At 39.0% G+C, this 105,594-nt stretch overlaps 2 protein-coding genes across 5 annotated transcripts; both read right to left on the bottom strand.

The window, feature by feature from the left end:
* Positions 1 to 11,141: 11,141 nt before the first annotated feature.
* On the bottom strand, positions 11,142 to 68,689 carry LOC106044877 (carnitine O-palmitoyltransferase 1, liver isoform). Of its 4 annotated transcripts, XM_048058718.2 has the most exons (24): positions 68,532 to 68,689; positions 65,248 to 65,435; positions 55,761 to 55,915; positions 54,489 to 54,628; positions 53,924 to 54,095; positions 50,630 to 50,731; positions 49,643 to 49,780; positions 48,737 to 48,814; positions 47,988 to 48,095; positions 46,547 to 46,634; positions 44,289 to 44,484; positions 43,102 to 43,290; positions 42,751 to 42,856; positions 40,865 to 40,981; positions 39,852 to 40,016; positions 38,267 to 38,401; positions 35,676 to 35,828; positions 34,608 to 34,712; positions 32,470 to 32,562; positions 17,318 to 17,403; positions 15,850 to 15,952; positions 14,677 to 14,814; positions 12,264 to 12,439; positions 11,142 to 11,541 (listed from the first exon to the last, which is right to left on the bottom strand). In XM_048058718.2, the coding sequence occupies exons 3-24, from the start codon at positions 55,899 to 55,901 to the stop codon at positions 11,385 to 11,387; spliced, it is 2,886 nt and encodes a 961-aa protein (XP_047914675.2). In that variant the 5' UTR covers positions 55,902 to 55,915; positions 65,248 to 65,435; positions 68,532 to 68,689; the 3' UTR covers positions 11,142 to 11,384. The 4 variants fall into 4 exon arrangements, with proteins under 4 accessions (XP_047914675.2, XP_047914673.2, XP_013050527.2 ...); XM_048058716.2 differs by lacking the exons at positions 11,142 to 11,541; positions 12,264 to 12,439; positions 14,677 to 14,814; positions 15,850 to 15,952; positions 17,318 to 17,403 and adding an exon at positions 27,953 to 31,041; XM_013195073.3 differs by lacking the exons at positions 11,142 to 11,541; positions 12,264 to 12,439; positions 14,677 to 14,814; ... (1 more) ...; positions 17,318 to 17,403; positions 68,532 to 68,689 and adding exons at positions 27,953 to 31,041; positions 67,079 to 67,217.
* Positions 68,690 to 87,406: 18,717 nt separating this feature from the next.
* Positions 87,407 to 100,835, bottom strand: LOC106044871 (acyl-CoA (8-3)-desaturase-like). Its single transcript, XM_013195066.3, has 13 exons — positions 100,704 to 100,835; positions 100,042 to 100,318; positions 96,479 to 96,589; positions 94,587 to 94,784; positions 93,739 to 93,840; positions 93,447 to 93,575; positions 92,022 to 92,082; positions 91,621 to 91,697; positions 90,731 to 90,828; positions 90,019 to 90,115; positions 88,974 to 89,053; positions 88,171 to 88,296; positions 87,407 to 87,987 (listed from the first exon to the last, which is right to left on the bottom strand). The coding sequence occupies exons 2-13, from the start codon at positions 100,312 to 100,314 to the stop codon at positions 87,936 to 87,938; spliced, it is 1,404 nt and encodes a 467-aa protein (XP_013050520.3). The 5' UTR covers positions 100,315 to 100,318; positions 100,704 to 100,835; the 3' UTR covers positions 87,407 to 87,935.
* Between the last annotated feature and the right edge of the window lie 4,759 nt (positions 100,836 to 105,594).

Below are 105,594 nucleotides of genomic sequence, written 5' to 3'. Positions count from 1 at the left end.
TTCCCTCAAAGAATAAATTTTAGATAGCACATTAAACACTATGTGCGTGATGTGACCCTCAGTAAATTGGAAGGCTTTCCTGAAATGAAATTGTGCAAAGAACTAATAAACATTAAAACCTCTGTGTGTTAGGGGTTTTTTGTTTGTTTGTTTTGTCTGTGTGTTTTGTTTTTTTTCCTAACAACACGTCATACAGATCAGTGGAGTGAGACAGACAAATCATTAAAAGGAGTGCTTCTCAAAGTCTGTTGTAACAGAAGAAAACATAAGTTAATTAATAAAGTCCAGACTAGAAACAGAAGAGATCTCATAGCTTGACCAGACTGGTTCATGGAAAAAATAAAAAGCTGGATTTCCAAAATGCTTACTTACTTCTCATTACAAGCTATGGACAAAACAAATGGTGTAAAATGTTAAAAATCAGACGTGAAGTTTTCTGCAGTGATGGAACTGAAATTACAATGCTTTTCTCTGGTTCAGACTTAAGAATAAAACAATTCCCTTTTATGATATTATTAAAAAAGAAAGTAATAATAATAATTAAAAAAAAAAGACTGAGAAAAGCTGTCTTCTTTGCCTCAGTCTTTACCAGCAATACTGGCCTTCAGGAAATCCCAGGTCCCAGAGGCCAGGGAGGCTGGAGCAAGGAAGATTAACCCTTGGAGGAAGAGGACCAAATCAGAGAATACTTAAACAAATCGGACATACACAAGTGTATGGATCCTGACGGGATGCACCCATGGGAGCTGGCAGATGTCATTGCCAGGCCTCTCTTGATAACCTTCGAATGATCATAGCCACTGGGAGAAGTGCCCAAAGACTGCAGCAAAGCAGACATCACTCCTATCTTCAAGAAGGGCAAGAAGGAGGACTCAGGGAACTACAGGCCAGTGAGCCTCACCTTGATCCCTGGGAAGGTGATGGAGCACCTAATCCTGGAAACCATTTCCAGGCACACAAAGGAGAAGAAAATCATCTGGAGTAGCAAGCGTGGATTCACCAATAGGCAAGTCATGCTTGACCAACTTGATAAGCTTCTATGATAAGACTTCTTGGTAGATGAGGAAAGAACAGTGGATATTGTCTACCTAGACTTTAGGAAGGTCTTCAATGCTGTCTTATTGGAATGAGATCCTCATATGCAGCTGTTGTTGTATGGTCAGTGAAGTGGACAGAAAACTGGCTGAGTGGCTGGGCCCAAAGGGTGGTGATCAGTGGAGTCCTGGTGGACACCAAGTTGAACATGAGTCAGCCATGTGCCACTGCTGCAAAGAAGGCTGATGATATCCTGTACTAAACTGGCAAATTATCACCAGTGGGACAAGAGAGGCGATCCTTCCTCTCTACTCAGTGTTGGTGAGGCCACGCTTGCAGTAATTGGTCTGGGCTCCCCGGTACAAGTACAAGCTCCCTGTGGACATACTGAAGAGAGTCCAGTGGAAAGCCATTGAGTGGATTAAAGGACGGGAGCATTCCCCCTATGAAGAGAGACTGAGAGCTGGGACTGTTCATCCTGGAGAAGAGGAGGCTCAGGGGGATATGATCGTTGTCTATAAATACCTTGTGGGAGGGTGCAGAGAGGACAGAATAAGGCCCTTTTCAGTGGTGCCCAGTGCCAGGACCAGAGGCAATGGGCACCAGCTGGAACACAAGAGTTTCCCTCTAAACACCAGGAAGCATTTCTGTGCTGTGCAGTTGATGGAGCCCTGGCACAGGCTGCTCAAAGGCTGTGGAGTCTCCCTCTTTGGAGATCTTCAAAAGCCACCTGGATGTGGTCCTGGGCAACCTGCTGTGTGTGTCCCTCCTTTAGCAGGGAGGTTGGACCAGATGACGTCCAGAGGTCCTTTCCAATTTCAACCACTCTCCAATTTTGAGAGATTCTCTTGCTTTTTGCTCAAGTAACTAACTTCCACCAATAGACTTAACTTTCAAAAAGAAGTTTGTGAAGCCCCAAAGGAGTGGATTTCTCAGTGTGACAAGCATTAATGTGATGTCCCCTGAAATTAAGATTCTTTGAAGTGTCTGTATTTACCTACTCATATCAGTAGTCCTCCCTTGAACGTAAGCTTTAGCGTTCCCTCACAATTGATGCTTTAAGAATGTGTTATGTATATGGAGATTTGAACTGTTTTGTTCTTAACACCTTTGTGGATTGCTGGGGAATAAAATGGAGGAGGAGACAAAAAAGAATTTGCTGTGGCATTGCAGACATCTCTGATGTGATTATCACTGCTTAACATTATGCAGGTCTGGTCACCTCATTATAGCAAAGGAAATGGTGGATGTAGAACAGGTACTGAGAAGGCCAAGTATGGAGTAGATTCCATTAGAAGGAGAAATTAAATACAACAGATAGCTTCTGTTTAGAAGGAATATAAACAGATTATTAAAATTTGACAGTTCTACAAAATCACAAATAGGGAGAAAAAGTCAATATGGAACAATACTTGTACATTTCTCATAATGCAAAAGTTAGTGAGGTCAAGTTAAACTAATGGAAATACTTTGTCATAGCACATTGAAGAGCTCATTACAACAAAAGACTACAACAAATATATGGACAGATTAAAATCTAATCCCTGATGGAGTCTGTCTGATTACTAAACCTGCTTATCTACATGCATTCTTTAACACTGGTGACCTCTTGAGACTCAGAGGGTAGAGAAGTCTGTTTCCTTAAATGCCTCTTTCCTCGCACAGTTTTCTATAAACATCTACAACTAGCCATTATAAACAGCATAATGCTATGTGTGATGACTCAGAATGAATCTTGTGCTCTTAGGGAAGCAAAGGTTTTACATAAAAATTAAAAGCAGCTCAGATTTAAGTTCAGGATTTTGCATATGCTTAAAGTAATGTTTGCAATTGCAGAGCAAAACACCAGCATATCTTTAAAGTTTTAAAGCAAGATGTGAAGTCATTAAAACAATCGGGTCTTTTCAGATGAAGTCACTGTTTCAGAGTGGTAAATAGTTGTAAAACTGCCCATTTTTCTTGGAACAGTTTCAGTAACTTATTTATTACCTACCTGGTAACTCTCTGAAATTGTAATTGAACACACATAATAAAGAAAATCATTTGGTTAAAACAAAGCCTAAAAAGCACTGTAATCACTGCTAGAGAAAAAATAACATTGGATTCAATTTGTCAGAATATTACCAGTTTGAGAACTAAAGAGCATGTGTACTGATACATTTAGGCCTTGAGCTGGTACCAGATTTGAAAATAACACTTTCCTGCCTCACCACAGGAAATTACATTTAAACAAGGTTTTTGCTTTATAGGAATGCATTTGCCTGTGTTTTCTGGACCTGAAGAGTAGTTGAGGAAGCCTGGAATAATTGTGGAAGAAGCGGTTGCTGCTCATTTTGCCTTTCATCGTCCCAGTGAGAGAGAGGCAACTGGCATATGGCATTATGACATCTCGATGCTAGCCCAAGATTATCCTTCTTTGAAGAATAATCCTATGACCAGTTAAATTTACCTCAGGTCTATTGTGTGTGCACCTCAAAAATATTTTTATTTCAAGCTGAACCACTTAAAGGTCATTCTAGTAATGTCTTAGCCTAGAATAAAACTCCTTAAGCAAGTCAGACTTCAGACATTGGAACTCAAAGGGCAGGTAGCATTACAGCAGTAACTGTTGGGCCATCAATCACTCTGAAATGTTCTTGAAATACTGTACATAAACCCTTAAAGTCAAAAGAGTAGGTCAGATGTAGTCCTCAGTTTCTAAAGCAGATCCAAAGACACTGAGTAGATGATTAAGCCTTGCTTCTTCAAGTACATTATTAATTCAAATGTCTTGTTTTCAAAGGTATTTTTAGAGGGGCTGCCTACTCAGTGACATACTGTTGGCAAACAGAAGAAAACTTCACATTCTTCTCAGTTATTACTTACAAGCACTTGTCTTTGCCTGGTTATTTAATATAATGAGACGATTGCTTACTAGAAAGATTCCTCTAAGTATCACTAAAGCAAGGCTAGCACTAGCTAGCCTTAAAAATAATGAGAACTGGCATTTAAAACCCTGCAATAAAATGCGTAGTTCAGAATTATTTATCTAGTGCCGCAAGAGCCGCATGACAAAAAAAACAACAAAACAAACAAACCAAAAAACCACACCATATGGATGTTCCCTTCTTCTAAAAACTTGGAGCTGAAGTTTTAGTTTACTAGCTTGCATAAGATCGTATAATCTACAAACTTAGCTTTCATAAGTGCTTCCTAGCCAAAGAATTCCATGTCATGTTTCTAGCTGTAAATAGCTGATGGTGCCTGCTACTTCCTCACGAGAAACTATATCACAAATTCACAAAATTTAATCAATTAAGAGGAATATAATAACTTCTAAAGATCCTGACCCTTCGGAGCTAAGTACCACTCCTTTCCCACCATACATCAGTCTGAAAATACCCTCAGACAAATAGTTAGCTTGACCTCATCTGCAATCTAAGTACAGCCTGCAAACCAAGACTCTTCTCCAAATCACACCAGACGAAGTAGTGATTGTGCACTGAAGATGAAAAGGAGCTGTCAATAAGCAAGTGTGGTGGATGTGGATGTTGTAATTGTTGCTCATTTTATGATATTGGAAGATACATTCTGGGTTATTCATCTCTATTGTACATACACAAGTGAGAGCGGCACCTGAAAGGCAAGAATTCCTCTGTCTGGACCCAGTCTCTTTCATACAATTTATGCTTGTTGCTTTGAACTGGATGCTGTGTTGGAACAGTTTTTCTGACTTGTTTCTCTCGTTTATCACTAGATGGCAGGAGACATGCCTCTGACAATGATGAACAGTATTACAATCTTAATCTAGAGGACTTCTATGTATTTTAAAAAGTAATTTTTAAAGAAAAACATTCATAACTTACAAGCGTGGATTAGTTATAGCTACTTCTTTGTTGATTTTTTTCATCATATTAAAAGCAAAATCCTTGAAAAACAGGAATATTGTTTGCTGGTGTTGGTAGTTCTAACTCCATGGAATTATATACTCTGCAGAGGATCTATTCCCTGGTTTGGTACACCAACTTAAATTTAGGGAAAATAGATTGATTAAGGCCGGGATTTTTCAATTCAGGATTTTCAAACAAATTTATTAAGTGAAGGAAAAATGTTAAAACATAGAAGAGACCAAAAAAAGATGTATGCCTATGCATTTCTACTAAAGCTAGAAAAAAAAAGTATACATAATATATACATTGTATATATATACACATGCCCATGTCTCTCTCTCTATGTGTGTGTGTGTGTGTGTGTGTGTACATGCGATTGGAACAAACAAAAGAAATGATCAACAACATAAACTTACTCCTAGAGACAGAGAAGCACTATGGCATTCCCCTTAATATGAATAAATAAACAAATCTGATAATCTCAAATACCAATGTTTTTGTTGCTACTCTAGTTTTTACAAATAATGGTGACTAACAGAGCTCTATTAACAATTCAGATATTATTACCAGACTTTGACAATACATAACCTATACCCTCTCCATAATTATATCAGCACTAGCACTGACAGCTTCCAAATCATGGCAGACCTGCAGCAACCTCTGAGTATTATTATTATTATTATACTCACTGCAGTCAGAATCTCTCATGAATTACCTGTTTCTTCTTTTGACAGTATGTAAATCTTAATAGGCTTCTTAACAAGGCATAAAAGAAAAGATAAGCAATGAAATGAGGCTGGATTAATGATATGAAAATGAGAAACATGTAAGTAGGGACAGCTCCACACTAAAGTAGTTTTCTATTGTCCCCAGTCCTGCTGGGAGAAGTCCTATATCAGAGAGATATCATATTTTCTTCTATTACTTCTCATCATTAAAAATAAATAAATTAATAAAATAAATTGTTTTTGATGTAGTTATTTTGACCCTATTTAATTTCTAGTCATTTCAAAGGAGCCACTTTTTTCACCATAAATATTGCTAATAAATGACAACTACATACAACATTTGCTAAGATGCTTGCATCAAAGGAATTTAGCTTAAAATGACACTTTTCCCACCTGTTGTGTTAACTGAGCAATCTGTACTCAGTTGCTGGGCTTTGTAATCAAAGCAATTTGGAGCACCAGGTTATTCTTTTTAGTTTTTTACATTGTATATTCCACCACTTTTTTTTTTCTTTTTAACCTCTCTCCTACTCCAGGGCTATCAGCTTGCACTCAGTGATTCAAACATGACAGATTAAGGCAAGAGAAAGTAAAATTTGCAGGCAGAACTTGCATCAGGCATCACCAACCCAAGCTGCAGGTCTCAAACAACCAAGTGGCACCCTTTGTCTATGAATGTTGACGCTGCGTAATACCAGCTTTTCAGTAACCCTTCCAGACTATTTAGGATTGAATTGCTTAACTAAGTTTACAGGGAATGGCCTGTCCATTGTTCCTCACCTGCTACATTAAATATCTAATACTGTATAAGAGAAAACGTGAAACGTCATATTTTCCCCAAAGCCACAAAGAAAGGTAAAAACTCAAACACAAATTCTGTAGCACACAGACTAATTAGAAGCTGGTATTCAGGAGGTCTGCCATGTGAACAAGTTTTTACCTATTTACCTCAGTGTAAAAATAAATCCATACCAGCTTCTCTGGACCATCCAGTTTAAAGAAAAATGCACATTTTGCATAATGAATCTACTTCAAAGACAGAAAACCATGATTTTCAAAGTACAGAACAGAACCTCATTCACTTGTTTCAAATACATTTCCTCCATACTGGTTAACATGAACACAAAAGATCCTTTTTTTATTATTATTAGTATTTTATTTTTATTTTTATTTTTACCTTTAGGTAGCAGGAATTTGTGGCTAAAAACCATGACTTTGTTTCCATGTTCTGTCCAAATGTGAAAACTTCCCCTCCCCCACCCAAATAATGTAATTATACCTTAATGTTTCTCTTGTTACAAAGAATTGAAGCATTACATTGCCTTTTACCAGCCTCCTTGCTAGGACAGAATACAGAGGGATGTGTTTCTAGCTGCAGTAATTACCTTAATTTTGTAGGAACATAAGATTGCTGTGTAATCGGCTATTACTAATGCAATTACTCTGAAAAAATGACTCACAATGAGATGTGTCAGGGGTGCTTCTACATCAGCACAGATTGTAGTAATTTAATAATGAGTCACATTTGGTCTCTGAAGTGGGTAATACTGAATGGCAAATATCCACACTCCAATGAAGATTTATGGAAGCATTATTTTGGGGGGGTATGCTTATAGGATATGCTACTGTTTTTTGCAAATTCACCATATACCTCTTCCTCTCCCTCACATGTTAGCAGTATTGCTGTAATTTTTACTACAGTAGACACCTCAACTGGGATCTGGGCCCCACTGTGTTAGGTCCGTGCTCAGGATCTGATATTCCTGACTCTTCCTAAAGGCCTAAGATCCTACTGAAGTAAATGGAGAGACTTTGGATGGGTTATGGACTGAGACCTAAATAACTGGCAGACTAAAGAAAAACAGTAAGGGGGGCTGTTATCCTGCTTTACAGAACAGACAAGAGCTATAATTCAAGGCCCTTTTCCCTAAATCACAGCCACAGAAATTCAGTGAATCTCTCTCAAGACCAGACAGGAAGCCTAGAGCAGAGCTAAGAAGAGAACTCAGGTCCCTGAAGTCTCCGTTTTGCTCCTTAGCCACAAACCATGCCCTTTCTGTAACACAGAGCTCTGTACTGTGCAATGAATTAATAACATTTGTTAACTACTAGCACTTCTCAGAAGGCCTGTCTGACATAGCTTCATTAGTTACTGACAAGGACTGTAAAAAAGAACTCTAATGAGTAAACAACAAAGTATGCCACAGCAGGTTGCCATGCTGCAATATTTGGGATGGAGACCATCTGTGTACAGGTACCCTACTCACAGATTACAAGCAGCTCTGCAGAATGAAGTGACTTAATTGCTTTACCCCAGAAACAGAAATACAGACATGCCCAAAATACCAAACTTTTATACAACTCCCACTTTATACAACTCTCACTGCAATGGCTATTGTAATTCTTTTTCTTTTTCCTTTCTTTTTTTTTTTCTTTTAATTCCTGAAACTAAAAAATAAAAAATTAAGAACAATCACCTAAAGACAGAGATCAAATGATGACACTATACTAGAGTTCTATCATACAGTAAGCTACTGCTATCAGTGCAGTAAAATACAATGCAATGTATCTAACAATTTTAAGCGTGTACAAAGTTCATCACTTTCAGTAACACTCATTACTTGTTAAGTATGCATACCGATACCCAGACCTGTCCAGGGTTAACCCAACAGGGCAACAGCGTGAGAAATTGCCAGATACTGCAGACAAGGGAAGGGCTAAAAGTCAGCAGACCAACCTCAACCTGGGCTAAACTAATAGGATAATAACAGGACAAATTTCTAGATGTAAAATACTGAAAGTGCAGAGTCAGGAACTCCCTTTGGGTGAAAACTGAAAAGACAGTGAAAAGACATGTGCTGACTTACTGGGGTCACTGGCAAGGATGAAACTACCAAACAGGGATGGAAAAAAAAATCAGCAAAACTGGGAATAGAGAATAAAGAATAAAATGGTGGTGGACTGTTTATTTGAGAGGGAGTAAAATGCGTCCCTGCTGAAGAGATCTGTGCCTAATCAAAACAACCTGGAACAGCACAATAAAACTATTGTTCTGACTGTATTCTGAAGACCCCAGTGCTGTGAGAAGCCTTGATGGGGGCCTCCATTATCAATCAGGAGCTCCATTTAAGCTGAGGCCTTTGCTCCTTCCTGAACTACTTCACAGATACAACTGGGCCCAGCTATATACCATGTTGATGCTGACTCACTGATTTAAATTCCTGGTATGACATCGTATTTACTTCATCACTATGGACTTGTTGGGCAACAAGTAGGACCATAGGCTAATTTTGTTACAGACACAGGAGCTCGTCTGCTCTTCTTGATGAGGTACCATGCACGTTGTTGGTGCGGTTTGTAGGCACACAGGGCTGGATCTTCAAACACAGTCCCTTCCTGCTGATGAGTCATGTCTGTGTTTGGTTTAGAAGGGCCCACAGAACATCCACGTTACATTTCCCAAACTTGCCAGCAACTTCTTGTACATTTCACACATAAATCAAGAGATTCAAAACAGTACTGTGCCACAGAAAGAGTCAGAGATTGAGGGCACCAGCAATATCAAATGTCTTTGAACTGGCAGAACATTAAAAAAAAAAAAAGACCTACATTACATAAGAAACAAAACAAATTCCCCTGAATTTCCTGTCTCATGTGGATGAAAATTCTTTCATGTTCCCAAAGTGATTAATTCAGGCCTGCACAGTTAAACATTTTAATACCTCTGAGAAAGTGAATACAGTCTGCCTGCTTCTTGCCTCAACATCTGTTCATGTTCAGTACTGAGGGGTTCTAAGAATGAAATAGCAAGAAGAAATATTTTTCTGGATGCCATAGTTGAGTAGCAGAAGCCGTAAGTATGAGATTCATGCAAAGCAAATATAATCTACTGGCTCTGCTTTCAGAAGTCCCTTGAATATGCGAATGTACAGATACCTAAGCTCTTATACAACATACATAATATACTGTCTCCAGGAAATATGTTTTAATTATGCAATTCTTTCCATAAATTTATGAGGTTCTGTTTTTAAATTGTTCATATTCCTGGCCCACACTATATCCAGAAGAGTATTCTAACCCTTTCTCCTTGAATGGTTAGGAGAATTTATCTTCCATTCTAAATTTATGTGATTTGTACTGACATCTTTTATCTTAAACAGCTTCTATTCCTCTTTGATATTTATACCTTGGATTTATTTATAAAGAGGCATCGTATCTCCTCTCTGCCTTCATTTGCCTAGAGTAAAGCAGAAAATCTCCTTTGTTTGTTTCTAAAGATAGATATTCCACACACACACATTGATCCCAGTTCTCAGAACTGCACCTGTTCCAAATTACGTTTTATCTTTCTTGAGCACAGATGACCAGAACTGTACTTGGTACTCCAAATGAAAATTTAACAGCATTTTATAAAATGACACAAATGTTTTTCTGTGTCTACTAAAATTTTCCAATATTCCCCACAAAAATAAAGGTTATTATTATTTTTTAAACAGCATGCATTCTTACCTACTATTCTGGCAAGAATTTTTTTATGAATCAACATGACATGGAGAATATCTTTATTCTTTTCAGCACAAAAGTCAGAAATATTCAAGTAAATATTATTAACCTAGCATAAATACATCTAAAACCAAACAGCATTATTTTTTATATATTCTGTCAAATCATTTAGATAACAATACGGCAGCAAATAGCTTACTCCTGCTGGAGAAAATAAAATTGAACAACAGTGAGAATGAGAAGCAGAAAACATATCACAGAGAAGATATGAAAATTTTACACATTTTAGTTTTTATACATACTGAGTGTGTAGCATTTTAGATTTTAAACATACCAAAAATAAATAAAAAAAAACAAAAGTTATTCCAAACTTTTAGGGAAACTGGATTGCAAATCTAGGTTTCAGCAAATTTTAATTCTATATAAAAGATTCATAAAATCTTTTCATAAGATTTCATAATCTTAAAAGATTCATAAAAGATTTTTCTGTCACATACTCTTGTACTTTAAGATAGGAGAAAAAAGGATGTCAAATTCTTACTTTCTATTAGACAGGCTCTATGTCTACTAAAGCTACTGTTGGAAAAAAGTTAGGGGGAGGGAGTACGAGATGAGTGGGGAGGAGGGAGGGTGGCACTAAGAAAAGGATGCCGGTATTGTTTTAGATGTTTTTTTCCGACAATGAATACCAAACCAATTGACAATGTTGCTCTCTTTTCCAAAAATAGTACATCAGCTGACAGGAGAAATAAGTTGCCAAACCAGAGAAGATCCAAAGCTAAACACAGCAGATTTACCTACTACCACTGGAAATTAAATTGCTTCACCATTCACATAATAACCAAAATAAGATAGGAAATTTTTACTCAGTTTTTACTGGATGTCTACTCACAAACATCCAAAGTCATTTTAAGTTAAACTTACTTTTAATTAGAGTCTGGGTAAAGACTGGGCCAATTCTTCAGAAAATCATATGTACAGAGAAAATCTTTTTTAGTAGAAAATGTAGTAAGCTTTCTTTTGTATTAAGTTACTTGAAAAAATGCTGGATATTACATGGATTTCACTTACACCAGCATAATCCAGAAAGAATTCATGAGAAGTCAATGAAATTAGTAGTCCTATGAAAGATCAAGGTAAGACCATTAAGGAGCAGAATTGTGGAGGCTGACAATATATCCATATTAATACTCATTGGCTTTATAATACATGGAAAATTATTGAAAACCTTCAGTCTTGCAGATTTTAATTATGCATGTAAAATCTGGGATAAACACCTCCCAAATTCCTCCATGATCATGCGTTCACCTAGATAGTCAGAGTATCCTCGTTTTTCTGCCTCTTCAGCTTGCACCAGGAGACAAGTACATGTTGCTTTCACTTCTTCCCAAGATAGACATCTCAGCCTGACAGAGAAAAAATAAGCTAGTATAAAATATATTCATTTTAAATACAGAAAATAATTTAAAACACAAACTGCAAACTTCTTAACTAAGGTACTAACAGTAAATTCAGCCTACTGCTGGCAAAGAAAACAGCACCGAGTCCCTTAAGGATTCCCAAAATGGCACCTTACTACCCCTTCCTTTGAATAAACTCTTGAAACTACCAGTTGTTAACATTGTATTCTGCTACATTATTAACATTATTCTTTCTGTTATGCAATTCAAATAAAGGCATAATTTGGCATCATCTACCCAATCTATACATTATCTACAGCAGAAATTATTCAAACATTTTCAAAATAATTATTGTCTGAACACCACAAACATAATAACAACAATTTTCTTACTACTTCTTTGGGAAAGGTTTTGTTAGAAATGAACGGACTGGAGTGGATTATGAAGAGAATTAATTATGTGATCAACACAAAACTAACTTCTGTTTTTAAAGCAGAACTAATACATAAGTCCTTGAAGTCTCCATACTACGTTCCTCAGGGATAGGAATAGCCTCCCCTTTAGATATTTATTTAATTAAGAGGGAAAAAGCTATGCGAAGGTAATTCCTTTTATATAAGCCACCTGTCATTTTAGTCATTATTTCTTAGGTAAATATGATACTGGTTACATGAGAGATTACTGAAGATAGACCAATGGGTTATGCATTACTATTTCCAACTATTCACCTGTCTTTCTCCAATTTTGGTAATATTTCCAATGCTGATGTTAAAACTGGGTTATTTCCTTCATTACTTCCTATGTCCATGTAGTTTAGCGCTGTCAGCTCTGTTTTTTTATCTGGACTTTCTTCATAATTTTTGCAACCAATGCATTTACAAATAGAGGAACACATAATTTTAGCCTGGCAAATACAGAATATTTGTATAAAAATTATATAAAACTTAAATTAAACATACAACCGAAGAACCACTAGACCTATATCACCAGGGACTTATTCTAGATATACTGGTTTATATTCCCAGAGTGAGACTGTCAGTATCAATTTGAGGAAGCAAATCAGTTCCCTCCAAGGATTCTCTGTGGAGAATAGTGATAATCCCTTGCTCTGTACACAGACAAATCACAGACTGCTCCCCTCAGTTTGTGGACTGAGCAATGAAACTCCCTGGATTGGCAGAATACATTGCCTGCATTCATGATATTATGAAGAGTCTTCCAAGCCTGGTGGGGCCTAAAGACTACCACCCATTCCTACTCTTTCATGTAGGATCAAATGAGGCTGCAACAAAGAGACTCCAAAATATCAAAAGGCACTTTATGCCCCTCAGAAAAATGTTAAAGGGATCAGGAGTGCAAGTAGTGTTCTCCTCCATCTTCCCATTTGGAGGCTGGGACCCAAGAAGAAGGAGATGAACAGACCAAGTGAACAATGGCTGCATGGCTGGTGCCATGCTCAAGGTTTTGAGTTCTATGATCTCAGACATACTTTTAAGAGACAGGGCAATGCTGACACAGGATGGTGTGCACCTAGCCAAGTGGGGCAAGAGTGTTCTGGGCAGCAAGCTGGCTGGCCTTATTTAAAGGCCTTTAAATTAAATGTGGCAGGGGAAGGGGATATACTTCTGAGTGATGGAAGCAAACCTGGGAGCATTGTCGCTTTAGGAAACAGCAGGGAAATACTGTGAGCTGTCCCAAAGCAATTAGGAAAGGTTCATCTGAAAAGGTGATGCGACCGACAGCCCAGCTGAAGTGCCTCTACACAAATGTACACAGCATGAGAAATACGCAAGAGGAGTTGGAAACAATGGTGCAAGTAGACAAATATGACCTGCTTGCTATCATGGAAATCTGGTGGGATGGATCACATAACTGGAACACTGGAATAGAGGGCTACAAGCTCTTCAGAAGAGATAGGCAGGAAAGGAGGAACAGGGATGTTTCCCTGTATGTTAGGGAATGGATTGATTGCAAAGAGATGCCTCTGAGAAACAGCCATGGGCAAGTTGAGAGCTTGTGGATAAAAGTTAAGGACCAAACCAATAAAGGACAGCTTGCAGTTGGGGTCTACTACAGGCCCTGTGATCAAGGGGATCCTCTTAACGAGGCCTTCCTGCTTCAGCTACAAGAAGCATCACACTCACACATTCTCATTCTGATGGGGAACTTCAACCACCCAGATGTCTACTGGAAAAGCTACACAGCAGGCTGTAAGCAGTCCAGGAGACTCCTGGAGTGCATTGAGGATAATTTCCTGGTCCAGGTGTTAGACAAACCAACCAGAGGAGAGGCGTTACTGGACCCGGTGCTCACCAATGCAGAGGAACTCATTAAAAAGGTGAAGATTGGAGGCAGTCTGAGCTGCAGTGAACATGCCCTGGTTGAGTTCATGATCTCAAGGAATACAGGCCTGGCAAAGAGCAAAGTCAGGACCCTGAACTTCCAAAGAGTGAACTTCCAGCTATTTAAAGACCTAGTGGATGAGGTCTCCTGGAACACTGTCCTTAGGGACAAAGGAGCTGAACAGAGATGGCAACTCTTGAAGGGTGTTTTCCTTAGAGCACAAGAACTCTCCATCCCCCTGCGTAAGAAAGTGAGAAGGGAGGGCAAAAAATCGGGATGGCTGAACAAAGACCTGCTGGTCAAACTGAGGCACAAGAAGGAAATGCACAGGAAGTGGAAGTAGGAACATGTGGCCTGAGAAGAGGACAGGGATGCTGTCCGGACGTGCAGGGAAGGGATCAGGAAAGCCAAAGCACAAATGGAACTGAGCTTGGCAAGGGATAGAAAAAAAAATAACAAGAAGGGATTCTATAGGTATTTCAGCCAGAAAAGAAAGGCCAAGGAGGGTGTATCCCCACTGATAAATTAGAAGATCTTTAAGATCCAACCCAAGCCATTCTATGATTCTATGAAAACCATTCCTCACTTCTGGAGCAAGGCATCGGCTGAGAGCTCATGATACTAAACGTTTTAACTTCAGCTAGATTCAGTTCTTTGAAGTCAAAGACATGACAAGAATGAGACTGTGACCCCTATGTTCAAAAAATATTATGATTAACAATTCAAAGAAAGAACTAGTTACAAAATAAAATCAATGTTAAAGTAATAATCAACAACAGGAAAATTCACCTGACTCACCTCAAAGCACTCACAATAATTCTTGAGACATCCTGAACGCCTGCAATTGCATCCTTTGTTATGGTGGGGTTTAACTTCTCCCAGTTTTGTTTGCCCAATCTTTGGTAGGAAGGCTTCTGGGTTTCTATCGAGACAAACCTGAAACAAAAAGTGTTTATGTCCACTTTATGTCCAATATTTATGGATGGCACAGAAGCTAATATGCTTTTTTCAGGGACAGACAAGATCTCGTATGCTCTACCAGGATGCCATCTGCAGCAGTGAAAGACAGACATCGACAGACATCAACAACCCCATCAGTACAACTACTGAAGAGCATTTGATTTGAAAATCAGTTGTTGCACATTGATCCCAAAAACTGCTGTAGCTTCCACTGGTCGAATGTAGCAAAGTAATAAATCTAATTAGATCAAATTCTTGTACAATCCAGAGATGATCTGAGTGACACAAACGGGTTCTGGAGAGTAGCATGCAAGAATAACAAAGCCATTAATATATCCTTATTTTAAAGTATCAGCAGTAGAATAAGACCTTTCATTTTCACTCTAAACTTTACAAAACATAACAGACATATATACGTCTAAAGTAGATTAAATTATTACCCAGATTGTGCAGTTTGAAACACACACAAAAATCAGCCCCCATAGTACTCTATCTTTCATTAATAAATCAGAGTTTCCAAATGTAGAAGCAAACTACTTCTCAGGAGTGCAGGGTTCAGTGCTGCTGTGATAAGCATGACCTTTGCATTGCTGATGAATCAACCAGAAAGACTGGCACAGAAAATTGCAGAAGATCTGTCAATGAGAATAATAATTTGGATAATGATAATTTGTTTTCCTTTAAATACTTCTAATTTGGGGACACAATAAATTTTCCTTCAAGTGAAAACATTTCTGAAATTAAATTTGGGGTTCCATACTTCCTTCCAAGAATGAAAATTATCATTCAGTTATCTGAATGGTTTTAATCCAAAGTATCAGAAGTTCTATAAAAGGAAATTAAATACGTATATTTATTTATTTATTTACGTAAGAAAAATATAGAGTGCTAGTTAATATAAAAATAACATTTCAAGGACTTTTACTAGAGAAAAAACAATACTGCTGTATTTTTCATACATATTTTTCACAAAGATGATACCGGTCTGATTTGTTTGTTTTTTTTTTTTACCTTAATGGCTTTAAATCGTTCAGTTTCATGAAGTGGATTGTTGTAACAATTATTGCAGTTGCAATTGCAGCAAAAATCACCATTGGCAAAGCAATCACAATATCTGTGATTAACATGTAAGACAAAATAAGAAATGAAAAGATTAACTGCTTTTAAATGTTATTCTACTTCGAGCCAGAATTTATGGTTTCTATTCATGAAAAATGTCCCCTTCCTCTGTCATTTAATCATACCCAAACCTGTACAAAAAACTTCTCTCTCTCATTCAATTTTACATTTTGTAAAACATGCCCACTCCACAAATGAATCAAATTGTAATCATTATGTGCACAGCTCCATGCATCTTACGTGCATAATATTTATGCATGTAAATGTAATAATACTGTGTACATAACATTTATGCATATATTCTTATATATAGCAGTAAGATAGATACTTCACTATACAGAATTTACATTCTATAAATTATTTTCTGGATACACACTGATCAGTACCTTCTAGCTTCTTTTTGTATTTTCCATATTTTTTATTATATTCAGTCATCCAAAACTCTGCACTAAATTCTGAGCTTGTGTGAACGTTAGTTTACATAAATTATTGATCTTTCTAACTCAGGATCAGAGGAGTAATTTTTGAGACCTATGGACTGTTCAGTGGAATACATTTATTGTATGTTTATCCTTTCATATATACACTGCTACTAGCATTTATTAAATGTTGATAAACTATTACTTACAATTTAAGACACTGAGATTTTGTGCAGTTACATGGTTTCTTAGACTTTGTAAACCCTGAATGAGAAGGTAGCCTACACAGGTTGAAAAAGGAAAAAAAATAGAAAAAAATATACAAATACAGCTACTATGAAATTTAGTCTATACATTTAAAACAATAAAACCTTTTTCTTTTTTCCCTCAGCACTATTGGAGCTACTTAACGAATGTAGAGTCACAGAGCGGGTGACAAAAAGAGAAGACTAAATAACCTGTAATCTCCTGCTACCCGCCAGCTGTCACTACCTGGGGCAAATCAGCCCCCAGTCACAGAATCCAGTGATGGCTGAGCAACTGCAAAGTGTTCTCACCTCTCACCTTGGGGTTGCATCTGCCTTGTATTTAACAATGATCTCCAATTAAATATTATTAAAAGAATTCCATTAGTGCTCGAAATATAGGCAAAGCACATTATTTACATTTGGAAACATATTCACTAATTCAGAAAATTAACTGTTTTTCAGACACATGGACACCACAATTGCATTGATCCTAAGAAACCCTGGAACCATGCTAGACAGCCTTGACCACCAGCAACAGGCTTCATGACCACCAAGATATATACAGAAAGCATTTGTACAGAACTGCATTTGTGTTACAAGAGAGAAGCAGCCATGTAACACAAAGATGTCTAGGAGTCATTTCCAGTATAAAATTCAGAAGTCATCATGGACTAAATGTTTCACTCATCTTACCCAGCTGAAGGCACATTCACTTGCAGGTTTGATTCTGGCTGGAATGTGGCAGTGCTAGCTACCGATTGTAAGGATCCATGTTCAAACTGTTCAAGATAAAATGCATATAACTAGTTTATGTTAAGTTTTAAAAAAGACTCCCATGAGTTAGAAGAGATAAAGTAACACTGAGAAAATGCTCCAAGGATGCTTTGTTTGCCATGAATAGTGATAAAACTCATAGAAATACAAAGCCATTAAAATTGCATGCATTTCCTCTGTGAAACTGCTCAGTATGTCAGGATCCCCATTTCCCCTAGCGCGAAGTACCAAGAACAGCTTTCAGTGCTGCAGTATTAGCTTACTGTTTTCAACATACTGATAATTCTAGGTTCAGAAGCTTTTATTTCCAGTAGTCAACTGAAACTGGCTAGTGACTTGATAATTTACATTATGTTAATCTACCATATGACATCTAATTGGTTGAAGACTAAGCAAATTTTTAAAAAAGAATTAGATCACAGGCCAACAAAACAGACTGCAGATCTGTTGTCTCTTCAGATATACGATTAATAACAGCCTGGTTATGGAGAGAGAAGGGAAGAACAAATAGGATTATGCTGTTAATACACGTAAAATGAGGGGCTGTGAGTAACTGTAAATCATGGTTATTTTAATTGGTGATTAATCTAGCTGACCATAAGGAAGAGGAAAATTAATATATTTAAAGCAAGAGAAGAAATTTAGGGAACAAGAGAGTGAGTATAAAATTAAAGAGAAAAGAATAGCTGTCCTGCCTATATCACTATGCCAGAATGTTTAGGCACAAATATGCTGATATACTACTTCTAGTGCTGAAAAACTCTATAGTTGATTGTTCCCTCTGGCCCTTGGGTTTTCAATTCCCTCCTTTATGACAGTGATTGCTATTCACAACCCATCTGCTGTGCTTGTACTGACATCACATATTCATTTCACATAAATCAGAAGTTAACAGGTAAAAATTTGCAGTGATTTTTGCTAACAGCTCTGTTGGAAGTAACACACTAGAAATCAAACATCTGCAAAGATTTCTGGTCTTCTGTTCAGTTTTCATTTTTAAAAATAAATTGAAATACTTTTCTACCACTTACTCCGTCAGCAAAAAAGAAACGTGAAAGAATTATGATTTAATCAGATGTAATGACTACTAAATCCTAATCAAGAGGAGAGTGTAAAGAATTCTACTGGAAGAAAACAGTCCCCTTCTTCTGTAAAAGCCAATATGCCTTCCTACCCCCTCCCCCCAAAAGAGTTGCATAACAGTTCTGAGAAATAATATGATCTATTTAAATACAAAATTCAAGTTCTGAAAACTGGAATACATTTATTTTTTCTCAGGGAAAACTATATATTTAATTTTGGTATTATTTCCAGAAAATTCTGAATCTGGGACAAGAGGCAACGAGCACAAACTGAAACACAGGGAAGTTCCATCTGAACACAAGAAAACACTTCTTTACTGTGAGGACAACAGAACACTGGAACAGATTGCCCAGAGAGGCTGTGAGTCTCCTTCTTTGGAGATATTCAAAACCTGCCTGGATGCCATCCTGCTCCGCGTGCTGTGGGTCACCCTGCTTGGCATGAGGGCTGGAGTGGATGATCTCCAGAAGCTTCCAACCTCAACCATTCTGCTATTCCATGATTCTGTGATACCTTTATATACAGAAATTGTATTGGATGCAGAACTAATCTGTCCAGACTAACTAAACTGTCTTTAGAAAATTCATAGTTGCTATTCCTGACATAGACATAATGACCCATATTAAGAAAAGTAAAAAGAATGTATGCTGCTACTTAATAAATGCAAAGAGTAAAGCTTCTTTACCTCTTGCTCATTGAGATCCAGTTTACCTGAAACAGGCAAATACTGCCCCAATACAGCTGTTACAGGGTTGCCCACATCTGAAAAGAAGATATTTACCTGAAGACTGCAGAACTACTCAGTGTATACAGTTTATTTTTTGCATAAATATTTTTTTTAATTAAACATACCTGCAAATAGGTAGCTTGAACTTCTTATACACATAAAAAATATTACTTTCCTGACACCGTCTGTCTTCTGTCTGCACCTCCTGTTATAATTTACTTTAGAAACCAAACTTACTCTACAATTGTGTCAATGAATGAATGAATGAATTGTGGCCTAGAAGTTCTCTCTCCAGAAATGTTTTTTTCATTGCAAAGAACAAGAATAAAAAGCTGACCACACACACACACACACAAAAAAAAAAACCTAAAGAAGAATCCATCACCAATTTGTAAGCTAGGAATTTGTGCACAGGTTGTTTTTACTCTATGACATCAAGAACATTAAAATACAAATGGCATAATGGCATAGAGTTATAATATTTTGATAAGATAATAAAAATGGCTGAAACATGCTTATCCCAAGTTCTTATTTTATGAATTTCTAGAATTTTGACAGTGTATCTGTAATGGAGATCTTTAACTTATGAAAAAAAGAAATACTAAAAATACATGGAGAAATCCATAGCTGTAAGAGTAAGTCTTTGTGTAAGCCCTGATGAGGAACTGCATTGAAGTACATGAGTATCCTGGCCTATGTAGTAAAAAGCAAATATTAGTCATACTGAGATTACAAGATTAATCTTAGGCCTGTATTTACTTCTTTCCCATTTAAATTAAGAAAGATAGAAAAAAGAAAGTCAAAAGACAGCTTAATTAAAAAGTTGAAGATATTAGTTCCTAGAAATTTTTAGATATAATTCCTGGACCTACACTTTTTCCTTGCTAGGAAGATCAGTAAAACGGAAAAAAGCTCAAACAAATAAAAACTAAAAAAAAAAAAGTGTTCTCCTCAGCTTTTTCTTCTCTAATATTACAGCAAATGAACAAGAGCTTGAATTTCTTTTATAGGAACTTTTCCTTTAATTTGAATGTGCCTGGTTATCGCTTTGATAAATATAAATAAAAATTCTCTACACTTAGAGCACCTACTGAGATGTAAACACTCAGCATCTATTGATACTGAGAACAGTATCTGTGCTTGTGTGGTGCTTAATATTAAAAGGCTTTATTTTCACATTGACATCAACATACAGCACTGTAATAAAGTTAATAAAATAATACATAATTATTAACAATTTAAATAACTAAAATGGCAGTGATAAATAATGAAATAAGCCATGTTTATGTTTCTGAGGAAGCTATATTTCGGTAAAGAAATATCCTCTCAAGTATTGTATTGCTTCTAAGATGAAAATGTATTACTCCACTAAACATCGGAATAGCTCAACCATTAACTTTAGGGCCTCAGAAAGCACCTTCTTTAAAAATGGATGGTAATTCAAGTTCAAGATGCAAAAATCAGTGGGACATTTTAAATCCCAAGGCTAAAGTATACCTGAGAGCCCTCAAAGCTGCTCTTCTTTTATACAGAAACAGTGACACTTGGTGGCAAGTTAGGGTAAATGCAAATGTATGCAAATATTTATGCTTGCATTGTATTCAACATATTCATTTCATCTTTCTTATTACATTGAAGTGCCTAGCATTTTTCAGTTATAAAGTAATGTAATAACTTGTGATAGCTATACTAACTTTGGCTCATCTCCCACTGTTGCTGTGTAAGAACGTAAACATATGCAGTTGCACATTAACCATGATATGCTTGCTATCTGACATGTTAAGAGATAATTTTAACTTTCATTTTACCAGACTGAAGATAATTATGTTGGTCTTGATACTGGGGCAATAGATAAACTGGTTTTAGCTCCTGTGTGGCACAATTTTTTATGCAGAGTATTTGAGTACCTCCTTCCAACTGACAGATTACCTGGAATAAATAACTAATGATTAGCTTTCATCTAAGAAACTTTAATTCTTAACATAAAGATATGAAGGTTTTCATAAAGCTGCATAATCACAGACTGGAGTCTCTCAGACAAACTCATTATGCATTAAGTTGTTTGCTTTTTGACCCTTTCGCTTTGTTTGGTTCTGGAAGCAGCTCTTGAGGTACCATACTGTATCTCCTCAAGCTAGTTGAGATGGACTCCTGGTTCTCTAAATTGTTGCATGGGGAGTGTTTTGCATGTTCTGTATGTGTTTTTTTTTTTTTTTTAACTCTAGTTTTCTTGTATGCTGGTCTAAGATTCGGTTCCCTAAGCAGAAAACCACATTCTGTTTCAAGGTTTCATTTCACTTATTTAGAAGTGATTCCTTTGTGAGGTAATTTTCATATTATCATATTTGCTTCTAGCAAGTATAGGCAAGTAGAAAATAATATGTTATATACAAAATAGCACTGTACTTGATAAAATTTAGACTGTGAGTCTGAGGAAGTCTTATTAGTCTTGACAAAGGGCTTACTAAGTGGGATTTTTTGGTGCATGTGTGGTATAAATAAGTTAAAAATTTTCTTTAGCATACAGTTCTGCTATCAGTTACAGAATACAATCACCACAGAGTTAGAACCATTTCTGTGTAAACATCTGGGTTCCTCCACTACACCATGCAATGCTAATAACTTGCAGCCAGATTCGCCAACATTTGAACTGTAAAAAATTGTTCTGTCTTGGTAATTCTCAATAACATTTCTAAGTGCCTCTCTTACCTCAGACTGAAACATCAAGTATTACATCTTAATAGCCATGCTTTAAAATCTACTTTGAATTCCAAACAAATACAATAAATTAAAAAAAAATAATGCATACTTACTATTTCATCATAGACAGAAGCATTAGTCTGAGGTAAGCCACAAATATTGCTGGAAGATTCTAGTATATAAAATAAAGAATATTTTGTTTACTAAGAAATCAGTGTTTTTATACAAAGAGATCATTTATAGTGTTAATAAAGGCAGATTTTCATGTCACTATGGCATTACAGTCTTATAAAAGAATATTTAATATTCTCTTGTGACAGACTCGGGAAAAACAAGACTTCAGTATGGGTTTGTTTGATGTCTCTAAAAGGTTTATTGTGCCCATCTGGTAAAATTCATTTAGCAATGACATTACATTAGCAAGGCTGATGAATATGTCAGCATCCATTGTAAAGACTGTATATTGCTAACATATAAAAAATGGCTGGGGGACCAAATGCATTATAAGGGACATTATATGCCAGAAAGAACAACTTGAGAACACTTGCTTTGCTAGATAGCATCTACATGATAGTACGCTGTCTGTTTAACACTGGCTGACATACAAGGCTTGGTACACAAAAAGGAAACTCAATCATTCTTTTGAGGGATACGAAAAACAACACGGGCCACATTACATCGTTCCAACATGGTATTATAAATTTTAAACATCCGGTAAAAGGTGAATTCCACAACAATATATCACAGAAAGAACAGATTTGAAGTATCACCCTGCAAATACAGGATATTTGTTAAATAAGTCTCCTTGATAACATTAGAGAGAGTGGACTACATTCCACATCAAAAAAGAAGGCAACTTTCTTCACTGTTCTTGGTCCACTCAGACTTCAGGAAAAACTACACTTACAAGACCAAGGTTTAGCCCTGAGTGTGGTTGTGAACAGGCAGAATACATCAACTCCGGAGCTTACTATCATCAGCAATATCAGTGCAAACCCCAGTTTTAACACCTCTGGTCAGACTTCAAAGTGAAATAAAAACATTGTTCGACAAAATCCAAAAGGGAAATTTTGTTGCAAGAAGAAATATTTTCTTCACACTCCCCTGAATGAATGGAGAAGGGGTATAGGAGCAAGGAAAAAAATCAAAAGGAAGACAACTACATGGTTGAAGCAACATGAACATACACAATGAAATGGTGATCCATTTCAAACCTTCTGTTTCCTTCCAAGCCTTCTTAGCTCTACTAACATTTTCAGAAATGGCTCAAACTGCAATTTCCCAAATCTAGAAATTATGTTATTTAGCTATTTAAATGCTTTTCTAAGGTTATTGGAGGAAAAAAAGAAAAAAAAATCCCACTCAGCCACTTGAGGCACTTACCATTTAAGCAATCTGGCAAGTGTTTTGACTGCATAGGACTGGTTTGGATTCCCTTATATTGGTCATAACAAATACAGTTATTCTCACCTGCAGCTGGAGTTATTAATGGTCTAAACACCTGAAGAAAAGAATGTTTAATTTATAACTATTTTATATATTAAATGTCCCATTTTTAAAAAGCCAAACAAATAAACAAAAATGATTTATAGTGGCCTTCAAAACTAGAAATTATTTACATTTTCAAGATATAATTAAGCACATAAATGCTGCATCCAGCATTACCAGCTACCACTGAAAGGTGAATATTATTTCTCCATTTTCTGTTCAACATGCAGTAATGGTTCAGATCTAATATACCTGTAACTATAATAGCATCATACCTAATACCTACTTTCATATTTTCAGTAATAAAGCATTTAAAGAGAAAATGGAAAAGATAAAAACCAACTATTTCTTAGTCTCAAATTAGGATTGAAATTGTTTGAATTGGACAATTTGCTGTCTGTCTTTATGTTCTCTACTTCCTCCACATAATATAGACAGCAGTTTGGGAGCAAGCAGCATAGACACAACCAATCAGCTTTTTCATTTCAGTAAAAGTATTCATAACCCAATTATAATTTTGTTCTAATACCTTCATGAAACAGGACAGATTAAGGAAACACAGATTTAGTGTGGTAAACTCTGAGGGTAATAGGAAGACAGCTGGTCAGAAAGATTCTTTCTAAATCTCATTTTTAGACCCTTTGTATAGAAGACCCAAGGCTAACAAATGTTTGTTACCTGCAGCTTGATTTTGAATAAAGGAACCGTTGTGCCTTACTGATACCTCTATATTCTGGAGAAATTTGAATCTTATCAAAAGGTCAAAAGACTTAAGATGATTATTATTTTCTTGGTTATTAAAGAACTATTGATAATACTGAGCATGAGCGTAGAGAAACTCCGAAGCCAGAGATCCTTTTAAACCATAACCTGAAATCAGAAAGAAACCTAAAACATGTAAGGTAAATGTCATGGTAGACTTTGAGCATCTCAGGATGAAATGCCACTGTGAAATGCAGAGGGCTGAGTAGTGTAAGCAATGGGTTCTGTGGTGGGAGGTTTCCTGCACAGATAGCCCCACAGCTGCCACATGACTTCAGACTGGCACCTTGCTGGGATTTCAAGATAGTTTCTCAGACAAAGCTTCGGTGCTCCTCTAATAGCAGTTCACAGAGCAAAAACAAAATTAGGGGATTTCTGCAGAAAGATTTCTGTAGATACTCTACAACCATAAAGAAGGATAGCAGCACACAAAAGTATTCTACATATGATTAGTCTGCATAAAGTAGATGGATTTGGTCCTGTGAGCATCACAGAAAGTTTAATGATAGATAATACTTTATAGATAGTAACTGAACCAACATACATATTACCTTCAAAATACACAGAAAAACTTTGCCAAATGTAGAAAGTACACCACTTACAAAACTACTTTCTCTACAGAGATTTAACAAGACAGACCACAATTTACTGTTGCAAATTAATTAATTGTTAGCTCATTTGGACTATACTTTTTAAGATGTCAAGTGAGTCACCTGTAGAACTAAAAGTTAATATATTATTTGTAATTTGTACAATTACCTAATACTTGCTAATACCAATGGTAATATATAAAACAACACTCAGAACTGTATGTTCACTGCATGTTATTCATGGCAATACAAAACATAAATTTATTTCTGTATTTACTACTAAGTTTGTTATAGTATAAAATTTAAGATGTAACTTTAAATATAATGTGGATCCCAAGTAAGTTTTAATGTGGCAATTCCCCTCATTTCAAGCACGAATAAGCACATACAAAATTCCTATTTCACTTAATCTTACTGGTATAGTTCTGACATTTTGATCGACTGCTCCTTCTGAAGACAAAACGCTTGAATTTGGAACACTGCAATTTTTATGCTGTGTCATAGCAGAAGAAAGAAAATGGACACCATCTGAAGGCAGATAAGGTGAACATGTATGTTCATCTTCTTCTGGAAGATTTAATTCCTTGTAATTTCCAAGATCTTCATTACCACAGCTGTTGTTTCCATCTGGATATATTTCAGCTTTTGCTATTGCATTCTGATTTTCAATGGTAGGAGGATACTTGAAGTGATCCAACAGAGTCTCTCCCACATTTACAGTGCATAAATGATTGCCTTGACTAGATGACAATCCATCTTCGAATTGATTATTTATTACTGCAGTTTCCAGATTAAAATTTTCAGAAATAAAAGGATTATTTTGACTAAATATTTCAGTTACAAGTCCGCCATCGATAACCGATCTTATATCGAGCAATATCTGATTCTCCATAGTCATAGACAGTCCATCAGCTCCTTCTCATTTATTTGAATATAATTACATTTTCTATTTCACTATTCTTCTGAATAGCTTTTATATCTAGAATTGAATGAAATAGACTAAGTACACGCAATACTAAAGATTGATTCAATTAACATGAAACTGAAAAATAGAACACTGCAAGTGGTTGTTAGGGTCCTGAATCTGCTTTTTAGAAAATACAGGCCACCACTCCAACACAAACAGCTGCTTTGTACCATAAGAACATGTCCTTGTAACTTTTAAACATGTTAACAGCATTCAGTCTTAAATCAGAATTTTGATTATTATTTTTTTTTTTTGACTAAAGCCAAATAGCAATCGAATCTGTCCTAGCACAGTGCCTGGGCAGAGGTGTTGCTTGCAGAGCAATAATTATACTGCTTCAAGTTCACAGCCCTAAGCAGCCCAGTGAGAGCAAATGCTCTTCGTGTCACTACTGCCAGAAGCAGACAAGGTTCCTCCCTGCCCTTTATGTACGGCAATGCCAACATTAAGCTGCCATCGCTCCTATTTCTGGATTCAGACCATACCAACGCGGGGAGGCTCAAGCGTTAGGATAAGCCAGACAGGGACGGCTGAGGTCTCTCAGCCCCACAGGCACCCATCACGACCCCCTCGGGGCCACCCCCGGGGCAGGACTCGCCCCTCGCTCCACCTCCACGGCCGTGGGAGCACCCTGCCCCTTCCCCAGCGACTTCACCTCCCCGGGGGCCGCCGCCGTCCCCTCAGGGCGCGGGGCACACACGGCCTCCCCCTGCCGTTACCGGTGCTGCGCACGCGCCATAACGCCCCGCCCGCGGGCAACGGCCGCCGGCTCTCCACACAGGGAAGCCTCTGCCCCCACGCAGGGCGCTCAAGGCAGTTTGAAATGGAAAACGAACCAAAACTATTAAGTATTTCAAGGCAGATGCCGAAAGAGTAAACCTTAGTTCACTACTGTTCAGGGCATCTGGTACCAAAACACTGCAGGCACATTAAAATTTCCTACTGTGTCCTGAGAAGAGCAGTAGTTACTCTCCAGCTGTACAAATTATGACCCAGCAACTGCTTTTCCTTCTACTATACACTGCATAAACATTAGAGAGTACTTTTCTTTACCCATTTTTTTTTTTAATTTTGTTAAATATGGAGGAATAGCAAAGGCTGTCACTTTACTCGATGGCAGTTCTATTTAAATTTCAACTCTTGTTTCAGGGGATGTCCTTCAATGTGGAGCAGGAGGCTTTCAGATGGGAGTTGCTCTTCCTCCTCTCTCAGAAATTATCTCACATTACAAGAAGTCAAAGATTCCCAAAGCCCTGGTACTAGATAAGCTATTGTTTGCTATAGCCAAAGGTATAATTTGTTATGTGGAAGACTGCTACTCATCACTGGTGAGACCACACCCGGAATACTGGGTCTAGTTCAGGGCTGCCCCATACAAGAGGCATTGAGCTACTGAGAGTGCCTGAAGAACAGCCACAACTGATGGAGGGACTGGAGCATCCCTCCTATGAGGGGAGACTGAGAGCTGGGCCTGTTCAGTCTGCAGGTAGCCTGGAGGATTTTATTAGTGTCTATAAATACCTGAGGGAGGGTGCAAAGAGGTCAGAACCAGGCTCTTTTCAGTGGTGCCCAGCGCCAGGACAAGAAGCAATGGGCCCAAACTGGAACAACAGAGGTTCCCTCTAAACATCAGGAAGCCCTTCCGTGCTGTGCATGGAGCCCTGGCACAGGCTGCTCAGAGGCTGTGGCGTCTCCACTTCGGAAATCTTCAAAACCTGCCTGGACATGGTCCTCAGCAACCTGCTCTGGGTGGCCCTGCTTGAGCAGGGGTGGGACCAGATGGGCCCAGAGGTCCCATCCCACCTCAACTATTCTGTGATTGTGTGATTCTGTGAAATAGCTGGCTTCCAACTTCTGCTCCTAAAGCCCTTTCTAAAACTCACTACTATACTGGATTACTATTAACTGTAAAGCAAAATCCAGTGCTGTTTACTGGCTTGTAGACAGTTTCACAGAAACTTTCCAGCAGCCATTTGTACCTCATAAAAAAAGCTGGACTAAAGACTTATGTTGTTTCTTTCTACTGACCCTGAAAAATTGTTCATTACCTAGCAAAGTATTTACATAACTGCTAAAACATCTATGAAACTACTAAAATAATTTAACTACTAAAATACACTGAATAGTCTCCTACTACCATTCCTAACTGGATTTAACAGCAATTATTTCACAAGCCCAGAAATGGGAGCAAGGGAGCCAGAAAGAAGATACAAAAGACACAAAAACATTTTACTAAGTAGTGGTAATTGTGAAACTTTATTTTTTGAAGTCACAGAAGAGGGTAGAACATTGACACAGTATTGAATGTAAATAACCAACCACAGTAGAGTAAGTGAACAAGATAAAAAAACAGCTTAATACATTTTATACAAGAAAGCAATTGGTACAAGGGCTGAATTAGAATCATGATTTTCAAGGTCAGGCACACACCTGTTTCGTCCTTCAGAAGCTCAACCCTTAAAGGAATATTCAGTTTGGAATGGTTTTAATTCTGGACAATGGTAGCCTCTAAATGCACCAAAGCTCTCCTACTCTGTTGCATTAAATAGCTGAATCAAGAAATTCTGAAAACGCATATTCGAGGTATTCAATCAATTCCACACTGCTATTTAATAAACAGGTTAATTTATCATCATTCAACCTGACTTTTACTACCTAGTCAATCCTAACCTGAACTCTTATCACTAATCGAGAAGTGATTCAAGGGATTCAAGGTTTAGTTATGGATGAATCATTTTTCTAAAACATGTTACTCCAACAATAAAGTACATTGTACTAGAAAGTTCATTCAGCTCTAAGTAATTTCAATTACATTCCTATGGCTTTTGAGCAAAGAAGCAAGTAGTTTTACTGTATGTACACATATTGAACATCAAGATTTAAATTAATTATTTATTAATAGCCTACATTCACTGTGGATTGCTAAGATTTACATCCAAAAAGCATATTTTATTTACACACTGTTGATGTTTTTAAGGAATGAAATAAAATCCTGTTTAGGAATTATGATCTATCCCAAATTAAAAAAAGATACATTTAACACCACTCTTTTAAACATTTACATTTACAAAAACAACTTTGTGCCAATTATACTTACTCTCTAAGAATGTAAAATTGCATTGATAACTGCACTAACTACAATTAGACTTGAAACATTTAAAACCTGAGAGTCAAATCTAAACTTTTTTTTTTTGAAATCCTACAAGCTAATATGCCCTATGTTAATTTACGTATGGATTGGTCAGTGGTCAATACAAAAACAGTGCATTATTTCTGCAGCTCCAAAAGAATATATCACTAATAATGTTGTTGCAGTAGTTTGATAAATGCCAGGCCTGTCAGCTGCAGTAAGGATTATTCCAAAATCTCCTTTCCCACACACTGTATCCAATCGAATAATGAGAGTCTTTGGCCAATTTCTATGGGGGGTCCTTTATGTAAGCATATACTTGCTTAAGTATGCATACTGGATCTTTGTTGAGGTTTCCTACCTCAAACATACACACAAGTGTTTTAATATCTAGAACATTGCAAAAAAAACACAGGAAGAGGCATATAAAGTTAGAAATACTGGCCAGAAAACATCCAAAAATCTAGTGAGACGTTTTGTATCATTCCCCAGAGTGCTTTCAAAATTAGCATAGCTCTGGAGCAGTACTTACTGTATTACTAAACATTGTGTACTTTACATTCCCAGAAAAATGAATTTGTTGCCCTACCAGGTACACTGCATTGCATGATCTAAAAAGCAATGACACCAATAAAGCCTGCGGAAGAGAAGCATCACACACCAAGTTACTTCGGTTTTATAGTAACCATTTTACTTCTGCACTTGGAAATATTATGCCCCCTTTTTCAGTGAAATTGTCCACCCTACTTCCCTACCCTAATTTCTTGTTGTATCCTCCAGAAACTGCTTGATCAAGGGCATCTCCCAGGACGGGTTTGATAAGGCTAGGATTTCCCCATTCTAGAGTTGATTTCTACTGCCTTCACAGCTTTTCTCATGTAGATAGCTGGCCACACATAGTATTGGCCCTTCCAGGCTGAAAGAAGGAAGACTGCAATTGCTCAAACTCTACAGGCAGCCTTGATTCCCAGACAATCCAACAGGCTTGTGTTTAAATAAATTTACAGTTCCCTGGGACTCAAACTTACCTCAGCTGAGCACTGACACTGTTCAGCAAAATAAGCTGATGAGTATCTGTAGCTCTGAAACAGTTACTCCTGCATTTTATAGAGAATGATCTTTGCTATTTAATATGAAATCATTTCATTAGAGCTTTGAACCTAGCTGCACCATACACAAAGATATTCAAGTCTACTTATGTCATACCCACCTAGTCATAATTTCAGAACTAGATACGCATTACTATTTCCCCTCACCCACCACTAAAATAATGTAAAACTGACTCCCAGCATAAGATTTTTTTCCTGGGTTTAGAATTTTTTTTTTTCTAAGGCACTGGCATGAACAAGCACACAGGTCCATTTATATGGAAACAAAAATCAACAATGTGGCAAACGTGCTTGTAAGTAGTAAGAAAAATGTGATACCTTCTAATTTACATAATATTTTACTACTCACTGTAGCACATAGTTTCCAAAAAACAGAAAAATTCCACTACACTAGTTGAGTGTGATGCACTGGGTTTATATTATACTAGTGGGGTGTGATTCACTGTGTGTGCGTATATATATATATATTTTTTTACTTTTTGAAGAAATTACTTTTAAGGAAGTCAATGAAGGTAAATAGCCACAAGTTTTGTCATTCATTGACATAAAGCAGCAGATACTTTGAAGAACATTCTACTATCAATACATACCAAATCAAACCTGTCGTAGGATTTGAGTTTAAGACTTGATATGTTTTATCCCTTCCATTCAGGAAGGGAAGTAGACTCAATTATAAGAAAGGGAAAAAAAGAGCAGGGGTATACTAATTAAGGGAAAACTGCAGGAGTTAGAATACACATACCTTCATGCAATAATGCTATACTTCATCCCTAGAAACATACGAGATTTCAAAAGACACCCTTTGTGGAAATAAATTCTTCCAAAATATTGGAAAAAAATCATGAAACATTCAAGCCACTGCTAAGGTTTTCATAGATGATCAATAGGATTGTGACTCAGTTTCTTCACCAGCTATTGTTTGACAAGCCTTGCTTTCATTCACTGTTCAGAAGAGTCCCCATTCCGACAACAGGAGGTTGCTTTGCACCAATACGGCAAATCACTTTGTACAGTTTTTACTGTGGTTAAATAAACCCATGATGTCAACCATTGCTTTTTGGATGTTCTTTCCAAAGCGATGAGAATCCTTAAAAACAAACAATGAAAAAAACTGAGTACAGTCAGGGAACAGTTATCTTTTAAGCAAAAGAAGGAATTTAAACATTGTGTAATTTTAGAACTTCAGGATTTAAACCACAAAAATTCTAATACTATATAAATTAATTCAGGTTTATGCTATTACTGACTGATGGGTTCTTCATTATGTATTTGTTTCTATACAGAGAAGTCAGAATCTCCTTTTGGAAACATGTGCTTATAACTATGTATTATGACTTCAAAAAGAGACATCTATTTTATACATGAAGATTATGTAACAGCTGATTTTTAGAAGACAGAAGAATGTTCAGAAAGTGTATGACACAACCTAGTAGTTGTGAAAAAGCATAAAAACATTTTTCAGTTGAGTTTCTACCAGAATCCTGAAACTATTACCATTGAAGAATTACATAAAGTACTGAAAATGGAAATCACATTTACTTAAGTGCAAACAAACTCTTCATGCTGTCAGATGAATGGTACAAGGAAGAAACTAAAACTACAAATATAAATCATTAGCTACATTATAAAACCTACTGCAGAGACAGCTTAATATCAAGGCCAGGTACATGAAGTGCTGCCTTCTCTGTATGGACTTTTGCCTTGACTGATAAGTAAAATTACAGGGAAATCTAATGTATAAACTAAAAGGCACCTGAAAAACAATTTGAAGTATGTAAGAACAAAGTCGTATTTTCTATTCTTTAATGATTAACTGAAGACATTGAGATCTCTCGGACAAGTTAAGGTCAAAAGAGGAAAACTAATTCAGCCATGTGATCCTGCCAAAACTGAGCATATCATAAGACAAAGAGGAAGGATGAATCAAAGCTCACTCAATAAACGCTTCTGAATCAGCAGGATAGTAAACAGATGACATCTACGACATTCTAATAGATGGGTGTTACTCTGATAAATTATGATAATTATGTTTCCCAAGCAGAGTTTACAATTTATGGGTCAACATCTTTCAGAACTACTTAGACCAAGCAAATTCAAAGAATAAAGAGCATACATTTCATTATCTTTACAACTGCAGCCAGAGGCAAATCAAACTGAAACTATAACAACAAAAAACAGGAGACATCTATATTACTGTTTATGGGACAGGTATGAGTCATTTCACATAAATTCCAGGAACTACACCTGTGTAAAGATGGCCTTCCTTATGCCTGAAAGCATAAGTGAAGTAGCATATGGTTTCCTTGATTCATAAAGCTATTAAGTTTATAAAAGTTGCAAAAAAAAAATTAACGTACAGCATATGTCAACCACAAAAACAGGTGTAACAGGTGTCAAAACCCACATTGTAACAACATTGCAAGTACCACTAAAATTTTTAGACAATGAGTAGAATAGTTTTACAAGCAGACATCTGGACAAATTCATTAAACCACAGGAAAGAATTGTCCCTTACTGTCTCAGAACAAGAGATTTTGCTGGAGACATGGAAATGGATAGAATTTTCATCCAAGATAATGTAAGAAACACCATAACCATCATCAGCCACCTAGAGAAAGAAAGACAAAAACAAGTGCTAAATTTTTTCCTTCATTTTCTACACAATCTTATACATAATTACACAACTCTCACTGTGCAGTTTTTAACATCAGTTGCAGTTTTTCCTGAAGCAAAAATTAAGCTTTAACATTTAATCCAGTGTTTCTGAAGACTGCTTCCACTTAAAGAAACAGCTCTGGTCTCATCTGAAGAGTTTGAAGAACATGGAATTAACAGAACTGTCATATTTCCAACATTTTGAAATTTCAGATTTTGAAATACAGTAGTTGTTCAAAGAACTTCTATCAATGTCTGGTCCTAAACAGCTATATAGCTTCAGTCCTTAAGTACAAAGGAATATATATACACCTAAACATCCTGTTTCACGGAATCACTCTGCAGATGTAAAAAAAATATAGTATATAAACATGGAGTATAAAGCCTTTGTATTACAAGAACTTGCTCAAAGGCAGTCATCTAACATGACAGCAGTTGTACAATTCTGAACACCCATATCATGAGCAGAGCTCCGGTCAGATTTAAATATTAACAGCATTACCTGTCCCAAGTTTCAGCCTGATGTTATACTATGTATACCTAGTAAACATGAAGTATCCTGCTGCCACCCTCCTCCCTCTGTTTCCTAAACCAAAGGGTCTTTAACCTCATCCTTCCAGCTCTTTGCTGCTGCTGAGCAGTCCGATAAGCCTTCTCGCTATCAGTGGTACAAGGCCTTGTTCTGAACACTTTAAAAAGACAAACCAAACCAAAACAAAAGAACAGGGAAAAACAACAAAACTAATAAAAATAAATAAATAAAACAGCCATTGAGGAAAGTCTGATGTACTGAATCACTGGACTATTCCAGCATAGCAAAGCAGAGTTTTTGGAAGGATGCAAGAAACGAAAGGAAATACATAAACAGTGATATTTGGAAAGGCTGACAACTGAAGGAGGAAAAAAAAGAATGAAGAAATAGTAAGAAAGAAGAAGTCAATGTAGCATTAGCAAAAGCAAATGGAGAAGATAACTGTTAGAAATTGCAGCAGTCAAAAACTGTTTTACTGTTGGACAACCCCTCATTTTCAGACATTCTAATAAGGACTTAATCTACTACAGCAAGCAGCATTACAATGATTGAATGGATGCTTACTAGGAGGAGCAACATTACAATTCATTTAAATTAACTCCAACTTCTCAAGAGCTATTAAAAGTATCAGAAAAAACCTAAAATTAAAAAGAAAAAAAAAAACACACCACCAACCAAAAAGATACCATAAAACTAGCTTCCATCTTGAAAAACCAACCAAAATTGACTAATTATCTTAATTTCTAGGAGCAGTCCTGTGATCCCTCTCACTGTTCTTTTAATACAAACGCTTTTGGAAACAGACAAATTTAGTCTATTGCCTGGTAAAATCTACTTAACAGACAGTGTTGACATATTATCAACTGTCACATTCAAATCCTGGTAAAAAATACTACAGCAAAGTCAGCAGCTCTTTAAATTTCTAAAAATACACTAGTTTCTTTAAAGGCTATGAAAGTTGTAGAAAGTTTTTTTTTTTAAACCTAGCCACTACTCGCATTTAGGATGGCTAGCATACCGATTTAATTAGCTTAATTTGGAAACAAAGCATGAACATGTTTTTAATTAATCGGGAAATAAAAAAAGTGAAATAATTACTTCTACAAATGCCAACCTTAAAATCTAGTTTAAGTAATAAAGCATTTGTCTGTAATAATAGCCTGGCATAATAAAACTCTGGGCCTAAGTGATGTGATAAAAGCCCCCAGCTTATCAGAACATGGAACCCTGTACCGCATTTGGCAACTGTGCATTTCCTTAGGAATAATCCATTCCATAATCCCTTGGGACAAGGAAAAAAAAGATGTTTTTTCTAAGCACATCCACATCTTGGAAAACATTAAACACATACATTTAAAAGCATGTGCTGCAATTTTAGTGTGCAACACTAAGGTATTACATCTCTGAAATTTTTAGACTGAAATGAAACTGTTTTTAAAATGGATACTTTTATTTAGAAAACATACCGGTCCAAATCCTCCACCACTGGCCAGCATCTCAGGGTTCTTCTTCAGATCAATATGTTGCTGTGGTGTCTGACTTGTTGACAGCCTCCAAGGCTCCGACAAAACCTTTGTTAGACATGAAAGGGATGCAATCAAGTACAACATACTGCTTAAGAACATGCAAGTTTAAGAAATAATCAAGATAAGTTAGTAAACATTCAATAAGCCAGTATTAAAGATAACTCCAGTTCACGTTAATGGAACAATCAATCGATAGGGTTAAAAGAAACAACTGAACCTATCCCGATATGCAGGCCATATATGAGGTCTTGATGTCAATTTCTCAAAAAATAACAACATTTCTTGCAGCAGAAATGCTACAAAACAGAAAAATCTGGTCTATAACCTGGTAAACCCTGTATACCAGGTCTTCTTAATAAGACCAAGAATGGCAGCGTTCAAATCCCAGTGAAATACTATAGTAAGTCATTAAGTTTGGAGAATCTCTAACAATATATAGAAGTTTCTTGAAAGGCTGCATAAGTTGTACAAGGCTGCTTTTTCTTAACTTAAAGCAGGAATACACTTATTTTCCAAAAATGTACAACAACATTTTTTTTTAAAATAAATCCCAACCTTAAAACATGGTTTAGTAAAGCATTTGTCACTGTAATAAACAGTGGAAAAAAATCAGTTAGTGATTTAGCTTACATTAACTTATAACAAAGTTTTTTTTTTGCCACAATTCCAATAAAACGTTAAGAGAAAACATGTCTTCTGTTGTAATACCTTGAAAACATGCTAAGAGCCACAAGTAGCCAGTATTTTTTGTAATACATATTACGTCTCTCTTGCAAACCTCTGTAACATATATATAGCATTATAAAATGCCCATTGGTAAGTGTAGATACAAAGCAAAATGAAACCAAGTTGATATCTACCAGTAAACATTAGGCAATGCTATCTAAACGCTTACCTTTTTTTCTGAGGAAAACTGGAATTATATGAGTATGTAAGCAGATACCAGAAGACACTAAGTAAACACAGATTACTTACTGAAATCAATAGACACCAATAAAGATCACTTACTTCCTTAAGGAAAGGAGAATCTACAGAAAGGTACTTGGAAACAACATAGAGGCAGAACAGATGGCGGTCAATGCCAGCACCAGTCATGGCAAGACGATATAAGTGCTGATGTTTGCTAGCTGCAAGCCGGAAGAACTTAAGCTTATTTTCATTCTAAAAATGAAATAAAGATGAAGAAAATCAGGTAAGTGAACTGGGTTGAGGGTGGAGGTACAGTAATTAAGTTACAGCAACGGCTCTTGAGCCTAGAGCATTTAAGGACAAAATACAAGACAATGCAGGCAACTAAGACCAAATACTAGAATTCGCTCACTTTTCAACCTCACATATTTTATTTCAGTATTAGCTATTACCTGCTGTAAGCAGTGCAAAATGAAAATAAATCAATATTTTAAAAGTGATATAACCATAGGAACAAACATGATTACAACTGTAGTTTATTACTTTGTATATTTAGCTTCTTAGAAAGCTACAGAAAAGCAAGTCTCAACACAACTTAAGAACAGCAGGAATTTCAACAGCTATTTTAGAATGCTAACTGACAACAACGTATGAACGTAATGCACAGGCTGAAAGAAAATATCAGTTCCAAACTCACTTTTAGATAGCTATTTTAAGATTTAAGATATGGAATGCAATACTGAAAATATGGCAACCTGTCAGTTCTTATGTCCAGCACCACTGTATTTTATGCCACAAGGCATTCAACCATCACCCCCCAATAAAGTTCCTTAATGGGAATCAAGAGTTCAGGTTCAGAGTGATGCCACAATTACCTGAAAACAACTAGCATAAACCTGTAAGACATATGGAAGGTTTGAAAATAAGCGTTCATTTACTTCCTTGGCTCACTAAACTACAAAGAGCCCAGAGTATTTAATTTCCCTCCTAGAGAGGGTAAGTAATTTCCATGTAACCGGCCACATTCAGGTAAGTGGAGATCAGAGCAGATCCCAATCTTAATTTTCTGCAGCAAAATAAAGATTAGCAGGTTGCTAGCAATAAGCTGGAAATTATACATAAAGAGTTAGTACCTTCAAACTCTAAACAGTGTTTTCTTTCCATTTTAAAGGAATAGTTACACATTAAAGATCATCCAGGATAACTATTTTTAATCCAGGTCCACAGTAGCAATAATTGACATTTTTAAAATTAATTTTCTAATGAAATGGTATATGACTATTCAGTAATTTTTGGCTATTACCACTGTTGACAACATATAACAGTCATTTCCAAATATTCACTTCTAAATATATACACATCAGCTAATAATAAAATATAAGGTTAAACTACAATATAGTGTTTTCCTGCATGAACGTTTATTCATAGAATCACTGAGCTGGAAAGAACCTCAACTGTTCATCTACTTAGACTTCTCTGCACTAAGATCAGATCAACTAAAGCTCCTTCCTGAAGGACCATTATGTAGCTTACTTTAAAAGAAAAAAAATCCGTTTCGGGCTTCTGACTATTTACTTCCCTACTCATTATCCTTAGTAGCAGAAAATGTTTCCCTAATGTGTTTCGTGCCAAAATTTAAGTCCATTACTTCTTGGGAAAGAGAACAGATTGTTCCCATCATCTTTGCATCAGCTTTTTTATCCACTTGAGGACAACCTGGCTCCCTAACCTCTTCCCACTAAGTTCACTTCTTTAGACTAAGCAAGAATAAAGAAGTTTAAGTTCTCCTCACAGATCCTGTTTGGATCTTTGTTACTTTCGTTTGGACTCTCTCCAGTCCATCCATACCTCAAGCATGGTGTCCAAAGCTGGGCATACCATGCCAGCTAAGGCCATACTAGGGAGAGGAAAAAATACAGGGGAAAAAAAGACTAATAAAAATAAGAGGGCAAGACAAACTAAACTGAGGGCTGACATTTTCACAATGGCATAACACTGAGCGTGCTACATCAGTGCTGAGTTACTGATTATTATAGTCCTAGATCTTTTTCATTAGAACTTCTACCCATGCAGATGGAAACTCCCTTTAGCTTAGAAAAATCTGCAAATGCAATGATTTATTTAGTCAAGATTTTCACTGGTAGAGTAGACTATCAGTAGACTAAAGAACAGACTGCCATCAAGATGACTATCCACACACACTGTCCTGCATCCTTCCATTTTGACAGCAAACATCTTTAACAGCATTGCTCAAGTTTTCCAAACCAAGCAGCTTTCCTCTAGGCCATGAGATCACAAGAAAGACTAAAAAGCCCACTGAAATCAAGATATGACAGCAACTACTTATTTCCTATGAATAATGTTTGCTTCCCTATCAGGGAGGAAAGCCTAACTGGTATGGCACTACTTGTACAAGTAACAAAAAGTCACAAATAATCTCAGTTTTCTGGAATTCAGGATCTGTGAACATTGGCATTCTGGTGGTTACTGCCATTCACCTTTGGTGTAGCCTTCAATTCCTGTCATACTAATGGAGGATTCAGACAATTATCTGATGCTACACTTTTTCCTCAAAACAAAGGCGTAGCTCATTCTTTAAATCTTTTAAAACCATTCAGGAGCTTGTATGAATAAGTAGTGATAGCCATGTGACTTATGAATTGTATTAGGAAACAACACAGTAAACTTACACTTTCATTCGGGTCTTCCATGGTTCGAACAAAATCGCATGATTCAACAGTACATGAACGGACGGTTTCAGTCCTGCCTTCTCTGAACAAGCGCGTCATAGAGGCCTCGTATGTTAAAGAAAATTTTCCCATGTCCTTTAAATTTGAAAAATAAGGACTTAAAGGTTTAGTCAAACGTAGCCCCTCTTTCTTAATCAACAATAAGGTTCAAGGTAAGCACACAGGATACAAATCATTCCACAAATTAAACAAAATTAAAACAAATATATAAACAAATTAAGTTTTTAGTAGCCCATTAACAGTCTTATCTACAGACAATAAAAAAATAAGATTAATAATGGGATTTGATAAACACTAGTTGAACAACCAAACCAGCAAGGATTAACAAGGACTACACCATGCATTTTATATCCAGTCTTTTTCAGTCTGTTATAAACAGAAACCAATTTAAAAACTACCAAAAACCTACTAGAAAGTTCAGTGGCTTCCTAGATTATGTACCATGGTTGTGTTAATTAGAAGACTGTGACATCCTTAAGAATATTTTCAACCCAAAGTTTAATAGGATGTAGATGCATGGCAGCATGGGGATGAAAAGCATGTGAAAAAATGTGATTCAAGGATATGAAAACTGAAAGTGATCTGCAAAATCCAAAGAGTGGCTTCCATATTTTCTATAGATCTGCCCAACATACAGATTAGAAGCTAACAAATTGTAAAAGCTTATTTAACACGTTAGCAACTCTTCCTGATCAAAACATACATCAGAACAGACCACAAGTCTGTTCAGCTTAAAATAAAGAGGATGGGTGGTTAAAAAAAGAAAAAGGGGGGAAGAAATGAAACTATTTGCCATACAGCCACCCTAAGCAATGGTAACAAAGACCATAAATGGTGATTGCAGCAAGGGAATCTGGATGCTTAGACATTCCATTTGGAATGCCATTAAGAAAGTTAGAAGAGCTAATGAAAATAAACAACAAACATTGACAGCTAGAATGTAAAAAAAAAAAAAGCCCCACATTTTGCTACATTGGTGTTTTCTGAAAACAGACGGTAGAAAAAGTGAGCTAACAGGAAAAAAAACAGGCAGGCACTTCTATTAATCTTCTTAGGGAATGTCCATGACTACCCAATTAAGGGGAACTTCTAACTAAAAGATAAGTGTAATACCATTTAGATAATAACACTACTGGAAAACACACCCGCTAGAATTTTCGTATCTACAAAGTATCTAGAGATAGAACAACTAATGGGAAGAGAAAAAGCTGCATTAGCATCAATAAGCCAACCTTTGGACACTGAATTTCCAGCAAGTAATCTGTTTCGCGTTTCTATTAACTTCCGCTGAATGACCTTGCACAAGAAGTGCGAAGTTAAAGTACAGCGTACTTTACACAGCCACGTGTTTTAACCACAACAAATAGTTGCGTACTAATAGTACACAAACATACCATTCCCATTTTAGTGAGATTCTATAATCTAGACGTCCAATCTTGACAGTTTGACTAGATGATCTTGGAGGTCTTTTCCAACCTGAATGATTCTATGATTCTACAAGCCAGAAGCAGTCTGTTCTTCTTACCCGATAGTGAGCAAGCTGCAGGGCAAGTTGAACGAAGGCATCAGGGCTGGTTTTTGCTTTCTTTATTAGTCCCTTCCCAAAAACATCAAAATAAAATGAATGGAAGTCCACATCATCTGCCAGAGCTGTGGCAGTGCTCAGAGACCTCTCAATCACTTCTTGGCACTACAATAAAAAAAGAAATTGCTTACCTATATGCAAATATGTACATATGCATGCATTAGATGGCATCTAAGAGTAACATTGAAGAAGAGCACGCATTTTTAACTGACATAAGAAACGTTGCCTTTCTGCATGCCATGAACACCACTGTCTAAATACTCTTCCTTTGGAGAAGCTATCTTTGCCTGAAAGTTAAGATTCAAAGAGCTCTAAAAGAGTTTTAAGCCAATACTCATTTAGAGCCCAAAACTGGGCTTAAAAGAAAACAAAACAAAAACCCACATTATAAGATTGTTCAGATCACTAGAATATAAAAGAATGACCTAAAGAGACAGAATGACAATGGTTGTGCAGCCTCCAACCTACTGTACATGCTTAATTAAATGTATCACCAGCCATTACCTTTTAAATTAAAATGAAATAGGGTTATGGCAGTTTGTTTTGAACTCATGAAAAAAAATAAAGAAAAAGCCTTCTTATACAGAACTTTCAATATATAAAAGACAGCTCATCAAAAGGAAACGTTACACAAGCACAATAATGAAACCACAGCAAAAAAACTATATGGTAGTACAGTTACTGTTTACAATGGATGGCCACTTGTTTTTGATATGTTGCCAAGAAAGAACATTTCTAAAAAAGTTGAAATTTCCTGGCCAGAATTTTAAAAAGGGGGTGTTAAAAACTCTGATATCATTTTAAGTAAACTGGGTAATGTGAAATAATATCTTACAGGGCTCAAGGAAATTCAAGCTATTTATAAAGTTACCAGTAATTACTGAACTGATTTGACTGCTCAGAAAAAAAAAAAAGGAGCTCCTTCCCCAAATCACTATCTGCTCTGTACTTACTTCTTCTGGAATTTCCCACTGTAGTTTGGTAGGAATAGGAATATTTTGATTGGTATCTCCTTTGCAGTGTCCATCCTCTGAATAGCCCAGTTCAAGATACTCAGTTGCCATTACATTCTGCAAAGATACATTTTCAAAATTGTAAATGTAACACATTACTATGAAATTAGGATTTAATTTTGTAGTCAGTATAATACAATTTCAATACATAGTGAAGTATAGTACGCAATCTATTTTCAAAGAGTGAGGATAGATGTTTTCCTATTACTTTAAGGGATTCTTGCCTGTCTTCTTAGCAGGAAAATGTGAGATATGTACAAAATACCTGACTGCTGCAGTGCATTTTAGTAGAGGGTACCAAAATAATCAGTGTTTTAATTAAAACCCCACCTTCAACTTAGCAGTAGTAAAAAAAAGTCTTAGAGTCTTATTTCACAAACTTTGTTCAATTTTGATTTTGAGAGAGTTTCTGCAAGGTTGTTATCTGTCAAAATTTGTTTGTAAAAAAAAAAAGTTTATTTCAGATTAAGTGCATATCCTTGCTAAAATTTTATCAGAAACATTTCATTCTCTTTAAGATTCGCATCCTACTCAGTGTTTATATACGTGCACTAGACCTCTTGGGTGAGGACGTGGAGTGTTTTCAAGATGGACAATACAACCTGAATAACAGGATAAAAAATTTCTACCTTACATGATTTCAAATGACATCCTCAACGTAAAAACACAAAGCAGATTTCAATCTACTCAACATGGAAAGTAAAACACTTGGCAAAAGTTTGTTACATGTGCATACATATTTCCAGCCTCTTAATTTAACTTTCTCACTTAGCTGACAGAACATGCCAACTATGAAAAAAATTGTTATATTCTACAAAACATACAATGCATAAACACCTAACAATAGATAATTTCCTAGGAAACTGAATTCTTCTCAGTTTATTTTGGGCTTTGTAATTCTTAGCAGAAAAGGGAACAACTAATAGTAAGTACAAACAAATGAACTACGTATATCTAACGATTCACTGAAAAGTAACTTTTCCATTGCCCAGAAGAGCTGAACTAGACAGTCCAGTCAACCTCAAACGAGTTTTGACATTCTCCCCTGGTTAGCGAATGCAATTAGGACTTTTTGTTCTTACAAATAGATACTCAGATAATAAAATCAGGACATGACTTGGGGGCATCATTCAGGCCTGAGTCCCGTTTGCACAAATACATAATGAAATCAGAATTAGCTAATATTTATGAGTGATTGAGTCATAACTGTTTATAGGCTTAAGCTTCAAGAGAAAAAAAACATTCAAATAGGATTTCAGGCAATAAACTATGCTCATGATGGAGAAATCTGTCAAAAAGTGCCTTCATCCCATTCATTTCAGTGAAATGAGGTAATTAAAACAACATATCACTCTACACCTCATAAAAAATGGCTTAGAGGAAAATTTATACTCCAGCTTATATCTAAGTTTTTAAAATAAGCATGGGGTTTGGATAGCACAAGGAAGCTTAAATGCTTCAGGAGCATGCATACATGCACCATAAAATGCTGTGTCAAACAGGCAACAGTTCATTTATATAAAATATTATAAACAAGTTGGATGGAAAGCTGTATCGCTTTTCTGTGGATGCATCTGTTGTCATTAAATTGCAATTAAGACTAATTTAAGGCACAACAACTTTCTAAGCATTTTTTAAAAAAAATCTGTGGTTGCTGTGTAAAACTGAAAATAGACAAAACTGAAACAGGTCCATAAGTACTCATCAGCTCAATAAATGCAAGGGACTGAAAACAAACCTGATAATCTTCAGAGTTATTGCAAGGACCACATAACATTATCTTCTACATTCATTTATTTATTTATTTTTTTAAATAAAACACTTACCTCCCACAGGTGGCCAACAATAGGAGCATCTGCCCAAGAATGCTCTGCATTCAGACCCATTCTGCCATTTTTGAATACTACAAGAGTAAATGTTTTATCAAACCACCTACAAACAAAATTAAGATTACATTACGGATTTTTATACTTCAAAAACATTTTTAGACTGTATCTTCATCTCTGTCAAAAAGACATTCAGATGCATAATGTTTTTTTTGTTTGGGTTTGATTTTTTTTTTTTTAAATAAACAGACAAACTTATTGGCTTAGAAGTCACTAACTCAACATATTAGCCAAATGAATTAGCAAAATTCTAAAAATAAGAAGAGGTTTTCCACAGAATTGATACTGTACCTGTCATAACATCTGCCATGTATTAGGGACTTTGCATATGCATCCAGTGACCTCACTGGATCTTCCTTCCTGTACCCTTGCTCGATGTCGTCCAATGTCACAAAAAATGCTGCTTTTTCAACAGCATCTAGAGACTGCTTGTTCTTTCCACGGCTAAAATAAGTCTGTCGAGCCTTAGCCCATGGTATTCTGCAGAAAGAATTTGGTTTACAGCCAAGTTACAAAAAATCAGTCAATGTTTTATCACCCTTAAAATCACTACACAACATTTCTCCTACTTCTATCAAATTCAAAGCTACTACTTCCACTACATTTAAACTACATCAGAAGGGGAAGTTCTAAGAACACAGATATAATGCAAACCTAGGAAGCAATTCAATATCAATTCCAAAGGGATCTTACAGCACGCTTCCAGTACTTGAAGGGGGCCTACAGAAAGCTGGAGAGGGACACTTGATCAGGGAGTATAGTGATAGGACAACGGTAATGATTTTAAACTAAAAGAGGGTAGATTTTGATTAGACTTCAGCAAAAAATTCATTACTCAGAGGGTAGTGAGGTGCTGGAACAGGTTTCCCAGAGAAGTTGTTTATGTTCCGTCTCTGGATGTGGCTTTGAGCAACCTGGTCTAGAGGAAGGTATCTCTACCCATGGCACGGGAGTTGGAACTTGATGAACTTGTAAAGCCCTTTCCAACCCAAACCATCCTATGATATCATCACACATGCAAAGCTTACTCTTCAGAAGTTCAACATGTCTGCTGCACCCAAAATGTATAGCATAGATCATCTACATTTAATAACTGAACAAATAAGTGATCTTGCACCTAGAACCAAGTATATCCTGCTTTATTTTGTAGGTGCAAGTCATTAATATAGAATAGCAGTTACTGAATTTACATCCTCTATCTTAAATTTTAGGATATTCTTTAAGATGCCAGCAAGCCCCAGAGCAGATTTAAGCTTTAGTTCAACTGCTTAATACTGTAAAACTTCAAATTACTATTCTTACAGCAAACAATTAGAGTTCCCCAGCTCTCCAGCTAAGTATAAGGAGCCTGTATACAGCACCGACACTGCAAAGTTACTTTTAACTCCCTGTCATTACAAAGGACTGTACAGCTATTACAGCAGTCAGCAATATACTTCTTAATATGTTAATTTTTAAAAAAATGATAATAGCCATACCTATCTCCTGCAGTAAGAGCTGCTAGTTTTTCTTCACCAGCCTGAGGCTCTGAATCATCATCAAGAATTCTTTGCATCTGCTGTTCAATTTCTCGAGGTTTCAACAGTCTACCATCATGGTACAGCCACACTTTGAAGTAACGCCCCTTATGGTACACAACAATGTGCTTGCTGTCTTTCACATGCTGGAGAGTATCTAGAATTGTAATCGCTTACGTGAAAAGAAAGCTGAAGGCTCAAAATACCAATAACACACTATATAACATCAAACACCTACTGTATGTATTACCAGTTAGCCACAGCTTGCTTATTTTAACAAAGTAATAAATAACATGTGGAATAAACAGTACCACTCCCACACGTTTATTCAGGATTTTAGTACACAAAGATTGCTGCACGAAACAGTCAAATACCCAGATTTGGTAATCATGTAACAGTTCCATGGTGGAGACAACTAAAGCAACTACATCTGCATTTCTGTATCCGAAAAGTAAGCAGTACCAGTGAAGCCTGATGAAGCAGTCAGCAAGAGAACATACTGGGTAAGTCCGGCAGAAGGTACTTCCATGTCCATAAGCTTTTTTTCATGCTTACCCTGGCACATGCAGATGGAATACTACCTCTATAGTCATGAAGTGTCACGTTACAGTAGTCAGTGAAGCAGAAACCTAGGCCACAATTTGTCCCCACTTTAATTATAAATAGAAATCCAATTGGGATAGGCCTAAACTTATGCCATGAAGGCACTGTGTCAAACCTCAAGAGAAGGTTTGTAAGCAGCCAGAAAAAGTCCTCCTTTGATGAAAACTGTTCATTCAGTTCTTTCACTACTCCAAAGAACTGTTTACATTCTTATACATCTGAGGAGACCAGTTAATGAGATGGTAAAGAAGGAAAGCCTAAGTCACGATTCTGAGAAATTTGAGAAATGTTGCACCAGGAAAGAGTGCTCAGAGCACTCAAAAGTATAGAACCCTTAATAAAGTATAGAACACTTAATAAAGTTTAGACAGGTATGCTCCATCCATTGATGAAAAGTATTTTCGTGTTTCTGTGAGCCTATGATACTATTAAAGAGCACCACTATCACTTGGAAACAGCAATCAAACTCTAACATGCAGATTCATCACGTCATGAAAGGCATTTTAAAATAAAAATAAAAAATGAGGACCTGGAGTTACCCCAGAGTTACATGACTAACTTCAACAGGCAGAGGACCTAAAGTGAAAATGAGAGGGCCTAAAATGAGAGAGGACCGAAAGTGAAATGTGACAAACACTGCTTTTTTTTTTTAATCTATAGACAGTATTAATGAATGCACATATCTGCATTCCCTCAAGATGTATTCAACTTCTGTTGTCTGTAATGAGAGCATGTATAGACCTGCAATGAGAATGTACACATGAACCATCACTTGCAGATACAAATGTTTTTGGGGCTGAGCTAACATAATTGCTTGTGGTGATCACAAACATATTTGTAGTGTCCCTCAGTAAGTAGAAGTTGCAGAAGCAGACTGAGGTGAAAATGACCTTGTCGTAATTCAACAGGTGCCTCCCTCTATTCAAAACTAAGATGTGAAAATTTAGTTACTCATCACTTAGGATAATCAGACCATTGTTAGGGTTAGGGTAGGGCAGGAGCTCACCACCACCACCGCATACATTTTCTTAATGCATAACAGAGAAAGTTTTGGACAATCTCTTTATTATAGGTGATTTCACTTACCTGGTATCTTACAGTGCATACAAAGTGTCAAGATAATACTGGCATTGAAAAAAACTGACAGGACTAAGACTGCCTCTAAACCATGTAAACAATACTGTTGCTCATATTGAAAAGAACGCATTAGAATGTTATTGTGAATAATAAACAAAGGAAAGAAGAAAAAATATGGGAGACTTTAAAATAACTTAGATAAAAGAACACAACTTTCACAAAGAAAAACAGAGATATCAAAAGGAACCTGAAAGAGCAGAATGGAGAAAAGTAAAGGTTATGTACAAATTAAAAACATGGGGCAGACAATTTCTTGACGTCAGCTTTTAAAGAAGAGACAAAAAACCACTGAAGTTTCAAAATTACTCTGAAAGAAAAAACATCTATACACTTTATGGAAATTCCTTACTTCTTGAGAAATAACACTATTGGTGTCCAGTCTTTCAGATCCTTACATGGGAAAATAAGATTTTAGCAGAAAATTCTCCCCAAACTAAATTCCATGATGATGTTTTTTCTCCTTGGATGGTCCTGCTTACCTGATTCCACTCCTGGAATACGGGACGTGTTAAACATCCGCTCCCACTGAGCTGAACAGAGTGGAACAGTTGATCCCATCAGAAGAATCTGCACCACAAATACACATTAAATTGTAATTTGTATACAGTTAGCATATTAAAAAGGAAAGAAAAACACGGTCTGGTTAAAGAAAGGCTGTAGAACGATAAGATTTATAATGCATCTATTTTTCGTGTTCCTCATCTTGACCTCAACTAAATGTGGAAAGTTTCATTGAGATTCCAGCACCTGCATTTCCACATGCCCCCTCACCTTATCAAAGCCCTCCCTTCAGGGGGCATAACGAAAGCCAGTTAGCAACAGAAATACAAGGATCTCTCTATGGTCAGTCTGGATGCAAAAGATGCACGTGCATCAAGCATTACCTCTTCACTTCTTTTGTTCCTATACAGCCAGAAGGAGGTTTAAAAAGTTCCAATTTCTCAGACATGCAGTTGCATACAATTACGCCCCTGCTATGATCTTCAACAGAACTCCTTAATTGCTTTAAAAATATTTGTTCACTACAACACAGTCACAGAGCAGAATAGAAATTCAGAATGGGATTCATCTTGCCTATCTCTGCTGCCTAGAAGTCAGCACAACTCTCCATAGGATTTTCGTGTCATCTACACTTAGGCTACCACTGGCTCACTCTTAGCCTCAGGGTCCACCCCTTGCACTGACAGCGTGTGCAGAGTCAGAATGGTATGAGGTACATATCTAGTGTAAATCAAGTGTTGCTACATTTCTTTTCAGAGATTTTTTTTTTTTTTAAGTTTCTCTAGCATCATTGTTGCATCAGGTTAAGAAACGAATAAATTCAGCTACACACTGCAGATTTTTATTTCCCACCTTGATAAATCAAGTAAATACATTCTTTATATTTGGCAAATTTACTAAGCTAGATAATTATCAGCAGAAATCCAAAAAAACATGAAAATACAGCAAGCAGTATGGCATTCAATGTAGCATACAACTTATTTCAAATGCTACTCCACTTAAAACTCATCCTTAAAGCCAGTATTAGCAGGAAATACAGAAATGTTTTCCTAGGAGATTTTCAGACTTCAGTGGCTTGGAAGTACCATTACGTGCTTGGTACATACCAATAATTTGTGAGGTGGTATACTTAACATACAGAAGTGGAAGATCCTATTTTCTTTTGGGCAAATAGGTACATCAGTTTCAAATACTTAAGTTAGTTGGCATGACAGAAGCCTGCATTTTTGACAGCTGGCACTTTCTGCCCACATGCAATTCAGGTGATAACCAATATGTTTTGAGATCACAGATCTAGCTGCATCTTACTTATTGTTCTGGCATAAGACATTCCTCTCCTTTCCTGTTCCAAAAAAACTGATCAACTTCTTATAGGCTGTGCTGGAAGAGATCAAAAGCCATTTAAACTTATATACATACTGGCTTGATTTCTTGTCTGTCCAGTTTTTTCCGGTAGAGCAAGATGGCATGGATAACATTACCAGCTCTAGCTGCCTGTAGGGTTGTGGGTGATAAATAAAGGTAGTCCTGTAGAACACATAAGAATCTTAAGTTAATTATCACCATACTACACTGGGAAAAAAAATACTCAGTACTTCTCATTCATTTTTTTCTTACAGTTTATTCTGGTCAGTAAAGAAAAGGCTTTAAAATATAATGAAGTATGCTAGTGCAGTGACTTGATGACTTCAAACTTAAATTTCTTCAGTAGTCAAAATCTCCTTAAACAGCATCAGTCTGAAAACCTACATGACTGCTATTAATCATCCCAAATACGACTATTAAAAATTTAAATTCAAGATTGCTGTATTTCCTAATTTTGTTTTTAATATCAGGGTCTTTTGCAAATGTCTGTACAGGAAGTAAAATTGTAAATAAGAACATGCAGCTGTGTTACCAATGAAGTTTTACATTGAGATTTTAAAGATTGCTTGTTGCAATAAGTACAGAACTGGATAACAACTCATTACTGCATGAGTCTGCTTAAATGACAGATGTGCTAAATTTATTATGAAATAGCACTGTACTTAAGATATTAGTTTCAGGTTATACTCAAGAAAGAAAATCACCACATAATGGAGTTCCAAAACAGAAGAAATGAAAAAAAACACTGGCAGAAATTTTACAGTGCTTCTGTGACAAATAAGATGTTCACAACATTTACCTACCATTGCAAAATAGTTACTATTAACCATAATTGGTCCACGTCCTCTAAGGTAGATATATTCTTCCCACCAGTCACTAACCTGCAGCATGAAGAACAAGAAAATGAGTAAGACCTCATCATTTCCATAGTCTGTGTTTATGTTAATGACTCCACAACACTCCAAGCAGAAGCAGCATGGAAACTGTTAGCTTGCCCTTCTACTTAGAAACAAGCAAACGGACCAAAATCCTCCACGAAATTCTGTTAATATTTAGGGGAAAACAACAACAAAGGGTGAAAAAATTAAATTCAGCTATAGCTCTCTGACCACAAGCTTCTGAAGAAGTCATCATCTTCTTAATGCTTAAAACGCAACAGATCTCCTGAATGTGAAGTATGCCAGGGTAACTGTAGAACATCATAGTTTACCTCAGGCTAACTTGTACAGCTAGATTTTAGATAATACCTCAGGAAGGAATTATATTACACAGTTCTCACTGTGGTATTGGAGTCTGGATTTTTTTTTTTTTGGTAAGAAAACAAAAACATGTGTTATGATTCTTTACCTCCTCTGTATAAAAAAAATTGTCCTAAATCCCTCTTCTACCTGGTCAGCCACACAGTGTTGAATTATAAATCTTAACAAGGTAACGAACAGCTTAAAAGCAATCATTATAGCTAAATTACCAACTCCAGAAGAATAAACATAGAAATGAAGATCCACTCTTTCAAGTTTCATTTGCGACACTGTTTACTAAATCCCAGATCAAATCATTTCTGTAAAGTGGTCTCCACTTTACACAAATATTAGTCAATTTCAGTTGCTTTCTTCAACTTCAATTTCTTTTAAATGTTAAGCCAAAAATGCAACAAAGAACAAATAAAATAAGGTCAGTTGAATAGTTAAGTCTCCTGTTTATCTACTTACATAGTTTGTGGCCCACCAGGATTTTAGCTTCAAATACCACTGAAGCCTTGGTCCCAAATTAAATGCAAAGTCTTTGGCAAGACCTTCCATTCTTTTGAACTCTTCATCATTCATAAGTGGCCGGACTGATTCCAGATACTAGAATACAGGAAAAGAATCAGCATCAGTGTAGTCACCGACATGTAGCTTCTCATAGTTTCTACACAAAACATCTGAACAGTAGACAGGGTATTCAGACTGAATACATAAGGCTTCAAATGTTATGTTGTTACAGTAAGAGTATACTCTCTTCTAAATGTTTGACTGTGAAGTATAAAAGATCTTTTCCACACATTTGTCAGCAAATTACAAGTGAAAAAGGTCACTTTTCTGAGACATACATTCTCCCCTCAAGAGCAGAACATATTTCAAATAAAGTATTTATTGTATTAAAGAAATCAGTATATAAGCTTTAACTCATTTCTTTTTTCCTTTTTCAAAGTAAGTTGGAAACATTTGGAATTGTTTTTGTTCCTTAAAAATTATGATACTGCTTTTTTAGCATGATGCAGAGAGGTTTTTTTGTCTCAAAACTAAGAAAATCAAATCTTCAGCTTCTATGACATACTGCCCTACTTACACACTTTGCTGCAAGATTTTTGTTTCATAAAACACATTTGTATGTGTGTTAGGGAATGTAACAAAACCAAGATGTATCAGAAGCCCTGGAAGTCACACTTCACTGGACAGTGTTACATCAATAGATATCATATCATCCAACATGAAGCAAGCCAGCTTCAAACTGTCGTTGGTTTTAGTGGTTTGTCATAGGCCTTGTTTTAATTTCTATGGAGAAGTTTTAATCCATTAGACAACATTAATGCTACCATGCAGTGATTTTATAAGACATAGCAAAAAAAAACCAAAACAAAAAAGACAACCAAAATCACAATGGCATCTAAATACAGATTAAATCTTACTAAGGAAAGTGAATTAAGTTCAACATACCCTATTGACTGTGTCTTTAACAGCTGGAACCGGCAATCGTGGTAAAGATGTCTGGAAACTGTATAGCATGGGCTTACGTCCTGAGAAGAGCTTTACAAGTGTCTGAAGAAAAAACAAAACCAAAATACACACCCCAAATTATTAGGTTCCACAAAGGAAAATGACAAGAGTAATAAGGAATAACATAGCTCTGAGTTCCTTTCATCAGTAAGTGATACATTTAGCAAACTACCATCTTTATCATTGTTTCACGAAGTTAAAAAGACACTGACAGAAACTAACTTCCTAAAGGTTAAAATATTATGTCAGTTGAAGAAATTGTGTCATGGAGTCTTCCTGTCTTCCCGCACAATCTTTTAGTTGTTAAGCAATATTGTTGTTCTTGTGTGGCATGCCTTGATCTCAAAGAAAAACAGAGACAGTTACTTAGTGCTTTTGTTTCTTCAAACATTTCCTCTGTGAAGACTAAAGAAGTGAGTGTACCTGTTGATATTTCACTTTTATAATATGCAGTGCAAAAAACCACCCTACATTGTACTTTAAAACAGGATTCATTATCAAGCCTCTCATTCAGCTAAGGATCTTAGATAACTACAGCCATCATTAAAAATAATAGTAATGCTTTGGAATCATGATTTTATATTTTCCACAGTTAGAGCTCAGTATCGATATTATAGATTTACAGGGAGTTTCTTTAAGCATGAGACTGTCCCAGGTAGTCTACTGCACAATTTGAACACATCAAGTTGTGTCAGCATGCCAGTGTTATACTCAGTCCTTCTGTTATCAAAAAAACAACCAAACAAAACAACCAAAAGCCAAGTGTTACCATTTCAGCTTCAGATTTTAGAGCAGTCCCTATTTTTCCATGAGACTGAAGACAGAAGCAGCATTTCTATCCGTGACTGCCTCTGAGCTGTGACATGCACTAGGCTTAAAGTCTAGACCATGCAGCTTCTAGACTGTACACAGAAAGATATTGAAACCATCAACCCATTTCAGCATGAAAGTAAAATCAAGCATTAAACCAATGATCCAGTGGAGCCTTTATTGTGAAATCCAATCTGGGCCTAACAGATTACATACCATATTGCACACAGTTCAATATACTAAATGGTCCAATAGTCTGAAGACAGAAGAAAACTGAGGATTTCCTTTCACTGTTTAATTGCAAGAACTTGGCCTCTCTACCCAAATTACAAACAACTGACAAAGCTACTTATTAAAATATCCACTTTCCTCTCAATTTCCTTGGTCAGCACAGCTACAGGAGGTTGTTTCAGGCAGCACAGCCATTAAGAGTTTCAGTGTTAGCAACAAAAAAGACCTCCCTGCAACAAACAGATCTGTTAGATGTGCCACAGTGATCAGCCCAATGAAATCTGAACGTGCTTCATGACGAGACAAATTTAAAGCTGGGTGAGAAAAAAACTCAGCTTTTCACAGGAAAATCTACTTTCCATACGTGAAGACAATTTTATTCTAGAACTCAGGCAAGGCTGACACTTTCTTCAGACAGAAAGAGAGTACCTGCTCAACTGACAGACAGCAAACATTTCACACTATTTCTCTTAAACTCATTGAGAATTTAACAGTTTGAGACCATTAAAGTGAGCTGACAGACACGCATCCTTGATTACTTCTCCGCTTTCATATCCAGATACAGCAAACAATCTCATTCTTGCACATGTTGCATCTGTTCTAAGAATATTTGTCTTTTTTTTTTTTTATTATTTTTAAACTGCAACTAATACTTGGAATTTCCCCTCATGCTGATCAGAAAATTTGATTTATTTAGATGCTGGAATTTTCATCCAGCCTGCAAATCAATTTATACAGTGACTGAATCACAGCTCAAGTTTTCTATCTGCATGACTATTTGAACAGAGAACAATATACTCACGCTATTATTTTCATGCTGTTAATGAGCATGAAAAGCAGCTGAAAAAAAACAAACAAAAAACTCACACATACACATAGAAACCTCTCCTGGATGATAAAGATCTAGAAAGCTAAAGTAGTTGGTACTTTTACTAAGGAAACCAGCCTTCTCTTTCGCTGGAACTAGCTAAAGAAGAAGTAAGGAATTAAAATAAAGATTCGTATTAAAGAGAGATGACACACTGTTGGGCATATATTTATACAGTGACCTGTTTCTAAAGCATATATAATACACAAGAAAATAGAAAAAAAATATATGCAACCTATAATATACAGAAGTATATAAATATAATACACAACAGAGCATGGTAAGTAGCATTACAGTTCACACTATTGAAGGCTGGCGTTATAAGCTACGATTAACAGCTTTAACACATCTGTTTGGTAAGACATGCTGAAAACCCAGACAGCAGGAGCTTCAAGCAACTGACAGAAAGCCTTACCATTCAGAGCCTGTACTGTACAAATTCGAGTCATGAGGCTCTTGACAGTGCTTCCAGGAGAAGCTAGTGACTAGAAATCTAATATCCATCTGTTACAAATGAAATTTTATTTTAATGTATATTCTGGATACGTGTTGTTGATTACCTTCCATAATAAATCATTACATGTTGTTACACGTAATTTAATTTTTGAGGCTAGATAGGCTGATTTTATCTTAGTAGAGCACTTGAATTATTTCTACATTAATATTGGAAAGAGAGTTAAAACGACTAAGTCTGAGTAACAAAAGTCACTCCATTTTTGGAGCACCTATACGTACATTCCCTCACTTGACACCTATCACTGACTTTCAGGGAGATGACGGCCTCTTAGATCCTTTTCCAAAGCACCTCAATTATCAAGGAGCCAAATCACTCAAATCTCATGTGTAAATTGCGTGACGAGCTACCTAGCTCATGTTTTTCCTCCTACTCTTTTTGGAGTCATACCACTAAAATTGATTGAAGGGACATTCAATGTTACTTTCTTCAAATGTGGGATTAAGTTCGGAATGGATGACTAGGAACACCAGCATTTCAACTTCAACAAAGAATTAGGGTAGCACTTTGTGGGGAAGAAAGATTTTTTGGTGCCACGTACCACGAGAAGTAGGTATTTGAGTCACAGAGTCCCAAGATGTTGGCAAATTTAGAAGTTATTCTTAAAGTGTTTACTCTTCCTTCTACAAGGCCATACTGAACAGTTTAATTATAGCATCAAAAAGATGATAGTAATTAGAAATATTTAAACAGCCTCCTGTCTTAGGATACAGAAACAAGAACGAAAAAAACCCTAAAAGTTATACATCTTAGGGCCTTGAAAAAAATCAGATGCACACTAAGATAAAATAGAAAGACAATATATCCTTACCATCCAAAACTTGGTGCCTGCAGAAAGTTTGCCATGTTCAGCAAACATCCAACCATGGTAGGAAAGCAGCATTTTGAGAGAGTACCGCATTGTGACAATAAGGGCAACCCAAAGCCCTGTACCAAAAAGTATTCCACTGACGATGTTCTGTGTTTGGTTTGACATATAGCCACTATTTAAAGAAAACAGGCAGTATCTGTCAGTTAATAGCAGTTTAAGTTTTAAAGAGAACTTAATATTGCAAACCTAAGTCCCATGGTACTACAGGCAGACATTCCAGAAGCCTGTTTGCCCCTTTTCATTAAACTCCTTTACAAACATCCTCTCATACACAAAGAACAAAGGCAACAGAAGTTACTAACTGTGCTTCCCAAACACTCATAAAACAATGCAGTAATACTGGTACAACAACCTACATGTTTCATACCCTTATGCTTTAAGATTTATGCTTACTCTATCACAAACATACTATTCAAAAACTTACGAAGTTATGTATAACTACTCTTAATCTAAATCCCGTCAAACTGATTTGGTTTAGAGAACAGTAAGTTTTCAGACTACTTACGTTGTATCAAGGGTTCGGTTGATTTTAGCTATTATTCCTAAAGAAGGATCAATTTTGGCATACATTGTTGACATCACACCCACAACTACAATAAGCCAGCTAGATGGGCTAGCAGGATAAACACCAGTGATAATTCCATTCTGGAAAGAAAAGCCTTCACATAATTTTTTCATACCAAAGTGGTTGACTTCATATTACCATGGAAAGAAACAAAAATCAACACATTTAAGTCATTTAGTTTAAAACAAGAAGTTAAGATTATCCAGCATTTTCTTACACGTGCTTAACTCATGAGTAAGGAACAGATTTTAGTTAAGTTTGACACAACAATACCAATAATTAAAGGAACTTAAAGTTTCTTTGCAGATGATACGGACAGTGCTCCAAGTCTTACTAAAAATACTGAAATCAGCAAACTTCCTTAGAACAAATGGCACTTCAATAATTCTTACTTAGCTCTGGATCAGGCCCCTCTAAATGAATAAATGGCAAAAAATATTCTACTAAACAATACACTGAAAACTGGAAAATTTCTGTCATTGAAGCAGCCCTTCTCAAAGCTTTATGAAATCTTTATTAAGACTACTTTAAAATATGTAAGTCTTTGAATGTTAAAAAGATGCTGAAATAAACCTGTAGTTTACCTAGCTTTTTACTAATAAAATAGATACCATTTAGGATCCCATGAACAAATAAATTCATAGAAATCTGTATGAACTATCAGTTTCATTTATATCCATAATACAGATCAGAAACATTACTACTTAGTATAACTAACTCAAGATAGATGTTCAGGTAATTTATATACCAAATACCAAACATTTTATGTAATTTGAAAGATTTAATTTTGGTGAAGAATATATAAATCAAGAGTGTATATATATATATTTAACCTTTTTAAGTGACATAACTTTTAAAGTCACAATTATATTTTTGACCTGTGCTAAAAGATTACATAATTACATCACCTATTATGAAGATAAGTAAATTAAAGCTATTATTGATTTCTACACCTACTTCGTCTTGCTTTCCATAGAATAGATCAAAAAGATGTGTCCTTTCAGTCTTGACACTGTCATTTTAGCACAGCATCAGCCAGTGCTACCTTCCTTACTATCCCTTGTTAACTGAAATCCACACAAGTCATTCACAATAAGGAACTTTATTTGCCACAGATGCATAAAAATTAAGTTGTGCTTTAACAAAACTTCAATAAATCTATGAAACACTAAATAACCTTCACATTTAGTAGGCTTGGCTAATTTGAAGTACCTTGAATCTGATGAACTTTTTCTTCCATGAATGGACACCAGACAGATAAATTTGTTTGAGTGCCTCATGGCTCATCCGCAGGTCGATCCCTTCTGGAGTTACCGTAAATTGAAATGCTACTGCTTGATGGGCTTCCGCCATTTTTGAAGAGAGTTCTGTCAAAAAAAGTTTTAAAAAATTAGACTCTTTGTTCAAAGGTACTAGGAACTATCCCATTTCTGTCAAGAAATCTTCTCCACAGTCATTTTGGAAAACATTTCAAAGCATGACAAATTTACACATGGCACTTCCCTCTTCTTCACAGGCTATGCTTGCACTTCAGTCTGAGCCTCCGGTATGTTAATTAAGGTACTACTCCTAACCACAGCTGCTGAAAATGGAGACAAAACACTCTCATGTAATTTCAGCCTTTTGGCAGGACTGCAGTAAGATGAATATTGTGCATACACACAATATACAAATCCCCAGCACAGAGCAAAAATTTAAAGATATAATATTTAGAAGAAGTCTATCGCAGGTAAGTAGCACCTCATTCTGCTATGATAAAGGATCTTTTTTTTCTTCCAACATTTTAGAAACAAAAGGTATTTAAAGTCTTCAACTCAGCTAGCAAAACAAAGTGGCTTTGGGCCATGCCTTCTTCTGAACTAGTCTCCTTCCCTTACTTTCAAGCTGAGTGGTCAAAACAATATGACATCACAGCCCCAGTTCTCACCAGCAAATAAATGCAAAAATTAAAGCCAAGCAGGGAAAAAAAAAAATCACAACTATCAGGAAAGCAACCTTCACATGAATAAATCTGAAATTAAGTAAAGAGGAAATTTAATTGAACTAATTATGCAAATATAACAAAATCAAAAATAACGTAAGTACAGAAAAAAGACCATCATAATGGGCAGGCATACCAGGCTAAAATAAAAACCACCAGTAGTTAGAATAGAAATGCGACTGAGATGCAGTTCACACATGCATGTCTTAACTCTGAGGATACTGTCAATTTGAATTGAACTTTAAGTTCTTCTTTATCAACTTATCTTCATAGCTTCTTTCTTTCCATAAGCAGCATTTCCACGGAGATACCCTGGAAGTTACCCCTACTTGTCATCACTTCACAGTAATGTTTGAGCATCTACAATCATAGATGGTCTACAAAATACAGATTTTTCTAGGCAGGCTCTATGAATAACATTGAAGTTGTTTAGTCCACATATTCCTGAGGAGACTATTGTGATTCCAAAGCCTGTTGTACACACGGATTTATTAGCTTACCAGAAATTCTGTGCATAAATTTAAAACCAACATCCTCTTAGAAGTACAGCAAGGAGGTTAAGGAATCCATCTTCCCATTTGTAGGTCAGGATTCAAGGGCAGGTTTTAACTTCACATTTTACTGGTACAAAATACAACGTAATCAACACAAAGTGCTCTAAAGTAGCACTGGCATTTGTCTTTAAGCAGAAAAGTACAACTGCTTCATACCTTTTGAATCCTAAAGGCTGAAATTTACATTTCTTCCACAAATCTGAAGCTTAGACTTCTTAGTAAAACTTAAATTCTGCTTGACCTTCATCCCTTGTAAAACAGCATGCCAGAGCTAACCAGTGCAGTTTAGCTGGGCACTTCAAAAGCAGTCTATTATGTTATAATGCACCTCCTCTTTGCTGGAAATATCCTATAATGTGAAAATCATCTGGAGGACAGGAGGTGTAAAAAGGTCTATGTATGGTAAGGATTATAAGAGAATGCTACATTAATAGCAGGCCTAGGAAATAAATACACAATATAGAAAAAGAAGGAGCACTAGGCAGAGAAGAACAAGGTAAGTGCTGTTTCCCAATATCTAATAAGGTAGTTGACCAACAAGTAGTGACTGCAATATATGTAAAGTACCTGTCCCTCAGCCAGCCTCTAATGATATGCCTCTGCAATACAACTGCTCCTACAGCAGTTTTACTCTGCTATTCAGAGATTTGAATATGGTAATTCAGATGATCTCTGATCATGATGGTAATTCAGAGATCTCCCAAACCCATCAGTCACTGCTCAAGTGTTAGAGGCTCAAAATCCTGGTGAATCAGACTTTTGGCTTCCAGAAGAGTAGTTAAAGCTCACGATGGCGTACAGATAGAACACAGTTTGATCTATGCTTGTACAGTGCTTCATTAAGACAACAAAGAAACCAAATCAGCTTGTAACATGAGTCTCAGGACCTTTAAGTCTCAGGTCCTGTATGCCGTAGCAACAATTGCAATCTGTAGCACTTCATGACTCAGTCACTAACAACCGCCCATTTACAGGGGCTGTGCTGTTGGCAAGCATCAGGAAGTCAGTCAGCTGGGTATTCATTCATGTGAACTGTGCATCAGCTCTACACTGAGACCAAAAATTGTGTGAGCGATTAAACAGACAGGCAACAGTAATACACGGCACACCCTGGACACAACAGGGCTCGAAAAAGGAGAGAGCAATCAAAGAATTCATCGTAAGTCTGGCACTACTATTAAGACCAGGGTTAAAAACAAAGACAGACACACACACCATATCCCTATTGGGAGAATCAGGCTCCCAGACTCATCTCAAAAGAGCCACCTGGCTCTCCAGATCACACATAGAATAAGACACTGGCATCCCAGAACGTACAAGTAACAGATGAACTAGTTTCTGTTACCCTTCAAGTCCCCTATGGCTTCTCAGCCTGGGAATCCTCCTCCCGGTTTCTGAAGAGAAAGGATTTCAGGAAACCCTCCCTCTGAAGTGCATGCATTTCTATTGTCCAATGTAGAAAAAGTTTATAAATAGCACTCATCAGAAACAGTCAACCTGATATATTAACGACATTAAATTTAGCATGATCATTAAATAAGCTTCAATAGGGAAAAGATTCCTTATTACCAAATGAAGCACGAGTGAAAGAATATTAATCCAGCAAGAACTAATCCTGAATCAATTAAACAAGCCCTGAAAACAAAGGCAGGTTTAGTTATAGGACTGTATTACTTGACCCTGAAGGATACGAAGCCATCAAACGGCTTGTTTCTTTTCATATCCTTTTCCTTTTCCGAAGGAAAATAAGTCTTTAAGACTACTTTGTTTGTTCTGAATTATGATGGCGAAGTACCAAAGAGACTTCCTGGAGTGCCTTTCTTTGAACACTTCTTTTAGTTCTTAAAGGCCAATTCAATCATAAGCTGCTGTACACTTCCCCTCCTTTGCATTCCTCTGCCATCACGTGCTTGCTCACAAAGTAGGTGAAAGAGCACAGGCTGGAAGAGCATGCGCGAGATTTTAGACTTCACTTACCACTGCTGGTAAGGCAGAGCCCACATCAATCGTCTAGCTAAGACTGAAACAATAACTTCTTTTAACTTCAGGCGTTTTGGTCAGCAAAATATTTCTGTACAGCATATGCTAATTAACCTCATTCCCAGCAGTGAGCCATAACGAAGAGCTTACGGCCTTAGAAGCTTGGCCAAGTCTTACTTAAAGGCAAAAAAGAGAAAGATGAACACAATTTCTACAAGTAAATTTAAACAGTTATTCTCATATTTTGAGCGTTCCTTTATAGAGTTAACATATCTTAAAGACACATTTGCCCCCTAACTTGGTTTGATTTTATTTTATTGAAGGAGAAAAACTGTCTGTTCCCTGCTCTTTTCTGGTTTTAGTTCAATTCGAACATGCTGTAACAGCTGCAAATGCTTCTCTTCCTCCCTTCTCATACCTCAGCTTGAGCCAATCAAAACTTACCACAATTTTTTTTCCATTGTTATAAACAAAATACTGCTAGGTTGGAAGTTGGATTTTTAGTCAAGAAAACACATAGCATGCCGTGAGGCTCAAGCCCTGATAGACCTAACGGTCTGAAAATGGTAAAATGGAAAAACTATGTTGGTTTGTCTACTACACATAAAGCCTCCTCACTGTGCTGTTTCTGCAATTTCAGGACATTGTCACTCCAAAGACCAAGGTTTAACTTTTTAGCTTCTCATGCCCACAGTCCTAATGATTTCAGGGTGCAAACACCAAACAGTCAGCTTTATATTAGGGCCTACATGTTCCTACTTCCAAGGAGATGTTGGTCTCAGCTCTGGGAACTCTGAAGCTCCAAGAGATCCCATGTCCAGGAAACTTCCATTTAGTCAGACATGCAAGAAGTCACTTCGGGTTGGTAAAGTCTCTCTGAGAGATACAATACAAAACGCAATGTCTAAAAAGACAGTGAAAGAATTTTCATGTGTATCTTAAAAAGCACCAGGCCATCATACAAACTAGTTAAATATATTAGTGTACATTGAATGAAACAAGTTATTAATTCCTGAAAGAGTTACTTTTGGAAATGCTATTGAGTATGAACCTTTTTACATGTTTCTGCAGATTTCATAGGCTTTGCATGGATAAAATGAGAGTGTTAAAAAAACAACTAAGGAAAGCCAGCACCTCCCCATCACAAAAAGCAATTCCTCTCCCTTTAAAGGGATATCCATATTGCCCCTTATCTCAGAGCTCATCCGAGCCCCTTGCTTCCCATACACTGCTTAGCTCATACAATACATTTTCTCTAATTCCTACTCCTCTTGGAATAGGGAAAAATCCAGCCATTTCTCCTTAGATATAGTCCAAACAGTCACCAGGAAGAGACATTATTTAAATGCAGTTTTCACATCCACAGATCCTTCTCCTGCAAAGGAAGCAAATTAACAAGTGCAGGGTAAAAACTAAGAGAAATCTTATTCATACAGCCCTGAACAGCTAAAATTTGGGTGAAAGGATTCTGTGACTCCCACTTCAAGCAATCTTAATAATTTAGTTTGAAGCTCTCTTTGTAGTATTTTGACATCTCCTTGTACGTTAGCTTTTATATATGGTGCATACATCTGTCAGGAATCAAACTCAGTTCAAATCCCAGTTCAAATCCCTCCAACGATTCTACTTTGGCAACCAATGGTTGACTCTTTTCTTGAAGAACAGTGACTGCTGAGAATGCTGCCACATACCACCCTGCACTAGGTTTAACACTACCACAGTTCCCAAATAGACATCTTTGACATCCAAACTGTTGCTCATTGGTGGTGGGCAGACTTGCAGCATTATATATCCCTGTGCTAAGAGTTAAAATATGCTACTGGATTCAGAAGAACCTGGAAACCTTTATAATCTCACACAGAGGCACACATCTCTTCTAAGGAAGAAAAACAATTTGAACTTCCTTCAGGAAATGAGCTTGCCACAGCTTTTAGAAGAAATGGTCATCCAAAAAAAATCCCATTTGCATCTTCATTTGTTAACATTATTTTGGTGATTTAGGATAGATCCCTGAATGCCAAGTCTAAGGACAGACTTAATGAATCAGAGCCCTGGGTTAAAACACTAAAACACCTGCACTGTATGTGTTTTAAAAGACATTTATCAAGTATATTGTCTCTCCCAATTAAGCTCTTATTAATACATAAATACGCATTTTCTACTTCCTTGAAAAGTCAAAACTATGAGTGCATTTGTTTTATATAAATCAATAATTGTGACCAAAACTGATCACTTCATACCAGATACTAAAAGCAAGATAATCATAAAAAATGAGGTGCCTAATCCTCTTCCTGGATTATTCTTTATTTCTCTTTAGATTTCTGCCATTGATGTTCCTCTGTCAGTTACACTTACATTAAGAAGCAGGATTTCTTCTTACACAAACATAAAGACATTTTTTGCAAGACTTTAACCTTTTAAGTGTAGCTGGGCAACATTCATCATGGATGTCTTTGCCTATATGCATTCTGCAGAAGTTCTAAGGCCTTATCAAACTGGCACCCTCCCAGACGTTTGGCAGAAAAAGTAGTATCTTTCCAACTTCTTAAATAAGGTTGAAATAAAAAAAGAGAAAGCATGAACCACCATTCAGCAGATGGACATACAAGTGGGAGTGGCTGACAGACCAGGGGGTTGTGTTGCCGTTCAGATGGGCTGAAGAAAAGGGCAGGTTAAAATCTCATTAAGTTCAACAAAGAGAAGTGCAAAGTCCTGCATCACAACCCTGTGCGTTACCACATGCTGGAGACCAGCTGGGAATCAACCCTGCAAGTTGCACAAGGAGCCAGCAAGGGGCCCCTTGCAGCAGAGGAGGTTCACAGAGCTCTGGGACGCATCAGGAAGAGCCTTGCCAACAGGTCAAGGGAGGTAATGAGGCCTCATCTGGAATTCTGTTTTAGGCTCCCCAGTACCAGAGATGAAGCTACTGGAGAGAGTAGTCATTAAGCGAAGAGCGATTAAGAGGACTTGGAACACCTCTCCTGTGAAGACAGGCTGAAAGAGCTATGGCTGTTCAGCATGGAGAAGAGGCTTGCTCAGGAGGGATCTTATCAAAGGGTATAAATATCGGAAAGGCAGGGTGCAAAGAGGACAGAGTAAGGCTCTTTTCAGTGGTGCCCCGTGCCAGAACAAGAGGCACTGGACACACGCTGAAACACGGGAGGGTCCATCTGAACATGAGGATTATTTTTTATTTTTTATATAATTATTTTATACTGTGATGGGGCCCAGCGCTACTTGTCCAGAGAGACTGTGGAGTCTCTGTCCCTGGGGATATTCAAGAGCTATCTCTGGACATGGTCCTGGACAACCAGTTCTAGGTGATCTTGCTTCAGTGGTGGGGCAGTTGGATAAGATGACCTCCAGAGATCCCTTCCAGCCTCAACCATTCTGGAACTGTTGGCATAAGAGCAAAATAACACAAAAATCCTGTATTCTTTTTAGCAAGGGGACACTTGGCATTCAAGGATCTCAAGTCCTGCAGTCAGGGAGAAGAAAACAAGCACTACGCACAGAGCAGAATAGAAAAAAAGAAGCAATTGCACAAAGTGCCTTACAAATACCATGCTTTTCTTCTCTAATCTTCCTTTTACATATTTATGTACCAGGCATAGCATTTCATGAAAGAATACACAGAGAGCTGGAAGAACGCCTTCAAAGGCATGAAAAGAATGACAAAGTTTAGAATTTCAATGCTGGGTTCAGAAGAAAATAAAAAAACATCAATATAGAAGAAGAACAAAGTTCTCAATCAAGTCGTGCAAAGTTCATTATCCCCTTAATGATGTTTAGAAAGTCCCTTGGGATGGCCTGAGTACAACACAAAGCATCCAAACTCCAGCAGTCAGTATCTGTAGCATCCCATTTACAGCGGAGCCTGCACGTAGAACAAAACTCCTAGTTCACCATTAGTGCTGCTCACGTTGAGCACAAATACAAAAACTTTCTCAAAAACAGAGTTTTAACTGTATAGCTACCAGAGATTCTTCCTGAAATTTGATTTTTTTAGTAGATCTACTTCAAAAAAATAAGGGCTGAACAAGAAATCTTATGCATAAACAATTCAATTGCTTTAAAAGAACAGCACACCTTGGAAGTCAAATTGGGAACAGATGTTTAAATGGAACAAGTTTTCTGCAACTGACAAAAGAATAGCATTAGTTTGGAAAACAAAAGCAGCTGGATTTTGCAGTACGTTTCGCACAGATTTTACATGAACTTTTCAGACAATTCACCTGATTTTTTTTAAACATTATTCCACTAACTTTGTCCTCGCTAAAAGCACCAGTGTGTTAGTATGCAAGGTTTATACACTTATGTAGTCATTTTGAACACCACTACATTGTTGAATGAGAGTTAGTTAGTCTAGAGCAGGTAGATTTCTGATACAAGTGGTGGGAAACAATACAAACTCCTACTAAAAAGTGAGCCCTTGGAACTTAATGCTGCACGTATATATCTAGAGGAAAGGAAAACAGTGACTGGCCCTATCAAATCAAGAGCCTGTGTTCAACAACGAAGCTGATGTGACTTTAGTGAGGTGTTTTCACAGTTTGCTACAAGTACAGCAGATTTAGTCACTGAAGTATACGCTGTACAGCAGTATCCAGCACCGATGCAGTAACTCAGTCACATCTGCTCTTATGTGAGTGCCTCCGTACCACCACCTGACACAACCTATCCTCTAGCATTAGGGCAGAATTTTGGTAGGGCAGGCAGCTAACCAGAGGATGCCAAAGACACTTTTACTCACAAGCATCTGGTGCTCCTTTGATGCACAGCTGAAAAAACTTCAAAACGACACATAAAGCATCCAGTTCAACAGAAATCCATGCAAAGATAAAAGTTGTCTAAATGTACATGCATTAAAATTTCCAAAAAGGTCACTACGCCTCCCAAAGGAAATTAAGTTTTTGATCTATCTTCAGTAAACAGCATCAAATATACAGCTGAAACATTTAATCATGACCAAAAAGACATGTGTTTGTTGAATATTCTACTAGCTAATGCCACTTTCTTGCAGTGTAGATTAGAGTTCTGCAAAAATGTAACAAAATAGCTTAGAAAGAGTAGAGGGCTTATTCATAAGCCACGTGATATTTTGCAAGTAGCTGACTTCTGAACTTGCTGTAAAGATTAACCAACACTGTTATTCACTTAAGAATCTCTATTTCTAACTAGCTTCCTTGAATACCAACTTTCAGTAATAACTAATCACGCTTGAGACTCCTGCCCAAGTCTTACCAACAACTCACTTACCTTACAGTGATTAAGCATACTAACAGGTCTACAGACACAAAATCATTAAGAGAAATCTGAGCGGAGTAAAGCCAAGCCATGCCTTTGCAATAAACAGTCATGAAGATTAAAGTCACTCAACAGGGCATCTCAGGTGAACCTAATGACTACTCTATAGAAATAAAATGAACCAAACGATCACTCCCCTTTAGAATTTGCATTAAATGATAATCGATTGAATGCTATGTTAATCTGTAAATTAAACTGACAGGCCCTCTCATGCCTTGTTAGTTGTGACTGAAACAAGCTAAAATCAGTTTAAGTCTCCTAGAAGCTGAAGGTGATATTTATTTATGCATGAGCTCTCTCAAAGTTCTCAAAATAAGACTACTAGGCCAACGTGTGAAGTGGCTTAGCCAAAGCATCAAAGAGAAAGGAGCTTTTCCCTCACCACCCATTATGAAAGTTTTGCAGGGTGGTGTTTTTTTGTTTGTTTGTTTGTTTTTTGTTACTGCTAATCATTGGCTCTAATCTCTCTCATCCTCACTTATGGCTGAGGTCCCCTTACACTGCAATATTTTAAAGGATTCCTTACATATAAAAAAGAACAAATGCTGTGATCCAAGCCTAGCAGACCTGAGTACATGTGCTTCTACAGGTACAGAAACACTGCAAACCTCACCCACAGCAGACTGAAATCAGAACACCTCAGCAGTACTGCCCCACTGACCAAGCTGTCAGCTTGTGACCTGTCCAGCATTTTCCAAGATCACTTCTGGGTATAGATTAGCTACCCTCTGCAGACAACTTCTTTGGAATCTTGACCCAATTTCTTGATCCCCTTCCCAAGTGCTAAACTGTAATGAAAGGCATATGTGGAAGGATGAGATAACAACAAAACACCCACAGACAAACAGACAGACCAACGAATGAAATGTGAACATACCTGAACAGCTCTGTCTGCCTCAAAAAAGGACTTGAAACCTGCTTGTCACACAGAAGTCTTCCGTCCCACAGGCTCACTGCAGCTGGACTCTTGGGAGGTCAGGACACGCTCAGAGCCAGAGTCATTCCAATGCTGTCAGCTGCTAATATCCATTAAGCTACAGCAATGGCAAACAGTTAACTGTAGCTCTGAAACAGAAAGAAAAACAATTTGAACTTCGAATCACACACAGCTTTCAATGGCTCAGGACTGGATCAGACTGGAACCATTTAGGGAGAACCGATGCCAAAGGAGAAAATTGTCACAAACGACAGCTCTGAAACAGTGGTTTTTACTACACTGGACGAATAAACTGGACTGATCTGTCTGCATGTAACAGCTCCGAGATGGCAAAGAACCGTGGGATGAACAAAGTTCATCCACTACTCTGCTACCCTCTCGGTTATTTCTGGGGGCTGAAACTAGTGGTTGCTGGCTAGCTGCAGTAAGAGAGGTGATCTCGGGTGCCTGACTCCAAGGCTAGTTTCATCTTGCAGTTTAAGACAAGTAAATGCAAGTGTTTGCTTAAAGGCTTTAAACTCCCATTACAGTCAAACCAGATACTATCAGGATGTCTTGGAGACATGTTCACAGAACAGACTGCTTTCAGTGACACCTCCACGAGAAAGATCACGGATAGTAAGCTGGCTTCTCACCTAGGAAACAGCCAGGCAAAGAAGAGAAAGTATAGGAAACAACATGCTAATTACCAGGCTAATCCCTACAGTTTATGGATCATATGGCCTCTCTCCTCCTCCCGAATAGCATGCTGCTATACAACATGGTTCTGTAACGTACACTCCATCAAAACCAACCACAACAAAAACCTCAGTCACACTCCACAACTGTAATCAAAACTGAAACTCTTACGATTGTCATTATTTACAACATTTTCATTATAGGTTTGGACATACTGTACTGTTCCTACATATTTTACATAATTCTAGTCTCCATTGCAATATGTTATACAGTACACATTCCAGCAAGCCACCTCTTCTGACCTTCTCAAAATTCACAATAATCTTGCTGAGTAAGAGATAAGCACACACACCAAAAAAAAAAAAAAAACCCACACCACTGAACAGCTACTGTACTATGCAGAAACCTCTCTCCCCCCTCAAAAACCTAAGCACTAGGATCTGGTTACTTTAAATACTGCTATAAAAGACATCACTTAGGCATTTAATTACAGTAGTTTTCTCTCTTCTTTCTCCCTTTGCACTAATTAGCTTCTAAGCTCATGCAGTAAAGAATTATGTTTATCCCCTCTGTGGTAACAAATGTTTCTAGAACTGCAGGACTTTCAGCAGCCCTACAAGATGTCCATCTTCCAGCATCTCCGAAGTCCAAAAACATGACCACAATGTCAGGTGACCAAGGACAAAATGAAGGAATTACTATTACAGTAGTTCAATGATCGTTTACTGGGTAAGGATGTAAGTCCGGAATACTTAAGAGCCACATCTAAACATTTTCCTAATATTTAAGCCAACCATTCAAAATAAAGTTAATCCAGACACTGAAAAGATGGACGCTTTTGAGCCATATATCTTGTTTTTCTGGAGTTTGGGACTATGATACAGCACTGTGCAGGGCAAAGTCAATATCTTCAGAATATTAAAAAAAAAAAAAAGAAAAAAGAAAAAAGCGTATTTTCTTTAAATAAAAGCTTCCACTTAGGTCACTCTTTACGCAAGACTTTCCAGAACCGGTCACACACCACGCTGGGGATGCAGCGTTCCAGCCACCCCTGCATGCAGCCAACACAAACACCCCTCTGCCACGCACGCACCAGACCTCCGGCCGCTCCACGCGCGGCTGACTTGATCCGATTCCGCCTGATCCGATTTGTCCCGACCCGCTCCCCGCCGCAGGACGCCCGCAGCCGGCACCCTGGCCACGCCCCCTGGGGGCGGGACCACCTCGTAACCACACCCCCCCGCCCACGTGACCGCCGCCGGGAAGTGGGTGAAAGGTCGCGGCGCCGAGCCCGAGCTGGCAGCCGAGGGCTGCCCCAAAGGCAGCAGCAGCGCCCTCAGCTCGGGGCACGTTCGGGTTTGCTCAGAGCTCACACGCCTCAGCTGTTGGATGTCACGGTTTTTTTTTTTTTTAACGTAGGAGTAGCGTTTTCTTGCAGGAGGATGCTCTGAAGGAGGCTGTAACACCCCAAAACGACCCCGAGCTCCCAGCGCAGCTGCTTCTTGCAGCAGGTCACGGCTCTGTCAGAGCCTTATTTCTGTGTGAGCAGGTAGTTACACTTCTGCATCAACGGAGAGCCGCGTCACTCACCTACAACATCACCTGCAATATTACAATTCGGTAATGATTAGTTGTATTGACGAATCAAGAACACATTCCCGGTGCTTACTGTACAATTCACATTGGACAGAGGACACACGACCACGTTAGACGAGCGCATAGATCCAGAAACTGAAGAGGGCAGACAGGAAAATATAATTGAGAAACCCAGCACAAAACATCTTTCCCAGTCTCACTGCTGCACTCCTACACACGTGATAAGGAAATGAGTAGTCCCCTGTACAGTAATTTCCTCTACACTGCAGAGTTTCAACACGATCGTCCTTCAAGTGCTGATAAATTGCCAGGTGAGAGGAGCAACGGGCCGCTTCTCTCCATCCTACTTTGCGCTTTTTCCTTCCCCAAAAAAGGCACCCGACGCTGCAGCCCCACCACCAGTACCACAGCCAGTATAAATAACCAAAGTCACACTTAATGCTGATTTTTCCATTGAAAACTGAAGACACGGCACAAAACATTCGCGGTGCGTAAAAACGTGGCGAGCAAACGGAGACCAAAAGCTGCTGCTAGACCTGACCTCTCCCTTCCGCAACGAGCCTATTCAGCACGCCCACCCGGCAAACCCGGGCCCCGTGAGCAAAACGCGCGCGGAATTACACCTCAAAAGCACTTTTTACGGTGACTACGGTATTTCTGTGTAAGTTTCACAGCTTTCAGCCGGGTTAGCGCACAGCCCGGTGGCGCACAGAACTTGGCACCGCGCAACCCCACCGGGGATAAAAAGCCTGGGGGGGAGGCTCTGGAGCCCAAAACAGGGGGGACCAGCCCCGGCTCCCCACGGGGCCGCGGTGTCCCCCTCACCACAACCCCGTCCCCACCGCCCCTCAGCCGCCTCCCGCTACCCACACCGGGAACACCTCAGAGGGCACGCCGGCGGCTCAGCCCCGCTTCGAGAGGCTCCCCCGGCCCAGCCGGCCGCCACCCACCTGCTGAGGGCCGCCGCCGCTCAGCGGCTGCACAAGGGGCGGCCCGGAGCCGGCCGAGCGCAGGAGACCGGCGGCGAAGCGGGGAAGCGGCGAGGGAGGGAGGGAGCGAGGGAGGGCGGCGGCCGCTCCCCTCACACGCCCCGCCGGAGCCGCGCTTGCCGCCCGCCCCGCCATTGGCTGCCTGTGGAGAAGGGGGCGGGGATTCGCCGGCAGGGCGGAGGGGCGGGAAGGGCGGCGGGAGCTGATAGGCCGGCGGTGGGGGGTGCTGGGGTGTGATTGGCGGGCAGCGCCCGGGGGGCGGGATGTGAAGGGAGGTGTTATGGCGGCCTGGGGGGGGGGGGGAATGGGGGGGTGGTGGTCTTGGGGCTGGGGTGGGTTGGGGTTGTGGGGAGCGGTGTCAGGGGGCTCACAGGGCTCCTGGGGCATGGAGGCGGCCGTGTCCGGGCGATAAAACCCCAGGGATTGTGAGGAGAGGCAGTGGGGGTGTAGAGTTGTTGGGATACGGGTGTAAATTGGGGTAACATAGCACATGGGGGACCTGTCTGTGGTGCCAAGATGGGCTCCCTGCGAGGGCGCACCAAATGCAGGGGGCTGAAGGAGGTATGCTCAGTGCTTCCCAAAAGTAATTGCAGTCTTCCGAAAATGCAAAATCATGGAAGTAATCTAAATGAAAGTGTCAGTCACGGTGCAGAATGGCATGCAAAAGTTGAAATGATTGAATTTTATGCTTGCAATGGGCTAGTCGCTTTTGGGTTTCAAGAGGTCAGAGCTTGAATATCTCAGATGCTCTGTTTGATTTCAGTATGACAGGTGCAGGAAGCCTGCTCTGTCCTTTCTGAAATGACGTCAGACTACAGTGGTGTCAACACGAAGGTTCTGAACTAGGACAATTTGGGATTTATATTCTTTCCCTTGTGGGCAGATCCACCCAACCCCACAGTCCTGCCAGCTGGAATTTCCAGGATGTGCCTGAAGGCTCCAAAGCACACAAACATATGATGAAATCCAGAAGCGTGGACACTGCACACTGAGCCTCTCCCATATCCTTAAGATCATGCAACGTCAATAAAACGAAACACTACTGGTCAGAATTTTTACCTCCAGTGTTCCATGCCTAATGATGTGATTTTAAGATGTTACTACCCCAAGAAGAAGCATAAATCCCAGAAGAAAACAAGGAGAGGAGATTTAGATCTACTAGTATTAGCAAGAGGAGGGGAAAAAAAATAAAAAATAAGTAAATCACCACAAACCCAACTATGCCCCAAAGTTCAGCAGCATCCATGTTTACATGTATTTAGCCATAACAGGTATGGCTAAAAAATATATAATGTAACTTGAAGAGTTAGAAGAAGGTAATTAATAACTTTTGTCTCTTTGGTGTATGTGTTCTACAAGAAGATTAAAAATAAAAAATCATCTGCATATTTATCATTATGCACAAAGACAACCTAAAATGCCTTGATGTTTTTTGTTGATGATTGTTTTTTCGTCCAGGTGCTTTTTACCTTTGAAATATTAAACAAGCAAAAAACACACGTTTACACATACGTAAATCTGCTTTCTCTCATTCTACCAGGAGTTTCCTCATATCTTTGTCCCCAGCCAACATGTTCATCTACACGGTAATCAGGAAGGAATCAGTCAGCTGGGAACAGGTGTTGTTTATTTTCTTCTCATGAATTAGAGAACACCTAGATAAACTTGTCATGATTCTAAGCCCCCTGCAGCTAACCTCCATAAGGACATGAAAAGCATTGCATTACATGAGGTTGTGTCTCTCTTAGCCAAACCTGACTTGGCTCTATTTTGCTGGCAGATGTAAACATAACATTACAGATAGTCCTGTGACTAGTTGCCAGTGGTCCCGCCACTATCACCTAGGTCAGGCTCTATTCACCCATTAACCCAGATGAAACAAGTCAAATACTTCCTGGAGTAAGATCATCCTAATCAGAACGTGGTCCATCTTTTACTGTGGCTACTGCTCCAACCTCTCTGCTAACTACGCTTTCTCTTCATCAAGGGACATAAGGTGATTCTGCTTCTCATGACTGGAATTGTAGTGAGCTGCAAGCCTGCAATGCGGCCTGAAATTCTAACCTTTCACTGCCCAGCAAAGATAAGTCAATTTTTTTCCCATAATTTACATATTGAATTCCTAAAAAGAAAAAAAAAAGATGAAGTACCATTAGCACAGATCACATATGCTTGGTGCCGTAAGACCTCCTAGTATTTAAGTCTAATTCTTACAATCCAAAGAAATCAAAATAATCAATGACAGGTCACATTTATCTGTGCCTAGGCAGACTGAAATAGTTTAAGTGTATCATTATAGATATGTACCTCTCGAATTAAATCCTTCTGATCAGCTTACCCCAGTTCTTCAAGATTTCTTCACTTCTGTACACACAACATGGCTTCTTTGCAGCAGCTTTTCTTATCTAGTACTGTTCTGGGCATTATTTTTGCTTTTATCTATTTTTTAACAGATTTTAATGATGTCAAATCACTAAACCTTAAGCTTGGATCATGTTTGGAAGTTGGTTATCCTCAACATGATTTTGTATTGTTCCCTTTTGGTGTTTTTTGTTTGTTTGTTTTGATTTTGTTTTGTTTTTATTAATATTATTGTTTTATTCATTCAGTTTCTCAAATAGGTCAAGTCAAGCAATTTTAATATAGACAACCAACTGTCTTGAATTGTGTTGAAACTGATTTATTCTGCTTATTGGAATTGAATTGTTCAATATTTTCAGCACACAATTACTGGGTGTAGTCTTAGTTGCTTCACCAGATATTGTCCCAGTTTGCTTGCTGGTCAGAAAGTTTCATTTTAAACAGCACCAATACTTTGACTTTTTATTTTATTTTCCTTTGTGTTATCTCCTGTGATATCTGAACACGAAGGTTTCCGTTTCATAATTAGAACACATAGCCACTGGTAACCCAGCATCCCACAGCAATTTACCACTGATAATTTGAGTGGCAAAACACATCAGTAGTAAGCGAACTGAAGAACAGCTCCAAAATACAACTTTTGTAGACAGGTAAGTGCATGCATGTTTGTATGCCAGGAGTCAAGGGTGAGAGCAAGGCAGGCAAGGCAGTGCCCTCCCTGACAAGGGCACCGTCCCATGGCACCTGAGCAAAGCGAGCAGAACAGGTCCAGTGACAGTAAACAGGGTCAGCCAGATCATTTGACACGTCTGCAGCAATGAGGAAGTCCAAGGTTGTCAAGCTGGAAAACTGAGTCAGGGTCAGGGTCCAGATCAACAGGGAGCGTGGCCAGGTAGGGGACTGGCTGCAAGGCCAGGGCATCAAGGACAAAAGCCTCAGCTGAAAAGCTCCTTCCAAGTGAAGCAGGGAGCCCCCTTGGGGCCCTTAGATCCTCCCCTAACAGCTCTTATCACGGCCAGAAACCTGCACCCTGTATCTGAGGCCTTGCACCCAAAAGCCACGGAGGCGTTGAGGAGCCTGCTCAGGGTCCTGACAGTATACACACATACACACTCACAGAATAGATGCATTTACCTGAGAGGTGACGTAGGAAAAGTGGTGGTCTTTACAAAATACAGTAGCCAAAAGGTACAGGATTTTATGTCAAGAATCAAATGTGATGCCATTGCAGAACTGCATACAGCACATATACTGACTAGTGAAAATCCCTGAATGATTTTACCTACCAGAAATAATGCCCATGCATTGCCACATCCTTCTTTTCTTACATGTTTCAGACCAATCCTGACTCCCAGGCCCTTACTACTATGAGTCAACCATCTTAGCCAATATTGTTAATACTGACTAACGCTAAACTCTACCAGCAGAGTAATGGAAAGGAAGACTTTGATCTGGCTTGGTTTTTCTTCATTCTTAAATACTTTCTCATGAGGATATAGTAGCAGTCCAACTGATATTTAAACAGAAAAGAGTGAGTTGTCATGTCTTACCCTGCCTTTTTTTTGTTTTGTTTTGTTTTAAACCAGATAAAATGAACACTACTGACATGGCTTGACTGCATTGTCAACAGGGATATCAGCCTATCCTGTGACATTCAGACCTAGCAGAAGGCATACGATGCGTACCTGTGACTTCAACAGCAGAAAGAAGTTCTAAGAAAATAAATATGCTCTTCTTCTCTTAAACAATACCACTGTTTGAACTGAACTTCTAGTATATTAATTCTTCTGGAGTGGGATGAGAATTTTGATTTTACAATCCATTCAAACTGTGAAATGGTTGCTCAGAACATGTGACAGGTTTTGTTTAGAGTACCTTTCCACTACTCTAACCCCATGGTTTAGGCTGTCAAACTAGGCTTTAGGGCATCTTTGGAAAGTCAACACTCGCAGATGCCACTCAACGCGTAAGCAATACAGTGTTGCTTTAAAAATTTCATAATGATAACTTCAGGTGGTAAAAACCCACCTAATTTCGCCAGATTTGACCCAAGAATTCTCCATGGCCAGGGTTGTGCTCCCAGTGCCTGGCCTTACTATTTTGTACATATGAGATATTCCTACCTTTTGCAACATGACCTCCAAAGATATGACCTGGACCAAGTGAACAGAAAAGCTAATCAATACCCACTGAGAAATGTATAAATGTAAGCCTAACATGTTGCTGACTGAATTGAAGTTTTGAATTCAGTCAAAATTGAAGTTTTTTTGACAGAAGTTTTACAGAAAGGGTTACATTTATGATCAAATAATGATGATAGAACCCACTGAGATTATTTTAAAAGTGCCTGAGAATATTTGAGAAAAAGTCCAAAAGAAATCATGACATCTGCATGCTTAAAACACTACATTCCAAGCAGCGCACTGCTTCTCTAATATATTTTTAATACATATTGAACACTAAGAGCAAAATGAACAGCACTGCCGTGCCATACAGATGAGACTGTCCTTTTGGACAAGCTCATAGGAGTTCCTCTGCTCAGAAAAATACGTAAAGAGCCTATTTGGAAGGAACATTGACAGCACATGTTAGATCTCCCACACACAGAGATTTTTAAATTATCTGTTTTTCATAACTCTCCTTCTGATGTTTCTTTTCCCTGAATTTGAGTATTTGTCCTTCACAGTCACATTGGGTGAGGAATATGGATCATCTGATACCATCTTTGATGTGAGAAAATGGATGGCATCCCAGGTATAAAGGGCATTACTTACAGCCTTACAGCATGTGCCTAAGGTTATATTGACAGTAGCAAAATGGAGCCTGGCCAAGATTTGAAAGGGAAGCATGTAGTCAGGCATTATCTAAAGTAAGGGAAAAGTCAAAAATACAATACCAAAGGTCCATGTATATTAATTAGAAAAAGCTTTAGTGAATGTCGCAACGTAATAGTGGTTGTGTTTGGGACACTCCCTAAATTCTGCAAAACTTTGAGAAAGAAAATCATCTGGCCTGAAAATACATACCATTATTTCTAGAAAAATTAGAGGTTTATTTAGAGGTTATTTGGAATTTCATTTAGAAGTGTATTCGTTCAAATTGAAGAATCTGGCAGGTACTTTTGGGAAGACATCACATCCACTTGGAAAACATTTCAAGTAATCCACTGTCACTAGAAAATTTGCCTCTCAGACAAACATTCACCCACAAATTAATAGCATAATTTCCTTTAACGGTTTCAAATACTAGGCATAACTTGAGGGGTTTGTACTGCAGATTTTTTGGGCTCCTAGGGTAAGAGATACTGTATGTACTATTTTCTACTTGTTTGCTACCCACATAGGTCTGGGAGGACAATGGCATTGTCAAGTATCTGTGAATATTTGCTTCATTTCTAGTATACCATTATATGCCTTACAGTAATTCCCAGACTGAAGGAGATTGATCTGCTGTTTAGAGTCCAAGCCGAAATCAAAGGAAGTGAGTTCAATTCCTTGCTGCACTATGGACTTTAGGGACAAAGCACATCAGCTGAGTTCCTCAATGTTATCCATCGTTCAAGGTAAGCAGAACCCATGGGAACGCCATGTAAAAAAACAATAATAATAATAATCTGTGCAGGTGAGGAGCAGGGAAGAGAGACTCCTTTATTTCCCATGATCCATTCCCATTCCCATTCCCATGATCCATTTTAGACAGGATAAAAAAATGCAGACTACTTGCCTCCAGCTGAATGGATTAGATTATTCTTTCACTTTGTTCATAGCTTTTGAACAAAACAAAAAAAAAAAGGCATTGCAACACTCACTAGACCACTATCGCTTATGTAGCATGGCTATGTCAGTCTAAGTCTTTTCCCTTTAAATGCTTGCAGTTCATCCATAGGCAACTGAAGCATGTCCACAATTCCTCATGTCATTTTCCTTATGAATTATCATGCCTACTCAGGTATGCCTTCTTTAACGATCAGTAGAGCTTTGTGAGGACACATTTTATCATTCTGCCCATTGCTTTGTGATTGTATTGCTCTACATTTCAGAATACCTCCCAGAAAATAAAGGAAATGTGGACCAGGACAACCCCACCTCCCATGGAGCCTCTTTTGGCATCTATTACCAGTGCCAGTGCTATTTGCAAATTGAGCCAGAGAAAATATCCTGTACTGAACATCACAGTAACAGCCAGCAAACTGAAATTCACAGTGCTGCCCTTTACAAGGATTGTTCACCAACCACTCTTTCAGGAAAGAAAAGGATATTCTTACTATGCAAAGTCCCCAAAGAGATCTCCTTTTCATTATAGTGTTCATGCCAGCATAAAAACTATCTGTGCTGTAGTTGCTCTTTTGTTGCACCAGTAGGTTTCCGTAAACAGGCTGCAATATGAACTCAATTCTACAGACCTTGTTTCAGATGTATAATGCATAACCAAGAGATTTTCAGGCCCTGTAGATTTGCAACGTATGCAAGTCTCATCTTCAGTCAAGGCTGAGTGCACACATACAATTAAAATCTACCTTTGTACCTTTTCTATTGAATTTCCTTATCTTTCTATACCTGCAGCCATAATAAAACATAATGTATTTGCTACATGCTTCCTTTACCTTCCATAGTACCACCAACTCAAATGAAGCAGAGTACTGAGTGGTAAGAAGGGAGGAAAAACCTTCAGTAGTTGGAGGAAGATGAGAGAAAGCAAGTGCCAGACAGCTTATAGAAGGGGCAACAGGTGAAGCCAATGATAGCAATTTTGCAACAGCACAGCTCCAAGCTTTGAGTTTTCAAAGGAAGTTCCACTGGGAGCCCCAGAAGGGAGAAGCCTACAATAATTTGAAATAGAAACTCTGGCTAGCTAAGTATTGGCAATGTTTGTGCTGGAAGAAAAGCAGCTTAAAGTCTCCCTACTTAGTTAACCTGGATGCTGCACATCCAGGTTACAGACACAGCTCCTCACCTGCAACAGCATGCCATAATACTCTGCGTGTTGGCTGTGACACAGCTGTTGGGACACAGCCTCAGCTTCCCTGGTCATCCCGTGTGCTTGTTGTGTAAGCAAATATCACTACTGATTTGCGGATTCGTGGTGCTAATCAAGACCAGAGTGAAGTGCTGGAGCAAGGAAAATGTGCCAAAGAGAATCAGATCAGGGAATGCTTGAGCAAACTGAACATATATAAGTGCATGGGCCTTGGTGGGTTGCACCCACGGGTGCTGAGGGAGCTGGCAGACATGATTGTGAGGCCAATCTCTATAATCTTTGGTGAAAGATTGGCTTTGTGGGTAAATAGCTAAGAAAAGCACCTTAATATTTTTCAGTTTCTGGAGGAATTAAAGTATTTAGTCATGTGTAACAGTCTTGTTGTGTTCATCAAACCATTCTAATAAGTAATAAAAACTGCTACAGAAAGCAAAGTGTTTGACCTATTTACAAACATTAACTACAGCTCCTATCAAGATGGGCAACAGAAAGTAAACCAAGCAGTGCAGAAGTACTCCTGTGCTGTTTGGCTAACTTTTTGAAGTGATGTAAGCATCCAGTGGACTTTGTCCGTATTTGTGACTGAATGGTTCAATTCAGTGTAGATCTGCTGAGTTTTGCGATCATGCACCAAGCACAGATTCTACCTATACATATCTAAAATATGCATCCAAATCACTGGAAGAGATGAGGACAATAAAGAAAGGTGAATGAAAGCAAAGATCATCGACCTGTTTTGCAAACAAGCTTTTCAGAACTTAAAGAAAAATAATATACATGACTTTGTAGGCTATTTACTGACCTTTAGGCAGGTCAGCTTCCTAGGTAAGCTGTATCTGCCAGGCTGCTTTTCAAAATACTGTCTGCCAGGGAATTACTATTGCAAAACTCCTTGTTCTGCATGCTGGAGCCTTTGCACTCTCATCGTCTGTGAGAATTAGTTTTGCTTGCATTTGTCCCTGGGAAGCTAATGAATTTAGGAAGTGCACAGATGACATGCTGGATAGGTAGAATACCACCACACATAAATATGTTCCTGTACCTTAATGAAGGAACAGAAGTATCAAGGGAAAAATCACTAAGATTAGAAAGCCATTAGAATGGGGAATTATTAAAAGCACAGAGTGCAAAGAAGTCTTAGTGTTCTCCTATATGACAATATACAAGTAATTGAATTTGTCAGAGAAGGGACTGAAATTAAACCTCTCCTCCAAAAAGTGTATTATTTTTTAGAATGATTTTAAATGACAAATAGTGGAGAAAAGTAATATTTCTAAACATCACAGAATACAAGAACTGACTACTTTCTACCAAACTGCATGAAAATAGCAGAACAGTGTTTCTCAGGATTTCTTAATGCAATCCTAATATTTGTAGCAAAGTGTTAATGACTCTGCTTGTGACCGATCTTAGGAGGCTTTTCTAGGAAGTTAATGCGATTTGAATTGTGAGTTTTATGCAGGAAGATTTTGGTTTTAGAAATAAATATATGAAAATGACTTTGTAGAAAGAACACATATGGGAAAATTACATGTACATCTAAAACAGTACAGTTTTTTAAAAGGCCATAATATTAGGTCTTTCATAAATGTTTTAATTTTCATGAATGCTGAATTTGATGTCAGAAAATTTCAAGGCACTGAAATTATCACTTTGAAAACTTAGTGAGTTATTTCACTGTTTCACAGTAGGTCCTTAGTGCACAGATACCAGCTAGTTATTTTATTGAACAAGCATTTTGTGCAACATGTTCAGTACCCGAGCGGGGAAGAATCGTTCTTCAATAGAAAATACGGCTTACTGCCCTCGTGTGGCTATTGATAAAAAAAAAAAAGGCCTTGGAAAATTTATTTTCTAGGATTTAATCCAACATAACTACTAGAAACAGGCGTTCACAAAGCACAGATTGCACATTTTTCTCATTGTGAAACTTCCTGATCTTGCCTTTGAAGCAGCTGTGACTTGTCATACCCTAGCTCTTGACTAGATGACCCAGCAATTTTATATTGTCTATTTCTGTGCTCTTCTAAATCTGAGGTGGTATTTTAGCTCCTCTGTTTGTAGAGAGGAAGCAAATTGTGGATTCATTTTTTTCATCCAATGTTTTCTCTGACTAATCTTTTGTTATTTCTTAATTTGCTCAGAACTACTTGTAGGAAGGTCAGTGTTCTTAAAAAGACCAGCTTGAAATTTATTTAAATAGTTTTTGATTATTGTATTTGAGAAACTAGCTAAATGCAGAGATCTTCTTTCAACCTTATTCACAAGGTACTTCTCTTAGGCCTTTTGAAAATTTAAGGCTTTTGTTTGTTTGTATTTATTTTTGTACAAACTCCTAGAGATTGCAGGTTCCCCACAGATATCTGCAGTTATCACTGTCCATTCTCCCCAACCCCATCCCAGGATTTGGGCTGGACATGCCTTCCAAAGAGAAAAATGTGTGGTTCTGCTGAACTTCCTTTGAAAGTATCCAAAATACATGAATATATATGCAGATGTGATTGGAATATTTGGAGATTTGGTAACATTTCTCACCCCTTTCATTGCTAGGCTTTGTAGAGGGACTCCTGGCCACATCCATCACTACTTTTCAACAGCTATACCAATAATGAAACACAGATGAGCTTGCACAATCTCTGTTTTTCTTCTATAGGGTGCATGCTTTCACAATCCTCCTCTGATGGGGTGGGTACACTGAGAACACTATCAGCCCTGTGAATTCATGATCGGCCTTCCCACATTGTACTTGCAGCCTCCAAGTGGAAATATCAACCTATAGTGTAATGAGATGCCAGTATTGCATCTCATTGCACCGAGCAAGGCTGTTCTTGCCTGGAATTATGCATGTAGGGTGCTGTCAGTTGTCCACCCTCCTCAGCTGAAGGAGGGATGTTAATTAATGCATGTGGCCTGTGCAGGTGTGGTACGCATAAGGCAGTATAAGTGTAGGGTAAGTAGTAGGTATAGGGCTGCATGACCTGATTTTACTGAGTAAAATTAGGTATGTTTCCCATTCCTGCTCCTCCCTACCAGACTTGCTTGCTGCAGTCAAGAGTTGGTGGATACCTTTGAGTCTGACCTTGAAAGCAAATGGCAGGGACAAATAGAGGGAGGAAGTCTTTTTCAAATAGCCTGTCCTTTTGAAAAAGGACACAGGCACAAAAACACTTCATATCCTTGCCCAGAATGGACTCCTGAACTGGACAAGACATATGGTTCAAGGTTTAGCAATGTATTTATCTCTCCCTCTGTAAATACTGGTGCTAGGACACTATCACCTATTCTGGTGTTTACACTCCAGACTTCTGACAGAGGGGGTGGGCAAGTGTGGCTCAATCACATCTTGTTCAGCAGAATCCCACCAAATACTATCCATTGACATGGCAGAAGTGGTTTGATACCTGCTGAAGTGGACCCAAGGGAATGGCTTGAAGCTGCGACAAGGGAGGTTCGGGCTGGATGTCAGGAAAAGGTTCTTCACCAAGAGGTTGGTCAGGCACTGGAACAGGCTCCCCAGGGAAGTGGTCATGGCACCAAGCCTGCCAGAATTCAAGAAGCATCTGGACAACGCTCTCAGACACATAATTTAAAGACCTAGTGGACGAGATCCCCTAGAACACTGTCCTTAGGGACAAAGGAGCTGAACAGAGATGGCAACTCTTTAAGGGTCTTTTCCTTAGAGCACAAGAACTCTCCATCCCTCTGTGTAAGAAAGCGAGAAGGGAGGGCAGAAAACCAGGATTGCTGAACAAGGACCTGCTGGTCAAACTGAGGCACAAGAAGGAAATGCACAGGCAGTGGAAGCAGGGACATGTGGCCTGGGAAGAGTACAGGGATGCTCTTTGGATATCAAGAAGTCTAAGTGCAGGGTGCTGCACCTGGGTTGGGGCGATCCCAAGCATGAGCACAGACTGGGAGAAGAACTCATTGAGAACAGCCCTGCAGAGAAGGACCTGGGTGTTCAGGTGGACAAAAAGCTCAACATGAGCCAGCAGTGCGTGCTTGCAGCCCAGAAAGCCACCTGCATCCTGGGCTGCATCAACAGAGGAGTGGCCAGCAGGTGGAGGAAGGTGATTGTCCCCCTCGGCTCTGCCCTCGTGAGGCACTGGGAGTGCTGGGTCCAGGTCTGGGGCCCCCAGCAGAAGAAGGACATGGGGCTGTTAGAGCGGGTCCAGAGGAGGGCCATGAAGTTGATCAGAGGGCTGGAGCACCTCTCCTCTGAAGAAAGGCTGAGAAAGATGGGGCTGTTCAGCCTGAAGGAGAGAAAGCTCAGGGGTGACCTCATTGCAGCTTTTCAATACTTAAAGGGGGCTTACAAAAAAGATGGAGAACAACTTTTTGCTCAGTCAGATAATGACAGGACAAGGGGGAATGGCTTTAAACTAAAAGAGGGGAGATTTAGATTAGAGATTAGGAGGAAATTTTTCACTTAGAGGGTGGTGAGGCCCTTGCACAGGCTGCCCAGAGAAGCTGTGGATGCCCCATCCCTGGAAGTATTCAAGGCCAGGCTGGATGAGGCCCTGGGCAACCTGATTTAGTGGGTGGCAATCCTGCCCATGGCAGGGGGTTGGAACTAGATGATCTTTGAGGTCCCTTCCAACCAAAGCCGTTCTATGGTTCTATGTACACCCACACTGGAAGACTGCTAATTTAGCCTGCTGAGCTCCTGACTCCTACAGCTGATTGCCTTGCGTATCACAAGTAGCTCATTCAAACCCATCCATGTTCCTCTAAGTTACAATCATAGTGCATGCACAGCAGCATTTCATTAAAATTACTAGTTGTCCTTATTACACCTGCACCCTGGTCACATTTAAATGTACATAGTCCTGTCTGACTTCTGGGGCAGGACCCTGCCATTTGTAATGATGGATTCTTATCAAGAACAAAGGCAAGGTCAGTAGAAGATCCTTCCTCTTCTCAATCCAAAGAGAGGTCTGTTCTGTGAGATGTTGAATCCCTGGCTCCTATCCAACAAGGCACTTAAACCACTTACATGTGCATTAAGTGACAGTGTTCATGTGCTTAAAGACGAACCTACATTTTGATGGTGGCTGGAGAGGATGCCAAGAATAATCTATAACATCCAGAGAAGCATTAATACAAGATACTGTATCTAAACTCCTAACTTTTAAGATTTTCAGACCTTCCATCCAAAAGACAGTTTCCAAATTTATCAATGTGAAAACAGATTGCTTAAACAACCACACTCAGTAGTAGTTTTTATATTAAAATTTGCTTCTAGGTTTTGCAGCCTACTGTGTTCCACAGCAACAAACAATGTGATCTAGGGCTCAATTTCCAAGACCACCTAAGCAGGAGTGACAAATAAGACAGAAAGGTCCAAGAATGTGTATTTTTGGTGCATGTCTAGTATTTGAAATACCCTTCTCTCATAGATGCTGCCACCAGATACTTCTCAAATTCACTGTTGTAGTTTAACCCTGGCAAGCAGCTAAGTATCACACAGCCACTTGCTCACTCTCCCCAGGTGGGATGAGTGAGAGAATCAGAAAGGTAAAAGTGTGTGAACTCATTAGCTCTAGCCTGGTCAAAACCATGACAATCCTCTCCACAAATATATATATTATTAAGGTATGGGGATGAGAAGTAACACAGTGTAAGTTACAGAGCAGGTTGCTGAGCAACCCATAGTCAGCACCAAAGGCACAAAATTGTGCAAGAATCTCTTGTAAACTAAGGTGTGCTTATGGACTACAGGTGGTAGTTAGTAGCATATCTACTTATTGGAAGTACTTAAGTGTTCCCAGAAATACTTACTTTACTCTAACTAAACTCAGTTGACTGTAACAGAAAAATCCAACAGTTTAAAGACAAAATAAGCTTTAGAAAAGAGAAGAGCAAGACTGGCATGTGAATCAAATTGCTAGAGCCATCTCGTGCAGCAGTCTCAAGGCTGCATGCCCAGCTTGTCCTCACAAGCAGCCCAAATGCTCAGTGCTTTCCATTCAAAAGTCTTGTCCTAGGAAACGCTGAGCGAGGATCATGGGTCAAACAAACATGAACTTGGAGGCCTTTGGGTCACTCAGAAACGCACTCGGAGGCCCCTGGGACACACAGGAGCACAGAGGTCCCAGGGGCTACCCAGGAAGGCATGTGGAAGTCCCCAGGCCACACACGAACGCACTCAGGGGTTGCTGGGAAGCAAAGAATAGCACTTGGAGGTTCTTGACAGGCACCAGGAGGCACTTGGAGGCCACAGGACCTCACTGAGATGCACAAAACAACCACTGGGCCACACAGAAAAGGCCAAGGAGGCTCATGGGTCTCACTGAAAGGTATTTGAATGCTCTGGGACCACGAGGAAAGTAACACCAAGGACTAAAAGGTGAAGAGAAATTTCCTTGGACAACCCCTAGGCTGCAAAGTAAGGCACTTGGAGTCCTCAGGGGAGCACCAAAACGCACTTGGAGGCCCTTGGGCACCACAGAAAGGCAGAAGGAGCCCTGGAGGCCTCACTGGAAGGCCTAGGAAGTCACAGAATTGTAGGGGTTGGAAGGGACCTCAAGAGATCATTGGGTCTCCGGACTGCACAGAAAAGCACTTGAAGTCACACAGCAACATGCCCAGCCCTGCGTGACTGGCATGTCTGTGGAGACACCGTCCTCTGCAGTGTGCTCAGTGCAGCTGCAGGGCCTGGGCATGGAGACTGTGCACACCAGCCTTCTCAGGCCGGCTGCATGGACCAGGAGACAGGAGCTTGGACACCTCACCCGCAGCAGCGTACACATACCCTTGCATTCAGCAGCATAACCTGACAGATCCCAACTCCAGCTGTCTTTCAGTGCCTTCTGATGAGCGCAATGGCCCTCTGAGTGCCTTTTGGTGTGCTTTTGTTTGGATGAAAAAGACCTGGAAGTGCATTTGGCATTCCTCAGGTGCCAAAGCCCATTCTTGACAATTATCCTAAACTTTCCCTGACCCTAAAATTTACCCTAACCCAAAACACTAACCTTAACACTAAACACTAACTCTAAACTCTAACCCTAAACCAAAATCAGGTGCCTTAGAGTACTAAACCCTAGCCCTGTCATTAATCATAACCCTAACCCCTAACTCTAGTCCTAATCCTAATGAGACTCAAATACCCAACTACTTCTAAACCCCTAACCTAACCCTAATCCAGACATGGACCCGCTTCTGGGAATCTTCAAGTGCCATCTGATGAGCACAATGGCCCTCTGAGTGCTTTCTGGTGTGCTTCATATGAAGCTGAGAGAGCACTGAAGAGCAACAGGAGAATTTGTGTTCGTTTTAGCTCTGTTTTTGTCAAGGTGAGCCCTCTGGTGGACACCAGGAGCCTTGGAGAGATTTTGACGTGCAGCAGAAGTGACTTTAAGGGCATACCAGAACTTTGAATGCAGTTTGGATACCAGCAGGGGCCTCTCTTTGTCTTTTGTTAGAATTTAAGAATGTGGAAGTAACTTTGGCAAACCCCAGGTGCCTCAGAGTACTAATCCCTACACCTACTATTTATCCTAACCCTAAAAATAGCTGAATTACTAAATGAAACCCTTAATGTGTACTAAACCTGTGTCCAAGAAACTGACCTACTTCCAATAATTTTCAAGTGTCCTCTGATGAGCACTGTGGACATCCAAGTGCTTTTCAGTGTGCTTCACCTGAATCTGAGAGGATTGTGAAGAGCAGCAGGGGTATCTATATCTGTTTTGATTCTCTGCTACAGACAAGTGTCGTGTGATGTGCACCTGCAGACTTGGAAGGACATTCTGTGCTCCAGAGACGCCTATGAGTACTTGTTGATGCTCACTAAGATCTAAAGTAATGTTCTGGGCATGCCAGGAATCTAAAATTAGGTATGGGAACAGAGCCCTCTGTGTGTCTTTCATTGGAATTAAAGAGCCCAGAAATGTCTTTGTTGTTGCCCAGGTGCCTTGGACTGCAAAACCTAATCCTGACAATTATCTTAAGCCTAAATTGATACTAAAATTTACCCTAAACCTCAAAAGGAACACTAAACTCTGAACCTTAAACTAAATTTAACCCAACTAATGCTAACCCTAACCTTAAACTACAAACCCTAAACCAAATCCAGGTGCCTCATCTCTATCATGAGCACCGTAGCCTCTGATTGCTTTTAGGTGTGCTTCACCTGAATCTGAGAGAGCTCTGAATTGCAGCAAGGGGACTGCGATCAACAAGAATCTTTTGATGCACATGTGTGGCCTTAGAGGGTTTTTCTGTGCTCCAGACAGGTCTGTTGGTGCTTTCTGATGTGCACCAGGATCTCAGGTGACTTTCTAGGCATGCCAGGAATCTCCAAATGCATTTAGGTATGCCAACAGGGGTCTCTGTGTATCTTTTATTGGAAGTAAGGAATCTGGAAGTGCCTTTGATACACCCCAGGCGTCTCAGAGTACCAATATCTAGTCCTATAATTTAGCCTAACTATATCCCTAACACTAATCCAAATACTATAGAAAATCTCAAACATAATTACTTCTAAACCCCTAACCTAATCCTAAACCAGGCCACTGATCCACTTCCGGTGGATTAAGTGCCATCTGTGGCCCTCTGAGTACTTTCTGGTATGCTTCACATGAATATGAGAGGGCACTGAAGTGCAGGAGGGGCATCTGTGTACATTTCTGCCCTCCACGATGGTTTACAAGTATCTGCTCAAGTGCAGCATGGTTTTGTACCTGTCTTTGGTGGGTACCAGGCCCTTCCGAGTGCCAATGCCTAACTAACTCCAACTGTAAACCCCCTATCCTAACATGAAGCCTTCTCACTATACCCAGCACTTACCCTGACTCACAGACTAAAAATAGTCAAGACCCAGTGTTCTGTGAGGGCCTTCTGTGCAGCACCGTGGCCCTCTGAATGCCTTTGGTGTGCTCCAGTCCCATCTTAATGTTTATTTGTAACTCTAACCCAAATTCAAAACTCAATCATAACCCATACCCTAACCTTAATCCTAAACCAAACACTATCTCTAATCCTATTCCCTACCCTAAATCTTAACCCATTATCCTAACCTTAACCACCGTTCTAATCCTAACACTAACCCACTTGCAGTTGTGAACAAGTTCCTTCAGATGTTCTCCATGGCTTTGTGAGTAATTTGTTGCGCAGAAGTTCCAATATTTGTTTGAAGTGTAAGAGAATTATAGAACCACAGAATGTTCAAAGCTGGAAGGGACTCAAAAGGATCATTGAGTCTAACTCCTGGCTCCACACAGGACAACCCAAAAATCAAACCATGTTTGATAGTGTTGTCTGAATGCTTTTTGATCTCTGTCAGGCTTGCTGCTGTGACCACTTCCCTGAGGAGTCTGTTCGAGTGCCTGACCACTCTCTGTGAAGAACATTTTCCTCATACCCAATCTGATCCTCCCCTGTCCCAGCCCCATGCCGTTCCCTCAGGTCCTGTCGCTGTCCCCAGAGAGCAGAGCTCAGCACCTGCCCCTCCACTCACCTTGTGAGGGAGCTGCAGGCCGCCATGAGGCCTCCCCTCAGCCTGCTCTGGGCTGAACAATCTAAGCAGGATGTCTCTGGCCCTGCTGCTGCCTACCAGGAGCCCTCACCCCTCTGCTACCTGGGGCACTAAGACAAACAGCTTTATCTCTGCAGGGAGTGCAAGTAGCTTCTTCCCTCCAGCTAGCACCACCTGTATTCTTTCCATCCCTCAGCAACGTCATTGCTGCCTCTTCTTCCTTTGGCCACTTCCACTCTTCAGGCATTTTGTACTGCTCTTTTTGCAGCTCTTCTGGCCCTGCCTGACCTGTACTGACAGCAGGTGCTGGTAGCCTGTCCCTGAGGATGCAGGTAAAGCAGCAGAGACCCAGAGTCCTCTGTGCAGTTTTCAGTTTACCCCAGATATATTTTTGCCTTTTCTTGTCCGCTACAGGTCTTTGAGACTCTAGAGCCATCTGCACGTTGCTGAAGTACAGGATAAACTGCAAAATCTTTCACCCCAGCTAGCTCTTTTCTGCTTCTGGACAAAGCTCAACTGATGCCAAGGGTTGGGTTGGGCTTAGAGCACCAACTGATGTGTAGGTGCAAAGGAGCTGCCAGAAGAAGGGCAAGGCTGCAAAAGTTTCTTCCCCAAGTTTTTTTCCCCTATGCTATCAGGGTAGGGGGTGGTCCTCAGCCAAGGCTCTGGTAAGTCTTGGGTTAAGATCCCAGAATCTCTCTTTTATTGGCTCCCCCAGAGTCCTTGTTTTGCCTGGTGGTCTAAACCAGAGCAGTTGATTTGCCTTTTGATGCACCTAAGGGCCACCCATGTGCCTTTTCACATACTCTGTGGCCTTCAGTGTGCCCCTCCTTGTTAGCCCCTGTACATCCCCAGAGTTGCAGTAAGCGAATGATCTCTGTACTTCATTTTTTTTCCAAAGTCCTTTGTCTGTAATACAAACCTCTTATCTTCATTCCAACATGGAAAGCTGAGTGGAAGGCAATCTATTCAGAAGGCGCAGTTGATTTGTAGACTTCTTTTTTTTGTCTAAGCTAATCAATGCTTTTTTTTCCAAGAACTAGGAAAAATAATTTTATTTTCAGTGTTTTCAATTAGCCCATACCTTTATTATATTTTTACCATCATTACCACCCCTAAATGAAGGCTCCCTTAGATTTCTCAAACCAGTGCCACTTTGAGGACTTACAGGGCATGTTTCCAATTCTTATCTATTACAAGAAATTCTCAGCTGACTTCCCAGGAACAGAACCGAAGATGGTATTTTTCTAGAGGCGTACATGTAGATACATGTAATGTATCCACCCCCCACACACACTTCCAAGATGATTGTGTTGAAATGCATAGTTCATTTTGTACTACTTTGAAAATATATTGGAAGTGTACTGGGGACTAAGAATGCCAATAATCACAGCATTTCTATCAAGAGGGAAATATAGTATTGCTGCATACCAGCTTCTAGAATCTGTTCTGGTTCTGCCTTCATTAAACAGAAGAGAATGCAAATTTTTTCCCTAAAGAAACTAGGATGATTTCTTACTAGAAAATTATTAATACTAATACACATTTGCTTGCAAGTGCACAGTTCCAGGAATTCAGTTGCATTACTTCTTACTTTATTACTCATACATGCTACTGGATAATAATACTGTTATTTTTATATTTATGGCTAATAACCATAAATATAGCTCATGGACAGAAAACATTAAACCAATCTGAATATTTTATATTAGCAGCTGACTTTCACTGCTCTTACTACTTACTAATGCCCCCTTTGCTATAATTCCTCAAAAAAAATCCTTCAAAAAGGAATACAAAAGAAAGTTAGCCATTTTACTTATCAAAGAGCTTGGATCAGATTTGTAAAATATAACAGATCAAAGAAACACACATGTGAGGAATGCTCCAAAGAGTACCTAAGCAGGAGGCTAAAAAAATGAAATAAAGAAATTTGAAAAGAGAATTGAGCTTGAACTGCATTTTTTCCTGGCAACTGGGAACGCCTAGTGTTACGGCAAAGAGAATACTCTAGAGAACAATAATAGGAGCAACGCTGATGTTATTCAACTACATATTACAACTGCTATACTCCAAGTGTAATTTGTAGTTTATTATGATGTAAGTGCATTGTTGGGACACCGTGCTAATTCAAAATCCTGTGCAATTTCAAATGACTTCGAGTAAGGAAACATTGTATTAGGTGTTAAACATTACACATGAGGAGATTGGCATGAACTTGTGTGTGCAGCTACACCAGTCCATAGATCTGACCTGAACACATGCTCAGAACTGCTTCTTGGCCTTGTTTACTCAGACACTGTTAACAAAAAGTTTCTCCCTGATCTAACCATTCAGCTCCTGCTGGTCCTATTCACTTTTAACGTATCTGAACCAAAATATCAGGAAAGAACAAAAGAAATATTCAGATAACTTCATATCGATTGGAATCACTTCCTTCAGTTCTTATCCATTTTATTCTTCCTTAGAGTCCCTCGTTGTCCCTGCTCCTCAGCTTACTGGGGATGCAAAGACATAGTAGGCTGTATGTGGCACCATCAAACTTTGTCTTCCTATTTGTGTAGGTAGGCATCAAGCCACAGCTCTCCTGAATTCTTCAAAGAGCTGAGAGAGAGAGAATGGACACATTACATGTAGGTGCTTAAAGGAGTGTTGGTGAGGACAAGGGAAACAAGCATTTTAATGTGCTATTTTGTAAGAAAGAACAAGCCAACCCCTGTTCTTAAAGCCCCAGTCTCTCCTATATCCTTCTGCAATTTTCTTCCCAATGTGTTAACTGTTACTTACTGCACAATGTCTGAAAAGGCGGTGAGCAACGGCTTACATTGGTACTCAATGCCATGCTTGGCACACAAGGACTTCACAAGAGGAGCCACCTTCCAGTAGTTGTGTCTTGGCATTGTGGGGAATAGGCTGTGAACAGGAGACAAAGTTCTCTTTCAGTGCCCCACAACAAATATTACCTTTCACATGTTCCTGTTCGTTATTACTTCCTAGGACTCTTACAGCCCACACTAAACAGAGCTTTTTTTGCTGCTCCTGTCTCCTCTTTCCCTATGGTGTGCTTGTAGCCCAAGGAACTCATAATATTTTCCTGCTTTACCCCTCCCTTATTTCTCTACTGTTGTCTCTCATATCTCTGTTTTTTCCAAATTAAGTGATACTTTAAACTAGGAGAATCCACTTTTGCCCCTTTTCTCCAGCAGTAATCATCTCCATAGCTAACCAGCACAGGAATGGAGATGGGTCCATCCTTCAGTTGCATATCTCACTACTCCATCAGGGTATAAACAGGGTGCCTTGGCACATTTTCACAGATGCATATGAACTACCATTTCACAGATGTTTATTAACTACCACTTTGAATAAAACTTGTTGCTACCTGTATGTTTTAACAGATCCTGCCCATATTCCATTTTCAATCATAATTCCAATCTTCCTGTGGGTCCACAGTGAAGGTTTTGAATTAACACTATCATGCTCTTTAGGGTTTTTAGATTTAGACAAACTCACTGGTGCCAACAACAATTTGTAGGATTCAGAGCAGAGAATACGGTTAAAAAAAAAAAACTCTCAGGATGTATACTCACTGATGTTCAATTTGAAAGTTCAGATGCCCAGTAAACCAGTCATTGAACAGGGACTGCTCAACATTACATGTTGCCTGGAGCTGGAGAAGGGGAAAAGGAAGGCAGAATTAGTACATGTTTGTGACTGCAGCCTTTTCCATTTGTCTCAAGAGCACACTATACTGTGCTACTCTGTTCTGTTGTTTTCTTTCAGCCCAAGCTGAGCTACCTCAAGGCAGGAATCATAATCCTCCTTCCCTTGTGCACCAGCAGATTTATACAGACCAGCTAGCATGGACCATGGTAAAACTAGGAGCTGGCTCTGTGCTCCCATGAATGCATTTGAATAACACAGTCAAAAGTTTGTTCTGAGTCTTCTCAAACCTACATCTGCAGAAAAAGCAGAGACGGACAGGTGCTTCTGTGATGGCTTTACTGCTAGCCTCCAGTAAGTCACTGTGCAAAGACATGATACTACATTGACATCTATCAGTGCAAAGGAGCTCAGCCAGAGGAGGACACAAACTTCCATCTCTGCAGAAGGAGAAAAAGTCCACCACTCTGTCCCTAAGTGCCACATCCACATGTCTCTTAAATACATTCAGGAATGGGGACTCCACTACTTCCTCGGGCAGCCTGTACCAAGGCCTAACCAACCTTTCCATAAGGAAATTCTTCTTTAATCTAAACCTATCCCAGCTTGAGGTTGTTTCCTTGTGTCCTATCATTTGTCATCTGAGAAAGAGACCAACACCCATGTTGCTCCAACCTCCTGTCAGGTAGTTGTAGAGACTGATAAGGTCTCCCCTCAGACTCCTTTCCTCCAGACTAAGGAAGCCCAGTTCCCTCAGCCACTCCTCACATATTGCTTTTTAGTCCCTTCACCAGCTTCATTGCTTTTCTCTAAACGTGTTCCAGCAACTTTTTTTTTTCCTGCAGTCATCCTATTAACCTTCACTTCCCAGTTACCAGCAGGATTCACCCTTAGTGCAATACAGTAGCTACTTGTCTTGTGGTTAGAATTTGTACCTGTATGGCCACAACTCTTAAGGTGAAAATATTTTACCTGGGTAGACACCCAGTCCAAATTCTTGTCGTAGTAAATATCCATTGGGATATGGTTCATCTGTGAAACCCAGACAAACCAGCTGCTCTCCAGCATCCTGTGCAACCAAACAAGAGGCCAGAATTCAGTAACAAGTAAATGAGTCAATGAGGAGCCATAGAAATGACAGCATAGCCAGGCTTACAAATGCATGGGAGAACACCGGCCTGATTAATCCAGCACCTGGAAGAACCTCCAGCACCTGGAAGTTTCATATTTCCTTATAAAACTCATCATTACTTGATATGTTTTGGTATAAAACTGAAATAGCCCTGCATTCATCCTGTTTTATCTGTAACTAAGGACCAAACTAGATAGAAACATTAAAATGATCTAACCATAGTACATCCACTGAAGGCTATGATGATAGTTAAAACATTTGCAAGCCCAGTGTAACCCTTTTTCCTGTTAAATGTTCTCTAAGGAGTAGCAGAACCAATTCCCGAAGCACTGAATGCTACATAAGGTGAGCATTTCTCAGTTTGGTAAGCATTCAATTAAGGCTCTTTGCTTTCACAGAAAATGATTAAGCAGAGTTTAACTTTTATTTTTGCCCCCCTTTTTTTTTTTTTTTAAAGAGTTGGTAAAAGAGAACACGGAAGAATAAGGAAAAGGCAGACAGATGGAAAGAATACACGAAGGAAGGCTGAAGAATCTTTTAAAAAGATGTTACCTGAAAATAAAGTAATATGCCAGGAGACTCTTTATTTCTAATAATGATCCATAGGTAAAAAAGAATCTGATATAGAAGGTCAGCATCCAGGCCAAGTCCTACCAAACCCAAAAACAATAGAAAAGAAAATCATCGAAAATTGCATTTCTTATCTCTTTTTTCTAAGCATCATGTTTTATGTACAAGAGAACTTTCTACATTCCACTTCTGTAGGTTTTTGCTGTAGTTTTTTGCTAAATTGAATGATCTAGAAAAAAACAAGTTACAATAAGGTATCAATACTTTTTTTTTCATTCTGTAATTGAAATGAATTTTAGCATTCACTCCTATTAAATGGATTAATATGTTAGCAAATAGCTAGGCATTCAGAAACACGAGTTTAAGACTTGTATCAAATCATTGACTATGACTCCACAGTGAGCAAAGTGCCAGACCAGCTATTTCATTTTGCCTGGAAGTTGCTCTACCTTTCTATATTCATAACACATGCAAGAGAAGGAAAAATGAAGCACTGCCTGGCATAGGAAGCAATGCAAATTATATGCATACTGCTGACAAACAGAGGACAGCAGTTCCTGCAAATCCACATTCTCCTGTTTCTGAACACTGTGGCCATGCACTTCATGATTTTGCAAGCAAGGCAAGGCAGTGCAGGTCAAATAGCCCACTGCTTGTTTCCAGGCCTTTATCAGCAAGCTGGGGAACATAACGCATTTAGCAGAAAGGATACATAACCACTGAAAAACGCTACACAAACCTGACTGTCTTATTAGGCCTAACTGACAAGCACGCTGGGTCACGCAGCAGGGCCTGAGCTCTTGACTCCATGTTCAGGAGAAGGATTGGAAGCCCACAGCTAACCCCGTGGTTTCACAAACAGCAATACTTACCACCCAATACCTCTTTGTGTATGCAATATAAAATGTGTGGCACTGGAAGTAGGTGGGAAACAGGAGCGGAGGAAGAGCTGTAATGGAGAAATCATTATCACTGGTAATATCATTTCCTGAATGACCGATACCAAATCACAAACTGGAAGCAAAGGATCCCTGAACAACTACTTAATATAGATAGTAGTCTGAAGCATTTTAGGGCTGTTATCATTCAGAAGCTTCTGGATGATCTCAGCATGCATCAAAGACGACTAACATTTAGTGATCCTTCAGCCTGCTGGTCTCGGGAGGTAAAACAGAGATAATACGAGAAGCTCTCTGAAGTTTGACTGCAGCTCAAAAGTAAGATCTATAAGCCCCATTAGTAATCAGTGTTGCAGGAGAATGAAGATACTCACTAATGAAAAAGTATTTGTGCTGGTGATTATATGGCATGTATTTTTTCTTTTTGATTCCAAGCTGTGAAAATAAACAATAAAACAATGAGTAGAAACTAAGTAATCTGTACAGATAGCTTGCCATTTTCCATTTTTCTTCCCCAAAAGGCACCCTTCTTGCACACTTTCCACAGCCATCATTACTGTCTCCTTCTTGTGTACCTGTCCTACTACTTTACATACATATGCTTTTGCTATAAATCCTCACTCCAGTGATTGCTTTAATGCTTTACTCTGTGAAGTCCTTCAGAAATAAGCAGTTAAGCAAGCCTGAGACTTTTCTTCAGTAGGAGAAAAGTGAAATGTGATTGCTGAAAAGTAGGTCTACATATACTTAAGACATACATTGGGACATAGTAGGAAATAAGCTACTGTCAGATACCACCATTATCTGTGTTGGAAAGGAATAAGGTAGTAAACGCTATACCTGAATGTTTTACCCATTAAAAGATGGTGTGACACATAAGCATGAGTTATGATAAAAATTAAGAGTAAAGTGAGGTGAATTTTAATTGTTGAATCTCTTGGTTTTGTGTTCCTTGTTCATTCATAAGTCACTTGGCACAAGCTTATATACCACAGTACTAAATTATATTACCAGTCAAAACCAGTTGTTTTCTTTGTTTTCATTTTCTACTTTTTTCTCTGATTTCGTAAACTTAAGAGACAATTTAATGGAAGAGAAAATAAAATCACTGCTGTAGTTCTCCCGACAAGGCTTCAAAAACTGATTAACTTGTGCAGTAAAAGGGCTGCAGCATTGTCCTCTGCTGTTGCTCCTGGCAGTGGCCTAGCAGTACAAGCTGAGAGCATTTTATGTAGTCAAATGACTTCTGCACATGAAAGACACTTGACAATAACCAGTCCCAGAAAACTGCAGAAACAGCCAGCCACTGGATCTTCAGCGCTGTTGTGCCAGCTGCCTTTCACATCAAGGCATACACAAACCAGAGCAGCCTGCATCTATGAGCCTTAGACATTAGTATTAAGAAATAATCCCAGACTAACTGCATACATGCTTTATATTAATGTTCACAAGTTACCTAATAATCGCTAATTACTGAGTTGTTACAAAACCCAGTAGGTCATTAAGTTGCTATAACCATTAGTAGTCTTTTTCCTGCTGGATTTTCCCTCCCATATGTAATGCACATTTGTCTCTTATTTGTTTACAGCAACTTCTCAAATGCTTGAGCGATTTTTAAATAGTATAATATAAATTATGACCTGCTCGCAATGTCTGAAGAAAATAGATGAAAGTCTTTTTTTTCAGAAACTACAATCGCGGTTTTAGATATTTATGATATAGTGTGCTTTTTGTTGAGTAGGGTGTTCTTCTCAGTTGCTAGTACATGACCACTTGCACATGCACACACAGACACTGACCTCCACAGAGAATTTCTTCCCCAAAGTAAACAAGAACGGGTGCATATCAATATCAGGATCTTTCTGGAAGCAGTTGGGTTTGGCATGGTGTCGGGAATGCAAGAGAGTCCACCATTTGGCTGACGCTCCCTGTTTAAGTGAAGAACAGAGCATGAGAACCACAACGCTCTCAGAGCCAGATTCTCTCCCTTCTTCGCCCAGTGCTGAGCACACTTCTACAGAATCTTTAGAACACACACTTTTGCATGAAGGCCATCAAATCAAGTAAGTTGTTCCAGGATGAATCACTTACAATCAAGTGGCACATGACAAACTTATGCAGCAAGTGGTTCCACTTTGTCTTCCTGAAGACTGAGAGATGTCCTAAATCATGTTGTAGCCATGAAGCCTGGACCTGAAAGAGGAAAAAGGAAATTTTGGGAGTAGCACAAAAGAGGAATCAAGACCATCATTACCTCTAAATTCGAGAGACATGGATTTGATGGATGGACCACTTGGATAAGGAAATAGTTGGATAGCCACACTTATAGTTGTGGTCAATGGCCTGATCATAGAATCATATCACAGAATCATGGAATTGCTTGGGTTAGAAGGGACCTTAAAGACCACCTAAATCCAGCACTGCTTCCTTGGGGGAGAATGCCACCCACTAGATCAGGTTGCCTAGGGCCTCATCCAACCTCACCATCAACACTTCCAGAGATGGGGCATTCACAGCTTCTCTGGGCAACCTATTCCAGTGCCTCACCACTCTCTGAGTAAAGAATTCTCTCTTAACATCTAATCTAAGTCTCCCCTCTTTCAGTGCTAGGACAAGGGGGAATGGTTCTAAGTTATCTGCCTGTATAAAAAGTCACAGATCACCTTTAACATCCCTTCCAACCCAAAACACTCTATGAGTCTGTGAATAGATCTTGAGGGGAAAAAAAAAAAAGCTACAGATGAGGCATACTGGGAGCTCTCCACAATTAAAAATTTCCTCTTTGCACCTTCTGTGAAACAAAAGTCATGTAGAAGTTTTCATGTTAAGCAAAGGAGAACTATACCAAGTAAGGCAATGGAGAGCTACAAAACTGCAATAGTATGTGTATGAAAGTTGACATAAGTCCATGCATACATGTTGTGGACTCTATTGCTTACCTGAGAAATGGTCATCATCACCAGAGAGACAATAAAGGGCATTAAGGATGTTCCAAAGTAGAAGAGAACGAGCCAAGCAGCAGTATCCAACAGGAGGATGTGAGCAAGGTGCAAGAAGAAGAAGAGTTTATTTGGCTTCAGAAGTCCCATTTTCTCAACACTGGCACGCAATTCACGGAAGTCTTTTACGAGCATTTTCTGTGGAAAGCACAAGTGTTACACATTCCCTGCTCCTAGAGTGTAGTGCTGCAGCCTTAAAAGCTAATAAACATTTCAAGCAAGGAAAGAAAGATCAGTCTGTTCAAATGAACAAGAGCTGGACTTGCACACCAGTAAACTTCATCACTGCTCTCCTACAGCTACTCAATGCCTTTGCCCAATAAAGTACACAGAGCAGAGGAGCAAGCAGAAGCCACTACAGAGCAAAATGTCTGTACCCCCACCCCCTAAGACTATGTCTAGCACCTGTGCTTCTTCCATCATCTCCTTGACAATAATATAGGGCTCATGCAACAGATGTTTAAGGCTGTAATATCTTCTGAATGCTACTGGTCCATAGTCACCAGAGCCCAGCACTACTCAGACATTGCCAGGCAATAGTGAAGACATGTAGATTGAATTGGCATCCAGAACCTTTCCTCAAAGAGTCAAAGTAGGGGGAAAAAGTGTGTGTGTGTGTGTGTGTAAAGCACCTCTACTGGAAGGCATACTGTATGCATATGATGACGTTATTCCTCCTCTGCCATCACTTTCACCAGATCAATGCATGCCTTCACTTTACCCTTCCCACAGTTAACAGGGGAGGGTCAAACATCTGTACAAAAAATTGAACTCATAGCCCAGCTGACCTCACGTTGGGCACTGAGGAAGTAATATGGAAGAAGTGACCACAGTACAGGTGCTAGACCAACCTACCTTTGTCTTTACCAGCTCAGCAGATACCTTACAAGCCTAGTTCCTGTCTCCACGAAGCCCAGCCCAAAGGAGACTGCCAGACTAGTTTGCCAGTCATTTCTGGAAAATGGAGTTTGCAAGGAGCAAGGCACATGCAGGCTCTAGTGCAGGCCAGCTGTGGGAAATCAGTAAGGCACAGCCTCACATGGATAGAAAGTTCATGAGGTTCCCATATATATAGGAATTATGAACATGCTGTTCTGGGAATTGTTTCTAATGCCTGGGTTACGTGACGCCACGTGTTACCTTGCTTCCCTTCAGCAAGGAATTATGCAAAGGAAGAGTCAGGGCAGACAAGGAGGAACAGGAGAAAACAGTCTTGGATATAGGGGAGCAATTAGGTGCATACAACCCTGTGGACAATTGCACTCTAAGAGTGATTCTGGTCTATTGTCTGCATGCCAAAGAAAGGAGAGGGGTGCAAGATTGGTTATTCACACATTGTAATCATCCACAGAGGCACTGTTGATGTCACAGTTTGACCTTGAGCCTGCTACCATAGGCTGTCCAAAAGGGCAACGAATTAAGTTTTACAGTGTATTGTCAAGGCTAATGCACTCTACCTGCATTCTATCCCTACAGATACCTACAACAGAAGGGAATACAGCCTGAAAAGTTACTATCTGTTGAAGAGAACTACCAAGTGGTTGGTTAGCTCTTTCTCAAAGCAGGGGAAAGAAAAGGTGGTAACTAATATTCATGAGAGCCAAACAAGCCTCTATAATTTATGTAGTTGCTGTGATAAAAATTTCTTAGGAATCTCATTCTCTGACAAATAATGTGGATTTAGACTAATACTCATTTAGGATTTCTAAGTAGTAACAAAAAATTTTGAAGAACCTGGATCCCACTGTTCTAGAAAATACACTGATCTAGAAAATAAAGTTCTAATCTCAGAATATTTGCCTTTAATCTTTGATTTATGAGGATAAACTTACATTTTTAGTGGGCTCAATACTGGGTTGATCTGGTGCCAGCTCCCCGATCAGCAGTGACTTCAAGTACTTGTTCACCAGCAGCTTGTCAACATGGAATGCTACAAATGCATCCTGCAAATGCAGAAGAGTAAAGATAGAGATAAGAAAAACCACTGTGTTACTAACCTCGATCTCCTCAATACGCTGTGCGTGCTAAAACATCCATGGTGGAGGAACCACAGTGACAAAGACCTTTCTATCTCCCCATTTTTTCACCTTCCCCTCTGTCACCTTTACCCTAATCTCTTCTTAAATGAGATTTTATTATTTAACTGGCAAACAGAGGAGGTCTGGCTTCAAAGACTGAAATTACTATGGGTATGCAAGCTGCATAATACAAAACTGAATTTAACTCAATTACATGCCTAAAGTGGAATTTAGTTTCCTTGCCTTTCTTCCCCTTCTAACCCCAATTTTAGTGATCTTTCACTCACCCTTTACAGTCAGGTGTCCAAAATACCTTTCATCAGCAAACTAAAAACATATTTGTTGTAAATTTATCAGAAGACTGTTTGCCTTTTAATTCCAACTGCTTAAAAGAAAAAAAAATCTGGTGGTTCTTATTCATAGACATGAGGGATTTTCACCTTTCAGAAATATACCCTTCTCAGACAGTAAATTCTTACTTTTCCCCAACTAATCAAATAACAACAAGACTTCTGTTATATTAAGGCTAAGTAATGATGGAAAACTAAACTACGAGTAATACAAGCTCTGGAGGAGGAGATAGCAATGAGAAGCCTGCTTTAGGAAACATGTCACAGCAACATTCCAACCAGCCCTGGGTAGAGAAATCCACTCCCAAATTAACGAATACAGGATGGGTTTCACTGAGGTCTAAGTGATGTAGGGAGCTTTTTTCTAGCACTTGGAGATATTCGTACAGAAATGAACGCAAGGATGCAATTTATATGAACAGGCCTGGTTAGGTGTTACTGATCTCTCACAAAGATATAAGCATGAAAAAACAACAGTGTGATAGCTTCCAGGCAGGGCTGGGGACAGAAAGGGCAGAAATACAGAGGAGGAAACAACTTCACTGACAGAGAGAGCACATAGGGAGTAGCTGGAGCCCTGAAAGAAACAGGAGTATGCGCTGATATGCCACAGCTGAGGCTGAGCTGAGCTGTGAATTCACTCTGTGGGAACGAAACTCCTCCCAAAGATTCTCCAGCTGTGGAAAATTGCTTTTATACATCCAAGCAAACACCTTCAACTTACTGCTCTGCTGACATGCCTGCCTTTGCACCACCTTTCATCTGCATCAATTTTGTCAGTCTAACCAGACCAGAGTAAGTGTTTTACTGCATTCCAACCCTGCAGGGCTACCCTGTGCAAGTGTGTATTAAGAATGGTTGTGTGACAAAAAAAAAAAAAAAAAAGAAAAAAATTTGTTCAGCTAATCCCTTTGAGCAAACTGCTACAGAATCTGTCCTATATTCTGAAATAATTCTGAAATAACGCAGGCCTGGGCAACTGCATGACTAACTATGCTGCATATATGCCTCAGACTAAGTACCGAGCACACAGTCGCTATCACAGGTGAATCTCTGCCAGCAGTTCCAGCAGTTAAATTCAGCAATAAATCCCAGTTTTAACAACAAGCAAGAAGCGTCTCCGCAAAACAGTCTACAGCAAGTAACTGTACTTCATGATGTTGCAACACTACACATTTTTACAGTCTTCAAAACTCAAGCAAATTTGGTTAAACTGCAACCCAACCTCAAGACAGTTGTTCCTGTTTCCTAAGTCACTTCAATCCTTAACTCTGCTTTTCTACACTTTGTGACAAAACACCTCAACAAAATTAGCATTAACAGGACTCTTCTTTACAGTTCTGTGCAGTGCGACCCTTGCTAATATTGTGACATTAATCATACTCAGTATTTCCACTCCTCTTCTCAATTTTGTTAATTAATGCTCCTTCCACTTTTTGTCTCTGCATCCACTGCTAACTAAAGGGCTTGTGAGATTCATACCATCTCATGAACTCCACTGAATACTGAAGAGGAATTTCTTACTTCATTTACAATGTTCAGGTTGTAACTCAGTGTGGAAATAAAGTTTGCTCCAAACAAGATAGTTCAGGTTCACATATAATCAGGATACACAGTAGAGCACAGAATTCCACAAACTCTATTTTATCTTGCTTCTGTTATAGATTGACCGATGCCAACTTGGCTTTTTCTGCTACATGATCCTGTAGTCTAGGCATGCCTATAGCAAATATTCTGTCTTTTACTTGCTTTCATGGGTTTTTCTGAGGCCGAGCTGCACAGCTTGCAAGCACACAGAGTTCAAGCAGGACAAGATACTCCAGTATCACATCTATCAATTAGCTTTGGAATTAAAAAATCTGAGGATTCTGCCCTGTCAGAAACAATGATGCTAGAGTTATATTTGTTCTTCAGCCTCTCAGAAGCAAAAGGAAAACCCTTCCTATTAATTTTATTTGGAGGCCTCGAGCTACAGTTTCATAATATTCCCCCCTGCCTCTTTCTGTACACATAGAGCCACATGTTTTCCCATTGCAGTGTGCAGCCTATTTCACGTGCGCAAGTGTGAAGACAGTTGAGCTTGTGTCACACGAAACTGGCTGAATTCAGATAGGGCTTTTTGTTTGGATATGGCATCAACCAGTAAGAACCAGCTCAGATCCTAGAAAAAAAGCGCCTGTATTTTCCATGTTCATCCGTTATCTGGGGATATCCAGCATCCTAAGATGAAAGAAGTGTGACAGTACTAACTAAAGCAAATGAATGATGGAAAATATGGAATGCAAAGTGTTGCTTATGCAAGATTTGAAGTTTAAACTCAGTGGACTGAAAATTATTATTATTTTTTTCATGAATATCAGTCATCCCCTACATGTGAGAGATTCAGAAACTATTTGCCTTGGGTTGCTTTTCCAAATACAGAGCAAGGATGCAATCATGTTTGTCGCATCTTTGTATAGATGCCGATTTACCACTATTTTCAGCATAACCTGTATACACCAGAACACCAGAAGTCCAGAGAATTTGCTGAACAATTTTCTGTGTTCCCCCAGGTTTCCATAGCTTTAAAGATAGCGGTCAGACAGGAAAGGTGATGAGCAGATGCCTTTTTGCCCCCAGACTAACTGACCAGCGGCTTGACATCAGCTAGCCATCTGATTCTTCCAATTTTGTTCATTCCAAGGATCAGAGGGACTATGGGCAATAACTGCAGCGACTTTCCTGGAAAACTGCTTGGGAGAGCATGCCACCTTCACTTCCCCTCCAAATTAAGTCGGGGAAGCACTTTGGAAGAGATTCCTTTACTAATATAAGGAGAGCAACTACCTAAGTTGCCACAGGGCTGCTGCAGTACCACTTGCAGATTCCTCACCATATGCAACCACTGCAGTATGCTTCCAGTAGCTCCAAAGCGAGCTCAAGAGATAAGAGCCATCCTGAAGTCTTCGTCTGGATTACAACCACAACCCTGGTGCCCCCCGCCTTCACTGCCCTCTCCATCCACCCCCAGCCTGTGACATCCCTCACCGTGACATCCTGCCCGGCGTGGCTGCCGAGGAGCTGGGCACCCCCGGGGTGCCTCCTGTAGAAGTGGCTGATGTCATACACCTTCCTGTCGATCACCAACCACCGGTCCTGGGGTGGGGGACCCCGACCTGAGCGCTGTGCGATCTCCTCCCAGGTGAAGCAGCGACGGGGCCACAGGGCTGAAGCAGCCACCACCGGGTCTGGGTCCGGGTCTGGGTCCTGGGTCCTGGTCCTGGTGTTTCTGGTCCCGGTCCGCAGCCACCCAGTCCCCATCACCCTGCAGCAGCACCATCCTCCTGTTGCTTCTCCTCAAAGGCAGCCACCCTGCCCTGTATCTCCCCAGGTGTATGAGGGCTGAGTCAAGCCCCGACCCGCCCCCCAGCCCACGCCTCCCTCAGTTTTTCAGCCCTGAGAGAAATGAAGAGTGTGCCTGGATGCAGGCAGAGCCCCTCCGGGCTTCACCTGTTCCCCAAACAAGCAGGCAGACAGACTTGCCTCCTCTTCCCTGCCCTGACCACTGCATTGCAATCCAGACATAAAAAAAAAAATGCACTACTATTGAGTGTCAGACCTCTTAGTTTCTTCTCACCTAGCTCATTTTGTTCCCAAGATGTGCTTACTGTGCTCTCCAACAATCAGGGAAAATTTTGCTTAAAATATACCTCTTGTTACCTCCTCCAAGAAGGATTAATGTCCAGAATGCAGAGAAAAATGGGAAGGATTCCCCAAAATCAACATTTTTCTCAGGGACGGAGAAGTCAGGATATTCCCAGGAATAATCAAAACACTATTTTCTGATGCAATCAAACAAAGAAAAGAAGATATTCAGCAAAACAGTGATGTAGCACACAGCATTGCAACCTTCCAAAAATATGGGAATGATCAGGTTTCTACAGCTCCAAACAGGATGAATTAATCCTGTTTTTTTTTATTTATTTTTTTTTTTTTTTTTTTTTCCTCAGGCATTCTAACAGCTTTAACTTGTAGCAGTAGTACTACTTGGGTATCACTGGAGTGGTAGAGAATTTGAGGATGATCTTCTTTTCCACAGCCCGGTTGCTAAATGGATGGCTGAAGAACTGATACTTTGGCTAGAGCAACTGGGCCCACGGGCTTCCCGTTATAAAGAGAAATTTAGGAGGTAACTTGTTACATTTCCCCCAAAATATCCCTCTGCATCTCTGTTGGGATATTACAGCCTGTGAACCCCTTTGTAAAAAAGATGATTTATATACTAAGAACAGGCAGGGAGGAGAAGGCTTCCACAGTGCCCTTTGCACTGAAAAGGCTCCTCAGGCCTCCACATTTTATGCTTTTGTTACCTTGGGTAAGCCTTAGATGGCAAACACAAAATGTTACGTGAGGTTGTGATGGTAGGCTATGAAACTGTTCTTTTCTTCCCTCCCACTTGTAAAATTACTAACTATTGGGGGAAAAATAGTACTATTAACTCCAGGAAATTAGAATTAATTACAAAATAGCACTTGGTTCAGCTTTTCCTATGTTTCTTAAAAAGTCATAACATTCACGTAATTTTCTCTTTTAATTTAGCAACAGGCCATAAAGTCATGAAAATATTGTAAAAACACACCTGAATCAATGATTTCATTGTTCCATATAAAGAGAACTCATGTTAAAGCCCGTATCAGCATCAGTCAGGATAGAGAAGCACACAATTAAGATAATTTTCAAAGGATATTATCAAATCTGAAAAATTAATTTGTCAGAGTTACTATCATTACATAATTTGCTTGATTTAATTCCTACACATTTGCAACATTTCTCACACACTTACTTGCATTTTGTTTTCCTTTACTTTTGAGTCTGCTTGGGATAATAAAGTTCTCACAGTAATAATTCTGCAGTGTGTTTTGTTTCTTCTCCCCTTTTGAAGTAGGCAGTCAGAAAACATCTTTTTCTTCTTGTTCCTGGGCTTTGCCATCCCTCAGTCTTACTTTTGGTACTTTTTACAGACTATGTTTGAGATAAGCCATCTCCAGTGCACCAGTACACACCTTTGGGACTACAGCATGACTTGTTCCTTTCAACATCCCTCCTACATTGAATACTCAATGTTGAATATTCAGCAAAGACGGAATTCAGCTCCCCTTGCCCTATGCTGATACTTCTTTATCTGCTTTTTCTGACCATAAATTCCACAGGAATTTAAATAGCTTCAACAATATGACTGAGACATTTCCTATTTTTCCTGTTTCATCTTTATCTCTACCTCTCTGAGGATACTGAGATGGCCAGGGAAATCTAGCAGTACACAAGAGAATTAAGGTCACATCCCTTTGATACTTTAACTTTTTAGTGATTCACAGGTTACTAAGTAAAATACCTGAGAAAGTACCCTTTTTTTCCCCAATAATCTTTTACATAAAGCTGCAGGTACCACTGGATCACTAAGATGGGTGTGGAAAAGACCCCCCTTACCCCCTGTATAGTATGGCTTTTAGTACACTGAGTACCCAGTGTTACTAAGTGCTTAGCTGCACTTAGTAAGCTTCTTGAATGAGACCAGAGTAGAAGATGTGTATGCCTTTAGTCTCCTACAGGTGTAAGGTAAAAAACCAAAAAAATAAAATAATAAAAAAAAACATGATTCAGTCAGAAACTGTTGGTTGGAAACTTTAGTGAGAGGTATTAAGCAGCACTGAGAACCTGCCTCTTTCAGGAGATAGTTAGCCAATCTATTAAGTACTTTCACGTATGTATGTATGTATGTATGTATGTTGAACCCTTGGATAACTGAACCTTTAATTACTCCAGAATGCACCACATAATCCAGTCAGAGAACAAACTGTCATATGGTTTGTATGGAACTCATGACTTTACCATTCCTCTCGGTCTATAGACATTACTCTGAAAAAAATGCTAATAATAATTGCTAATGTATCAGCCAACTGATACAATTGAACAATACATTTGGTAACAAACAGGTCATTAATCTGAACCACAGCTATCTATTACATGCAGCTACTCAATTTTTTTTTGGAACACCCTCCCACCCGCCATTAAGCTAAACTTACGTATTTCCAGTATTGCTGCTGTCTGTTTTCACATTTTGCAATGTCATTTCACAATAACAGATCAAGCTGCTAAAAAGATAAACATCAAATAATGACTGGAGAATCTACCTACCTGCTATCCAGTTCTCTCACGTATCCCACATCTTGTTCTGTAATCCATTCTTCCTCTCCTTTCATCAGGGTGAAGTGGAACAAACCTGCATCATGGTCCTCTCTTAAACTCTTGTGTTATGTCAATGCGTAAATCATCAAGCCTAAAAGTAAAAAGAGTTTTTGGGGTGGAGCTAAATGAATCTTGAATACAGGCTAGAGTTTGAACATTGATTTTCCAGACTGAACTGTTGCACCTCATAATTGATTAAGATACTTGCTGACTCCCAGAGGAACTCGGTTAGTTCCCTTTCTGCAGGCCATGGACCACATGGCAGATTCTTGAACACCAGAGAAACATTAGCTAGATGAATGACACCAAAGTCATATCTTTAGCCTTCTTTAGCATGCACAAATGCTGAAAAATTAGTCTTGTATTCCCACATAGAGTACGACTTGAATACTGATGGACTCCATAATCAATTTCTACTTTTGGAAAATGTCCTAATAAGTAATCCAAGATGATTCGAGCTATAATAGTGCTTGCATTTCTGCTATGCTTTAGACTAAATATGTCCCTACCTGCTAACACACTATCTGGGGGGATGTTCTTTTACTCTGGCAGGAAGGGCAACTGACAATATATTTGCAACAGTTTGCCTATGACAAATATTTTGAATTGTTATGAATGACAAGAAAGAAGATAAGGTATTGATTTGCTTGATAATCAGCATATCGGACTCAATGTGCCTTCCTCCATTTGCTATTTTGGACTGGTAGAAAATCAATTCAATGTATTGCATAGGCTGCTTCCTTTGTTATTGTAACTGAGTAAAATCTTTTGATGGCTTACTCTTTCATTACAGTTGTGTGGGCAATGGTAACAATTTCAGTAGCACTATGTCGCTATGAATTTCAACAACACAACTAACTGATGTGTATAGCCAGAACAGCCAGCCACAGTGCAGACACCAAAATCTCCATAAACAGGGATCTCTGAACACAGCAAAATGATGCACGAACTGGGAAAAAAAAAAAAAAAAAAAGCTTTAAGTATAACAACAGAAACAAACAAAAGTGCTGCAGCACTGCAGCAGGTTCTCACCTTGCAGGAAGGTGTTGGAGCTGCTCTTTTTAATTAGTGACAGCTGGTGGGACAGATATCCTCGAACTGTAGAAGTCAGGCAGAAAATCAGCTTGTTCACTACCCATAGCATAGGGAAGCCTGCTATGTTCACTCCACCTGCACCAGCTGGTGGCTGGAGCTGGCATGGAGCTGTGTGACGCCCATGCTCCAGTTCCTGTTAGCCAGAGGAAACACTGCTCAAAGCCCTTAGAACTGCTGTGACCACTGTGGTCTGCACTAGGGGGGCTGTCCTCCTAGACCTGCCTTTTCTGCCTGGCCAGCAATGCCAGGTCACAATATTTTCTGGTAGAGCTCCAGGTAGAGCATGGAAGCCAGGTTGCTTCACTCCTGGTCCTGGGAGCCAGCTTCAGTGTCCTGTGCTGTCTCCAGTAGGTCCAATGCAGCCTATACTGTCATGTCTGGCTGCCCTGGGCTGCCCATAACAGTGTGGTTTTTACTGGAACTGGTGGGTCTGTAGACTAAGATAAAGACCTTCTGCCCTCCAGGATACCTCGTCTGCACAGACAGCATCAAATTGTTTGTTGGTAGCCTGATTTCCCTGCTGCAGGAGCTCCAGGGAGTGTAATTCAAGGAGGCAGACTCAGGGTTCTTTCCCCGGGAGTGCCCGTGGAAAAAGCCAGGGGCTTATGTGAAATGGACAGAGCAGATTTTTTACGGGGTGGGGAGAAGATAGAGAAAGAGATGTTGAAGGTTTAAATGCCTTAATGTCTTTAGACACAAGACGCCGTGTCTAGGCTCCAGGCAAGGTAGCACGTAAGAACGTAAATATTGTGAAATATTTCTAAGTGGGAAGGAGAGAGTAGCCTCACCAGGAGCTTCTAAAAAGTCTAGTAGTTGTGCAGCACACAAATGAACACAGAATCTTTTCTGTTATCAAGCAATTCAGCAAGATCTGCTCATTAGCTAAGCTACTCAAGTATCAAGGACTCGAGCTGCATAAATATTATTTTCAAAGTATTTCTAAGTCTTAGAAGAATGCTGATGAACTCTGTAAATAACCAGTGTGAGTGATTCTATGAACAAATCTCTACAAAGAAAGAACCACTCTGCCTTTCCTGTTGATTGCTGCACAAATTGACATCTACTGAATATGACTTGTCATTGTCAACTCACCAAAAAATTATGTCCTTCACCTTCAAGACAGCTTGTCCTTATCCTGTGCTTTTTAGCTTTCATTTTCATTGAGGATAAATGTCAATAGTGGTGGACTCATATAAAAGTGTAAGAGAACATCTCTTAAACTCTTCATAGCTTTCATGAAGGTCCTAAAAAGGCTGCTCC

The sequence above is a fragment of the Anser cygnoides genome, chromosome 5 (assembly GCF_040182565.1).
Source record: "Anser cygnoides isolate HZ-2024a breed goose chromosome 5, Taihu_goose_T2T_genome, whole genome shotgun sequence".
NCBI lineage: Eukaryota > Metazoa > Chordata > Aves > Anseriformes > Anatidae > Anser > Anser cygnoides.
This window is presented reverse-complemented; position numbering and strand designations above follow the sequence as displayed.

Excerpts from the sequence above, each read along its gene's own strand:
- LOC106044877 (XM_048058718.2), bottom strand. The coding sequence starts at position 55,901 with ATGGCGGAAGCCCATCAAGCAGTAGCATTTCAATTTACGGTAACTCCA. Across the intron at positions 54,629-55,760 it reads AAAAGTTCATCAGATTCAAG|AATGGAATTATCACTGGTGT; the intron begins GTACTTCAAATT and ends TTTTCTTTCCAG. Across the intron at positions 43,291-44,288 it reads GCTCTTACTGCAGGAGATAG|AATACCATGGGCTAAGGCTC; the intron begins GTATGGCTATTA and ends TTCTTTCTGCAG.
- LOC106044871 (XM_013195066.3), bottom strand. The coding sequence starts at position 100,314 with ATGGGGACTGGGTGGCTGCGGACCGGGACCAGAAACACCAGGACCAGG. Across the intron at positions 93,841-94,586 it reads TGATGATGACCATTTCTCAG|GTCCAGGCTTCATGGCTACA; the intron begins GTAAGCAATAGA and ends TTCCTCTTTCAG. Across the intron at positions 93,576-93,738 it reads TTGTCATGTGCCACTTGATT|GGAGCGTCAGCCAAATGGTG; the intron begins GTAAGTGATTCA and ends TCACTTAAACAG.